At 33.3% G+C, this 124766-nt stretch overlaps 1 protein-coding gene across 2 annotated transcripts; it reads right to left on the bottom strand.

Annotated features, from left to right (window-relative positions):
- Positions 1–16895: 16895 nt before the first annotated feature.
- Positions 16896–95050, bottom strand: LOC143258522 (suppressor of lurcher protein 1-like). 2 transcript variants are annotated; one of them, XM_076517618.1, is made up of 8 exons: positions 94730–95050; positions 78431–78620; positions 55415–55614; positions 54255–54293; positions 40263–40431; positions 38261–38460; positions 28138–28173; positions 16896–19984 (listed from the first exon to the last, which is right to left on the bottom strand). In XM_076517618.1, the coding sequence occupies exons 1-8, from the start codon at positions 94851–94853 to the stop codon at positions 19926–19928; spliced, it is 1017 nt and encodes a 338-aa protein (XP_076373733.1). In that variant the 5' UTR covers positions 94854–95050; the 3' UTR covers positions 16896–19925. The 2 variants fall into 2 exon arrangements, with proteins under 2 accessions (XP_076373733.1, XP_076373734.1); XM_076517619.1 differs by having other exon boundaries at positions 55445–55614.
- Positions 95051–124766: the final 29716 nt, after the last annotated feature.

Below are 124766 nucleotides of genomic sequence, written 5' to 3'. Positions count from 1 at the left end.
GAAGATGTTATAGAAATAGTTAATTTTATAAAATCAAGACCACTCAATGCGAGGATCTTCAGTTTACTCTGTGAAAATGTGGGAACTTTGCATAAAAAATTTGCTGCTTTCTCAGAGAAAAGTGCTTGCTCAGTTTTACGAACTGGGTGAGTAGATAGATTTCTTTTTATATGAATGCCATTTTGAATTTGCATACAAATTAAGGAACAAATGCTGGATATAGAAAGTAGCTTACCTTTTGGACGTATTTGCCTATCTAAAAAAAGTGAATGCTACAAAGCAGGGTAACGCACTCCAAAGCTTCGTTATATTCAGAGCTTTAAATAGCCGTCTCTTTTACACCAAAGCCCACACAGATGAGTTCAATTACTTTAGAACACCTTTTGACAAGATAAAAAGAAAGTGTTCTCCTTTACCTCTGTTATTACATTACAAGCTGTGAAACTCGCTTTAAAAATCACTGCTTTGTGTTCTTTCTGGCTAAACTCATGATCATGCAGTTTAACACCACTTTTTTAAATTTCAGTTTCAATAACATATTTACATAACTTCATCTCCTATACTGATACTTCCCGACTGAGGCCTAGAACTTTCTACGAACTCTCAGTTGTTATGATGTAACTATAAACATTGATGACAGCGAGAAAAATTCCGAAGGTTTGAGTAACATGATGTCAACGCACAACGACTGAGTTACAGAATATATAATTCGTAAATAGTTCTGTGAGCAAACCTGCAATGAATTATCGCTTCTAAGTATACTAAATGTAGCCCTCATGCTTTATAACACTCTAAATCATAATTCTCATATTAAACTTAAATGAAACTGTTATGTATATCCAACAATATAAAATGGACATGACAGAATCGATTTTGAAAGCTGATTAACTTTGAGGCACCCATATAATTTCAGATTACGCCAAGGAAGTTTTAACAAACTTCTCAATATCTAGGCTTTCTCTCTTCCCTTTTTATAAACGGTGATAAGATTCTAGTGCTCTCTCTCAGCAATCTAATGGTACGCATTTCTCAATCCTGATGAATATATTCTGTACAATATAATACATTGACAAATTCAAATAGCTATTTCCGCGTGTATATTTGTATATTTTCTGCACTTTCACTCATAAAATCACCATTGACGAAAATATTTCGTTTATTGTACCATAAATAATCATGAAATTTATCAGGCAAGCCTTCTACAAATTGATTGTTGGGAATATTTTGCATTAATTTTCTATAAAGGGGGTAAAATTCACCATCAAACTACACGACATTTTCAAAAATAGGATACACAACTTAATGAAGATAATTTAAAATTTTCTTACAAACTGCGTTTTATCACTTCCGGTTGGACCTGATACTAAACATAGAAAACGGTGTTGTAAATGTTTAACCATCTCAAACCTCTTATAAAAAAAATAAATGAAACAGAATTAACCTCGTACAGATCATGTTTGAGTGCACTTAGGATCTACTCATAAGGCTCTGCACCTTTTTTTTAGTCTATAGAGCATGGTAAGAAGTTAGTTTCATTAGAACAAAAAATCAATATCGATAGGGAATGGTGTTAACGCTTAGAATGATGTGTCATTTGGTGTAACCTGGAACATAGTTTTTTTTTCTTCCTTGTTATAAATGATCCGAGACTCTAAATATATTCTTAGGATTTGTCACCATCATAGGATGCTGATAACATTTGTGACTTATAAAAACACTGTAAAAACGTAGATAAGTGAAAGCTATCATAGTGATAGGGACAGCATAAAGATAGACTAGTGAAGGTGCAAGCATTTATGTTAAATTTTTACATGATATTTAAATAAGTGTCTTTTTCAAACAGTAATTGTAAAAAATGTGTCTAGTTCAATATTAATAAAAGTGTTAGGCATGATAAAACCCTTTTATCAATGCATTAAAAGCATTAGTAACATTATACTCATATAGAATCACAAGTACAATAAAAAATAAGTTGTGATGTAATGTTCTTGCACGCTATCCTACAGAAGTGTAGATATACCTTTGTAAAATGTGTGCAATTAAATATAGCTTGAAAGTTGTATATAATATTCTTAAATGAAATAATATTCACCTTTGTGAGACGCAACTAACAATACAACCCATCTATAAAAACACAATACCCGCTTGTGAAACATATTTAATGTTTTACTTGTAAAACAAAACTGAAAAAATCAAAGTCATGCCTAGTAAGACCATTCACTTATAGAACTGTGGTAACACAATCCGCCTAATAGGATCATCCGCCTATAATAGTGCTATCTACCTGCAGAAATATTACCTGCCTTTGTAAAAATTATGTCAGTTAAAACTGTAAAGTAATATGTGTAAAATGAAATATTTTGTCAAGAACAATTAAAAATCATAGTTATATGAATAGAATAAAGCCAAACTGGTGAAATAATATCACTGTTGCTAAAATAATGGTTTTACTAGTAACATAATTAAATTTAACAGTTGAAAACATGTTAAGATGAATTAAAACGTTTATAAGGAAATTATTATGACAGCCTTCCAACACACTTTTTGGACAACTTCTATTGTCATAGCAATATAACATCTGGTTGCATTTTGTGAAACTATCACAACACATTTAACAATGCTCTCTCTGCCTTTTATCTATACTAGTAATGAGCCTTCTGGGGACACTTTTTGAACTACAAAATCATCGTCTCTGGTGTTCATGACATAATTTTCTATATCCCCTTCCCCTAAAGGGTGTCACACTGGTTTTGCCCTCAGACAGTGTGACTACCAACGGGCGTCCTGACCATTAATGCTAAGGGTAAGAGAATTATTCTATACAATTTAAACATTCTGCTCGTAGCCTTTAAATGTATTCCTATGAACATCTTCTTGATGTTTTCTATAGTGACGGTCTTCACATCTGCTCACAGTAATACTTGTAAATTTGGTCCCTATGTGTAAGGATAAATAAACTGTAAATGTGGTAGTGTCTTCGTTCAATTTCATGCAATATTTGTTCTAGGTTATTAAGGTATAAAAATATAAACTCAGCTTTCTTCTACATTAAGTGCTTGTAATAATTTAGCTAATTTTGTTCTACTATAAAAGCCAGTTGTTGTTGATCCTTCCGAATTTATTCAGAAAGTGTGTTGCTAGGCTGTCATTATAATTTCTTTATAGATGTCTCAATGCATCAAAAACTAGCCTTTTATTTTCTGCTCTATCACTTTCAATTTATTTGATCCTAGCGTGTATAATGTTTACTTGTGCTTTTGACACTTATTCAGTCTCTTGGTCACGTATTTCTATGGTCTGATTCAGTGAATTCATTATGGTTGCTTTTTCACCCATCAGATATATCATTTCTTTTGACAGGCGCCTCTGATGCTCCATCTTTTTGTTTAAATTTTTGCAAATGATCCTTTTTTTGTAGCTCCAAATAATAATTTCAGTATGTTTTCATCTGTATTAATTAATATGTATTTGCATCCATTACAATTTGAAATGGAAATATTGCCCTCAATATTGCTTAACTCCTTTAATAAATACTGCATTGCCTCATAATATTTTCCAGTTAGCTGCTCGTAAGTTTCTACTAGCTTCATCTGCATTATTATTAGTATATTTATAATGAATACCCCAGTATGAAATTTACGCTAGTTTCATGATTAAGAAATTTTTTCGGTATGAGTAACTCTTCATGTAACCTGGTTAATAGCCATATATCTTATGCAAGTCGGATGCCTTCGATAATTATTCGTTTATTTCTTGACAAAATTAAATTTTATCTTTAGAAACATACAATACCTGCTTTGCTTCCTACTAGAACTATACTTACATTTTGTCCTGCTACCATGATTAATGTCATTGTTAGAAGAATCCAAGCACATCTTAAAACATACTGCTGATTTTATATATAATTATTACTTTCACCATTTGTATTATGTAGTATCATTGGGTATTTTTGATTAATTAGCCAAATTGTAGTTCCTAAAGTATTCTAATATATAATTACCAATATACTGTTTGCACTATTATTTACTACAGGAATATCCCTCCATGGTTTATGTGTAATAACTCGTGGGTTAAATCATAAATTCCTAGTTCTCGTAAATGTAGGTTGAACCAATGGTTGATCTTAGACTACACCTTAATATTATAGTCATCCGTTTATGCATCTGATGTTGGTGGTAACGTACTCGTATTAACTTGAAATGTTACTGGTGCATTTAATTTTGTACATCTATTATGCTTGATTCAGTACTGCTGTCTCCAGCTATGCTTTTGCTACTACCACAATTTGGTTTTCTAGCTCATATTTTGATACCTTCTGGTGTAAGTATCGTCTAATTTCGGCATCTATAATTATGCCATTTTCTTTTAACAAAGAAACTGTGTTTATATATCTTCTTTTCGCTATATGCCATTATCTTGTAATTTTATTTCATGTTAACTCTTAATATTCTTGCTTGTTTTTTCCTTGCACTTTCGAGTCTGTCTCTTCTGTTTACTGCTCATATTCATAGTGTTTAGATTTTTGTACTTTCTTTAATTTGTTAATATGTACTAACTTTTTAATTTTATCATACATTTCTTTTATTTCAAATTTACTGGACTCGTTTGTTTAATAGCCTGGAATCATCCTTTACTGAGTTTTGCTAACTTCTCAGTATTTCTCTTTTAACATCAGCTGTTTACAGTAATACTTTATTATATTTTTAATTTCTCTAATCAGTGTTCATTTATTTGGCTGCTATTCTATATTTTCAGTAGCTCTAGCTAATGTATTTATTATATCAAATGGAATTTGTATTTCTTTCATCTTGTATAATCTGAAACTCCATTGTTCCATGGAAGGAGAAAGCACCCCAAACCATGATGGAGCCTTCTCCACTGTCTCGTGTAGAAAATGTCTCCGGTGGGATATCCTTATCGTGCCAGTAACGTTGGAAGCCATCAGGAGCATCCAGGTTAAATTTTTTCTCATCAGAGAACAAAACCTTCGTCCACTTTTCTACGTCCCATGTTTGGTGCTTCTCAGCAAAGTTTAACCAAGCTATTTCGTGGTGTGAAAGGAGGCGTTTTTAAAGCTTTTCTCTCGTAGATGTTCTGCGTCCGTAAGTGCCTTAATTTGGTTCGACGATCAGCTGGTGTCTTGCCGGACAACCCATCGAATCCACCTGCTCAACGCCGGCGAAAATTTCTTGGGCCTACCACCCGAAATTCTCTTTTAAGAAATTTGCAACAGCAGTTTTACAACGACCAATCTCACCAGCGATGGTACGTTGAGAGAGACCTAGTTTTTGTAACTCGACAATTCTGCCACGTTCAAACTCTGTCAACTTTTTTAGCCTTTGCCATGTTTTTACCCAATGTAATACAGGAGATGTCAGTGGGAGATGTTGACAACGCTAATGCTTGAACACAAATGACTAAATTTCGTTATACGTTTACCGATTAACGCTTCGTTTCAGTATGGTCTTAAACATTTGACCAGCTAGTATGTAGGCTAATTTCATAGTGTTCACATTTTCCCTATTAAATGCTAAAAAAGGGTTTTATTTTTCCTTTTCTTATTTCATCTTTCGAAGCTCTATTCAAATAAGTGGTTGAGTCTAACAACGCAAAATGCATATTTTTTCTTTATGTTCATTAATCTTAAGATTTTGGCCAGCAGTGCATATCACTTTGAAAAATCTAGTCAAGTAAGTAACAACAACTAATATATTTATTTCCTGCATAAGAAGTGAATATGTTTTTTGTTTTTGAATTTCACGCAAAGTTACTCGAGGGCTCTCTGCGTTAGTCTCCCTAGTTTAGCAGTGTAAGACTAGAGGGAAGGCAGCTAGTCATCAACACCCACCGCCAACTCTTGGGCTACTCTTTTTTTCTAACGAATAGTGGAATTGACTGTAACATTATAACGCCACCACAGCTGAAAAGGCGAGCATGTTTGGTGCGACGGGGATGCGAACCCGCGACCCTCAGATTACGAGTCGCACGCCTTAACCCACCTAGCCATGCTGGGCCAAAAATGAATAAGGGACCTAAAATACCCATAGCTATCACCTGAAATGGGACTATTAGGTTTGGGATTCTCTGTAAGGAAGCACTTTTCAAATAAAGAGTAGTTTTTCACTTTTAATATATTATACACGATTCATAATATTTGTTTTTCATATTTGGTTACTCTATATACATGTTAAATTGGCTGTGAATGAAGTATAGTGGTAAGCATTGAAACTTTGTTTTTCAGACTATGTGGTAGTACTATTTGTAGTGTTGTTTCAAAGTTTCCTTTACTCTGTAATTTTCTGCGTAATACTTCAGAGTCTAATATACTTTTAATATAATCATCCTGTAATACCTTGTTCCTCAGTGTATTTACTATGGGATCTTTTTTTTTACTCATTAATAAAATGGTCAAAGCTTATATTACTTCATAAGTATCTTCAATACCAGCTTTTATTTTCTTTACCTTGTTGATTGTCTGTTTCTTCTAATTTTGTGTCCTTACTACGCTAATTCTACTTAATACACCAAATGTTCTCTTCCTAGTCGATAGTGTAATAACAATCATCTCGCTAACCCTGACAACGGATCTATCAAAGTTATTAACCACCTTCGGAGAGCATGATCTTTAATAACGGTAGACTTTCTAACCACACAGGTATTAATGAAATATCCTTATGCCATATACGGCAGCTAAACACTATTGTTTTGTTACTGAGTGATTCAATTCCATATTTCTTTAATTTCTACTCTGATAAGCTTTGGGATGTTCTTTTCCAGTTTCATCTAATGGTATTAATAATGCTTTTATAACAAAATATGAAGTGTCTGTGCAATGAATAAATTATTTAATGAAATCAGGATAACGCAAAATTGGTGCCCTAAATAGCAAATATAATTTTAAATACTTCTTGCCTTTTGTCGGTTCACCAGAAATCTAAGCTTTTCTTATTTAACTAGGTTAAATATCTCATTACTTTTGCAAAATGTCTAATAAATCTCTTACAAAATCTTGCAAAATCTCAAAAATGCTTAGATATCTTTTACTGTTTTCAGTATTGTATACATCTTGCATACTTTTAATTTTTAGAGCTAGGTTTACACCTTCTGCAGTTTCTATGTGACTCAGATAATTTACTTCATTACTTAGGAAGTGGCATTTGGTTGATTTCAGCTTTAGGTTTGGTTCTATCAAACGCATGTTGTAACCTCTGTGAGTGTTCCTCAAAATATGTTGCAAAAACATTCCGAATCTTGTAAACTTACAACAGTATATACATTAACCTTTGACATGTTGAAAGGGCATTGTATAACTTGTATGGCATTCTGTAAAACTGATACTTTCCTGATAGCAGTATAAATGAGCTTTTAGCTTTACCTTCTTTTTATAACTCTATCTAGCTAATGTCATTCTTGGTGACGATAAACCCACTTGAAGTAAAAATGTATCTCCAGACTGCGAGTATAGGTATGAAAATAAAGTAGAAAATATCGTTTCGATCTTCAGGTTAACAAAGAGAGAGTTCGCAAACATTTTTAGCTAATATCAACTTTGCAAGATCGTAGATAAAAACTATTCACTTTCACCTGAACATTTAATATTTTCTGAATATTAGGTAGTGAGTAGGTATCTTTAACAGTACTTTGGTTAAATTTCCTAAAATCTACACAGTATATTAAATAACTATCGTTTTTTAAAGTATTACCATTGAATTTGCATAAGGAAAATTTATTTCCTTTATCACTTCATGTTCAAGCATTTCTGTCATGCAAGCTTTTAATTATATCCCGCGCGTCTCTGGCACTCTATTAGTCTCTGTGATGTAGGTTTACTTCTGTCTTGTATTTTACCTTATTTGTGCAACTATTATGGTTATCTTCTCCCACAAATATATCTGTATGCTCGTCTGGTACATTTACTAATTTTTTGTTTCTTTTCTATATCTTCTAAGATAGAATCCCAATCTATCTTACTTCGATGATAATATTTCTTATTACTTTTTACGTTATGCTGTGATAGGGCAACATGTTTTCATTACTGCTGGCTCTACCTTAAGCAGTACCACTTTATTTTTATTTGCCTTTACAACCTTATCAGGTACCGTGCCTCTCTTAGACACTTTACTAATGCAAACAGCCTTATAAACTACCACTTCTTTTGTTTCTATTGCCTTAATTAAACCTTTCTTTTGTTTGAAGTCCTCTACTTTAACTTTAAAACAATTTGACTTGTCTTATGATTTCCTAAGACCATAGACATCGCTAGGTGCTCAAAAGATTTGGGGGCTCAGGTATGGAATTTTCGGTGTTCTAGTATGATATCAGTCATAGTTTTCTATTTTGATGTTTCAAGATTCCAACTAGGAATTCGCGGCTCTGTCAAATAGAATAGAGTTTCTAGTGTCAGCACTTAGCGATATCTCTGCCTAAAACTAATATAATTGAACTGGCTTTTTCACTAGCTATTGTCCTCCTCTATTATAACGCTAAAATCAGCGGCTCGATTTCCCTTGGTGGACACAGCAGATAGCTCAATGTGGCTTTGTTATGAGAAAAACGCACATATATTAGCTATAAGCAGGTTGAATAAATTTCCTTAGTTGGTCGATCCGATATGCGTAATATACAACAATAAAAACGAGAATAAGTAATTCATAATATATAATCACACTGAAATATACTCGTACAAAGTACAATAATTTAATTTTTGCTCATGTTCTTATGAACATATCCACAAAGGTTTAATAGACATATGTGTATTCGTTTGTTTGTAATTAAACACACAGCTGCATAATAAGTTATCTGTGCTCTTCCCATCACGGGTATGAAACCTGATTGCAAGCAGAATAAGTCCATAGACATATCGTTATGTCCTAGAGTTCTTCCTATTCAACGATGTGCAATAAATCTGTATGTATGCTACATGGGTTTCTCTATTCACTAAGAGTTAATTAATTTACCTAAAGGTATGCCATTAAGTCTTCCTATTCTATACACATGTCACAAGGCTCTCTCTATCCACTGACATTTAATAGACCTAGGGGTTTTATATTCACAGAGAATTAACACAATTATTTGTATGATACAAGTTCCTATATCTCCAGGTATGACATACGTGACTCTTGATCCAAGACGATTTAAAATACCTACACATTTGCTACAAGGATATCTTTATTTATAGAGGTCATTTAATATATTTCCATTTTTCAGCGAAGTTAATAGACCTACATGTATGTATAATTGTTTCCCTAATTTTTGAGGCTTGACATATCTGAAGGAATAGCCAAGTTGTATCTCTAACCTTCCATATTTAATACACCTATATCTATGACATCGGTATCTTTCTAAATTCTTAGGTTTAATATATCTATATGTATGCTATAAGTGCTTCCATAGCCTCTGACGTTTAACACACACCGCTATATATATACATATACACACAGCCCTGAATTAACCATTAAGCAAAATAATTACGTGCTTAGGGCACCAAGGAAAGGGGACACCACAGTTTTTCCCCTAGCTTTCATGCCCTTAACTCTTTCATTGCCACACTTAACTTCAGTCGATTTTTTTGTAATTGTCCTTATCTGCCGTGTTCGACTATACTCTGCAATGTTAAAAAACGTTTTCTTTTGTTCGGTGAGTGACTAAAGTTTCGAGAAACTACTAAACTATTATCTGAAGTAAGAAGTCGTTGATTTGCGAAATATTACTGTAAAGAGCAGTACAAAACGTTGATAAAACTTCAGATAAAAGATGGTCGTATGTTATGATGTCTGACCTTGAAGATGAAATATTTTTCTCAAATATTCCTTCTGTTATGGCTATTTATAAGAAATTATAAGTAGTGGAACTGTTTTATTTTACCTTTTACTGCTTTATTCAGTCAGATCTACAGAAAATAAGAGTATAATACCACAGAAACCCAAGTCAAACTAAATGGTGACAGATGTGTATAGAGACGCGGCTAGTTTTATGTCTTTTCCGGCTTCTGTTTTCGTACATTATATTTGGGTTATTGTTTTGTTGCATTATTCAAGTGTGTTTTGCAATGTTTTTATAAGCATGTTTCTCACTGAACCTTTTCTGAGCCGTAATTTTTTGGCTTCAAAGAACTTGCCGTAAAAACAAACAAACAAATCCTCCTTTGTGTGCGAGTACATGTTTTGAAATAGCCAACAAAATTTTGTCAAATATGCCATTTTTTCACCCAAAAATGGAGACCACAATTATATTCTTGTTACTTCTTTCTTGATCCCATCCTGACATCATAATGCCCCGACCCGGCTTGGCCCTCTGGTGATATGTTTTATGAGCGAACAAACAATCCGAGACAGAAACACAGAAAATACAACGACAAACGTTTAATTGCAATTCAACTATTTTGCGACTATAAATTCAAATCAGTATGTGTTCTATTACATTCTGAAAAGCTAGAAAAATAATTGACTGATAGTAGCAGTCTAAAGGTGATAATTCGACCTTTCAGGTCCAATTACGTAAGACTTCGACATGTACGGCAGCGTGATTCTTAACGTTGTTATGTATACACTGTACTACCAGTAGTAGGTAAGTACTATTGCATCGTGGTTGTACAATGATACTATAAAGAACCAACAAATCACCAAAAGTGCATGAATTGAACATGTGAGCAAGGTTAGTACTGAGTTCTAGGCTTAACGTTGGTAGTCTCAGTTGCAATGTATTAGCATTAGGCCTAACGTATGTGTTATTACCTGAGAACTGAGTGACAATAACCTTAGGCCATAATATTGTAACTAGTTTAGTGTAAGTACACTGGAAATACTGCTGTAGTCTGGAATAATGAAGTGGACTATTCCCAATTTAAGGCTGTCGTTTTTAATTTGCCTTCGCATCTAGGCATGCAGATGAAAGTTTCAGACATATGCCTCCTTTGTTGAGGTATGGTTTCTTGGCTCATCTAAAATCCGCAGGTCAAAACCGAGCTCAAAGTTGAGGTTACAACTCATTCTTCAGATATACGAATAGGATTAAGGTACTCTAGTGTAGGCCTAACCCAGTATTTAGTAGTTCGATGTGCAGTACAGTTTACAATTGATTATATGTTATGTATGTGTACTAGTGCAGCATGATCACTGTGTATATAGGTTACTACAGTGTGTGTTGTTTATCACAAATTGTTTTGGAATACTTTTTGGCTCACAATGGATTTGCATATTACCACTGACATTACTTTTTGCATACAGCTACCATAGCAACAACCTTAATTAAACTTTTGCAATGACTGAAAACTAACTCACTTAAAATGGATTGAAGCTTGTCTCAAATGGTTTTCAACCAGTCAGAATGCAGCAAATCAATAAAGGTATTTATGAATTCATGTTTATGTGCTGATGGATTTACGTCGTAGGATAACTTTCTGACAATCTGTCTAAATGTAGACCTAGAGTTTAATGTGTTTGACTGTCTTACCAACGTTTTTCTTTATGAATTTCAGTGATTTTTCTGATCATTATAACTTTTTATGATCCACATTCTTTTGTGGGTTTTTTTATTTTTTGTTTCGTATTTTTCAGACTGCAAGATGAAACGAGTTCAATTAAGTCGTGCACAAAAAAGAAAACTGGCATAAAAAGAACCAACAAAATGTGGATTTTGGCTGTGGATTTAGTGGCCAAGACTGGAAATCTGACTAATTTTGTCACTCAACTTGCACAACATGATCTTCCAAATCAAAACCCATCTTCGATTAATTATCATTAATCAAAAACGTGATTTCCATCATCATTTCTAAACAAAACGCCTCAGTCATTGCTTGATTTTGATTCATGCCCAATCTGTTAATTAAATAACAAAATGAGTTATTTAATATAGTTGTGTGGTCTGACCTGGAAGAAAGTTGAAGAAGGTTTATAAATTTTCAAACTTTTATTTCACTTTCAGTACTTATTGAGTCTTAATGTATTGTCAATTAAGCAATGGAGGGGCCGAGCAGCGCACCATTGTTGGACTGTGCTTAGGGCATCAGTAGCCATTAATCCGGCCCTGTATATACACCATAAATGTCTTCTTAACCCTTGAGGTTTGAAATTCCTATATTTATGTCGTAAGTGCCTCCTTAACCACTAAGGTTTGACGCACTTATATATATATGTGTGTCGTAAGTTTCTTCCTAATTACCAAGGTTTAACATAAATGTATGTATGCAACATGAGTAATATGAGGATATCTTTATCTACTGAGATTTAATTAGTATATCTATATGTATGCCAGAAGAGTATTCTTAATATACGAGGTTTAATGCGATCAAATAATCAATATATTCTGCAAATCATAATGAACCGTATCAGGTAACTGGTAACTATGTTCATTATCATTACAATATATAAAGTTATCTATGAGATCGAGTAATCCTTTGCCCATAGTTGAGCATCAAAAATAGTAAATAAGTTAAAAAGAATTGGGAATTTTAAAAATCTGTAATAATAATAAGTAAACAAAGCTGGATATACTAAACACATTATTTATTCAAACTACGAATCTCTATTTTGCGTCCGTCAAATGCAATGTTAGATAACAGCATGGAGTTAAAATAAGGATTTGTAGTTTGAATAAATAACGTCTACAGTATATACAGCCTTGTTTGCTTACTTTTTCACGTTTCCTATTTTCAGATTTTTAAATTCCTAGTTTATTATTTTCTTGTTGGTTATAAATAAACCAACAGGAGCTGTCAGAGAGGCTAATTTACATTTTGGAAAGACAGGATGTGATAGAAGGTTTGGTTTTAAATAAAAGTTACATTTGGTTATCTGATGTGTACGCTGCAAGAAATCGAATCACTGATTTTAGCGTTGTAAATTTGTAGACTACTGCTGCCCCAGTGGGGGAAACGATACAAGTGCATTTCATGTGTGTTTGACTTTCTTATGTATATATCTCAGTAATGCAACAAGATTGAAGAGTATAGCGTGTGTGTAACTGTACCAAAGTTATAGGATTAGAAATTTGGTTTGTTTTGAATTTCGCGCAAAGCAACTAAAGGACTATCTGCAATAGCCGTCCCTAATTTAGCAGTGGGACTAGAGGGAAGGCAATTACTCATCACCACCCACTGTCCACTCTTGGGCTACTCTTTTACCAACAAATAGTGGGATTTACCGTTACATTATAATGCCCCCACGGCTGGAAAGGCGAGCATGTTCGGCGCGACGGTTTATGAGTCGAGTAGCTTAACCACCTGGCCAGTGTTAGAAAGAAAGTCTAAAATGTAAATTTCAAGCATAGAGGTGTCACGTGATACAGTGAAGTGAAGTCAAATACTAACCAAGCCAGGCTGGAAAGGCTAGGTAAACAAATAGAACAGTTATATTATCTACACACTACATGGCTACGAGATGAACAAGTGAAAAATGTAATTGATGGGCAGAGTAGGTAGGTAGGCTTATCTGTTGAAGTTTCAACTAATTCCACCAGTCACACTTTTTATTTATATTGATTGAGGAATGCAGTGGGTGAGTGGAGCACACAAGCACTAACTCGAGGTATTTACAGTTAAAATAAAAAAATCCGACTCCGAGACTAACGTTCATACAAATAAGCACTTTCAATATACTTTCAAAATATCATATGTTTACAATCAATGTTAAATAGTTTAATTAAACGAACAAAATTCAACTATCTTTTACTATTTTATCCAATGTTATGAATAATGGCAATAAGTTACTTACAGAGAGTTTAGGCGGTAAAACGTTTGGTGAACTCATATCATTGTAGTGGTCATGACTGTTCTTCAAAGATTTAGTTGGCAATGGCTATGACTTACTTCAGCTCAGAAAGAACTTTGAGTTCATGACAACTGAATTTTGAGTTTCAAACACGAGTTTTTATACAAATTTTTTTTTCTGTTATTCATATGATCTTTCAAACAGTACACAGAACAACCCGCAAGTGATTCTGACTCTAAATTGGTTACTTTTTCTTGATCGTTTACCAATACAAAACAACAAAAACAAAACTGCTTGTTAATTGATTGTAGATAAAGTCGTTAAATTAGCAGCCTTCTCACTTGTATCCATACAAACACTTTTGATATGAATACTACATCAAAGTCCCGATTTACTTAATTTTTGTTGGCAATTTTGTGCATGATAATGTAAATATTCGCCGTAGATTCTCTCATGCTGCGATGACGCCAGTCTGTTGATACAATCTCAGTTCCATCACTAATGAGGTTTTCGTAACACTTTTTATAACCTTGATAGCGTCGCTTATAGTTAGAACAAACAGGCAAGCAGGAATGCTACTAACATTTCTCCTTTCTTAGGCAATCGTCGTTATATAATCATTTTGAAAATTTTGTTTTCATTTTTTTGGCAATTTTGTGTATTATAATGTAAATATTCGCCGTAGCTTCTCTCATGCTGCGATGACGCCAGTCTGTTGATACAATCTCAGTTCCGTCTCTCTAATGAGGTTTTTGTAACACTTCTTATAACCTTGATAGCGTCGCTTATAGTTAGAACAAACAGGCAAGCATGAATGCCACTCACCATTTTTCCTTTCTTAGGCAATCGTAGTTATATAATCATTTTGAAAACTTTTGTGAATATACATAACATTTCTCCTTAATACATATAACTGCTCAATATTTAAAGCCTCAAAATGCTTAAAAGTTGGCAATTTTTACGTTTTAAATCGGCAATTGTAATTCCACAATATATATTTTTTACAAATGTTTAAGACCTATTTCATAGCAAATTCACAACCACAGATGGTGTATCATGGAAAACTCAATTCTGACTTTTCGTAGATGTCAGTTGTATTTTATTCTGTTGTTGAGTTGATAGTATAACACTGAATGATATCTTCATGCTATGCACATTTTCAATTGAAGGCACACTAGAATACTCTTTTTGACTTACGGTGTGCCATGGAGAATACTTCATTTGGACTTCATGTGAATGCTACTGGTATGAAATCCTGTTATTGAATTGGTAGTGAATCAAGAGACATTTAATTTTGAATTAATGTGAATGTCACTAGTGTGACGGACTGAGGTGGAGAAATGAAGAGTATGTATAGCAAATACTGACCAAATAAGGAAGGAGAAAAGAAATACCAAAGAGTTATAAATAATAGAGAACGTTGTTCTCTCTTTGTGTGACTGTAATATTCATTAATCATGGTTTGTGCCAGAGATAAGTAAATAATGAATATATTTATTTTCTGTCTTTATGTTCTCACACATGTTGGCCAAAACACGAAAATGTGTTTGAGAGAATGATTTACGTGAGAAAATGATACACACTTACTGAATCAGAAATCTATTTTATTGTGTTAGTCTGTGCAATGCACTATTAGTACTTACTGTTAGGCTTACAGGTTATAGAAAATTTTAGCCGTTATGAGCATTAAAGGAATATCTCTAAACAACACCAGTCCTAGAATAATTCCTCTCGAGATTGGATCTCTAGAAAATAACGTAAAATATAAGTATATTTTATTGTCTCTTATAGGCGGTTTTATTATTTTTAATTTGGTCCAAACACTGTTATTATAAGGGTGCTTATGTGTTATGATTAGTTATTATCTATTCACTTCAATTGAGTGTGACTTGCTACTTCGTTATTAATCTATTTTGTTGCTGTAATATGTTTTTCAGCAGATTTTTATAAAAGGCTTAATTGAAGACGTTTAAAGATACTTATTATGTAATGTATTATTGAATTTACCATGAGTGTCGTTTATATTTGGTAATGTCTATACTTTGTAAATATTGAGTTCAATCATTTAACCTAGAAACAACGTATCTAAATATCAATAAAATCAGACAATATTTCGGTGTGTGCGTAACCGTAACCGTCCTGTGTAATGTGATGCATTATATTATATGATCTGTAATTGAATTCTTGAAAAGTCGAGAAAATTCTTAAGATTGTAATATATAGCTTCTTATGCATAGCTTACAGATAGACGTTTTAGAAAGTTGTAGGTTTTAATGAAGGAGGATTTAGTTTTAGTTTAATATTATTGTTAAGATTATGTAATTAGTATATTGTTTTGTTGAGAACAGTTCAAGTGATTATTATTGATAACTTGCAAGGATATATATTGTTTAGAAAAATCAGGGTCCTCCAATGGGATAACGATAAATTTTCGGTTTACATCGCTAAAATCAGGGAGTTCGATTCCCTTCAGTGGACAGAGCAGATAGCCTTGTGTGGTTTTGCTATAAAAATATGTACACACAAAGTTTGAGGATCGTAATTATTTAATAATAGTATTAACTCTCGGATTTTGCAATGACATTGGTTACTAGGAGTGAAATTTGTAAAGCTAAGAACTTGGTTATTGGCATTTTTTGGTTGGAAATGTCTATTAGGTTTTTTTAAGTAAAATAATTCGAGACGCTATTACTTAATTGATTAAAACGTTTCATATTTAGAAATAGACTTTCGTATATAAATAATTTTATCTTCGTAGGATAGTAAAGCTTTGTTCACGTCATGAAAATGTTGTATGCCTTTTATATATGCTTATGTATAAGCACTAAAAAACACTTACAGAATCTTACTGACGCTAGTAAAGACAGTAAGTAGATTAAGGGTCACCATGTGTGTATATGTGTGTGTGCTGTGGGGTTCAGAAGCACTCAGGCTATTTATGTTCCAAAAAGTTGGAACATCCATGTAAATAACAGTCATGTATGTAATAATTTTACTGCATTAAAACTAAAAGAGATATTCGTAAATCGTATTTATTGAGATAATTGTCGGAATTCCTATCATGAAAATACTTATTCTTTACTAGCTGTTTGCACTGACAACATTTTAGTAAGTCTAATTTAAAACAACTATAACAAAATCTACTAAACTATGAATATTATGAACGAAAAAAACCTAGTAAGTCAATACTCTTCAATTCATAAATGCATTTTATTATTTTCTATACTCATACCTTCCTTGAATAAAGGCAGAGACTAGATTCACGTTTTCTTTTGAAGAAAGCACAATACAGTTCAGTAGAAATGAAGCACTGAAATAAAATACTTCTACACAATCTCAATAACTATGCAATTCTAATGAAGTAAAGAAAAGTCGCATCAGGAACTTAGAAAATTTCAATTATTCAATCGATCAATCATTCGTTTCACTTGAGTAACCTTTGGTTCTTATAAACACTGAAGTAAATCCACGTTTTTTATTTTCATGACTGATTTCTTGAATATTTGTAGTGAATACTATGACGCTGGTACTATATCTCCTTTTTAGCTAACTAATTGCTAAGTCCTTAACGGTACTTTTTAAATAAACATTCCATGTTTTTTTGATATGGTATGTTAAAAACCCACTAATAATTTTTTGATAGTACTTGTTTATTTCAGAGTTTCAGTTGAAACTATACAAAGAGCTATTTATTTACGCCAGCCATCTCTAAGTTTGGATTGATAAATTAGAAGAAAGGCAGCTACTAAAACACCCATCGCTACTTCTTGTGTGACGAAATAGTGGTATTTTACCGTGACTCTTAGAGTGCGTACATGACTCCAATGTGAACCATAAATCGTCAGATTCACAAATAATTTATGTATGTTAGCCACTACGTCACAGCCGACTCGTTACATAATAAGTAAACAATTGCTTTAATTCTTTTTGGCTCAATCAGATTATCTTTAGCTAAGTATTTGTCTTATATTTTCCTTTTATATTGGAAACAAGTCACCAAATAAACTGAAGGCATTTAAAACAAAATGTAAGCTTTTATTCCCAAAGAAAATATTAAAGATTCATTAAGCCAGCTATCTTATCCGGTGAGGTCAAGTTCTGTTAGAAAGTGTTGGTTTGTTAAGGTAGGTTTCTTTCTAGCGATTTTTTTTCCCTTTTCATTCAGTTAGCTCTTAAACGTTCATCCTCTGTCTGTCATTGCACACTTAACAGGCATCAAAGCTGCATTATTACCAGGAATTAACCAGAACTATGAGATTCCATGTAGAGAATAACGGTTGTTTTCATAAGAGAGACTAAAAATCATTTTTAAATGCATTATACATTGAAACATTACGTCTTAGAATTAATAGCTTCTCCAATAGTGGCCACGTCATTTGATCATTTACAATTTTCTGTTTGCATCTAAGATTAAGAAAAATATGCGCATCTTAAACAGAATAAATCAAGTTAGCAAAAATTTTAAATTCGGGATATTTTAAAATATACTTTCCATTTTCTACTGTAAATTGAAAAAAAAAAAATTGTCCAACATAGAGAGCAATGTGAGTTTAGGTTTCTGCACTAGATGGCAGCATCATGCATACTATAATTTCAAACAAATTAACCCAAAAATTATTAATTTCAAAACATGACAATAACACTTTACACTTATTGTATGAAGGTAACTAAAATTATTTATTATACTTATGTAAATCATATAAATGAGATTATTGGCAATTTTAGTTTCTACGTAATTATATAAAATATTTTGACACTTTTTTGGCTTTGTAGTTGTAATACTGCTCTAGAATCACAATTCTAGAATTTTCAAAAATTTTTAACCATCATAATATACGGAAAATATTTGACAATGAGAAATTAATCGTCCACAAAGTTTGTTAGAGTGTAAGTTAAAGATATGCACACAATTTATGGATAATTTAACCACTCCTGCTTTCGAACAAGTTAAAATGAAACTTTGATATCTTTCTTCCTAAACGACTGATTTAGTACGAAGTATTTTCACACACTGTGACACAATAAAGTTGATTTAGGTGAGCGTCATACCTAGTAGCAGTCAATATGAGGTTATTATTAAATATAATATTAGTTTCGCTTTGTAACAGCTACTGTTTTTATATCACTAAAAATTTTGAAGTGGTTACTTATAATAATAATAATAAAATTGTAATTTATTTTTAAGTTCAGTTGCTTTTAAATATTCATGGGTAGGAACAACGATTTCAAAGTAACAGAAATAAAACATAGAATAAGGCAATGTCTAACATTTTTAGTAATCAAATTTGTTCTTCTAAATTCTATAATTTCACAATGTGAAAATAACTTAAACCATTACAATTATTTGATATTAAAAACATCACTGAGTTATAACTAACATTCTCAAAATCTGCAGAGATAAGTATTAGCAACAAAAAGGAAAGTTTTCCTTAGTATGCCTCAACTGAATTAAAATACGGTCTTTTCCACAAAACAGAAATAGGTAAAAGTATAAGGAATTATCTCGAATTTTGTATAGTTGAATATGGTATAAAATTTCCAGTTGTTTAAAAGTATTTTGAGACTTTCTTGAAAAACTGTAAAACTTTTCAGTAACTTTAAGAGTATTTCAATTACATAATAAATAGAGTGGGCCAGAAGTTACTGTAAAGGTGATACTATTCGGTCGGTTCAGTAGCTGCTGTGTGGTTGACACAGTTGGTATTATTTGGTTGGTATAATTAATGTTATCAAATTGATACAAATGCTGTTGCACAATTGGTATTATACGGTTGGTAGTGCATAATATTAAGAAACAATTGAAACATACTCAGTTATTGTTTTTTTTCAAAGTAACAAATAGAAATGTTAAGTTATATTCTAAATATAAAAAAAATTATAATTACGCTTCCCTCACACTGTATTATGCTTATGGTTCTATAGCTCTTAACGCAGGCTGTGTTGTAATCAAACGTGCGTCTATTTATGCATACATATAGATTTGTGTGTTTATATATTTATGTTAAGAAGTTTTACAAAATTATTTATATTTGAGCAGTGTTTTACAATTATTCATAAAACCCAAAGGAAATATTTGGGCATAACTGTGACACAGAACATGAAAACATGATTTTTCGTATTTATCTTGAAGGAATATAATCCTGTTGACAGGGTAACAGCTCTACAACAGTCCAGAAATGATAACGTGAAGTTGGACAATTGAAGAAATGATAAGTTTGTTTATAACATCAGCCAAAAGACTGCACAGCTCAGTAGTTGAAGAAACAGTGGATGACAACCTAAAAAAATAAGTGCTTTTATTTTAAAATCAGAACAAAACATTTAGGTATATATAAACAAATATACCTATATCAGACACACACACACACAAGTGCATACATTTATATATTTAATTATATATACATAGGTTGAACAGGTTATATAGTAACAAATTTTAGCATCACTACATCTCTCAACATGTGGTTTTGCTCTATCTGACGACTGTACATAATGACAATAGCCATGCAGCATAGTTACTATTGCCAAAAGGTTTCACCACAAAGCTGTCAAGTCCAAAGTTTACCGCTTCTCTCATATGAAGTTTCCATAATTCATCTAGAGTATGAGGATGAACGGTTCCTTCAATGCCCAGTTAACTTGCAGAGTAGTCCATTAGTGTTGCATTCGACGACTTGACTGGTATATATTAACATGGAATAGTTTGAATACCCATTTAATTCCTTGTAGTATGCAATGACTGAATGTACTGTGAGTTCATGTTGAATTATAATGCCAGTAAACAGATAAGAGAATGGCATATTTCATTTGTAAAATGAACATGCAGAGAATACTTAGGTTACGTGCTAGCCAGAATGACCATTATGCTGTTAACATGTTTGTCAGTGCTCATTGTGTGGAAGGAAATCGAATATCAGAGTAATCCATGCTCCATTGAAGTGGCTTACCAAGTTCAAACAACTACATTACATATAAGCTCAATCGATTACGGCTCTGAAAATTACTATTAAGAGATTCAGCATCACCATGTTAAACAGCATAGGGGTGTATATGAATTCTCTAAAAACCTGTCAAAAAGTATACATTCAGTCAACTTCCTGACTATGATTATCATATAGGTCGAAAACCTACAGTAGAAGCAGATTTGAATCTAGTAGGATATAATGGAGTTGGTAGTACATGAAATCTCTACTGAAAGGCATTAAAGGTTTGAGAAGAAAATCAGTCATTACAAAGATACGATAAAATTAATTTACAGGTTCACCACATAATTACAATTCATGTTTTCATATCCAGTCATACTATATCTGACTGTCATGATTTTTGACAATAGTTCTTCAGTATAGTTTTCAATGCAAAAGGCATACTATCGCTTCCTGCTTTCTTCCCTGAAGCTATCTGGTGAAAGAAAATGGCAGTTTCGAAGTTTTCATTTAAACAATTTGATCACACAAAAATTCATAGATATTGCATTTGTGATCTTTACTAGTATATACTTGTATGGAATAGTTGAAACGTCAATTTAATTTTCCAGCTGGTTACAAGCTGTCTGCGCGTGACTTGTGTGATTTTTCCAAATATATATCCTTCTTGATTATGTTGCATACTGATGGTTGTGGAACATGAATGGCTTTTGCCACTAACCAGTTTCTTCATAGATATTCATTTTTACAAGAGGTTATAGATAGCTTACAATGGTTGCGGTGAGACTTACTACAGATCGTATTCCTTGTTTTCAATATTATTAATGGAGAGGGATATTTCTACCTTGGAAATTTTAAATACAATTTTAACATGTATCAACGTAATAATGTTTTGCATCAGAAACATGGCTTTTTCAAAGACAATCAATTTTGTAGCAATATATACATAATGACAATTAACGTCAAGTGAAAGATCTGATACATCATACAAGGCTGTAACGATTTTATATTAAATGTGTTTGTCATGGAATTTACTTATTCATATATTAAAGACTGGTTAAATATGGTGTAATCAACTCTCTGTATTCCAGTATCTTTAACTGACGCAGAAAAATGTACTCTATGTTTTATCAACGTAATTTTGTATCTACGTTCTGTAGTTTGTTCGAAATTTTCACCGCGTTTATGCAATATAATTTACTTATCCATCTATGAAATAATTCAAAACTACGATTATAGGATAACTTATTTAGTTCACAATATTCGTTTTGTTTGTGTTTGTGGATGTGAAAAGTAATGAGTTAAAAGAATGTGTAGCCTACAGCTAAGTAGTAATGCTCTATAGTATTTCTTAATGTGTAATTCTTGGAATTACAGAACAAGAACGGTGTTTATATCATCACTACTTTAAGTGAAAGGAAGATTTACAAGACTCATAATTATGCTTTAAATATTTGAGTGGAAGATATTTTTGACTTGTTATTTTATAATTAGGTGACATCAACATGATTTCTTTTTTCACCTCCTTTAATTCTGAAATCTGCAAAAAAAACGCCTTACAAGTATTAGTTTGGGTGATATTATAATAACTGACTGGCTACATGAATAGCGTGATGTACAGTCAAAGTTGCAAATAAATTTGGTGATGGCAATTACCTTGCTAGTCACTGTAGAGTTCTGTTCCACTGCAGTGGTTCTCAACCTTTTCTGACTTGCGGCATACTACGACAATCTGAAAAATTTCGCGGCACACCTGGAAAGCCTTAACGATTTTTTTAGATACACGTTATACAGCAAGTGTTAAAAGCCTTAGAATGAAAATCACGGCCAAAGCAAGCGATAATAATATCATTGTGCATCACGTTTAGATACACGTAACACAGAAGAAAAACGCCTTAGAACGAAAATTACGACCAAAGCAAGCGATAGTATTGTCAATATGCAGATGACATTAATATCGCTTGCTTTGGCCGTGAATGTCGTTCTAAGGCTTTTTAACGATTTTGTGGTATAGCAGAAAAATCAAAACTTTTTATTTTTACATATGCTTTCAATGTGACGCATGAGCTTGGTTTCGAGAGCAAATCAAATTGAAGCGAGGCTCTAACGTAGACAAACAGCTCGCATTTCATCACCGACTGTAAGAAGCCTCTCTCTCTTTCTGACTTTAATTTCAGTCAATGCTGAAAATCCAATTTCGCAAAACTACGAAGATGCAAATGAAAGCAGAACTCCAACTGCTTTTGAACTGATTGCAGGATATGAATTTTTAATGGAGATCCAAAACTCATCCAAGCTCTTTTTGGGAAACAATGACTGATAAAATTTGTCGTTTCGTAAATCAATAAGTTGTTTTTCCTCCTCAGTTGTAAGATTTGTTGTGTCACTGATTCCGAATGGATAGGTCACCCAGTTATATTCGTCGACAGCAAGTGACGGGAAGTAATGTTTTAGTGCGGACTGTAGGTCGCTTAATGTGTTCAAAATTTGAGGGACAATTTTCTTCTTTGACGGACATTCATTAACAGAAGGAAAACAATCAAGGACTCCTTTCGAGATCTTATTTTTCCACAGCGTCACCTTTTCATCGAAGGCCTTCAGATTGGACGTTGCAGTAATAATGTTTTCAGATGGTTCTTGGAGACTTAAGTTCAGAGAATTTAATTTGTCAAACAAGTCGGAGAGAAATTTAACCTTCAGCTACCAGATCTCATCATGAAAAGAAAATTCAAAACCTGCTTCCTCAACCTCTAAGAAAAAAATTACTTCAGTTTTTAGTTGAACAAGTCAGTTTTTAGTTGAACAAGACGCTTTAACAATTTTTCTTTCGAAAGTTATCGAACTTCAGTGTGATACAGAAGCTTTTTGTAGTCTGAATCCATCGCCTCACAGAGAAGAGAGAAAAGTCGAGATTGACGTGGCCGAGACTTGATGAAATTTACCACTTGAATAACTTGATTCATAACAGACTGCAAATCTTTCGGCAAGGATTTGGAGGCGAGCTCCTCTCTGTGAATCACGCAGTGAACAATCCTAATGTTTGGATTTTGTTGACGTACCAGAGTGACGAATCCCTTCTTTTTCCTTGCACCGAAGGACAGCCATCGGTGCAAACGCTGACACAGTTATTTCAATGTAATTTGAAGAGCAAAATGTTTTCATTCACCAACTCGAAAATGTTTGGCCTTTCGCTGTACTTTTAAAATCTTTGCAAAATAAGTATTCGTTTACGATTTTTCCGGCTTTTATTAATCGAATAAAAACCAGAACTTAAAGAGACCATAGCAAAGACAATTCATCTTCAGGCGTTTCGAAGCGTTCGCACACTTGATTATTAAAATCCGACGACAAGTCTACAATTCTGCGCGAAATTGTGTTATTGGACAGTGGAACTTGCCTAACCTTTTTGGCGGCATCCAAAAAGGCATTGTGGCGCAATGACTGATTCGACCTCCGTATGCGCTTTCTTGCGTTTTGCCAACAATTGAGAAGCCTTATAACTTGCAATCAATCCTTTTTCGGGCAGCTTCATGTAGTTCACAAGCTTCATTGATTGTTCATGTTGTTGAGCCGCGAGATTCTCGAAGTATTCTTTTGGCTTATCCTTCACAGCTGAATGTTTTGTTTCCAAGTGTCTCTTCAGGTTGCTAGGAACAAGCGCCTTGTTTGATAAAGCTGCATTGCAGAGTAGGAAGAATGGTAATTGAGAATGTTCCGATTCCAAAACGATAAAACCGTATTCGATGTATTCGTTTTTGTTCTTTCGTTTGATTTCTTGCTTTTGGTTCAACACATTCTTCTTTACAGCACCAGACTTACTTAAATATTTTTCTATGGATAAATGATAAAGCTAATTCATACACGATAAGCACGAAGTTCTGCAGTTGATATAAAATTTCTACTTACAGCGTAGTAGCTGTAGCTTACCGCAGAATGAGAACGTGTTCCAGAAAGCAGTTTGATTGTTTGATGCATCATTTATGACGTACGAAGCGCTTGTTGCGCCACAATTAAACTAACAGTCGAACCGTTGCAGTCGAGAACGAAATTTAAGTATGAACTTCTCAGTGCTTGAGTTCAATGAAACCCATAGAATGTTTTGGAAGGTTTCAGAGTGTCTCTATAGTAGCTTTAATTAACTGATGTGTTCGACTTGCTTGTAAAATCCCAAGAAAGTTGAATGTGTTTCAAAAACACCACGGCACATCTGCCAATCTCTCGCGGCACACAGGTTGAGAATCACTGAATTTACAGTATGAAATACACTAGTATGTCAGATATTCATTACTGTGACTTAAACCAGTGAAATTAGCAAGTGTCTTAATTTAGTGCAGTATCATGATTTTGGATTTTGGCCAGTTAGGGCTATCACTGGTTAAATATTTACCACGTCTTTCTGCAATAATTTCTGATGGTAAAGCTTATGAGCCCCCTTACCTTACCTTATAGTTTCATTATTTCGACAACTAGAAATACAAAAACTGTGAGTAAATATACAGCAAAGTAGAGCACGGAAACAAACACCAAGCAATAATACAGTCTACATCTTAGTACTCTTGAAGATTGTGAAGATTTCAGCCTATTTTCAGTTTGTACATTTGGCTCCTTTCGACATGTTTTAGAAACCCTAATGGAAGAGGGAAGAGGTGAGCCACAGTTGCCATCTTCTATCTAGCTAGAACCAACCAGCTGTCCAGTGCCTGTTTCATTTACCTCATTATTTCCAACCATCAGGATAACACTCATGATAACCAAGGTAGGATCTAACTCATAAATCGCGAAATGCCTTGTTTACAAATGTGAAAAGCAGCAACACTATTGGTTCGATAGCTGATGCACTTCAACAAAACCATAAAGCCTAACAGCTAAATAAAAATTACAATTTGCAATCCACGGGAAAGATAAGTGGCTGGGATCAAACTACTGATTCAAATCTCCATGAAGTTTTAAAACATAATATCAGGTTAATGTTTTTTGTCTTATCTTTGGCCTTTGAAGCCCGTGTATTTTAACTCACTTATCAAAGAAAAAAAAATACAAATATAGCGAAGCCTTCTTAAAAATAATTCCAATAAGACTGAAGTTTGAAGACATACAAAAGTGGCTACATTGCTATCAGTTCTACTCAGCTCACTGAACAAAATTCTGGACCAACATCCAGAGGGAAGACGACTAAATGTGTTGATGTGTATTGTATTTTGTTTTGGATAACTTTAGAATTATTTCAAGTTATATATTATTGAATTTCGATACTGGTCACTGTTTAGATTTTCTATATAGACCTCATTAACCTTTTAATCTGTTTTATAAACTATATGCATCAAATTACCCGTGAGTTTATGATTTTGTTGGTCACGCAGCCTTAAATTTCGACCGGCAAGTTTAATTATTGTCTTGACTAATTTTCTGTTGAATTCAAACACAAAAAAATGTATACTCTATTTCCAATATTGTGTGTATGTTAACAGCATAGCTCGAAACTTTTTTTTTTATATTTTGACCAAATTTGGTGCAAAGATTCATTGTTCCTTAAAGGGCCAATGATTAATATTAAGTGAACATAGGTCAATATTTAAGGTTGACTCGACAAATGTGTGTCTGACTTTAATCAAATCTGATTAATTTTAGTTGGGAAGTAAAACTTCACAATTTTGGAATAATTTGCTAATTAATTTTACTTTATATTAATTAAAGATTAATGTTTAGAAGAGGTAGGTATAACAGAGAAGCCTTAAAAATACCAATTTATTTTAAGTCTTTTAATGTTTTGTTTTCTGTTTCTCAGTGAAATAGTAGGAATCATTTACCTCCGTTATAATGACAACAAGTTGGAAGTTTGAAAAAGTTGTCAGAACTCGACAACAAGTTGAGCTAGAAAGACGGACTTGGCACCTGGACTTACATTTATGAGAATGATGAATTGTTTTGTGTATTTATTAGGAAGTTACAGCAAAGGTAAAAAAAACACTACTCTCAGTTGCTTTCTATTTGTAATATACCTTCCAGTGGCTTGCTTGTAATTTTTGTGATTTTAAACATATTAAATGAAAATTAAATTGAAATGTTTCAGTTGAAAGAACTGTGATATATTGACTATCGAAAAGTCTCTTCAGTTTTATTTATATTATAGTAAAAATTAGTCAAATACTTATAGATTTTAGATTTCCACTGAAGGCTCCTTGAGTACTTTAAGCCAGTACCTTGATACTATTGCATTTCCTTGTAACCACTAATTTCAGATTGTTTTTATGGTTTTAAATTTTGCTATAGTAACTGAAAATTTTGTAATTCGTTTCAACTGGTTGGTAAAAGCTAAAAATATTTTACTTTCTTTGTGCATGTTGCCTTGACGTTTTGGTACTTTTTAAGAGACCAGTCTCAACCAATCCAATTAATTTCCAATACTGTGAAGTAAGCCTAGTTTTCGTGCTGTTGACCAGTATAATTTCATGTTTAATTAAATTAGAACCCAATGTAAATCTCATGATCTATAATTTTCTCTTATTCGATAAAAAATAGAGACTGTTAAGGAAGGCTGATTAATAAAGTTTGCTTATTATTGTTATACTAAACTTTGTTGTAAGTCACTACGCATTATTCTTTGACACAAGTCATAACCTTTTCACCTTGTTCAATGATGCGTTGACAATCTTTGCCATTCTTTTAATTCATACACTCCCTGTGTGATTAAATCCTTATTTATCTTGTTATACGAAAAATTAGCACAGCTGTTGGGGCTTTCCTACCAACAAATTCCACAGTAAACACGCTTCTAAAAGAAAAACTAACACATTTACCCAACATTTTCTACTATGAATCAAACTAACTTTCAGCTTTTTTCTGATCACATTTCTAATTCAAAAGATAGCAAAGAAAATGGTATTTGATCATATCAAACGAACTTTTTCGAAATTATAAGAAGTATAAGATATTAGTTCTTTTTCTAAAGTAAAAAACTCTTTATTTGACCACATTTACCTCGCACGTTCAAAATATTGTTCCTATAAAACGGTATGGTTCTGATGGTTAATAGTCCATTCTAAATTGTTAGAAATCCATCGTTAAAACACTTTAATGTTTTACATTCGTTAGATACAACAACTGTATAAAATCACAGTTATCTAAAAAAAATCATTGTATAAACAAATGTTCCTCTATTTCATTTTTTAAGTTACCGTAGTCCAAAATGCAAACCTTTTGGAAATATTCCAGTAAGTATTACAGTTTTTTTTTTCACTTAAAATGTTTCTTTATTCTTCAATGTTTCATTAGGAACCTTATTAAATAACGGCGTTTTAGAGATTCTGTATTGCAGCTTATTGACAAAGATACTTAACCAAACCAACCACAATTTTAAAATTTTATTTGAACTCTAAAATCATAAAAGTATTTAAAGTACGCAGAAAGTTAATCACGTGTTAACAAGCAGAAAATAAATATAGACTGACGAATAGAACTATGGAGAAAATAAGCGGTTAAAATCAAGCACATAAAAAGATAATCGAACTTACTTTCAGCTCCAGCTGTTCTTCTTACTGTAATTGGATCTATAAAATAAGGACAAAGGCGTTGATAAACTTTTTTAGTGTATAAAAGTATGACAGACAAAAAATGTTTAACCATTCTATAAAGAAAAAGATTGTTTGTTTTCTGTTAAGCACAAAACTACACAGTGCGCAATCCATGGGTATCGAAACGTGGGTTAATTGTAAAATACTAAAAATATTGCAGTAGACGGAAGTAGCAATTAATGACGATCCCGAATTTGTAATAAAGCATATTATATGCTATAAAATTATCGAAAACATTTCCCAAAATTACGCTTGAAAAAAAGAGACGAGGAGTCCAAACTGCTCACGAAAACAATCAAACATGCTACGTGATTAAGCTGCTGTCGCGAAATTGTTGTGTTGGGGTTGAACCTGTTCTTTACGGCAACCAAATTCTCCACATTTCTGTTCGCCATTCTGTCAAAGTAACATTTAGCATGAGGTTGCGTCTCCATTTATATCAGTTAATGTCACAAAATGGAATCCGGTAAAAAGAACAATAATTTTGTTATAGTAGCTTCTAACAGTGAGTCTAATCGTGAAAGCAGCAATCCATTTTGAATCTGTTGGAATTGAACTTACAAGTGGATCCGAATTCCAAAGTATTTTTTTGCAGTGTAAATTGTATTTGCTCCAAAAAAATGTACACTGCTAATAAGAAATAACTTTTTAATGTAAAGAAAGACATTAGTTACAAACAATACCATAAACTTAGGGATTTTGAATTGCGCATCAAAAGAGAACTGGCAGTAAACACGTCGAGCAAACGGTCAGTTGAAGCAGTAGAGACAGGGGCTCATACTTCTAGTAAGAGATAACCTGGGAAAAATTAAACAGAAAAAACAACTATTGGAGCCTTTATTACTGGTAGTACCAGGAGGATTAACCAATTTAGAATAAATGCACTCATAACTGATTTGGTCATTGAGGAAATGCTTTTTTTTTTTTTCAAATTAGTTGAAATACAAGCTTTGAAAAATCTTATTCATACACTAAAAACAAATAAAATAGTTCTTGGTAAGAAAGCCCTAACATTCAGAGAGAGTTATATCTGAAAGATTAATAATGTTAGAAGTATGTGGAGAATATTCATCGTTATCTGTACGATTTGTGTTACTATTAAGACTCTTATTTTTGCGGGTGTGCTAGTTTGAGAAAGCTTATGTGTATTGGAAGATGAAGAGTTTTTAAACATTTTCTTAAGCTGGTCATTGTGAGGTAAACGGATTTTGAACATTTCTGGTAGAGTTTTTAGTGCTATGTAAGCTTCTTTATGAAAAAAGAGAATTTGAAAGAATGCTGTTAGAATCGCTTTTTCATTGATGTTATTGGTAGGAAGATGACTTTTGTTATTCTTTTTAAGAAGGAATATATTAGTTCTCTTTGTAAATTTTTTTAGTTCTTTTTCTTCCAGCGAAGGGTTGTACAGGTGATAATAGTGGGAAATTTCTTTATCTAGGATATTGACAGAAGATTTTAGTGATATTCATGAATTTATAAGGTGTTTTCAAGAATTTGTTGCCATATGTTTCAAAAGTTCTGATCATGTGCTCCTATTGTTATTGGTATGAGAGACTGAGGTATTTTTCGGCTTTTAAGGTTATACACTAGTAATTAGCATGGTGATTGCGTCTTATGCATTTTTCAGTGAGTTTTCTAAGTTTGAGAAATAATTATTTTCTGCTGTGGTTGAGTGATTCGCCACTTGCTTTAGGTTGACAGACATTACTGTGAGAATTGTTGTAATCGTGAAATAGAGTGTGGAAAAGTTTAAGGGAACGAAGAGGGTACAGCTTCAGAGAGTGTGTTACACATTATCGAAGTAAACTGCCTGCAGTCAAGCTCTCAGAATAAATAAAATATGCTCAGATGAAACACTCTACAGAAAACATACCAAGGATCTATAACAATTCGTGTTACAAAGAGAATATAAAGATACCGAAATTGACAGACATTATTGAAAAGGCTAACAACACTTATCAGAAAACATCCTGTATCAGAGCAATACTGAACATTCAAATAGAGTTTCTCTCATTATTACTTATCAGTTTAAACTCAGAAATGTTTCACGAATTCTGATTAAAACATTTCCATCTCTTGCCTATCACCTGCATCAGCATTAAAACAAGATTCAACATTAACATTGATAGAAATATAAAATAGTCTTATTGGATCGATAATCTAAACACTGTTCAACCTTGTACAATCAAGTTAGATCCCGGAATCAGTGATTTCCAGTCATTGGTTTCATCTCTGCAAGAAAAATAATTTTTATTCTTTCTTGTTTCTGTCATGTAGGTGAATCCATTTTTTTCTGAAACTTATTATCTAGTTGAGGTAATTTCTCATACCTCTTTGTATAAATCAATTAGCTTAACATTTCTTTATCAATCAGTCTCTAAATGTCACTTTTATTTTTCTTAAACACTTAAGTATAGTTTTATTTATTTTTTTTTAACCATTTATAAAGCAAAATATTCCTAACACCTTTTTTACATAACGCTCTCGTCGTCAGCCAGAAATGGGCAAGAACGGAACACTTAAAACAGTACATGGAATAACATACTAAACATTTCTTGAAAGATCAGATGACCTCATGACGTTACTCAACTCCATTTATATATACATATCAGTCATTAAATTACACCACCATTCTCAGTCTGCCCCTGAAGAAAAATTGTCTACATTTCGAAAGCAGTTGAGTTATAAGTGTTTATTATTTTGTAACAAGACTTATTGAGTTTAAGTGTTTTTCTAATATCATGAGGTGTGTGTATAGGTATTGCTTTATATGTTAGTAAAGTGCTCGAGAATAACACAGTACCTATAAACATTTTATTTACAAACGAGAGCAAAATAGTATTCCCTAAACATCTACTAAAACTAGCTAACACATAAAGTATCTGCAGTACAGGACACTAAATAAGTTTAAATAAGACGACTGCACAAAGTAAAATAGACTTGGATACTATATTAGGAAATATAAAGTCTAAACATAAACAATGGATAGTAAGTTTATTTGAGGAATATATGTAGGACAGGGTGACTCTAATAGTTTTAAAAACATAGTAGAAACTTAAGGCGGTGTTAGATAATAGGAAAAATATGTTAGTTCCAAAAAATGATAGTCGATAAGATGGAGTTTTGCAAGCTGAAGGACTATATTCCCTACCCACCTTTCATTAAATGTTAGATAGGATAAGACAAAGTAGGCATTTTCCCTTTATGGATTTGCATTAAATAAAATTAGAGGAGACTCGAATGGTAACTCACGTTACTACTAAGATTAAAGAAGTAAAGAAAGAAAGTAAGAATAACTTTGGTATCAAGAAGCAAAGGAAAGATGTTGCAATGAATCCATTAAGAAATACGTTTCTGCATGGATAAAAGCTTAGTATATATTGCATTCAGATGTAGAAAAGCAGAAAACAGAGAAAATATAGAGAAAAAAATTTAAGAAACAATTATGAGGTACATGACTAAGCATTAATTCGAAAATGCAACAACAGCAACTTTTTCAGTAGACGAATTCAGATTTTAAAAAATTACAATTATTTGAGTTGTAGATAAGGTATCGTTAGGTGAGATTTACATTTAAAATGCAGTTAAACTCTGGATAATATTACAAATTCGTGCTATTAAGGTCAAGTTTGTAAGGTGGTATTAAATCTGCTATTTTAATACAATGATGAGAGCTAAAAATTGATAAAGGGGGATTCCTGGGACTGGCATGGTGCAGTGGTTAGGTTTTGTTTGACTCGTAATCTGACGGTTGTGTGTTTGAATCTTCGTCAACAAATATGCTCGTCCTAAACGTTGCCGATTGGGCATGCCACCATGGTGTAAATATTTTTAACTTACAAAAGTTGAACTTAGATTGTTATGGAGTTAACGATCAAGAGGGTTCTTGAATGTTTATTCAGCATTGGCTTCGATTAAAAGTATAGAGCTTCAGCTGCTTTGTTTCCGTTGATGACTAGTTCTCTTTTAATGAGTTTGATTTTTTTTCAGCGATAATTTTTTTATTTCTTTGAAATTTCCGAAACGTGTGAAATTTTTTAAAGATATTCCTTAATTCTGAGCTCACATCGCTTCCATTTTAACTGATTTAACAGTATTTACGCGAATTGCATTTGTAGTTGACTCCACCATTTTTATTTTAAATTGGGTAGATGTTAAGAATAAGGTGTTTGATTTTAATAACATGCATCTCAACATTTTATTTATAGTTGAATGGAAGGAAAATCTATTCACAAATATTATAAACCTCTAAATCATTTAGCATTTGCAAAAAAAAACAAAACACACCAAAAACTTAGTTAGTAGGATGAGTAATTAATGTCTCCAGTTATATCACTGAAGATAGATAAGGAATATTAAGCTGTCAAAATCAGTGCTGTAGAACACGTTATTAATGATATATTCAAATGTAAATCAAATCAATGCTTAGAATAAATGTCAGTCATGATACATCATTAATATCTAAATATTACTTTAGGACAAAAGTTAGCAGACATATCAAGTTATAAACTAAACCAGTACTGCAGAAAAACAGTTAGTACTGAAGCGTCCAGTTACAGATCAAATCATTATTATAGAGCAAACATTATTAATGACATATAGAGCTATAGATAAAATCAGTATTTCAGTAGAAAAAACGTTAGTCATAACTTATTCAGTTGTAGATTTAAAACAAATACTGTAGAACAAGAATTAATAATCATATGATCAGTTATCGAACAAATCATTGTTATAGAATAAACTTTAGTATTGGTAATTCACTTTATATCTGAAAAGCAGTGCTGTCGACCACAGTTAGTAGTGGAATGTCAAGTTGTACATGAAATCGTGGTAAGAAACAAACGTTAGTTTTAGTAGATCAAGTTATGTACTGGAATCAATGCAACAGAACACAATGTCAACTGTGGTTATGTCCAGATGAACTCATCTTATATCCAGGTAGAGATCAAATCAGTGAAGTATATCAGATAATAGTGAAGATATATCTCGTTCAGTGCAACAAAAAATGTCAGCAATGGTATTTCCAGTAATAGACGAACTCAGCTTGATATGAGAAACATTAGTAATGTATTTCGAGTTATACATAAAATCAGTTTGGAAAGTTTTGGAATTTCGCACAAAGCTACTCGAGGGCTATCTGTGCTAGTCGTCCCTAATTTAGCAGTGTAAGACTAGAGGGAAGGTAGCTAGTCATCATCACCCACCGCCAACTCTTGGGCTATTCTTTTACCAACGAATAGTGGGATTGACCGTAACATTATACACCCCAACGGCTGGGAGGGCAAGCATGTTTAGCGCGACGCGGGCGCGAACCCGCGACTCTCGGATTACGAGTCGTACGCCTTACGCGCTTGGCCATGCCAGGCTTCATAAAATCAGTACTGCAGAATAAGTTAGTATTAGTATAAACAATAATAGATCAAATCAGTGATGTAAAACGAACGTTAGAAACGGTATATCCAAAATAAATGTTAATAAGGGCATATCAAGTTATATATACGTATATACATATATAAATCAGAGCTGTTGATCAACTTCATACAATAATGTTAGTAATGATACATCCAGATACAGTCAAATCAATGCCATAGGGCAAATATTAGGTTATATATCAAAGTCAATGCTTTATATCAAAGGTAGTAGTGAGTCATTCAGTTACATATATATAAAAAAACGTTATTAAATGTTACCTCAAGTTACAGATCAAATCAGTGCTGTACAGAAAAGGTTGAAATGCGACAGTTATCGAGTAAATCGGTGCAGTAGGATAAAATTACTCTCAATGTATCTAGATACAGGTCAAATCAATGCTGTAGAACTATCGTTACCAATAGTATATCTAGTTATGAATCACATCATTACTTTACAACAAACGTAGTAACAGTATATGACATCAGCCGTACATCGAGTTTCCAGCGAGAATAAAACTGTTAATAGAAGAGTTAGAGTGAAATAAAAAACATGCAATACGTAGCTCGAGACTAAGTTCTTAAGGGAAGTAGCATATAATAAAATAATAATTAATCAATTATTTGATGTAAAGTCATATATATATATATTTAGTAAATCATAGTAAATAAATTAAATGACAAAATAAAAAAGTAGAACAATACAGCAGCAATGTAAGGAAATGAACGTGTACCTTGAGTAATACTGTTTAAAGGAATACAGCAATAAAAGGTATGTGAACTTACGAGGGATGAAGAAAGACTATGAAAAGAAATGAATATAAAGATAACAAATGTGGGTGACTAAAACGAACAGGTTAGCGAGGTAAAAAGAGTGTGAACCTTGAACGAAGAGGTTACAGGCGCTAAATGTCAGAGATAAAGTTTAGGGGCAAGGAAATGGAAAGGATAAACTTAAAGGAAAGGGAACTCTTCATTCATTCCAAAAGGAATTATATTACTTAATTTGAAAACCAAACGTTCTTCCAGGCGTTCTCTTTGCGTTACAGTGGATGGAACAACTATGAGTTCTAATATGGGAAAGTCGGGCATGCAATGTGAATGGTTATTAAAATGTCTATCTGTGGGTCTTTTAGTATTATTATTTCTCATGTAAGAGAGATGTTTACGTGAACGATATCTTAAGCGGCAACCCGTTTGACCAATATATAGCTTGTAATTTTTTTTACAAATCAAACAGCTTGTTGAAATGTAAGTTAATGATTGTTATATTTGGAATTTTCCATTGGTGCCAGATATGGATGTTGTAGTGTTAATATACTGAGAAATGAGGCATTTCTTTCTCTGACAACAGGCTGTACCCGAGTTCACATTACAATATATTTCTGGATGGCACTCTGGACTAAACTTATTTTTATATTTCTATCGTGTGTGTAAGTGACAAGTGAGCATTCTTCTTTAAACGCTATAGAACTTATGGGGTAATCAGTGAGAGTCTTGAAGTTCTGTTTGATTATCTGGGCAATTTTAAAGGTATTAGGATGGTAAGTAAAGATATGTAGCATTCGAAAGTTTGTAGACTTAGATTTAGGTGTTAGGGTACATTATCGAGCCAAAGAATTGGCGGGCTTGGCAGCTTTTTCTATTAGAGGTTTGGGGTTAGGAGCGACAAATAAAAAAATCTTTCACGTCTTTATATTCTGACTCTTAATTAATTTGTTCACTGTAGAGCCTGTGCAGTTTTGGAATTATGGAAGTGACTGAAACGTATGACATAGATGGGCAGAGTTGTAGCGGGAGTGAGAATGGGGATCAATGGACTTGTAATGTACTGATGTTGATAAATGACGGTTTTCAACAGAGATGAGAATGTGTAAAAAATTTAAGCTCTTGCAAGATACTGTTCATATGAACATTAGCGCTAAATGGAAGGAGAAAACAAAGTATAAGGAATGATTTAGGTCTCTCAAGGATGTGCTGGTTGCGTCAAGAATATAACGTCTGTAAGGACAAGGAAATGTTCGTTGATAAGTGGAGAACATCTGATTCTCTAGATAACTAACAAACAATGAATCATAAAAGGGCCCATTTTAGTACCCATAGCAACATCTTTTGTTTGTTGGTATAATTTGACATTAAAGGGGAACCCGTTCAAGGTTAATACAAGTTCATCAGTTCCCCATAACGATGATGTGATATTTGTATGTTCGAAATAAATATATACTGTTCATTACCAGAGACTGAAAATTCTTGAAAGTATGGAGTTCGTGTGTCATTAGATTAGTAGCACCCGATTTGAAGTAACCTATATTAATCAAATCGTTAATGGTAGTATTAATATTAAAGTTAAACTATGTAGTTAAGGGAGGGTGAAAATTAATGTCACTAAATTAGTTAATACCTGTAATGCATATTGGTGTAGAGAAGACAAATTAGTGTTAGAAATAAACGACCTTATAACACCAAAATTTATTTTTAAACCATTTGAAACTTTGTAATATCAGTTTTAGTTTGTGTTTTAGTGAACTGTAAAGCAAAACGTTAAGTATCTCATTAAATATAAACAGCAGTTTGTTGTTATAGGGCCCTTTATTTGTGGTATTAACGTCAGTAAGCTGTTTTCAGCTTTAGTAAGGTACGCCATACCACTATAACATCACTTTTTTTCAGCAGGTTTAATAATTATTTCTTGTCGTTTATAAAGTGTTAGTAACGTTTTGTGTTCATCAGGAGTTAGGTTACTGGGTTTAGATTTACTTAGTAAATCACATTTGTTTTTATAATTTCGAAAATTTGAATAAAATATTTTAAACTAATGAATATTTCAATGGTCTACTTTGAGTTTGTTCTTTTTGTATCTCTTAAAATTATGACAGAGATCTCGTTTAGAAGATGAACTATAATGTTGGAGATGTTGGTCCTAATATGCAGCGAGAATCATTTTGGAAGTTAAGTGATCGCTAATATGACAACCAATAATCTAAGTCTGATAGCAGTATTTATTTTGTTAGCTGTGATACTAAGTTTTTGTACACTGTCGGGGATAGTTACTTGGTATAGGACTATAGGTAATCCATAACTGGAGGTTAGTTGTCACTATTGTCGAGGTTAGTTTCTTCACATAAAGGTTTTTAGTAAGAACTCAAATATGTGTTTGTAGAAGAAGATGATTTAAAAAAATATTGACAAGTAGAACTGATAATCGGATTTATTTTTTATTTTAGTTCTATTGTAATATTTGTTTTATACATATATAAATTAGAGCAATGCAAATGTTATCAGTGGTATATTTAGTTACTGATGAAAGAAGAATTATTTAATATATGATATATCCAGTTATAAACCGAATGAGTTCTTCAAAACAAGTTCTATTAATTGTACGCCAAGTTGCAATTTAAATCAGGAACGTATAAGAAACGTTAGTAATCTTACGTTCTGTAAAACGAAACTCATTAATGGTATTTTTTATAGATCAATTCCACGCTGAGAAACGATAATGTTGCTACTTACAACAAATGATAAAAATCACTGCTGTAAATCAAACGCTAGTAACAGTATGTCAAGCTAAGAATACACACCAGTGCTGTAGAACAAGTGTTAGTAATGATATTTTCAGTTACAATCAACTCAGCTCAGTTGAAGAAAGGTTAGTAATGAGACATCCAATTACAGATTTAAGGATTGCCGTAGTATAAATATAAGTAATTATATGTTCAGATGTAGATCATGTTAATGTGGTAGACAAGATGTTAGCAACAGTGTTTCAATTTATATGTGAAGTTAGTGTTGCAAAATAAAAGCTATGATATATGCTATTACAGATGAAATAAGCGCTGTAGAAACAAGTTGGTGAATGCTTATATAGTTATATTTCGTTGCATCAGGTAAAAAAATTTTCTTATTGTTTTAAAAATTGCACAGAACCATATATTCTAAACGAAACTAACTAAAATTCGATAGTACGTTTATGTACGTTGTAAACGTATCTATATGAATAGACGATATTCAGAACAAAGGTAAATAAAATCCTATAGCTTATATTTCTTACAAAAATATGTATATCAACAGAGGATATTGATAGTTTACATACTTGGGTGACATAACTTAGTCAAGGGCTATTTGTTACTAATAGAATATATACATATATATGGCTGCCTATCAGTTACGTCATTAAGAAACCCGCTATACTCATAACGAAATATAACGTAGACAGGTTAAAATTATGTGACAGTTGATAGTTACGCATTAGAATACGCGGAGCTCTTGAATTCCACCAAATACTAATATTTCATGGAAAACCTGGTTGTCTGTCGAGAAACCCGAAGGTTCCGCTGAACCTCGGCTGAGAAGCATTGAACCTAAATGATCCTGATCGATACTGTAATAAGTGAAGAAATAATTGGTGATTATCAAATCATTTTCAAACGAAGTTTGGAAAGATACAATTTCTGTCTTCAGACACTTCTAGGTAGAAATGTTTTTTAACGATCGAGTTGTAGTTGCTAACAGGTTTTGTAATAAAAATAAGAATAGAAGTCAATTTTAGAACTTATAAAAATTTAAAAATAGATTATTATTGTTTATTGGACAAATATAGAGAATAAACTTTGGTCCAAATAAAAGTTAAACAAATACAAGTTAAAAATAGGTCTCACCAACATAGTTTCGAAATTGATAAAACGCTTCAAATCCTGTTCCATCAAACTTATCGTTTGATTTGAAGGCTACTCGAAAGAAGTCGCCGTCTGATTCAATAATTTTAGGTTTTTTGAGGCCACAATGACGAGGAATTTTGCGGTCAACGGTTCGAAAGTTTGAAAATTCCACATAATCGCTGGCCGTTTCTGTGGTGCATCTGTCAAAAATAAACAAAAAATTATCACAAATTCCGGCAGAAAAACATTGTTAAATGGAAAATTTTTATTTAACTAGAACACATTTATGCCAACTCAGAGTTATACAGAAGGGTAAGTAAGTTATATAAAATGATTTTGAATATGTAAATTAGTTAGTCATGTGATAACTATAGCGGATATAAAGTTGCACTGGAGTGTTATGTACATAACTACCTTTCACAGTTGTGTGGCATTTCGTTGGTAGAATGATACTTTTGAAAATTGGTTGTTTTGGGAAAAGGTATGTAAGTAATCCTTTCTAACCAGAAATATTCATAAATTCAAATAACAAAGATGTGTTCAGATCAGAGATTTTCATTTTCCAGATTTAACATAGATTTGTACTTAATGGCATTGGCAATCAAGAGAATATGGATCAACGTGTGAAGTCAGGACTATCCACAAAAATACCTGCACCAAATTATACCTCAGTCGTGGTAAGCAAAGTTTTATAACACCAAGAACTGGTCAGAACAAGTAAGAGTTCACAAAACGAAGGTCAATGACAAAAGCCGTTCACATGTCTAAGGTAACAATATGCAACATAAACAAGGAGGACCTGTGCCTGAAAACGGAGCAAATAGGGTGTAGGTTTACAATCGCATACTTCGAACAAATGAAGAATTGAACGAGTTTTAAGCTATTCCATAAGAGTTTGTGAGATCGAACTGTTGAAAGGGATACTGAGAAACTGTCATTTTCATGTACTATATGGACTATGGTAAGCCTGGAGGGATGATTAGTGTGGTTTGAATGTAACTGTCTGGACAATAGAAACAAAGTTGTAAATTTTTGGAATATAGATACATTCTCGTCAAAAAAATTAATTAAAATATTCTCAGTATCAGATGTCACGTATATCTGGAATATTTATAGAAATTAGCACTTATTTAACTCATCATTTTTGTGACAAAAGGTAGCTCTTTATTCACATACTTTTAGATCTTACAGACCTTTAAAATACTTTTGTATCAAAGTATGGTTTAAAACTGAAGTGCTTGTAAATAAACGTTATCTATTTAAAAAACATGTGTAGGTAGATTGTGATTTTAGACAGATATTGTATGTTTCGAATTTCAGAACAGAAATGTACTTGATAGCCATTAGCAAATACAACGAGACTTATTTCCCCAGGGCCCATGAAAATGTTCTGTTTCAAGATTAACAAATTTTATTTGTTGTTTTGATGTTCATGTGTCACTCTGTGTTCTAGCTTTAAAAGGGCATAATTATTCTCGTGATTGAAGTCATGCACACATTTTGCTGACACCACGGCAGTACAAATTGCAACGTTAAGAGTCCTTTATGTGACGTTACTTTAGTTCCTACTAACTGATTGACAAACAACACTACTGTGTACTGACACAAATGGTTAAAGCTGCTGACTTTCGGTCCCCTTTCAGGTAAATAATTTCCAATAAAATATCAAAAAGGGTCTAAGAATGGTGAAGGCCGATAACTGTAATATTCAGTACCATCACAGATACTAAAAGGAGTAATATTTATGTCACACAACTGGTTAGAAATACTCCTAATAAAGTTCATTATAACGTTTTTGTCATTTGTATCATATGACTATAGTCCATATAGTCATTTGTATCATTTGAAGCAATTTTTTAAAAGTATAGCTTTCATAAAGGTATTTATATTATTCTATTTAAAACTAGCAAATTAAAAAAATAATTAAAATTGTCTATTATCGAAAAATATTTCTCCTGTAAGTAGGTTTCATTATTAAATAATCTATTCTAGCTAAACTTACGGTGGTACTCCTTCAACATCAAAGTAGGCAAACGTCAGATGTATCCGTTCACTTGAGCGTCCATAGAAGAAGTAGTGACACTCTGTAGCTCGTGGATAAATTCCTGGATAATTTGGAGATGTAAAAGTGCCATTGGTGTGTTCTGTGCTGTTGAATATGAACCCACATACTACAGAAAGAGAAGGCGAGATGCTAATTATGTCTTTCAGTGGTAGTGTCAACAATGAGTATGCTGTAATCACTCCTAGGCGAAGGTTAGAGTCAAAGTTGAATCACTCTTTTTTTATTCAGCTGTTAACCACAAACGACCTAAAACAGTGATGGACCTTAGTAACAGAACTTTTTTACTGTAGGCGATTTTATTTAATAGTGAACTATTTTTATATTCTTAAGTGCCTTTAATCAGTGATGACGAGAAACCCACTTGTTGAGAAATTTATATGCAAAAACGGCTCGTTTGGGCTGAGAAAACACTTTACATAGAAGAGCGAACAACGTTTCGACCTTCTTCGGTCATCGTCAGGTTCACGAGAAGAAGAAGGTCGAAACGTTGTTCGCTCTTCTATGTAAAGTGTTTTCTCAGCCCAAACGAGCCGTTTTTTGCATATAAATTAAGTGCCTTTACATGTTTTCCAATGATTAATTAATATTGTTATTGCTCAATTTATATAGCTCTTACATGATATTTGTATTTTGTGTTTATAGCAAAGATACTGAGGTTAACTGCTATTATCCCTAATTTTGAAGTACGGACCAAAAGGATTTGGTTTGATTTGTTTTGAATTTCGCGCAAAGCTACCCGATGGCTATCTGCGATAGCCGTTTCTGTTTTAGCAGTGTAAGACTAAAGAGCTACTCTTTTACCAACGAATAGCGGTATTGACCGAACATTATAACGTTCCCACGGCTGAAAGGGCGAGCATGTTTGGCGCGACGGAAATCCGAACCATAGATCCTCGATTTACAAATGGAGTGCATTAACCACCTGGCCATGCAGGGCCAGGACCAGGAGGAAAACAACCAGTTAGCAGCACCCTACCGCTCATCATCCACGCCATGACTTTGATCATTACTTTTATAATTGTGTCATATAATAATTTATCCCTGACGAACCCATATTTTCTTATGTTATGTACTATAGAGTATCTTTGATTTATTATGTTACGTATGTTACGTATTCCTATTTTAAATAGCGAAATTTGTTTTTAACTGAGAAGTTAATTGAAACTCAGTGTGTATGAAATTTATGATATCTCTCAAAAAGATTGACAGTTTTCTTTAATAACGGTTGTTACAAATAATGGTTTATATACAAGAGTTTTACAAACTATACTTAGTATTCTACCTGGTCTAGAACTGAATATTTTATCGACGATCCAGGTCCACGACGAGCGAATTGATTTTGGGTTAATATTGTTATACTTCACTTGAACTAGCTAAATGTCAATTAATGGCTGGCATCACACCGGTTATAAACTGACTTTTTACCAACGAAGGTATTTAATGTCCTCGTAGAAATACTAACGTCTGAAATTAATTCACTGAAGTTGAACGATTTGTAATGTTCGAAATCTATAAATGTTCCTGGTCAAATTCTGTAGTTTTTCGATTAATAAGTGTTAATCACAATTATAGCTTTCCAGGCTTATAGTATATTGACTGTAGCTGACCAAAAATATTCTAGTACTGCTTGCTCTAGCTAGCTTTTACACTCATTAGGCAAGATTCTTGAAAATTCAATTGGTAACAATATTTGAAGATACACTAGTGCTTTTGTAAAACATATATTATTGATTATTACACTCGAGAATCTTCTATACATTTAGAGTTACAGGCGATACTTACGCAATAAACATTTAACAATATATGTTACGTACAATAAAGTGAAACAAACCTAAATATTAAATTAATGTATAACAATAAATCCATTACATAATGCACTCACAGATTCAAGTACGAGGAATGTTATGAGATCTCACGTATGCGACCAACGTGCAGGAATTCAGAGTTTTACAACCTACACTTTATTCCTACATGATCAGATAACCCAGGCCGACTTCCATCAAGGGTAGCTAGTTCCACTTCAGCTATATTACAAACGAGTATGGAAGAAAACTTTAGGAGTCACTCTCAACATGAAATTGTCCAGTCTTGTCTTTGTTCAGCCCGTCTCTCAGCAAGACAGCCATGAAAGACATTCCTCTTCACAATCAAGACGAGGAAGATGAGATTGAACTAGGCCAAAAAGCATTGTAACTGGACTGAAGCAGGAAAGAGCAAAGTTATCTTCTCAGACAAAACTAAGTTCAACCTGCACTGGTCTGATGGCAGCATTTTATACAACGTCAATGTGGAGAAGTGTTTCATCCCATCCAGCATATTTGAATGTTGTTGTGAAGTCTCCACAGTATATGTATAGCGAAATCCTAAATTCTTAGTTAAAGCTAAGTATTTGGCAATACTTCAGTAAAGTGCACATTTTAGGATGATTTTTCTCCATGCCACAAGGATAAAGAGATTAATACTATACATGAACTCTGTATACTAGACAAAAAATAGTGAAATTTCGACATCTTGTGTTTCTTTTCATTGATTCGAGTGAAGGACTATCTTTGAAGAGAGTGTATCAAGATACTAAACTGGCGAAGCAACAACTCAGATCTCAAACCTATCAAAAATTGTTAGAAGGTAATGGGTAACAAAATGTAAGAGAAGAACTCGAAATACACTTTCAAATTATAAAAAGCCCTACTCCGAGTATAACATAACTAACACACTCCTGCCAGTGGATTAGTAAAACAAAATTTATTTAGTCGTATGTGTTTAGGTCCTCTGGTAGATTCTTGTATAAAATCTGTGTCCCGCGCAGTCCGAGTATTGACGCTGGCTTTGTTGGCTGCCTACTCTTACCACCTTGTACATCTTATGCCACATGAATATCAAGCAGTTTTCAACGCCAAAGGAGCACATCCAAATATTAAGAAAATAAATAGATTCTGTGACAACTTTTTGTCAATTATATTAGTGGCATTATCTTTAAGTTTAGGCCTTTTTTATTTAAAGAACTTTTTTTCGATTTTGTTGATCATCTACTGTATTATGTTTGTCACGGTTGGTCTGTTAATAATGATACATATATGTTTATACGACTTAAATAGGAGTCAGCTTAAATCAAACAATATCCATAATCTTTTTACACTAAATCTTACACATCCATAATGCAAAATCTCATGAAAACTTACATAAACAAAGAAAATTGTAAAAAAATTATGCGATGCATTAATTCTTTCCAGCACTGTACATTCAACAAACACAAACAAACGACTCACATTTATTCAACTAAATTTTAATAAATCCGTCAACAGATTTTACTTAAAACATCCACATGCTGTACTTCGAAACACTATCGCGTTTTCTCTAAGAGTTATTTACAAGAAAATTTACATTTTATGAATATCATAAGACACGACATTTAAAAGTGAATTGCATAAATTACCGGATAACACCATATGTCGTGCCATCAGTTAATTAAGGCACCTGATGACCTTTTATTATGACACTATTATTATTGTTTTTTAGATTTTCTTACTTTCAATGTTTCACGGATATTTGAAGCTTTAACGTTATTTCGTTCAGCTAAGATTGTAGTTTTGTGACATAAAATTTTGTGTTGTATTGTTTGTAGGCGTTACGCTATTGCTGAATTTTCTATTTTATTATTTTTTATTTATCCTTTACAAGGTCTGTTCAAAAAATACGCGGACTGACGTCATAAAACAAAATGTACTTTATTTAGAAGTTACAGGTCTGGGACCCCTTCAAAGTACTCTCCTCCCCAACGCACACACTTATCCCAACGGTGTTTCCACTTGTTGAAACAGTCCTGGTACGCTTCTTTTGTAATGTCCTCCAGCTCCTTCGTCGCATTTGCCTTAATCTCGAGAATCGTCTCAAATCTTCTTCCTTTCAAGGGTCTTTTGAGTTTGGGGAACAAGAAAAAATCGCAAGGAGCAAGGTCAGGTGAGTAGGGGGGTGGGGAAGAACAGTGATCGAGTGTTTGGCCAAAAACTCACGAGTTCTGAGGCCTGAATTTCGCAGCAACGCGGTGCATCTTCAATGTTTCGGTCAAAATCTTGTAACAGGATCCAACTGATATCCCACACTCTTCAGCAAGCTCCCTGACAGTCAGACGTCGATTTGCCGGCACCAGGTTGTTGAGTTTGTCGACGTGTGGGTCGTCAGTTGACGTGGAAGGACGTCCAGGACGCTCATAATCTTCAATGGACTGTCGACCATCCTTAAAACGTTCATGCCACTTGAAACATGCCGTACGCTTCATAGCAACATCACCGTAAGCTGTGTTAAGCATAGCAAAAGTTTCAACCGCGTAGCTAATACACAAATGAAGATATCTGCAATCGGGAAATGGCGTCGTAATCAGCTGATCTGTGCGAACCTAGCGACACCAAGCGGATTCCCCTGGAACCAAGTGGAGCCGCGCAATTCAAACAGTCCGCGTAATTTTTGAACAGCCCTCGTATGTTCCTGTAATCAGCACTTTAAGTTCTTTGTAGTTTAACTGACATTCACATTTTATTCGATAAATCCCAGTCTTGTTTTATTCTATTTATTTTATCCTTGATATTCCCCAACATTACCCTTACGTTGTTCATAAGTTTAAATTCGGGACAAAAATTTTGTTGTTTCTTAAAAACATTAAATAAATGATTTATTAACCTTGAAATATATGCTATCTTTAAAGTATTTTAACTAGCATTAAACTAGTAATTGATTTATTGAATGTTATACAGTAAAACCTGTTTAAGCCGGAAAATGCATCGGGCGAAACCCTATACAAGCCGGAAATATCAACATTTTGAAGCATTATCTTAAGATTTCTCTTATCAAAGGCCCTCTAAATGGCAGAACCTGCATAATGCGGACGGAAAACTATATTTCACCTACCTCATCTATCAACAAGTAGCATTAGAACGTGAGTAAGGCGGAAAACATGATTTTGATTAAATATTAACTCTGTATTGTATTAATAATTTCTTTAAATATTAATAAATTCTTGTTTAATTAATAAATTCTTGTTTAATTAATAATATGTTTATATATTAATAAGTTCTCGGACATTTTGTTACAGTAAGTATTGGTTAAATATATTCTGTTCTTTTTTTCTGCCGTCATTATTCCGGATGCCGCTATTCGAAAAAACGATTGACTGTAATTTTGGTTGCATTTGCTGATGGAAAACTAGAGAAACCATGGGTAATAGGTAAACGTGAAAATCCGCGCTATTGTAAAAATTTAAGGAAGAATCAACTTCCTATGGAATGAAAAGCGAATAATAAAGCGTGGATGACAAGTGCTATTTTCGAGGAATTTTTGAACAAATTAAACAAAATAATGGAACAATAAAATAGGAATATTCTACTTTTCCTAGATAATGTAACTTGTCACCCAAAAGTTCAAGTTTCAAATGTTCGTTTAGTATTTCCATCTCCACATACAACATCAGTTCTATAGCCACTAGATAATAGAATTATACAGCGTATAAAATTGAAATACAGAAAATTGATGTTTCAGCATATTATTGCAAACATAGACGGCTGTAAGAGAGCATCTCAAATGACCATGAAAACGGACGTGTTAGATGCAATTGCATTTTAAAGTTATTTAATCAAATGCGTAAAAGATGAATGCGTAATAAAGTGCTTTCGAAACTGTGGATTTATTGTTGATAATGGCGGAGATTGCGGAGAAGTTGTTTGTTATGACGATTCAAGTGAAATTCAAGCTCTTATTGAGAAGATTCTTGCAAATGATTCTGTGAACGCGGAAAGTTTTGTGAACGTTGACAAGAATGTTTTAACAGAAAGTGATGAAATTGATTTAAAATCCATAATAGAATCGCAAGATGGTAACAGTGTGAGAGATGAACACAATGGAAAAGATAGTGAGGAAATAAAAATTCCTACCTCATCGCAAGTGTTAATTTATATTTACGCTATTAAATTGTATGCAAAAATGAAGGAGGAAAAATAACTTAATAAAAAGGCCGTAGAGTTGGCGTTCTCTTTTAACCGCATCAGAAACCACATTAAAAAAACGAAACAGTTAAAATTGGACACTTTCTTCAAATAAATTTGATTAAGATTTTATGTACTTATGTATATTTAGAATGTCTATTTTTGTTCTTATTCTAATAAATATAGCATAAACAGTATAATAACTTTATTCACAAACATCTTACTTCCCTCGTGTTAAGTGAGTATAACGTTTCGCTCAAAACTTATATATATAATTAAGGAAATGCATGTTCATTATGCCTGAAAAACTACTTAAGCCGGAAATTTCACTCGATCTCGTGCGATTCCGCCTTATACAGGTTTTACTCTGTTATATTTGATGCAAACCCCTTTTCAACCGCTATGTATTTAATTAGCGATAATAAATTTTCTTCCCTAGAACAAATTTTCAATACTCTGTATATATAAAATTAAGATTTTTCTTTTTCAAATTGCATAATGATTCTTAGTGTGGCAGCACGAAAACAGGGAAAAGTTATTTTATTTTGAATTTCGAGCAAAGCTACACAAGGAGTATCTGCTCTAGCCGTCCCTAATTTAGCAGTGTAAGACTAGAGAGAAGGCAGCTAGTCATCACCACCCATCACTAACTCTTGGGCTACTCTTATACCAACGAATTGCTGTGACTGTAATATTATAACGCCCTCACGGTTGAAAGGGCGAGCATGTTTGGTGCGACGGGGATTCGAAACCGCGACCCTCGGATTATGAGTTGAACGCCTTAACCCACCTGGCCATGCCGGGCCTGTAAAGTTATTTTCTAAACTGATGTTATTAAATTATCATTTATTATTTTTCACAAGTACATCTATGAAATGTAGAAGTCTATTATTTTGTTTGGTTTCTTACGTGAATTGAATGCTGCTGCTAAGAACATTTAGATTGATTAACACTATTTAAGGAAAGCAGGTTTAAAATTGAAGCCGAGAAAATGTGTACATGTGTATATACCAAGAGGATTTTGGGGTGTATATAGTAGAAAGAAATAGGTTGTCCACAGTTCCCTTGAAGACCATAACAGTCAAAGTTTAAACACAGTCTATGAATGAGGAAGAAGTTTCGAGTTATCTCACTTATTTTTTATCAAAAAATGTTGTGGACAACTTCTCCTCATTAGCAGTATTATAAACGAATACGACTAAGCTTTTCTGTCACAAAATTTTGCTCTAAATATACGTATTACTTATCATGAAATAATTTTTCATTTATTATGAATATAGATGTAATTAATGGTCATATTGGAAAATTGTCATTTCAGGTAGAAGATAGTGTGAAGCATATGGGTTTTGAAATCTTAATGTTGCTAAAAAGTATTTCTTAACAACTGAGAAAACACCAACTTTGTTAAACCTTCTGACACAAGCAGTATGAAAAGAAATTCACAATAAAAGTGAAAAATGTGTCATTAAAGTGACTGTAGACACAGAAACTATTGCTGAACATTAAACAGTATTGAAGGGTATAACTTCAAACTCCAATACTGTCTTCGAAGCAGTATTGCAATGCTAAAGTAATTGTATTTCATCTCTCGAAAACCCATGAGTCCTTGGAACATAATGGTTGTACAAATCTCTGTAACATCTGTGAAAATAGAACTAGAAGAAGTAGAAACGTCACTAGCAGATGAGAGCTTTAATTAACATGAAGAAATGTTTAAAAGAAAATACTGTGAAACCATAACTGTTTTAAACAATGATTTTTGTGGAAAAAATAAGTGTGTTACCCGTAGGTGTACAATGGAAACACGCAATACAAAGTAGTACCTGAATGTTTATGATCAATTAGAAGTGCAGAATAGGATGCTATCATCTACATGGACGCAGAATATTACCTGTGATGCAAATACTGTACTGTATTGCTACGCAGATAAAGAATTTGCTGTGACAGACTACTTACAGAAACTTAATCAATATACATAAGTCATCACTGTCAATTATATTATCAGATGGTCGAAAGTTATGAATACTGCAGATGTGATTTTAGGTAAAATACTGACTGAGATATAGATGAGTTACTTTGTTAATCGGCAAAAGATACATATTAGACACACATCACTTTTAAAAGCTTGTTGTTTAATGGGTTTTGTGATGCACTGGGAGCAGGGGCGTAAATTTTTTACACCCGATGAGGGGAATAATTTTTGCAGCCACTTATGTGGACTGTTCATTTTGCAAATTGGTAATCTCTGATTACATGAACCTGAAAGCTGTAAACATGCAGTCACAGAGTAATTTTGTTGCCACGATACTTGCATTTACACTTAGGCCTGATACTTACGAACTATCGATTAGATCGAAAAGCTTAGAAGCACGCCTATATTAAAGATGTACATTTCGGCTACTGGAAAAGCCTACATCTAGGCCTAATTATATAATTCGATTGGTAAGAACACGAGAATCACAAGAACAAACACACAGTTTGTAGGCCTGTGATGCAATAAAACAATTCAACAGACCAAAATGAAGTGGGGATGTATCCCTATCCCTCCAGGATCTACGCTCCTGACTGGGAGTCGTGAAGATGCAGAAAGTACCTCATCGTACTCAGTCACACTATCTGGTCAAGAAAATTATTTACGTGTTTGTATCTCTACAGATGATAAACTAGAAAGACCAAGTTCTCTCCTTGAGAGCATATAGAGCAACGTAGCAGTAACGAATTGGCCAGTCATCAAATATGATTCTAATTAGAGAATAACTAACAGTTGTGAAGTATTGGCACTATCATTGCAAAGCCAAGTTTGTGTGCTAGACAACAGCTTGGTCTTCCATACATGAAATGAAAATTAGTATGCTAAATAAAGACCCTAGAGAACTAATGATAACTTCTGCTTGGTGAAGTAAAAGTTTCTGGAATAATCATCCTCATAAAGCATTGTAAGAAGATCATCTATAATTCAATAATCTTACCTCTACCATCACGTATAGCTCCAGTCAAAACTTTGGGAAACCTCTAGACGTACATAAACAAAATGAGTATGCGTGTATATATATATATATTTAAATAAAATTAATTCTGATAGAGTTAAGTAAACATTAAACACTAGTATATATATATATATATATTAAAGGTGTGTTCATAAAGCGAAACGATACGAGTATTGTGATGATGAGAAACCCACTTGAAGTAAAAATATATCTCAGGACGGCTGGTATAGGTGTTAACACTTTTACCAAAATAAAGCAGAGAACAACATTTTGGCCTTCTTTGTCAGTTGCAAACTCTTTCTTTGTTAATCTGAAGATGCCCTAAGAAGGTCGAGACGTTGTTCTCTGCTGTCCTTTGGTAAAAGTATTAACACCCATACCAGCCGTCTTGAGATACAAGTATCTTATTGTAAAGCCGTGATACGATTATCGATACATCATCCATTACGATATGATTTAAGCACCTAAAAATCTAGTAAAATATGTGTGCTAAATATTAATGGTTCAATTCAAAAATATAATTATTGAGTACTACATGTTGTATTCATTTATTTTATCAAAAACATTACATTTAAAGTAACGTAACAATAGCAATAACGTAACGTAGCAAAAAGTAGGCAAATTATTAACTTTTTATTTTACTTCTTTTGTCAACTGCCATATAGTTGATAAAACTTGAGGATTTGAAAAAGCATTGTAAAGTATGAAGTACTTAAAAAAGACAATATTAGTAACAGTGATAATAAATTACAAACAAAACTGTCTAACTTTGTAACAACCATCGGTAAAACGATTGTTTTCTATGTTGTATCACGGCGTCAATGTCTAGATATGTATCGTGTCGGCTGCTATGATGAAATACGCATCTATAATACATGTGTGTGTGTTTTTCTTCTTATAGACTCGACAATTTATGTTGCTGCTTAACGTATGACCTTTGCTATCATATTTACTTCTGCGCATGTGTATATTAACTTTTGTTTTAATTGTACTCAGTTTTATGTCAAGTTTATTTATTCTAAACTGTAAGAGTTTATAGATGGGGATAAATACTGAATTTTGAGTGTTGCACGACTGTGAGTGGATCTGTCTCCTCTCTATTAAGACGTTACCGCGTGAGCTGCAAACCAAATTTCCTGTAAGAAAACTCCTCCCTAAACATGGAATGCCACATTTAGAAAAGATTTGGTCACTAACTAAAGAGAGGCAATAGTATATTGTCATACCTTAACTGATGCGTTTCTGAAGAGTTTGTTGTTTTGCTTTTAATATATTGAATGCGTCTGTGTGTTGTGTAGCTTTATGCTAAACAAAAGGGAGCATATTACAAATGGTTTAGCTCGGTTTTAAAAAATAAATAATTTCGATATGTTCATTATGGAACAATAAATCGCATAAACGTTTACTTTTAGAAAACCTACTGACAGTCTTAAATGTTTATCTACTGGTGATTCGGAATTGGTGTAGATGAAACTATTTTCTTTAACATATTTTATGATTGTCTTATGGTACTGCATATAAAAGCTAAAATTACGTCTTTAATTGTTCGCTTATGGTAAGAACATTATTATCAAAAATATTTTTTATGTTTTATTGTTATGGCTTATCACTTAGTTTCATGAATCGTCATTTTAAGTTGTGATAAATCTTTACTTATTAAATAATTTAAACAATAATGTGTGGTAAACAAAATTTAGGGTAAGGAAATGAAAATGTTTCATTTCACTTCTGTGTTTGGCGCTTTTAAATTAGAGAATACTACGGAGTTGTATCATCTTCAAAACTAACGCAACTTTATTATTTGGGTAATGATTATAAAACATCTCAGTGGTATTTTGGTGCATATAGCAGCTGATTCGACATTTATAAACATAGGGCTACTAGACAACCTTCATAATTAACGGAACTTTACGATTTGGATGAAAGTTATAAAACATCTGAAAGTTTAACAGCTTAGATGGCTCAGAAACATGTAATATGTAATTTCAATAAATTGTTCAGAGGTTATAGAGATTTCTTTATATTTAATTAACAAAAGCAATTAATACTAATGTATATTTCTTATCTACAGAGATTTTTTGCCTGTTTTGCTTCTAAAGTGCGAGAAAATATTTGTGAAAACTAGACATTGTCCGTTTAATAATATTACTTTTCGGTGCGCCGCCCACTTGCAGCAACGGTTGTGTTAAAGTACCATCGACAAAATAGTGTAGGAAGCTAATTTTAATATACAGTTACTTCATCGACACATGCAACTTCACTATTATCTTTGTTTAAGTCGTTTTGGTATTTAACATTTTGGAATGAGTTCTGCTTTCTTCAGACTTCGGTTTGGTCCACTTTGTCCACACTTAAAAATTTTCAACCTAAGGAAACTGCTTTGCCTTCTCGTACCATTTTTCTGTATTCACGTCATATTCTTATATAAATAAGCAACAATTAACGAACAATAATAAATCTCATAAAAAAATTCAACAATTATGATACAATCGCACGGAATTAAAGCGCTTTTATCCAAATAAATGGCTCCAGTTTCCATCAGTTCTAAGCAAAATGACTTACATTCAATGGTACTCTTAAGTTTTCTTTTTTCTTACCTTTTCAATAATCAACAGACATAAAGGGTTTTCAAATAAAGAACCCGAGTCATCAAACAGAATACCTTAAACATTTGGCACCTCTCATGATGACCATAACTCGGAATCTGATATACTTGCTCCATTCGAATACTGCCCAAAATTACCGTTGTTCAGTTATTCTATATCAGTATTTCTTTATATTTTATATTAGTTACCTCTATGTAGAATCGGTATTTTAAACGTCATCTTACTTTGGCTCGTATTTTTTTCACGATTTCTTTTACCACTTAATTTATACTTTGCAGCACTGACATGTTTTGAGTCTGCTACTTTTTATCTTGTTTTATTACAGAATAAATCTGTACGTTGATTATCAATATTATTATATAGTTATATTTCATTTTTCAAATTTTTTCTTACCTGGTGTACGATTATTTTAATTTCAACCAGATATTTAATGTTCTACTTGTACCACTTAGTGTGATTCATTTTTGTGGGGTGGAAAGGGATAACTTATGTCTCATTTCTACTGGTTTATAACCTAACATTCCTACTGGGCACAAAAGCATTAAGCTAACACTGTTAATACCTAGTTAACAAACATTGTTATAAAGGAATAATATTACAAGTAATCAGCAAATCTGTAAATATCTTCAGACTTTTTCACCGAAAATCCACCAATCACGAATGCTGAAGAAATATAATAAATTCTTTCAATTTTATCTAATAACTTTAGGGGTCTTTCATAAATAACCCACATTTTGTAGATGAAGACGTAATTCCGAGTTGGCCTAGGGATAGGTTTGGCGCCTGTTCTTATACAATATTTTTAGTTTATCTAGCTGTAAAATGGTACCAAATAATATATAGAGGGTTAACCTGTTATGGACTGGTATTCCGTCCAAGCTTCACGTGTCATTATTTTTCTCCACTTGTGGCACTGAAAATGGAGTTAAGAACCGGTCATACACAACTTTTCACTTGTATATAGTGCATGAATACTAAATAACATGTATTATTTGTATGGATGTACGTAAGGGGTATTATAGAGTTGCTCGCACAATGTAAATGTATCCTAATAGAATCACTGGTGTGTTTTCAAGTATATCGTATAACTACTTTTATTTTCTCATTTTCTCGATTTGAAATTGTATATGAGGGGTGGAATTCCATGTAACCGGTTTAATTTATGGCAATTAGTGAATTGAATGATGTTTTTATTTGTTGATTCGACGCAATGCTACCTGACTTTCTGTGCAAGCTGTTCCAAAGTGACAGACTAGACTAGAGGGATAGCAGATAAAAACATTACCAACTGACAGCTCATTGTCTACTTTGATAGAATAATAGAACTTTACTGTGACCCATATAATGTGACTATGATTCCGAAGTGCAAATAACTTTTTTTTTCGGTAATGAGAAGTGAACCTCGGACACCAAACACTGGACCACGCTTGGTCCTGTTGAATCAATGATAGATTGGGCTTCATATTTGTTATTCAGAACGTCGTGAAACTATCGTAATAGAATACTCAGTGAAAACATTCTGTTGTACTAGTCACGAATATATGGCGAGTATAACCTCATGTTATCATTAGAATGCTTTCACCTTCTAATGGAATAATTAATATACTTTGGTAATGCAAATTTTAACTAACTTAGGACAATGTCATTGCGGAATCACTAATGCACACGTGAATATCTCGTAATGAAAACACTAATATAGTGTAAATACGTACGAAATAAACCAATGTTACGCTTAACACTATAATGACACTGTTAGTACAGTAGGCTATGAGTAGACATAACTGAATAACTTTTTCGCTAAGAAAATGAGAAAAATGTTTAAAATGAGTTTTAACAACAACAACAAAGATAATTGTTTTTAAAATACCAAGATCAGTTCTTCTATATTCTGAAATTAATTGTAATTTATCACATCTTATATCCCGTTATTGTAACAAGCCTTTCGACAAAAAAAAATTATATGTAAGCATGAAGTCATAAGTACAGAATATTCAACTTGTTAAAACGCTTCAAGAATCAGACAGATTTTGATTGTGGTATAAAGTGGATTTGTTCCTTGATATTTACTTTGTTTTTAAGTTCATCGAAGAAATATATGTCATTATTTTGTCATATTTAGCTACACCATTTACCTAATTAACGAAGGTATTACTCGTAATCAATAAATATAATAACACTAAGAAAATAATATAAATATTGTTTCTGTGGGTCGCTGTTGAAAATCAGTTAATTAGTGAGAAGCTGAAAACAGTTTCTTCCAATAATTGTATCTGATTCATAATGAGAAACAGAAATTGAATCAGAAAATTCAACCTATTTAACCTATAAAAGAGAAATGTGAAAAATAGAAGTTTCAATGCTTACCTTGTTCGCTATCTTGTCTTCCAGCCGTGATACCGAAGTCTAAAGAAAATAAAACAAACTGTAGGAGAAATCATTACCGTAAGTCAAAACCATCAGTATTACATAATTTAACACATAATCGATATAAATTGCAAATCTATAAAAGTCCCTGGGATATAATCAAGCCATTTAGAGCAGCTGCGTCTGAAAGTATTGACGAAACGTTGTAGTTTCTCTTTGGGTTTGTTCTATACGATAATGTACTGTGTAGGTTCTACGAAAGTTGGTTCCGACTGACATATCCATACACATTACATGTAACTAAGTTTATTGGATTATTGATCGTCTCGAGAAAAATGGAAATAAATTTTTCCTGATTCTTACGATGTTTGTTGGGTTCATCATGGAACATGGGTGCCCAGTCACGCTCCACAAGAGATAAAGTAAAATGTAACCAGAAAATTAATGTTTTACATAATAATTACTTTTAACTCCTTCTAACTTCTCCCTGAAGCTAAACATGCAAGAGAAAAGTATTTTAGCTAAAGTCATAGAAAATGGCTAAAGTTTAGTATCTATCTTGGAGATCCTGTATATTTTTATGCAGAAATATTTGAAATACTTAATGGAAATTCGTCCAGAATTTAGAACTGATTGTAACAATTTTTTTAAATTATTCCACAATACATTTTTTTGTGTAAATACAAAACAAATTTGGTAAAAATATTGATATGTGTAATTTTTTATTTCATATTCTCATTTCTGTATCTCGTGTTGTGAAAGCAAGAAAAGCCCTGTGCAGCTGAAAGAAACAAGAATAAGTTTACGTGAATATCAATAAAAACTTAGAAGATAATGTTATATGTATATAAACCTTAAAAGATATTAAGACACTTTACTCTGATGCATTACATTAAACTGAGAAAAGACGGTGGATAACCAGAAAGCAACTTTTAACAAAAATAAAAATAAAGAGTTTGTTAATTTATAAACTAATATCATAAAGATGAAATTATCTACTCCTCACGGTTTTTAGAAATTATAAAACTTTATATTTCCAACTAGTAAAAAAAGACGATAGTTGATATTGAATTTTGGTTGTAATATTAAGCATAAAATGTTGTTTGAAGTGTTCTGCTTACAAAGCTCAATAATTGTGAATCAAAACTGATGTTATTTACTTGTGACAAAACGATAGATCGAACGGAAACCTTTAACGTTAGGCGAAGACTGCAGCTGGTGACTTTTAAACTCCACAGTCATGGAGGGTCCATTGGACATAAGTTGTCGCGGAAGATTAGTACCGCAGTAGTTGTTCAGTCGCTCCTGGTGACCTTTTATTGTAATAAAAACCATAACTGTATCCACCGGTCCTTCACAGCTGTAATAAACATAACAATAAAGTGTGTAAGTTATAATTCACAACGAATAATAGGATATTACTTCAAAAACGAAAAACTATATATATAAAATTGTTCTTTTTTTCAATCTAAACACGCATACAATTGAACATTTGAATCGATTTTGTTTTACCTTTGAAGTTTTACAGTATTAAAATATAAAAAGCTTTTAATGAATCGAAACAAAAAATAACTTTAAGCTAAGGCATTAATGTACTTGAACTATGAAAGTTCCTGCTTTTCGCCAGGATAGGTTTTATATAAGTTGCACGATCAAAATGTAATAAAGTTATTTTTTATTCTTTTCCCTAACGATATATTAACGTCAAGATGTTACTAATAAACAAAACACTTTGTTGATTTCTTCAAATGCAAAATAGGTTTATAAAATACTTCAACTAATAACTGTGCATTGAAGTTCATAATGGGCACTTTAAGATAACTTTGTTTATAAACTGAATATAGCGTTACGTTTACGAAATGACCGTCTTTTCCTCACGTTTAAAAGCTATCGTTTTAGTACAAGTTTTTCTATAGGTTTGGTTTCGGGCAGTTCTTTTAGTATAATGTTAGTAGTTATGAAGCATGTTTACAGTCCAAAGTAAGCCGCCTCACGCTTATTGGTCAAAAGGGTCATGTGACCTACTACAGCAATAACACTAAATAGTTATATCAGGCAGCGAGGGGGCCGAAACATCACTTGAGGCTTGGGAGTGTACGGGCTTCATAGTACAAAAGACTGATCCGAGAGATTGGATAATTTCAAATTATCCTACTGTGAATGGGTAGTTCGAAAGTGTTTAAATAGATGGAGTGGTTTCTTATATAGTTTCAACAGTCTGATCAAAAAGAAATCCACAGGTGTTCTATACAGTGACTCGACAAATATGTCTTATTATGCAATACATGAACACCCATTACATTTTCCAGTTGCTTGAGGTATGCGATAGCAGAACAGGAGGTATGACTGGAAACCCCCTTTTATTCAGGTACCCATACCCAGTTAGCTTTGTAACAAGAAGTTGGAGAAAGAGGTCTTATGCATCTGACTCTCCTGGGTATCACAACATACCCAAATAACCACAAAGAAGAAAGCAAAGAAACTGTATGGAACTGATATCTACAATTCATGGACCAAGATTTTGTTGGGTAGTTTTTCTTGTGATTACCAGAAGGTATTGTTGATCATGATTGTCAACCTGTGTCATGTTATACATAAGAAAGTAGTTTCATTTTTTATAGATTTTAACACATCAGTTTCTATATCACTGTTACAATAAACTTGACAAATGTTTTATTCTAAAGTGGAATATATTTGATAGCAAATAAGCTATAAATGGACGTGGGAAATGTATGAAACAAGTATTAAATATGTATACATTGAAAATATTTGTAATGAATATCACAATGAATGAGAAATATTTACAATTTATTTTAATACATTTTTCGATGTTCTTGTTCAATGACTCGTAGTTTTAAAGCTCCAAAAAGCATGACTAGTTACATATTCGGTGTGCAGCATATGATTAATTTTAAAGATCAGATAAAATAGTACAAGTTTACCCTTTTATGATAAACTTAAAACAGAAAAATGTCTATATTAACTTAAGACTTATTCCACAATAGCTTATTGTATAGCTTTACACTACATTAAACAAACAATTAAGAGATTGAAAAGCCAATAAGTTTATAGTGTATTAGATGTACTTGATAAATATACAATGTTCTCAAAAACAAAATAGTCAGTTCTAATAATTAACTATATGTATTTTTAAATACGTTTTTTGCACATAAACAATCTACAATGATATTAATAAATGTTAAATCAGCCATATTTTCTAACACAGAGGTAAAAACAACAACTACTCTATACTGTAAGATGACCATCATTTCAGTTACCTACTATATTTACAAAGTTATCTCATTGTACAACGATTGGTTGGTTGGTTGTCTGGCGTTTATTGGCGCAGAGTAACAAAGCTATCTAAGACAAACAATTGGTAAAAATTAAAAATAAAATTATTACAATATGTAAAAAGAAATAATGCTAAAACAAAACAAAGGCCAATACCCTTGAAAATTTAAAAACATAACTGTGGTGGACAGTGTTATCATCGTCAATGTCACCGTCTGATGTCAGAAGTGAACCCATAGTTAAAAGATGTCTAAAATGGTACCATTGGTCACGGTCATAACGATGGCATGACAGTAAAATGTGGACTATTGTGAATTGAGTGTAACAAAGGTCACACATTAGTGCATCAATCCCAGATAAGAGAAAGCAATGAGTTAAAAAACTGTGACCAATGCGTAGCCTAATCAGGACAACTTCCTCATTCTGATCCTTATGAAAGCAAGATGGCCAAAGAGCAAAAGAAGGTTTGATCTTGAAAAGCTTTTTATCACTTTGAGTCACTCCAAGTCAACTGCCAGCTGGCGTGGAGCAGAGCCTTGAATACAGAACTGCAGTCCATGTATGCGACAAGCACTGCCATTATAAGAGGAGACAGACTTAACTGCTGCGTCAGCAAGCTTGTTTCTGTGAATATCAAAGTGGTTTATATTGTATAGCTTCTACATGGTACAATTCGGCAGTGAACACAAACACTGTAGAAAGGATCCTGTGTGTGCAACCACCAAACTACAACATACCATGACAGAGCCCGCAGGGTCACATGAGTTTGAACAATCTATATAAATGGAAAAGAAAGGATGGCTCAAAAGGTGTTCGGCAAATAGAAGACTATATTTTCAATCAGGAGTATCCACCTTCCTCAGATGACTGAAGAAAAGATTACAGGTGGGGATGGTAATACGTCATGGTGGTAAGGGTTGACCAGTAGAGACAGCAATGTCAACCAATAACAGATTCAATTCAGCTAGCTTCACCTGGATACGAAGGCCTAAAGTAACAATGGAAGACCATCTATTCTGATAAATCATGCCTCAGGTGGGATGCTGGGATAAGGATAAACGTTTTGAAGTATATAGTAAAGACAGTTGTAAATGGCAGAGATGTAGAGAAGTTTCATGAGACTCAGTGTACAGACTCTGGATTGAAAACTGCTAAAAGCCCTTGTGCAGAGCTGAAGCCCCAGATGATAAATGGGACCCAACATCTTCATAGCCGAGGTGCTGGCAGAGCCATAGACTAAATACCCATATTCCAGTTTCATGAAATTAGGGCACAATAGATCTTTAGCATAGAACAATAGATAAAAGAGAAAAATGAAGAATGTTTAGTGCCATTGTATACTTGACACGTAGCTGCTTGATGTGTGGAATGAAAGTCAGCTTACAGTCAAACATAAGCCACAAAAACTTTGCCTCAAGGACCACAAGAAGCACAACTTCACAACTTCACCCAGACAGAGCTAGGAATCAGGATGAACACCCTGTTGGTGACAAAAGTGCATGCAAAGGATTTTAGAGAGAGAAAATGTAAAACCATTTGCTATCGTCTACTTCAGTAAATTATTGAGGGCAGTCTGCAGCTGCTTTTCCATAAATCTCATGCTTGACGACTGACACGAGTTGTGGAAGTCGTTGACATAGAGTTTCTATGCAATTATGGGAGGGAGTTGCCCACTATTGTTATTAATCTTTATAACAAAAAATGTGATACTCAGGACACAGCCCTGAGGAACTCCAAGTTCCTGTGGGAAAGAAGAAAAAGTGCTGAAACACGGACTTGGAATTGCTGGTTGATTAAGAGTGTTTAATAAAATCTGAGAAAATGGCCACACAATCCATATAAGTCGATGTTTCACAGAATGACACACCTTTACGTAGTATTATAAGTCTTCTTTATGTAAAAAAATACAGAAACAAGATTTTATCTCTTGAGAAAGGCATTCCTGATTGACATTTCAAGGAAAATCATATGGCTCATGGTGAAGTACTGTTGTTGGAACCTACACTGGGTGGGTGAGAGGATGTTTTTTGATTCAAAGAACCAAACAAAACGAGCTTTAACCATTTTCTCTGATATCTTACAGCGACAGATTGTAAAAGCAATTAGACAGTATTTTTGAAGGAATCTTGGGATCCTTTCCAGGACAATAGCCTGGTACCAAGCATCATAAAAAGTATTATCTTGCCAGATCTGATTAAAAACAACCAGAATAGCAACAGAGGTATGAGAGAGATGTTGCAGCATCTCATAGTGAATATCATCAGGTCTGACCAATGTACTGCCAGACGGATGAAGAGCAAGCTTGAGTTTTAGCAGAGTAAAGGGCGCTTAAAGTAATAGAGACGATCAGTCTGAAAGGAAAGAAACAATCATTCTGCTCGAGCATTTGAGCCTTCCGTGCCACGTGGCAGGCAGGATTCCACCATATGGGTGAGACTCACATGAAAAATTTTAGGAATACATTGAGCATCTGCCTGGATAGTACAGTGAGTCACTGCTGTCGTGCAGTCGTCTATTGAATGGTTTACAGGTGATGGCATGATCAAGTTCTGAGAGAGCAGTGACAGGAAACCAGTTGGCTTGGTCCAGCTTTTACCGAGGCATGCAGGTCGAGTGACATCGACCACAGTCTCCCTCAAAATAATAGGAAAATGATCACTGCCCTATGTCAACCCCTAAAAAAAAATAAGTAAAAGGTGGAGGAAAGCAGATATAGAGATAAAAAATAATAAAAGACTGTCTAGGTGCATGAAAATAAATATGAGAATCAGTATTGAAGTGAGAAAGATAGTGATCTGAAAATTAAAATTCCCAGGAATCAAAAGGGGTTAGCAAGTATTCAATGAGAGCATTAAAGTCTGATTGATTATAGGTGCCTGCAAGATACAGATAGTGAGAACAAACAGTAATGTACGATCCAAGGAAACACGGATGGATACGGCCTCCAAGGGTGTATCAAGTGGCAAAGACAGGGCAAACACATGCTGAATGACCAATAGTGCCACCCCTCCATGCAATCATCCATCACATAACCTGTCATTTCTCTTCAAAGAATACTGTCGAAAGATGACTACATAAGCAGATTTCAGATTTTTTCCTGTAAGGAGAGACACACAGAATGATAATAATCAATCAGATCCTTAATGTTATTTATATTCGAACAGAAACCTTGACAGTTCCACTGTATCAATGTGACCATTTTTACTTAGGTGGAAAACTAGGTGGAGAGCCTTTTGGCCACACAATCTATATGAGTGGAGGTTTTACAGAATGCCATACCTTGGCAGTTCCACTGTATTAATGTGGCCATTTTTACTTTGGTGGAGAACCTTTTGGTTTACGATCATGTCCTTTTTCTTTATTAGAAGGAGGTATTCAATCCTCCATGGATTCTGTACTGGATCGAGTGTGCAGGTCTCTGTCAGTAGATGTAGAGTCCAGCGACTGAGGTCGAGAATGAATAATCTTGTAACATCTGGGAACCAAAGAAGGAAATGGGCCCGGGGTAATGTCAGAAGCTGCAGCCAAAGGAAGTGGATTCGGGGAGCCACTGGAAGGAATGGTGGGGATAGAGTTGACTCATCAACTTTCTTAACCAAGGAGGACAAAATACTCTTCACGCGGTTTTAAAACGACTCTTTAAGAGGCACAAAGAGATTAGTTTGTACTCCTACTATACCGTAGCAATGGAATAGAATGCAAGAGCATATGTCTGAGATGGAGTGATGGACAGAAACTTTCAAACAGCGGGGCAAGAAATGTTGTGAATTATTCTCACACATGATACCTCTTTTTCTTCAACCCGCCTAGAGTAAGAACTGTATCGTACAGTAGCTTTCAGTTTTAGTTTGGAAAGTATGGTTTAGTTAACGTTTATTGATATCATTGTCATTGATTTGTGAGTCAAACAGTTTTAAAACGTACGTTTAGTTATTTATGACTGCGTTAGTTTTTGAGTTTTGTTTTAGCACAAAGCTACACAATTGGTTACCTGTACTTGTCAATATTGTTTTGGGCAACTTTGTTATTATATACATTTATTTTCTGGCCTCTCAAGTTCATCATTAAAGGATACCTTTTTTTCTATATTTATCTGATCTTGATCGTTAGTCATATGCTGGCCACTGACAGCGAGTTGCAAAACATACACTTCAAAGGATACACGAAATGTTTGAGTAATCATGCTTCTTGTAACAATGAAACTGTGTCATGACACAAGAAACTCACGATAGGTTACTTTCAGTGCGAATGCGAGACAAATCGCCAATGTTTCTTGTTTGTTATAATATTCGTCACAGTCACTTTGAGTATATGCACATTTAATGCTTGTTTTGAGCATGATTTACGTTCTTTTATAGTTTATTTATTATCAAATACGAATTACTGCAAAATAACAAACTTCTGTCAATTATGAATGAGTAAAAACAAGTCCTTATCTCAAAAATTATATTTATTAATTGTCTTACTGATGTAATGTTTTATACTTCGATGTTACCTTCTACAGAAAGTCATAGAAGTTATAAGACTATTCGGTGCTAGAAGAACATATAAAATACTAAATGTTTCTTTTTTTCGATTATTTTTTACAGAAGTAAATCTGTTTTTATGAAAAGTGTATTTGTTCTTAAGTAAATATTTCAATCAGAAAACCGTTTGACAAAGCTTATTATTAGTATAACTGTATCCATTCAGAACAAAATAATTTCCTGTAAAGTTTTGTAACGAGAGTTCAACAATTAGAAGTAAAAATGAAAAGAGGGGTACGTAAGTTACGATGAATTTAATTCAATGAATTATATGATACATTCATGAAGTACGCTATATAAACTGCAATATTTAAAATAATTTTACGTCGTCAGAAACCCTTTGATTACAAGTTATTGAAATGAAACTATAAATATTACTGTGAATATAATATAGAACCTAATATTATGTTAAGAACTGTACATAATAAAATGTTAATTGTTCGTATAATATGACACGTTGACATTTATGATTAACAACATCTTTTGACGGTTTTCAAGTGAGGCAGCACAAGAAAAATCTGTCTTTACATCACACATTATCTCATTGTATTCTGCTTTTTGGAACTATCCACTCCCACTTTAACACATTTGGAAATTATCATCTTTGTGATACACTTTAGTATTAGTCACTTATAGGAGTTCATGCGTCCTCCGGCCCCAGTCTGAGGAACTGTAATGCCACATTACCTTTACAGTATGAAACGAAGATCTGCCTCCTTATCGCCTGAGTCAGAAAACTAGTATGCATAATATATAGGGTCATGTGACTCCACCAGAGAATCAGAATGAGGCAACTTTTCTGAGTAACAAACGGGCTTCATAACTATTCTATTAATATTTTACAGATTAGATGGTTTTAAAATATTAATCAATAGAAAAGCTACTTTGCTGCAAAAGTTTAATAGCAATTTGCATGAGGTGTTTGATATGATAGTGTAGAGCTACTCAAGGCACTAGCAGAAGTGACGCCATTGATTTGCTAATATCTGATTCACAGCAAATTTCAAACCAATCGACAATGCAATACCGTCATGGCCATGCGTGAAGTATAAAAACTTGTTACCGCCCTTTCCAAGAAAAGGTATCATATATCTAGATTTAAAACAATATAAAAGCAAAGGAAGCAATCTTTGGTAGTAAGTAATCGCCATTGTTCTCCAATGAAAGCTAAAACTCTGACACACACACACACATGTATATATATATACATACATATATATATATATATATATATCAGAGGGTTTTTAACAGCAATAAGCTTTCAATTCACATACGAAGCCAATCTAGAGTAACACCATATTGCATAAAAAGTCACCGCAATTAAATTAGGTATATATTATGATACTGTTTATAAAATAGTACGAATATATAGTTGTTAAATGTTCACAAATTAAAGGTACATAAAGTTTCAGAAATATGGTGAAATTAACGACTGTTTTCATGAAAGCGTAGGTTGAAGAACATGAATCTCAGCAATTCCTTTCGAACACTTATCTTTTATTCAGCGTCAATAGTCTTTGTGCTTTTGGTCTTCGAATTTCTAGTTTAAGAGCATGATCTAAGGCTGGAATCATTGCTATTCGAAGAATTTTATTAGAATAAAAAATATAGTAAACAGAGCTATTAGAAAACGTGAAATACACACAAGAAACAAAAAGTAGTTTCGAGTGTAACACATTTATTTAATATAATTTTGTTATAAGGTGCCATCAACTTCAGTATATCATTCTCGTGGTTGAACATTTTGTTATTTTCATCTTGATGGTAATTGTTCTATCACGTTCTTTTTAAAACTAGCTATTTCATCAAGTTTCTTTAGTGAACAGATGTTATATTACAACTGCTGCAGTTTTATATATAAAATCAATATTTCAGCACATTTCCTTACAAGTATCATTAGTTTTATTCTCTTTGTAAAATCTCTGTTTTCTCAAGTTTTATTTGCCTTAGAAATACATTGTTCTTCTTGTCTCCAAATTAATCTAATATTTTAATTTTGAGCTCACAAACACTTGATAATTTCCAAATCCCTTGAACATTATATGACTTTATATAGTCTTACAGAAACTATCTTGATAGTTCATTCCTACTCTTATATTTTCTGATCATGTTAACTCATTTTATATTATTTCAATATTGTACATAAACGACCTTTAACTGCGTGGTAACAGCAATGTATAAGCATATTTTGTTTAAAGTTTAGGTTTACCACGCACATTCGAGACTCTTGTAGCATTGTAAAAAACAATTATTTAGTGTTTCTGATTTGAATAAAATATTTAGCAATCCTAACATACAAAATTTATTCAGTGACGAAGGAAAAGTGCAAACACATAAATGTATAGTTTCGTTTCGAGTTTAATTACTCATAAAGTATATTTTATGAAAATTCGCAGTAGTCCGGCATAGCCAGGTAGGTTAACGCGTTCGACTCGTAATTGCAGCGTACCGGGTTCGAATTCTCGTCGCACTAAAGATGTTCGTCCTTTTAGTCGTGGGGGCGTTATAATGTGACAAACACAGCTATTCGTTGGTATAAGAGTAAACCAAGAATTGGTGGAGGGTGGTGATGACTAACCGCCTTCCCTCTAGTGTTATACTGTTAAATTATGGACGGCTAGCGCAGTAGCCCTAGTGTGGCTTCGAGTGAAATTCAAACCAAACAACTGACAGTATTTACAGTGAGTAAGATTAATTTTTTAGAACATGTTCGATGTTCCGATTACTTGTGCAATCAGTATCCAGTACACAAGTTTTTATAGTAAGGAACTTAATAACAATGAGTTAGAAATCCAGGTAAAACATAAACAAATTGAGCTCGAACAAGCCCATACCGAAGTCGAGAAAGAGGAAAACCATACAGAAGCTGGGGAAGGACGAGCTCTTATCGAATCTAAAAAACGAGAAAGAACAGGCTCGTACTGAAACTGAAATAGAAAATAAACGTCTCGAGGTCGAACAAGCTCGTATCAAAGTCGATAAAGAAATTAGGCTGAAAGATATGAAAATTAAATTTAACTTTGATCGATCAAGGTAAAGTAACACCTTTGAACTCAATCGCTATATTAAAGTACCATCATTTAATGAAAATGAAGTTTATAAGTATTTTCAGCATTTTGAGAAAGTTGCCCGTACTATGGAATAGCCTACCGAAAATGGGCATTATTATTACAAAGTGTTTTAGCTGGTAAAGACAAGTAGCTTATGTCACTTTCTCTTTAGAATATTGTGATAATTATGATAAGGTTAAAGCAACTATTCTCTAAGTATATGAGTTAGCACCAGAGGTTTATCGCCAAAAGTTTTGAGATTATCGCAAGATAATCAAACATATGGGATTTGCCCACGTAAAAGAAGTTTAGTTTGATCAACAGTGTAATTATATGCATATTGGGAGCAGTTATGTCTAATCGAGGAATATAAACGTTGCGCAAGTAACGAACTCTAAACTTACTTGGATGAAAAGAAAATCGAAACACTACAGAAAGCAGCTGCCCTATGCGATTATTACATTTTAACATATAAAACTACTTTTGTTAAAAAGAAATTTCTACCATATCGACAAAAACCTGTATTGGTTCCATCCAATAAAGTTGACCATTCTTCTAAAATATCAAGCTTCTCTTGTTTGAAATATTCATACAGTCGGAATAAAACTTCGTCTGTTATTTCTGTTGTGTCCGATTATTTGTTTTTAGAAAAGTAAAAGAAAGCAACACCCATTGCGTTCGTGTCCACATATGGATGTAATTTCACCAAATCACCTGATATTGTTGATCTTTATATCATCTGATATAAAGGGATGAATTTAAACCTTTGTATGCCTGTTGATTCTGTGTTTTTGATAAAAACACAAACAATTCCATACTTTTACGTATTCTACGTGATACTGAGGAGACTCAATCATTCTTGTTAGGTGGTATATTGCCTTCAGATTCAAGTTCTGCCACTGGTGAGTCTTTTATTGCTCAGGGTATGGAGAGTGGCTTTTTAAATGTCCTTCTTTGTTACATTTATTTAGCTTTAGACTTATTTTGGGACCAGTTGTGGTTGAAATAAGAACTACTCTGCCAATAAAGGGTGCATCATTATTGTTGGGAAACACTTTGGTTGGGGGAAAGTTGTTGTTAAACCCAAAATTGTCAGTGAGCCAATCACTGTATTATCTAAGGATTATGTTGTTAGTGAGGAGAATCCCAGTGTGTTCCTCTTGTGTCTAAGACTCAAGCTCAGGCTAGACATTAAGCCCATAAAAAATGATAGAAATGTATCCAGAGGACGATATTATAGATTCGTCTCAAATATTTTTTGGATCCAACAGGGATCTTGTGGGTGACTGTCCTACTGGCGATTCTTTGGGGAGTAACAATGATGGATATAAGGGATCTGGTTCACCTGATAAAATTCCATTTGCTAAAAGTAAACTGATCGCCGAGAAAGGAAAAGATCCAAACATCTCTTCACTGTTTAAATATACACTATCAAAAGAGAAATTGGAGAAAATTCCAAATGGTTTATAATAAAAAAAATTTGTGATTATGAGGAAATGGAGACCGTCAGATGTGCTAAGTTCAGAGGACTGTGCTGTAGTTTATCAAATCGCTGTTGCCAAAGAATCTCATTCAGAAGTACTGAGAGTTACCCATGAATTCCACCTGGAAGATCATTTAGGTGTCAACAAAAGATGCGACAAAATTATGACGCATTTCTTTTTGGCCAAAAGTTATGCAACCTTTCTCTGTTTTGTAAAATTTGTCTGTTACTCCTTTGAAACTTATCCCATCTTTCAAATAACCCCTCAGTCATGTGGTTGTTGATTGCATTTGGTCTTTACCAAAAAAATAACATATGTTGACGCACTTTCACGTGCTATGTAATTTAATGATCATAAGGTTATATACTGTCATGATTATTGAGCTTGTATAATTCTTTGATAACGTACTATGTATATAATGTATTGTTATCAATGTAAATATGTGATATTAATAATATCTTAGTTAAAATTGTCTAATACCAATTTTTAATTCTCTATGGAGGGAGGTGTGATAGGTTTATTATTATATGTTTTTCTTAATATCTGTATTTGTTTCAGTTAAATATATATTTCGAAATGCAAGTAACTTATGCTGTTAAATCGGTATAGCGAAATTTTCGCTTATTCACTAAAGTTGTAGAGTGTAAGAATCAACAATATTTGTTTTACAAGAACACTAGAGTATTGCTGCGCCAACTGAAATTTCTAGAACCTCGCCTAAACATTTATAAGCGATGCACCAAGAGACATTGTTGGTTTGCTACAATTGGCATAATATGAACCTCATGATTAATGCTTATAAACCGGAAGAGTACAGATACTTGACCAGAAACGCTTGTAGATTCCAAACGTTACAAACTGTTTAACTTCAGGGAATTACCATCGGACTTTCGTGTCTTACGAAAACACCAGGTAACTTAAATGGTGAAAAACTCATATGTGATCAGTGAAAAGCTAGCTAGCTACTCGTTAAGTGAATGGTACCAATATCAACTCGAAACCAAGGCGCTCATCGTGAACTCTTGATAAAATATTCAGTTCCAGACCAGACAAAAAACTCGGTGTTGCTTGTAGGTTTGTAAAACTTGTGTATATAAATCTTTATTTGTAATAACTGTTATTATAAATTGTGTTATTATTTGTATATTAAAAGACATTTGTGTTAAGGAAGAAAACTGTTTGTATCAAACTTGTTATCAAATATCATAAATTTAGTACTCATCGATATTAAATTAACTTCTAAATTCAAATTACAATGTAACTCAGTTTCACGCTATTTGAAATTGTAATACGTAACATTTGGAAAACTCATTCAAGGTAAACTATAACATATAACAAACAGTTTTTACTAATAATGATTTATATACAAGAGTTTCACAAACTTAGAAACAATATTGAATCTTTTATCTGGTTTGGAACTTAATATTTTATCGATGGTTCACGATGAAACGAATTAATTTAGAGTGTAGTTCACATAACTGGTAACAAGCTAACTATTCACTAATCACACATTTATCTGCTGAGCCCACCGAGGAGAATCGAAGTTATCTTATGTTTTCGTTGAAATACCTATATCCAATGGTAAACCAATTTAGTTAGATTATTTGTAATGCTCAAAATATATAAACGTTTCTGGTTAAATGTTTGTAGTTTCCCGATTAATAAGCTTTAATCACAGTTACAACTTCCGAGGCTTATATTATAGCAACTGTAGCAAATAAATAATATATACTGTCTCTTAGCGCATCAATTTATCAACATTTAGGCAAGGTTCTAGAAATTTCAGCTGGTCTAAAAATACCCAAGATACGTTAGTGCTCTCGTAAAACACATATTGTTGATTCTTACACTCGAGAATCTTCAACAACTTTAATGAATAGATGGAAATTTCACAATATCGATTTAGCAGTATAAGTTAAATATATATTTAACTGACACAAACATTGATATTAAAAATAAATATATAACAGTAAATCTGTCTCAATATTAATAAAGCTACTTAAGTTTCTGAATATGTTTATAGTGTGTTAAACAGCATTGTTTAGGAATTATTTTCAAAAGCAGTTTCTCTTCTCTAAATTTAACGTACATTTGTTTGCAGTTTTGTTTTCCTTTATATTACCAATATTATGGTCGTCATTTTCTCAAGATAATTTATTCGAGTGTGTGTGTGTTTTCTTGTAGCAAAGCCACATCGGGCTATCTGCTGAACCCACCGAGGAGAATCGAACCACTGATTTTAGCGTTGTAAATCCGTAGACTTACCGCTGTACTAGCGGGGGACAATTTATTCGAAACATGTTCGAGTGTTTACAGTCAATGATGTTTAAGTATAACTGCTTGTAACAAGAGTAATACTTCACAAGCGAAATACAGAAAAGTAAAAGTATGATAATACAAGTATTATTTCACTTGTACAATTCATATACTTTGCAAGTAATTTTTATGATGTCGCCATATGTACTAAACGTTTAATGTAAATCTCCCATTCCATGTTGTGTTTGGTTTCATACAGTGCTTCATCTTGAGGTACATTTAATTGTTAGTTTACCTCTGGATCTTTTAACTTCGATGTTAACGGGATAGTTCGTTGTATGTCTGTTTTCATAAGTTTTCTTTATAGGAAACATATTTAACTGGTGATTTAATTAATACAATAGAAAATAAATCACTATCGGAAAATAATAAGTGGTTTATTATCACTGTGCATATTTAAGCTTCATTTTTTAAAATAAAAATCATTAAAAAAATTCTCTGTTTTTTAACTTTTGGTAAACGAATATGGCAAATCTTCATCCTTTAATCTAAGCAAGTTTAACAGAAAGCCATTCTTGAATTGATTGATATTTTTAAAAAAAACTACTAGGGCAGCATGTTGTGTACTGTCTACTAATTTGCATACAACGATATCCAGAGCTGTAGTCGGTAATTATACTTCAAAATAATGATTTTGTAGCAAACAAAATCAATTACTTTAAATCAATTTCCATTCATTTTATTTAATTCTCTCAACTTATTCATCATGATAAATATGAAGAAGAAAACATGAAAAGAGTGGAAATGAATGGCAAGTAAGATTTATGTGCATTTCGGAAAAATGACTTCTGAGAATCGTGCAAAAAATACATTTACTTCGAATGAAACTTAAAATGCCACTGGTCACATAAAGAATTAACATATAATTTTGGGAAAAAATAGAAGTTTATTATTTTTTTAATTAATAGTGTTAGTTATTACTGGTTATACGGTGATGATAAAGTGTCAATGCTAACTCATTTCAGAAAATTTTAACCAGAACCTAGAAAACTCTCCATACACTGTGATACATACATTGACAGTAATTGTTAAAATGTGATAATATAAAACTTCAGATGAAGTTCAAAATGACAAAAAAATTTATATTAGCACTTCTCGGCTATTGAAGTTAGCTATAGCAACATCCACTATATTTATTAATCGAATAAAAATTTACTCTCTATAGAATCTTAATGACTATAAAAACATTAATTCAAAATACTAAACACACTTGAAATAATATGTAACTTCACTGACCAAAAATATGGATCACAGAGGCAAAGAAGATCCAACAGAGAAAAAACAAAAGATGTAAGTAAAATATCCTGATAAAAGGAATTTCTTACACTCAAATCTATTAAATCATTTTTTCCTAAAAGTACAGCAAACATAACCTTAATTCTTCGGTTATCGTGGGACTTAAAGAAGAAACGTAAGTTTGGTATGGACCAGCTATATGAATTACTATATTATATACACGTATGTATGTATATATATATATGTATAGATAGATAAAATATTAATACTGAAAGGAGCTAAGTAAAATAAAATAAAAATTATTTGCGTTAAAAACAACAAGCCCAAATCTCAGACCAATGTTAGTTTGGTATAAACAAAAACAAGCTGAAACAAAAATAAAAAACGCTGCACCAGTTGAAAGGATCTCAATGGTACAAGCTATAATGTGGGATATAAAATGTACCCTAATTGTTGGAGGTAATTGCGGAAGTAGTGGGGATACATCATCTATCAGTCTTAACCTCCGGTACCCAGTCTCACATGAAGAATAATTGAATAATAAAACAAAATAAAGGAATAGAAAATAGGAGAGCGAGATGTAGGTGCTCATTTTACCGCATATAAAGACTTGTTTAAAGTATGAAAATTGGTAATTACAGCAGATTTAATGGGTGATGGTTGGGAGTTATACTAGTTAGTTTAAGTAACTGGTTGGGATCCTTCATACTAGTATAATTCGTCTACTGAGATACTAATTAGTGCCTTATCAGCATAATGGGGCCGGAATGCTAACTTCGGGAGGTAAGTTTATTTAACTTACTTACCCCGAAGTGGCAGTACCTTATTATTCTTTTATTTTATTTAATTTTTATTTATTTTTCTTCTTTTTTATTTTGAAGAACAATTACCTTTCCACAACTGTCTGTATGCAGTGAAGGATAACATATCTCACTTTCCTAGTTTCTATTTCTATTTCTTTATTTTATTGCATTATCTAATTACTTTATTTCTTTATTTAATTATTCTTCATGTGAGACTGGCAAATGAAGGTTAAAACTGATAAACGGTGTATCCCCACCGCAATGTGGGTCGTACGTCCATAGTCACCTCCAAAACCTAAAGTACATTTTATATCCCACATTATATCCTGTACCATGGAGATCCTTTCAATTGATGCACCGTTGTTTTATTTTTTTTCGGCTTGTTTTAGTTAATACATATATACATATATGCCCCCCGCTAGTACAGCGGTATGTATCCGGATTTACAACACTAAAATCAGGGGTTCGATTCCCCTCGGTGGGCTGAGCAGATAGCCCTTTGTGGCTTTGCTATATGAAAAACACACACACACACAAAAGTTTACCGGGCCTGGCATGGCCAAGCGCGTAAGGCGTGCGACTCGTAATTCGCGGGTTCGCGCCCGCGTCGCGCTAAACATGCTCGCCCTCCCAGCCGTGGGGGTGTATAACGTGACGGTCAATTCCACTATTCGTTGGTAAAGGAGTAGCCCAAGAGTTGGCGGTGGGTGGTGATGGGTAGTTGCCTTCCCTCTAGTCTTGCACTACTAAATTAGGGACGGCTAGTACAGATAGCCCTCGAGTAGCTTTGTGCGAAATTCCAAAACAAACTATACATATACAGACGTAATACAGGCACACGCTCGTACACAAATTTTTACCTGCATACAAGTAAATGGCTATGGAAACCATATACAGTTATACATATTAATATTTAACTGTTAAAATAAATAGCAATGTACCATCTAAAATATCATTGTTAAGGTTATATAGTTGCAATTAGACAGAGTCTTGTTGTATTTCAATTTATCAGATATTATTTTTGTTGTTCGAATGCAGGTAACCTTTTTAGAGCACGTATTCTAGTGGAAAGTAGACAATACAATGAAATATGTCATGACAGCATACGAAGTCCAATACAAAGTAGTTGTATCTACACTGTCGTCAGAGGAGTAGAACATGATAACGAATTTAATTTATAATTTATAGTATTGCAATCTGGAGTACATTTGATGCAATATCAAATTTTCCAGACGGTCATTAGTTTTCTAGTGTACGAGGTGAAATTTGAAAAAAAAAACATACAGTATGTATTTACTTTGCAGACCTAAAATCATAAGAAGTTTGGTATGTTGAAAAACATACAGTATGTATTTATTTTGCAGACCTAAAATCACAAGAAGTTTACTGTTTTTTATTTTAATCAATAATGTTAGTTATTGTTCATTATAAAAGTGAGGGTATAGAAAATTTTAATCAAAGCTTAGAAAACTCTACATAAAATTATACTTTAGTCCTTTATGTGGTTACTGGTATTATAAGTTTCATTCGAAATAAATATATCTTTTAAACGATTCTCAGAACTCAGCTTTCCGAAATTCACATAAATCTTACCTGCCATTCATTTCCACCCTTTACGTGATTTCCACTTCATATTTATAATGATGAATAAGATGAGAGAATTAAGTAAAATTAATGGTAATTGCTTTAAAGTAGTTGATTTTGTTCGATGTAAATTAATAATTTGGAGTATAATTATTGGCTATGGGTCGGGATATTGTTGTACGCAGATTAGTAGGTGGAACACAAAGTACTGCCTTCGTAGGTTTTCAAGAGGATTAATCAACGGAAAATGTTTTTTGACTAAAACTTTAGATTATTAGATGAAGATTCATTGTATTCAATTTTCAAAGGTAAAAAATGAGAGTTTTCCTTTCGACACTTTTTTACTTTAATAGAACGAAAGGTATTTATTTAAAAAATGCTATATCGCGTTGCCTTTAGCTAGAGCCGCATTAACCGTGGCGCAGTTGCTCCAGGGATCCTACGGAGGATCTGGATTGTCATTTTAACTCTCTCCTTTTTCGATAAAACTTCACATTTTATTTGTTTTTTATTCTTACTCAATACAGACTAGATCAAAGTTGACCAACCTCGTAACCACCATAAAAATACAAAATAAATCAAACTTACGATTTTTTATCTTTAGAATTTCTTCATATTTTAGCAGAAAACAACATTTCTTTACACTGAATAGTTTAAACTTCTTAACCTTATAAAACTGTTTATAATAAAATTTTATTGTTTTATTGTGTTTTGAACCATGATTTTAAAATTCCCCTAAGGAGTCTCAAAATATTTTGTAAGAAGAAGCAAATGTTACACAAACCAAGTTACATGAAGCTCGTGAACTGTTAGTCCTAGCGTGTGTACGTCGGATAAAATTATGTTATTATTATATTTTTTTATATTACCGAATTTAACCTCATCTAGCCTGAAAGTTTTTAAGTTTTATATTGCTTAGGCAAGTAAATTACGACGTTGCAAATTCTCTTTGTTAACCTGAAGATGACTTAAGAAGGCCGAAACGTTATCCTCTACTTTATTTTAATAAAAGTTTTAATACCCATATCAGCTGTCTTGAGATTCAGATTATGATGACGTAATTAGATATTCTGCTTCCGTCAAAAGAGGGAAAAACCGATTTTAAGGTAATGTTTTGGCATGCTCCCGTAATGTTGTACAATAATTATATAGTTTTTTTTTATATGACTAATTCATTCTTACTTGACATCTTGTACAAGTAAATAATTATTATAATAATTATTTAATTTTAATATATTATCCTTAAAAGTTATATGCATGATATTCTAATTTACTTCAAACAATTAATTCATATTCTGTAATTAATATAATATGTATTAATTATAATTAACTTCAAATTTGCTTGTGCTATATTCAAGGGCCCTCAGAAAAATAAGTGTGCCAGGGCCTGTCACTATCTTAATTCGGGCTTGGTTGTACTTTTGCTTTTAGGAAAATATGAGGCTGTTATAAAAAGCAGTGGCTTAGAGTGTGAGAAATTCACCTGTCGAAATCTTTAATTTTCACCTTCTATTTATTTTATCTTTTGTCCTGTTGAATTTTCACTGCGTCTTTAGAAATCGAGTTAAAGTTTAAATAAAGGGTGTATTAATAAAAATTGCTCGTAGTCTAAAGAATTGGATTACTTAGGAAATATCGGTTTTCTTTAAAATCATCATAAGCGTTTACACTACTCGAATACAATAATCAACTTTGTCATACTTCACCAGCCGAGCCATAGGTACACCATAATGTTATTTCTCTTTTTACAGGTTTATGAAGTTAAAATTGTTACTTTTATTCTTAACTTGTCTACATTGTTCTTGTTGGGTATTTTTTTCTTTTTGTGATGGATGGCATAATTATTGAGCGCTTTCACTGCTACTTCTAAGTGCTCCTTTTTTTTAATTTTGCGTAAAGCTACTCGAAAGCTATCTGCGCTAGCCGTCCCTAATTTAGCAGTGTAAGACTAGAGAGAAGGCAGCTAGTCATCACCATCCACCGCCAACTCTTGGGCTTCTTTTTTACCAACGAATAGTGGGATTGACCATAACTTCACAACGTTCCCATGGCTGAAAGAGCGAGCATGTTCGGTGTGACGAGGATTTGAGCCCGCGATCCTCAGATTATGTGTCGAGTGTCTTAACAACCTGGCTATGCCGAGCCTTATTTACTTTTTGCTTAAAATTATGAAGAAAGATAAATTTTCCAGAAAGTCGTTATATTTTAGTAATTAATTTTCTCGTCTTCCAATATATGAACTTTTATTTTATGTTTTGCCCTTAGCTAGTGCTTTTTCTATGATGGATGTGTTCGTGATGAAAACTATATATCCTTAAAATACTAAGATTAATCACCTGGTATTAATCACCTGATTAATATATGACTAACCAAAATGACTTTGTATTTTAAACTGTCACAATTAATGTGACAAACATATCATTCCAAATAACCAGAAAGTTGTTTAAAACAAACAACATGTTAACGTATCTATTGGAAGAGTGAGATACAGATTAGTTTAACTATACAGATACTGAGTTTAAGTTTAAATGGGAAGTTTGTGAATTAAAGTTGTCTGTAGTCTGAATAACTGAATGCATTGGTAAATAGCGATTTTTTTAAAACCATCGTGCTTTTTATGTTGTTTCTTAGAATGTAATTAACTTTTATTTTCTTCTTGTGTTGAAACAAGACACTCCAAAAAACTTTATATCTTGCTTTACTACTCACAATGATGTACTACTGTGTATTAGAAGAGATATTAGATCACAATATGACTCATAATTGTCAACACATTATATATTATTAATAAGGATTTTCAATAAGAAAAGTATATACTACGTTTCAATACATTTTCTTTATTTCATTTCTTTCAGATTTAACGAGGTACAATGATATTGTATACTACTCGCATTGGAAACCTAAACTGGTTTGTTGACGAAGAATAAGTTGTTGTGTGTTTTATCAAAATAACCAGTAATACCTATTAACTGACAGTACTTCGTCAGCCCAGCGTTTATAAACGTGTGTACACTCTAGAGGAGTGAGAGTTCGAGGGGATTCCTCCAAACCCCTTATTTTTGCGATGTAAAGAATCATGTTTATATAGTGATACCGCAACTGTTTGATATTTAGCATTTTCCACATTGTCTACATTCGTCTGATGAAACATTAGCATTTCTTGGCTTGAAATAGTCGCATACAATGGCTTTTGTTGACACTTTCTAATTATAATCTTCAAGTCATATTGCTAATATCATGTTTTGTAGATTTCTGACTTGGTGGCGATAATTTTGGCTTTAAAAACAGCAACATAGTCTAGTTGTTTTAAAATAATATATATCAAAACAAGTCAAACTTATGTACAAATGTTCGTTACAATGTTGGTTTTCATAGTTGTAGCAATGGCTTTAAATAACTGTCTCTTTTTGTCAAACGTCCACACAGGTTTATTCAACTAGATTTGTTGTTATAATACAATTTGTAACAATTCTGCCTTAAAAACACACACACATACACCACTATAAGCTCTTTACCACTAAACTCGCAATCACGCGGTTTAGATCTACACAGTAGTCTTTCGACGCATATTTATACCCTGGAAGAAATTTACAGCATTCCAAGCAATACAATAGGTATACTGATGCAATGATACGCAACTGAAACAAGAAAAAAAATTCAGTAAGCTCTAGTAGCATGATGCAATAGTTTTATGATCACCAAATCATAACAAATGAACGTACACAACACACAACGTATAATTCGTAAGCAAACGTAACAAACAAATTTGCCATAGTTAAAACTCTTAACTTTTAAAAAGAAGTAGATATGACAACCTCTCTATACAAACTACCCAAATTAACACGCTTGCATTAAGCTTGAACTGAAACTGTCGTGTTTATCTAATAGCTACAGTGGTTTTGAACGTAAGCAAGACATCGTGTTTCGGAAATGGAACTATAATGTGATTGTAAGTTTGATATTTAAACATTTTTAGAATTATATTTTCGTACAAAGAAGAAATTGTACTAATCACAAGCCCATTTCAAACTGATTCGCTATATAAGTAAAAGTCTAACTTACGAGACTAAGCGTTATACGATATATAAGCTAGACTTTCGACACTTTCTCTCTATAACCTAATACAGCTATGCCCATTGACATGCAATTTAAATAACCATCTTGTGTTGTGCTATGTATGTGTTTAGTGTTTAAATTGCAAATGTTGCCTTTTGATCTAACAGATTAGAACCTCTTTTAAACATTCAGTAATGACGAGAAAACCCACTTGTAGAGAAAAATATATATGTAAAAACAGTTGGTTTGGGTTGAGAAGATTTTTATGTAGAGGAGCGAACAACGTTTCGACTTTCTTCGGTTATCATCAGGTTCACAAAGAAAGATAGAGGTAACTGACCGATAGCTGACCACATATTTGAAGGTGGTTGTGTAATTCAGAGTAGGAATGTAGAGGGCGTGCTTAGATGTTCGATTATATTTATTAATATAGGTATAAAGGTGTTCCTTTGTATTGGTTTATTTTGGACTTAAGTTGTCTCGGATATAGAGTTCTAAGGCTATCTTGCAGGCTTCAGCGGTTGGGATTTCTTTGAAGAGGGATATAACATCTAAACTGGCCATTAAGGATTTATGATTAAGTTGATTATGATTAGACTTGAAATTAAAAGTCTTTGATGAATGAGCTGGCTGATGTTACATATTTGGAGAATCCCCATGCTTTGTACTTACCAAGATTGTAATTAAACGATTCATATGTGGACATAATTGTTTGTAATGGACAATCTGGTTTATGAGATTTGAGGATGTCGTATATTTGTGGTGTGCGTGAGTCAGTCTTGCGTAGGTAGCTTAATAAAGTGTTTTTGAAATTGTGTTGCTTTTTTCATTTTTAGTAGTATTTTGTTTAGTTGCGTTTCGCGTGTCTTTGTTGGATTTGTGTGTATTGATTTAAATTTGTTTGTGTCTGATAGAATGTTCTTCATTTTTTGGATATATTCATTCGTGTTCATTATGACTATAGCGTTTCCTTTATCTGCTTTTATAATTTTTATGTTTTTTGTCTTGTTTTAGTTTTTAGTGGAATTAATGTCTTCTTTTTTGTGAAATTATGTTGATCGTTTTGTGAGAAAAAACGATTTTTTCAAAGAATTTTCTCACAAAACTACACTGACAAACAGCACACTAACATTATTTATAAAATACAATGTGCCACGATTGACTATATTAACTGCCACGAATAACTGCCACGATTTCTATATTGGAGAAACAAATAGAAAAATGGAATCCAGATTCAAAGAACACAAAAAGTCACCTTCACACGTTTTCGAACACTGCAAATCAAATAAACACAACATAACCATAGAAAACACCCAAATACTAAATAAAGAAACAAACATAAACAAACGCAAAATTAAAGAAGCCTTACTTATACAACAACTCAAGCTCAGAATAAACCAATACAAAGGAATACCTTTATACCTACATTAATAAATATAATCAAACATCCAAGAACGTTCTCTACATTCCAACACTCACTTACACAACCACCTTCAAACTTGAGGTCAGTTATCGGTCAATTACCTCTTTCTTTCTTTGTGAACCTTACGATGACCGAAGAAGGTCGAAACGTTGTTCGCTCGTCTACATAAAAATTTTCTCAACCCAAACCAGCCGTTTTTACATATATATTTTTCTCTTTTAAACATTTTTCACACAGGACTGATATCTAATATATATATAAAAAACAGACTTTTAAAATGGACTTATCAGTATTAAATTATTACATTTATATTTCAAGTTACATAAATGCTAAAGCTGACAAAAGTAACATTGGATTTATAAAGGTGTTAAATATAACACACAGAATTCTACTAAACGTCTTACTCTTTAATCTCTTCATTCGGCATATATAGATCGAAGTCCGTGAAGAGAATTTGTACCCGTTCTCGGCCTTTGCCATGGAAGATGAACACACAGCGTGTGTCGTCCCGGTATGGCTTTGGGTAGTTAGGGCTAGTAAAGGTGCCGTTTTTAGACGAATCACTGTCGAACTCTTGGTTACAATCAAACTTCCCTGAAAATCACAAGTGTAAATAGCATTGTACTATTTCTGTTCCATACGACGAATAAATAGTATTAAAAGAAAAAATAATGTAAAGTACACGCAAAAACAAATACTACCCAGAAATAACATGTCATGCGGCCTATTAACCGTTGATATACTAGCGGTGTGTTTCTTGTGCTTTCTAGAAAGATCGATAATACTCTCACATCGTGATTGTTCTAGAAAAATCTATACCCAGTGGTTTAACATTTTAAGCATAACAAAATGTGACCCGATTTCAATGAAAATTATTCATTCATTTATGTAAGAGTACTTATGATAAGTTGTGAAAAACAATTACGTGATGGAGAAAAATGGATATCATTTTCATACTTAACGTAAAGGAATTACTGTAGAAAATATATAAATTTCAAGACAATAAAACCATTACAGGCTTGTGTTATTTGAGACGTCGTTTCTGAATGAACTTGATGATGTGGTATTTAATGCTTTTAAATACGTTGTGAATGGCACTGAGAAATAAATATTAGTTCGGAATTTAGCATTCCTAATCAACTTAAATTTGACGATTATTTTGTTCAGTTTGAACTGTTTTTAGAAACGTTATCACATCAAAATATTTCGAATATTTAGAGCTAAAGTTTTAGCAATATCAGAACTCAAATTAATGTTATAGCTCTCATTTCGTTTAATATTTATAATAATAAATTTGAATTTAAATGCTTGAGAATTAAAATATTTAAAAATATAAGTAAAAATAGAATAAAAGTATTGTAATATTTAAATCGGATAAGTGTAAGAATGTTGTAATTTTGTATAAGGATGTTTTTCTAAAAGAAAAACTGAACTAATTGTTTGTGATAACACTAAATTTAAGAAGTCGAATCACGATCCTATTAATAAAAGGTAAGATGAATTACAAAACTTTTTGGTTAAATTAAAGAAATAAAATGTCCTTAGTGGTAAACAGTGTTTGGAATTAGACTCTCAGGTACTCATCCTGGTATTTTTTATAGACTGCCCATAATACCAACTGTGTCTAGCATTGAAACTTTTAACTTGACAGGTTTATTGGGGAACGTTTTAAAAACATATATCACATATGAATACACCCTAAAAGGTAGTTTTTAATTTTCCCAAGAAACCAACGATTCAAATTGAACAGAGATGTCCATTGTGTGAATTTTGATATTAAATATCTTTATAGCAGTACATCGCTAGAAGAGACAATACAACTGAGTTTGAAATCGATGTTTAAAAACAATTTCAATGCTATGTCTATATCTAAATCGATTTTCTTGAAAATAATAAATTTGTCATCATTTCACATTCAAATTATTTTGCATCATAGTTAGAGGCCCAATGATGAGAGTATCCTGATTCACATAGTGAGGCAGGAAATCAGTGTTGTTGAGTTAACATATAGATTGCTTTTAAAACTATAAAATGTAAAGAATTACTAGAACGAATATAATGGAAATAATGTCGGCGTGCGTAATACTGGCTACACACTAGAAGCAGTATGATGAAAATGATCTCCTCTGGAGCAGTTCATATAAACATCATTTGAGCAAAAGATAGAATTTTAAAATTGTGATATTTATATTGGGCAAATAGCAGATAAGAGTATATTAGAGTTTGTTCATCAGTAGGACAGGAGTGACTAGTACGTTGTGATTCATGTATAAGATGATAGTAAATACACTAGAGAATATTCTTCAGTAAGGAGAGAAGCCACTAGACACACTTGACTCATATTAAATATCTATAACAGTGCTTTAGAAAGTGTTCGTAAGTAAGAAAAAAGCTGCTAGAGACGTTTTGTTTCACATAACAGATAACAATATATTATGGAATCTTCATCGGTTGTAATAAAAACTGCTTGATGCGTCTTGGGCTTGTTATCAGATAATAGTACACAGAACGCATTCTTATAAAAAACAATCACTTTTCACTCACATCGATCTGTTTCATATTCAGTAAGACTGGGTGACTTGTGTGAGTAACTGTTTAACTACATAGTAAAATTGGACATCAAATCATGTTGTAGATCTGATCTGTTTGTCTTGTAAAAATAAACAAACACTAAGCTCCTTCAGTGAGAATATGTTTGAAACAGAAACTAGCTATTTTATATTTAAGTACAGTGTTAATTAAAAACGAAATAAAGAGAATGATTACAGCAATTTTCTCTTAAAGCAAAAAGATACATTGTGTAAATATGCTTCTAATGAACATGTTTCATCGATAAGTATGTAAGCCAGCGTGTATATTTCCAATGAGCATGTTTCATCGATAAAGTATGTAAGCCAATGTCCGTTTAGCATATAGGGTAAATCACATTTTCTTTCATTTATTCCTTTGACCAGCCAATGGAAATTATGTTACAAACAATTGTGGATGTAGTTTGTTTCTATTTTAAGAAATACGTTCCACCACTTTCATCATTCATTTGTGTGTTTAGATGTTCTCATAAGTTATTTTATGAAATATCATATATAAGCCTCGTGGTAAAAGAACATATGTGCTGGTAAAAAGAATGAAGAGCAATACATTTATTACAGTAGCATGTTAATAATCATGTTAAAAAGGTTTTTTTTATTGTTAAGCATAATGCTATACCATGGGCTTTCTGTATAGTGCATTTAGAAACCTGCATTTAACTAAGCCAACAACTTTTCATCTAGAAAAAGAGCATTCTAACTAAGGAAGTTAAAAAGGAAATACTTTAAACTAAACACAAGGAAAAATAAATCTGAAATGCTTGCATTTCTTATCTTTTATTACTAAGAGGGCAACATCTCTATAAATGGTAGAGAAAACAGTTGACTTCTTCTTGTGCAATGAAGATTGCTTTAAACATTCTTTGCCGTCATACTTCGTAAAGTTAAATCAGCCTGAGAAATAAGAATTTTACGTCGTTAAGACTCAGAAATTACTGTGAGTAATAAGGATATTGACTTTTTGAGACTCAGGAGTTATCTTAAGAAATTAGAATGTTGCCTTGTTAAGATTATTGGGTAATTGGCGTAATAAACGTAAGCAGGAAACAATCATATGAAATGTTAATAGTTTCAAAAATTATAATCAGTAGATCAAATGTAGCCAGATAACCTTGAATTAATACGCATCAGCTTTCTTTCTGATCAAATAATGTTTGGCTTAGTTTTTATCTTAAGTCTTAGCTGAAGTTAGTGTCTTTAACACTAACGGTAATATTAAATATAATTCTCAAATCCTGGTTTTGTATACATTTGTGTTTTATTCACAATAGGGGTATACTGGGTTGACTCAGTTTTTACTTTAGGCAATTTATGCCAATAACTTGAGATAAAAATTTGTTATAAATGCAAAGGATAAACGTGGACTGTTTCTCACGTTTATAAAAAAAATTCCACAGAGTAATCATACAGAAGGAGTGGTAGTTCTAGTTATTATTATTATTATAATTCTGAATATCTCCCAAACTTTCTTAGCAAATGGTTACGTTGTTAACCCAAAGAAACACATCCCTGTCAATTATATTTTACTATTATCTGAATAGAATGGCTAAATTTATCGGTTGATTGACATTTTTGTTATTGAATGCATAAGTCTTGTTAAAAATTATTTCCAATTCAAATAACGGAGCGTATGGTTCTAACATATATTCACTTTATTCTTCTTTTAGTTCCATAACAGCAACCGAGTCTTCACGGATGTACCAAACTCAATAATGTTTCTGTAAGTACAGCTATCACTAAGGGATTTGATGATATGATAAGTCTATACTCAGTTTTTGCTTCACTGCCTTCTTCATGGGCACTGAGAGAGCACACTTGACGTAAGCAAGATTGATGAGCTCAGAAAGAGACGAGACAACTGTAGCGACATAAAATAGTTTAAAACAAACGATATCTAACAGGTAAATTTCTGACAAAATAAATTAATCCTATAAAAATATTATTTGGGAAATTAACGAGATATCTAGAAGAAAGGTAGAAATTCAAATAATTTAAATTACATCAACAACATGACATTTAAGGAAGACTTAAAGTACTTTACGATTATTATCAATTTACTGAATTATATTAGATGAATTTTAATCATCAATATTCGGTAATAGTTTTACTGTTACAAAAACCGACAGAGTCGAGTTCATTGTTAGTGTAGAAGTTAGTATTACGTGTCAGGATTAAATATTTTACGGATTTTATAGATTTGAAGTTGCTGTTAAATGTATTACTACTTAGTTTTTTAAACTGTGTATATAATAAAATACGTATTACCTTCTACCACTTGGCAACTGATTTAGTGTTGACATTTCGAAATACTAGATTTTTAATGCAGGTATAAATAAGAAGGAAAAACTGCATAAATCGAACAAGAAAGAATATTGACTGTTCCCGGCTCACTTATGAGGTACTAAAGTTAAAACGAGTGACACGGAATAATAAATAACAAAAAAGCAATATGCATCAAAATTTTTTTGAATTACTTTTTTATAACTTTGCTGTTGAAGGTTTTCTGCTACGTTTATATATTTTTCTAGCTCGTGTTGTGGGATGCTGAAAAACACACACATAAAAACGAGAAACAAACGTGAGCAAACCCTGTGGGGGTCAGAGGTAAGTTTTCGAAGTCATGAAGTTAAGATCAATAGTTCGATTGCGTGTGTTGTACAGAATGCAGATACGTTATTTCATCACTTTAAGCTAAAAAACATAAAAAGAGTATTAACTTTTTAGCTTTTGTCTATAAGCTACGATATATACAGGAAATGGACAAAATAGTAGAAACATCTCATCTACAGGAAAGTTTGGTGCTATTAAAAAGCAAAATTAAGTCACGTGGTAACGTTAAATTACACTATATTATTGAACTTATCTGTGTATGAACATTATATTGATTTCTTTTTTAAGAAATATTCTATAAATGCGAAACTAAAAGTTTTATCAGATTTCTTGAAAGGCGTGGGTTTTGGTTATCGTCTACTAATCATTAATAACTCGAACGCTTAAAATGATGAATGTTTTCTGACGAATAGTGTCAAAGATGTAGAAAATAACATATAATAATGGTCGAAAAACTAAAGCGACTATCAGGACAGACGAGCAAAGGAGTAGTGAAGTAAAACAAAATACTTCAGCGTGAAGAATCTTGACCCTAAAAAGGTCAATATGATATATTGCCCATGAACGACCTCCAACTACATCAGCTTGAACAACCTAATAAATGAATCAAATTGGAAGGAGCTTGATACAAACTTTATAAATAATATCGGAAGGTTGTGCAGGAAAATTAAAATAATTTGGTCTTGCACATATGTGTTTTTGGGACGGCTTTTCCAATGGTTAACATGCAACAACTGTGAATTTGAGGGTTCATGCAAAGTTTTGTTTCAAAATTCTAAACAAGTAAATAAAGAATATTTGGCTTTTGAAATGCATGAAAGTTCATTGTAAAAACGCTGTCTAAATACAAACCCTTCTTTTTTACCTGAAACTTCCTATTACCAGCCCGACTACCTCAGGTGATAAAGCATGAGACTTAATTTTAGGGTCGTGGATTCGAGTCCCATGTTGGGTGATGTATTTGCCCCACGCTAGTACAGCGGTAAGTCTAAAGATTTACAACGCTAAAATCAGGGGTTCGATACCCCTCGGTGGGCTCAGTACATAGCTATATGTGGCTTTGCTATAAGAAAAACACACACAAACTTCCTATTATTATTAACCTAAAGCTTAAAAAGAAGTCCAATATTTTTTCAATAAAACTTTAATCATTCACCTGTTTTACTCAAATAAACCATACGAAATATAATGAAGTTTATATGCAATGGAAATGAAATAAAAACCCTATAACTCGAGTGTTTTCGAAAAGTACACTTTTCAAAAGTGTTATAGGGGTTGTATTTCATTTATATCAAGACTTTTTTTGAACTATGTGTTTTTCTAACAAAATGTTTATGTTTGTGATTGATAACAAACAACAACGACTAAAACTTTTAATTAATGTTCACCAAAACTAAATACTCTTAAAAAGAATATCGTGCAATAACACAATACGATATTACAAAATTCTTTGCCACGACTGTGGAACATAATGCGTATCGTGAACTACCAAAGTTATAAGTATATATCATTTTATAAATAAAGGTCCAAAGCTAAAACTATACCACTAAAAGCTTACCAATCTTACTAAATTACCAAGATGTTTATTACTAATTCATCTACAAAGTCGTAGAGTTATAAGAGAAAATATAGAAGTGTTGTAAAAACATAGCTGTTTCTTTGTCAGTGATCTTAAATACTGCTTTGTCACTCTTGATGACGGGAAACCCTCTTGAAATAAAATGTATTTCAGAACGGCTGGTATGGGTATTAACCTGAGGATGACCTAGGAAGGTCAAAAAGTTATTCTCTCCTTATTAGTAAAAGTGTTAATACCCATACCAGCTGCTTTGTCACTATTAGCATTAAAACGTTTCAGGTAGGAACATCTTTATATTATAGGTTTCCGATTTATACTAATTTTTACAGGACAGCCTAAGATAATTAAACTTAGCGGGAGGACTATAATTAAACTTTTAACATTAGGCACTAATGTAAAAGAGTTAATAACACGTAATAAAAACGATGTTCCAAAGTCACATGCTGCTCTTGGAATTGCTTCCTTTGTCATTTATCTTCTTTCGTCTTCTGGACATGATTAAGTATAATGTCCCAAGACTGCAGTTTGTTTTGTAATAAGCTTTGGCGAAGGTAGGCAAGACCGATCTTAAACAGTGTAATTTTACAAAATTCCCACTGTAGCTGATTTTAGCTTGTAAACACACCATTGACAGAAAAGTCCATTGGAATCATATTGGGGACTTCATAACTATGTGACCCAGTAGAATGCTGAGATAGCAGGATTTTTGTGAAAAACAAAAACATATGAAAATGTGGATTTAAAGCTTTTATTAACTTCAAATCCTTTGTTTCTTTATGTTGTTAACTGAAATATTTTATATATTACATGAGAATGACTGTTTTGGGTTAAGAGGGTTTCTTTTGGAAAAAAAAAGTTATCTAGGTAGGACATTGCTTCTGATTGATCTGGCTGCGGTTTTGAGCCTGAAAATGACCAAAGGGGCCCGGCATGGCCAAGCGTGTTAAGGCGTTCGACTCGTAATCCGAGGGTCGCGGGTTCGAATCCCGGTCGAACCAAACATGCTCGCCCTTTCAGCCGTGGGAGCGTTATAATGTGACGGTCAATCCCACTATTTGTTGGTAAAAAAGTAGTCCAAAGGTTGGCGGTGGGTGGTGATGACTACCTGCCTTCCCTCTAGCCTTACACTGCTAAATTAGGGACGGCTAGCGCAGATAGCCCTCGAGTAGCTTTGCGCGAAATTTAAAACAAACAAACAAACCTTTCCTTTAGATCTATATCATTTAACAATCTTGCTTTCTAATTACTAATGTTTCATTAGTAACACGTCAATGTTTAGGTGAAGCAATACAGAGAACTACAAACACTACTCTTAAAGAATAATTATTCTTTTCACACCACTAGATACGATTATGAGGTTTTAAGCAATATTACAAGAGTATGTTTCATCAATTAGAAAGTCATTGTCGATTGTTCTTATGACCACTTTTTCAAGGACTGGTTTAATTTTATATATATTCATTGTTCTAAATAACAGGAAATTAGTAATATGAAATCTGTTTTTGACTAAATAAATGTTCCCTGCTGGTACAGTCTGTGATTTACAACGCTCAAGTCAGGGTTTTGATTCCCCTTCTGAAGACTTAGCAGATAGCTCGATAAACCCAAATTTGCTATAAGAAAACACATAAAATAAACAATAGCTAGTTTATTTCTACTAATGTTCTATATAAATAATTCATATATTTTCATTTGGCTGAACTAATTTTGTAAATACTTTGCATAAAATGTTAATATTTTTATAAGTGTATATATTTCTTATTTATCAAGCTGACCACACCCTATCTAGTGCTATTAGTGTTAAAGTGAAAATGTTCAAATTATTGTACAATGCTGTTTAATAATCATACATTTTCAACTGGTCTATATGCAAATCGTATTACGATTATAAATCATCTTCAGTTCAACTATAGCTATAAGTTTTTCAAAATGTACTATAATAATTAATTGTTTATAATTAAGCACAAAGCTAGAAGTTCTTAACTGAGATCTGCCCACTACGAATATCAAAAGTCTGTTTATAACGTTGTTAAGTCCGTGGTCATACCGCTGTTCCATTGATGGGGATAACTAATAATAATAATAATGTCAACTAATACTTAAGGAAGGATGTATGATCGAAGAAAATATTGTTCACTTGTAGTATCATGAGAAGTATTTTCAAATGTGATGTTTTTTGGGGAAGTCATATACAGTTACAATGGTGAATATCAAGTTCTGCAAACAGGGAAGGAGTTTCAAAATAGCCTGTAAATATTCATTCGCTTTGATAAGCTTGTGTCTGTGTCTTTAAGAAATGTTTTTCTTAAAGTATACTTTATTTTATTGTACCATGTTCCCCTTGTTTTTAGAAGTATACCTATCTACCTTTCTAATTATTAATTTAATGCGGCCATTTATTTCGAACATCTTAAAGTTTAAACTGCATCTCCAGGAAGTCAGATTAAATTGACATCCTGTCATTAACAGATAAGTGTTCCAAGCAAAACCGTTTGACATAAAGAGATAACTGTTCTCATTTAATTAACAATATTATCTTGTATGTTATACATGTACATGCAACTAGTTAACGTAATACACTGCCTAAAGATTAAAAGCCTGCTGAAGTGGTGTAAACATTGTTATTGCTTGAATAATTTAAATATATATATATATATTCGTAAACATTTTTTTCATGCATCACTATTGATATTGATGTAATAATACACAATTAAATCGTATTTATCTATAGCACACTTCTTTTTGTGTGCAGAATTTACTTTTTATTACAACTTAAATATACGGCTAAGTGTATGTACTCTTAGTTTACAGTTTCTTCCTACCATATATATCACTATGTTTTTCATACCTTTTATAGTATAATCATGTCTACCGATGGTAAAAGCTTTATATTACTTATACTTTTTTAATATTTGTATGTCTGTTTATTAATTACGTGTTTAATACATATGTCTACAATAAGTCAGCGTACTGAATGTTATCAGGCACGTGTAATGCTATACCTATCAATACATTAAAATTTAACAAAACACCATATGTGAACCTGTCTGTGTAAAGAAAACATGAACTAGATGAGACTAAGTTGGAAAAATTGATATTCTTAAAGTCTTTTGGCTAACAGCTTCAAGAAAATTAGGAAAGAATACAAAGATTGCACTAGTATTTCAGGTAAAATAAATCATGTGGAACTGGTATAACTAAAGTGTAAGTTAAAGAATAACTGAGATATTCGGCATAGTTTTAAACATAAAATAGTAGCACAAAAACAAGATCAAACTATTATATAAATATATACATGTTAATATCATTGAAAGCTAAGTAAAACTACTTTAAAATCGAACTGATATTAGAATATAACATTATTGCTGAAAGCTATACTTATCACCTCTATGAAGTCGAATTAAACTAAAATTCTAGAAGGTGTTTGATAACTGGACCTATCAGAAACAGAAAAATTGAGTTTGTGACAACAGTATTTTCCCATGTCACTGTAGGGGTATTAACCTAATAATGCAATTTCACAGCCCAACAGACTAATAAGAAAACAGAAATATTTTAGATTGGCAATAACTATAGGGTTGAAAAACGTTTGTGAAAGATCAATAATTGACTCACCTGTTCAGACGAGAACCACGGGTAAAATTGCACAAGTTGAAAAAAGAATTATAAAATCAGTATTTAGGGATAGATTATGATGCTAATCCAGAGTCATTATTTTCATAAAATTTTCTGAACTAGAATGCAGAGTTCCAAAACATTCGAAGGTACTTTCGAGATACGCGTTAAAAACGTAACGTGCTATAATGCATCTTCTCCGCCTCTAAATACATCTAATACAAATGTAATTGTTTACATTTTTGAGATCCAAATCAGGGACAAAAGTGTCTCTACTGAGTTCTTTGATACTAAATCTGAAGGCATTAATGAAGAAAGAATGTCTCACCTAATAGTGGTTTTTAAGTATAGATTTTATCCAAGCTTGCTACTATATATTTTGGAGCGTTGTCATTTCGACAAATCTAATGGGGTTTTAAAACACGCTTCTGCGCAATGTTAGAAATCGACCGGTAGAGAAACAATGAATACTTTTTCCCCTGTCTTTTATCCATGCAATAAAATATATAGCAACAAATGTTAGAACGAAGTTATAACTTCTTTTTTAAATAAAGAAAAGTATTGTATTTTGTATTCCAATGACGGCCGAAACTTAATCATAAAACATTGAATAGTGGGTGCCAGAATGTGGTCTGGAAGTGTGTAGCAAATTATGGATTTAAATAGTTTTTACTTAAATATAATTTTGAAAGATATATACCGGAGTAGAGCTTAGAAAACTATTTCCCAATGGGTCAGAAGTAAATTTACAGAGTTAAAACAAACACTAAAATTCAGTATTTGTTTCCTCGCGGTGAACAAATTGTAGATATTTCATTGTGTATCTTTGCATTAAAACAGCAACAGTATTTACCAAAATGTAATCTTCAAAGATGCATACCAAAATATGGTCTTGAATAATATCTTCCAAAGTATGGTTTTAAATAATATCTACCAAATATAAACATTTTTTAACCAATTTATATCAATATATTATCATGAACAATGTCTAATTACTTGTATTCCAAAGAATGGTTATTTCTTACGTACGGCGCCGATCTTCAATAAAGTGAGATCTAGAAAAATGCTTATCGTATCTGCTGTTCAGATATGCTGAGATTTTACTGTGAACAGCATTTAGGATGTTTTAGAACAATGTTATCCAAAAACTGCTATTGAACATTGTCATGTCTGACATATGTCTAGAATTAACTATTATGAATAACACTTAACAACTATCAAACTCAAGAATATAACTAAAAATACAAAATATTAAAATAAAATATTATTATGCTTAAATCTAGAATGATCAGATATCACAACACTCAAACGTATCAAAATTGTTCTACGATTGCTACTAATATTTGACTGCAAAGTTTTGCCTATAATGTATATATCATTGTGAGCTGTGTGACGTTTTTAAACTTTAATGGACTGCAACTGTTTGCTGAACGAAAATGGCATCGTTTAAAGTTCTCTATTGAAGCCCTCTGATGAGGTCTCCGTATAGATGACGAAACGTTGTATCTTTTTGTTTCAACAGGTAGTTGCGGTACATTAAAGCTTTCAATCTTACTACAGCTTTTTGTCTATAGTTCCACTTAAACAACACGACTTAGATTTGCCATAATATCTGTAGATAGGTACTCTTGTTTTCAATTATTATTTTTTTCTTAAAATCAAGTAACATCTCGAAACGTTAGGCTGAAAGAAACAGCATATGAACAAACAGTCTTACACTAATTCAAAATAATCACTCTGTGAGAAGTTAGATGCTTCACAAAAATTGGACTGAAACTTTGTGATAAACATTTTGCACAGTACGCGCAGAAACGTGTATTTATATCTGGCACGTATTTCAAGGTAATAATAAATATATTTCTTGGTATAATGAAGTTAATTTACTTACATGTGATATGAAGGCAACTAAAGATTGTTATTTATTAATTGTTTCGTGTTGAATTGTTTCCTGACTATAAGTATTTTTATCACAAGTTACAGCTTTTGCAGGTATCTATTTAAAAAAAAAAAACATATATATTCTTACTTAGTATAAAAGCTGTAACTTGTATTAAAGATATATACTTATTGTTTCAAACTCATAACAGAAAATGAAATGGAAATGTAACAAATGTATAATAACTGTATGAAATACTTTAGTGTTAAGTAACAAAAGCTTATTTATACATATGTTAGGTATAAATTTCCTTTCTTCAAAATATTTGGGTTTCTTTAAGACTTTATTTACAAGTTTCTAAACTGTTCTAATTATGTAAATAATTTAAATATATACTATAAATGTGTTAAAAAGTCAGACGATATGTTTATGCATGGTACTGCCCGGGACAACCATCTTCATCAGAACTGAAGACAGTATTTTCTCACTTCGTTTTTGACACATTCACTCTTTAGAACACCACTACAAACATATTTATTCAAGACATGCTTTTTAGCTCGAACAAGTTATTATTATTTTCTACCCCGACAAATTATTGACTTTAGAAAAAGAATACCGATATCGCTTTGACTCGCAGTCTTGGTGTAACTTAATTTATCATCTTAATTCTACAATAAATAAAAATCAGAAATGAAGTATCAATGGTAGTAAATAGAGAGTGTTAATCACAGGATCTTGTGTATTTGTAGACGGAATAATCAGAGCATTCTAGAGTATGAATATAAAAGCTACACAAAGTAGTGTGTGAGGTTCATTGTCTTTGAAACTTAATAATGTACACACGAAGATGTATAAAACACAAACACTACTTTTTCGCGTAAAACTAGCTATCAGTCAACAGCGTTAAATCAACTTTAGTATTATCCTGGCTATACTATGTCGAATATGTAGTGAATGCAAACATGTCTCAAAGAGAAATTCTACATGAGCTACTATCACATGTTAGATGGAACTGAAGTTTTATTATTGAGGTGCAGCTGTAGAAGTTTATAATTACCATGACAACGGTTTTCTTTAAGTTAGAAAGGAATCCGAGTGTAGGGTAAAGAAACTAACGAGCAGTAGCGTATGTGTTAGGGAAAAAAACATTAGCAACTCTGAAAATGAACAATGCCAATAAAGTTTTCAAATTTATATTCTTGTAGAAATAATTGTGAAAATTCACAGGCATTATACTTACAAGATTTATAAATAATTAATCAATTTATCACTTTTTAGAGTAGCATTATCACCGAAAATACAGAAGAAAATCTTTACAACAAATAAATACAGTTAAAATAATTTATGCGATATACAGTATAAACTAAAAATGGATTGCTGTTTAACATTGTATTTACTTAGAATTTTAGAAAACTTCTACCTTTTACTAATATTTTGTAGTGGCTTCAAGCAAAGCACTATACCTTGTTTTCATGATACCACGAGTTTGTCAATGTGTGGCTGTGAAACACTGTACCAGATGTCTTGTATTTAGCTTTCAATTCAGTTAAGTTCTTTGACTGCCGTTTAGACTTCTGACTTTCCATGGAGACAAATACAAATTTAAGCATCTTTATACTGACGTTTTGTACAGGCTAAGCATGGTTACAGGTGTTTCATCACCCTCTAGTGGTATCATTTCATCACATTTTCTCTTACTTGAGATCATTATCTTGCTGGTAGATGATACAATGCCTAATGGGTCTTGTTCTTCTGAAGTGATATGATATATAACAATCCGATTGTACCTGTTAACAGTTATGGTGCCATCAATTTTGTGTAGTTCATCAGATGTCTAAGATGTAGCTCACATTTAATTTGGCCTACAGTATGATTCAATGTAGTTGTGTATTCACGACTGTACCTTTCTCCTCTTCATGAGCAAACAAACCATCGACGGGTGTTATCAAACAATTTGAATTTGGATTCGTCTGTAACCTTCCAGCTCATGTTTTGAAATATGAGACATATTTCAGTTTTTTGGTTTGGCTATCTCTCCTGAGATGTGGATTATAAATATCTACACATTCATTTAGGTAACTTTATGCCAATGTGTATAATACTGTTCTAGAGGTAACACTTACATCATTAACAATATTTCTCCTTGATTGTCGTGTATCACGTGAAGAACATATACTTATTTACTTAACCTTGCTTTGAAATGTGTGAGATTTCTATCTCTATCACTTCTATTATCTACAGTACTAGTGTGACGTATCCTTTTTAGAATTTTCAAACAATTCATAGTTAAACATGAAATTTTACTTCAATCTATCGCACGAAGTAGCTTTCACCAGTGACAACCTTGAGGTTAATAATCTGTCATGTGTTATTTCTGACCTGGTAATCATGAGTGCTTTTAACAAACTACTGCTGGGTTGTTGTTACCATTAAGCATAAAGCTACACAAAGGGCAGTCTGTAATCTGCCCACCACGGGTATTGAAACATTGATTTCTAGGGATATAAGTCTGCAGAAATACCACTGTGCTACTAATGAGCCTACTGCTGGGAATAGTTTAACTCACTGTATTATGATGATGTGCCATTATCTAGTTGGCTGGATGATAACCAATCACAGACCATCAATACATAACCGTACTCTGGTCCAGTTAATTATCGTGCTAGCAAACTCTCAATATTTGCATTTTATATCAATTTTATTCACTGTCTTCCAAACTAATTCCAATACTACTATATATAGCAGTCACCTCCAAAACCTAGGATACACCTTATAATCTCACGTTGTAGCTTGTACCCTAGCATCTCTTTTTTAAAAAGGCAGCGTATTTTCTTTAACTTTTTTTTTAAATTTTAATGTGTTTTGTTTTGGCTTGTAAAAAATATGGTCATAAAATATACACACCACAAGATGTTTCTTATTGCAGCATACAGAGAGCATAGAAAAATGTTACAGAGTTTATGATGGTTCATATATATGTAAAAACGGCTGGTTTGGGTTGAGAAATTTTTTACATATATATTTCTCTACAAGTGAGTTTTCTCGTCATCACTGTTTATGATGATTCATTGCACTAAACATGGAAGATTTCACAATTTGTGAAATACAAATTCAAAAATTTATACCCATTATATTAAACTCTATACATCATTGTTCTTTTCTTAGTATAATTTCAGGTATTTCTCAGAATTTACTACGTTTTGGTTGCATTGTTTTGTTTTATTACTTAAAAGAGCAACTCTACTTATTTTTGTGATCTTGTTAATGAAACGTACTTTTTTAGAAATCACGAATTGTTACATTCAAATATCTTTAGTTTAAAACACAATTTTCCCAGAATCCTACCATGCGATAATATTTTTTAACTTATTCAAAAACCGTAAAGCAATTTAAAATGCTCAGACTTGTTTTCATTTGTAATATGAAGGGATACTACTTACATTTCTGAGTACCATCTCGAAGCAACTCCGTTCTAACGTCTATATATATATTACCACTTCTGTCTGACACTTCACTGTGTTGATAACACACACCCAATAAATTGTACATAGCCATTTATACCTTTACTAAACTCAGAATTTACACTAACTGTTCAACAACTGTTTAATGACAAAACGAAATTCTCACGAATTCTAAAAGAAAGTCACTACTGGATTAATTTAGTATAAGTAAAGTTTCATGACATAGGAAATTTTATCATTTAGAAAAGTTAGATTCATTTCTATGAGATGTCAACTTCACTATTAATGCTAATAATGAAGCTAGAAGCTTGTACAAGAGAATAAGTTATTTTTAACGAGAAAAATATCCTAATTTTTCATAAAATTAATGTTTACGTCTTAGTTGCACAGAAAACAAACATATGACACTGATTTGTAAGTTAGTATAAACTATCCTACAATATGTGTAGAAAGTCTTTCGTATTTCCATTTTCATAACTTTTTTAATGTTAGGTACACAACCACACTTTAATTATATTTATAATAGCCTTACTATATTCAAAAAGAAAAATAGCATTTAAAAGCACCATTATCAAAACAGAAATAATTAAATATTGTTGAAACGATATTTTTACTAATGTCTTGAGAGTATATGAATAATGTTCATACTCGTATTAATTAATTGTTCTGAGACAGAGACCTAATATGGGATCTTAAACATAAAATGGCAAAAGCAAGTTCAGAAATCTTTTCTCTAGTAAAATGGAAAGTTTATATATTGTTCAAAATTCTATTCAGTAAACCACGAATATCTAATAATCTGTTAACACTGGAGTTACTGTAAAACCTGACATTTTATACACAAAATAGGAGACTATTTAATAGTTAATACCACGCTTTCACAAGTCAAGAACTGATGAAATGCATGTAGCGTAGTGTCATCTCACTATTCGTTCACTATAAATAATATGGAATACAAAAACAGCAATGTTTACCGTAATGATCACCAAACCAGTTCCGGCTGTCTCCTACAACCATCATAAAGCCCAGGAGTAACGTCATCGAGATGAAAAGCAACTGAAATGAGACAGACGGAAAATCTAACGTGCCAGACGCCATGTTGTTCAGTGGTATGGTAGGAGCTTCTCGTTAAGTTGACTGTTTAGATTTTGCTAGCTCGTCTTCTAATTCTCTCAGTAGGTGAGAGCTATTGTTCGATACTTTAACGTTGGAGCATCTGACATAAGTACTCGAAAAACACGACGTCGGCTTCCGAACAATCTAACCCAGCGCCACCGAGAAAAGGAAAACTTGCTTTTCACACTTGCGCATGCGTTTTAGATTTATTTTTAATTTTTTTCATTTTTGAATTTACACTTTCTCATCTGTGTAGTTTGATTGTTGAGAAATCATGAAATGGCTTATTTGTTAAGCAGGGACGAACACTTTTTACACCCGATGGGGAAGATGATTTTTGCAACCACTTATGTGGACTGTTCAGTTTGCAAATTGGTAATCTTTGATTACGTGAACCTGAAAGGTGTAAACGTGTAGTCACAGAGTAATCTTGTTGCCACGATACTTCAAGTTTTCCATGTAGGTCTGTATAAGTGAGGTGTTGTGAACAGTTTTCAAAATGTTAATAGAATAAAGACAAATGTGTCACAAGTTAACTGCCACATGAATTTATTCCTGCACACTGCACAGTATAAAAGATGGCCATTGTACTTGACAAGGTTACTAATAACTTTTATTGCATGAATTACGTTTTCAAATATTAATAAAATTAGTAATTACCCTTAATAAGTTTATATCTACTGAAAAACTGTTCACGTTGTTTGATAAAAATAATTAAAATGTCTTTGCGAACTCTTAAAAATTGCACATCAATACAAAGTAGCACATAATTATTCATACTTTTTATTGAAGTAAGATTCATTTAGTCCTCTAGTCTACATGTTCCCAAACGTAGACCTCCTTTGTGATGATCTGTTTATGAATTCTTTCATAAGCTCATCTATATTCATTTTGTCGACCTCATCTTTGTCAGTGTGACAAACTGCCACATAGTTGAGGCGGCATTGAGACATAGTTAACCTTAACCACGTCTTCAACCGTCTTAATGCAGAAAAGCTGCGTTCACATTCGCAACTGGACACTGGACACACAAACAAAATTTTCATGAGAAGAAACACTTCACTAAACATCTGCTGGCTTGTTTCATGCATTTTACAGTAAGCATCCTTCGCACCTTTCAGAGATACTGCTTTTTTGTTCCTTTTAACATGAGCAACTGAAACTCGAGCCGTTATGCAGAGATTTCTGGATAGAAGTTTATAACCGAGTTGTCAATCTTGCCAGATGTGATCATGTTCTCAAGTGCCAGATATTGGCTCATGTCATTCTTGTCTGTATTGAATCTAGTGGCCAGATGTGACTGTGTCCACAAATTCAAAATATTGGCTTTTGTAGTAATCTCTAGCTGTTGCAGAATGGTGTGCTGAGCCATCACCTGTGATTCTTCTGGAGGTCTGCGAATGCGTGGTAGTTCAATAGGTACCAGATCTAGGAAAGTTACCTTTTTCTCAGCTTCATCAAATATCTTGTTGTAATTTTCCTCTGTTCGCAATACCCGCAATTGCTCAACTGTCATTGCAGATGCTTTAATCATGCCAGATACTGTCGCTGAATTTGCTTGCAATGCATGGTTTAGTTCCTCTAATGCAGCTAATGTAGGCTGAGCCATCAACAATCCTAAAACTGCCTTTCCTTTGTCAAACCTGTCCAACAGACCTCGTGCTTTCACTGCAACATCTGATTTTTCATTTGCTAATTCAGACAAAGAATCAACAATGTCACTGTAGTGATCATTAGCACATGTAATTGCAGATTTGCGGCACAACTAGCGTGTTGGACACAGTGAGCGGATGTATTTAACTGGACCATTGTAGCTGTCTGACAATACAATATTTTCAAAGATTATCTTGTATTTGCCTGACCTCTGAAGCAAGACACCAAGTTCATGTACCCACTGGATAGAATCTCGAATACATTCACAAGCTTCAACTGTATGTTGCATTATTAAATTAGCCTTGTGTGTTCTGCAGTGAAAAACAAAGCTGACGGTTGCTTCTCTTTTATTTTTGCCTGGCATCCACTGTACGCACCATTCACATTAGCGGCTCCATCATAAGTTTGTGCTCTTAATCCTAACAGATTGAGTCTAGTCAGTACATCAAGTATAGTCGAGGATATTGTTTCACCAGTTGTATTGGAAACACCGTAAAAACCAAGAAATGTCTCATGGACATCAAGGTTCTCATCCACGTATCGTACACATATTGCTTCCTGTTCGGAACCTGTAACATTTTGAGTTCCATCAACCATTAATGCAAAGATTTTACTTTGCTGCACTTCGTGTGTTATGTTCCTCAGTATTTGATGGCTGAACATCTCCATTATTTCATTCTGAGCCTGGGGTGATGTGAATTGGGTTTCTTTGACAAGTTAACCGTCAACTCAAAATCTTCCTCTTCCAGGAGCTTCATTAACTGCAGGAAGTTCCCCTCCGTATCAGTATGTCCACGTAATGCTATACCTCGACGCAGTAAGAAACGTAAACTTCTGAAAATTTTGGCTAGACTTCTTTTGCATTCTTCCTGCTGCTTCTTTTTTCCATCATGTAGCCGGACAGTCACTGGAGTTACATCAAGTGAACCTTCTGGAGATATAGCGTATCTGTGCTGAGAGGAGGATAGGTGTTCGTTAAATTTCTGTTTTGCCTTTTTTCCATTTGCAAAAACCGGTGGATATGAAGGTATACTCCACTGTCCTCTCCAATTTCCTTGTAAAAAGGCCTATATTTTCTGCCTTGGCACAATGAAAGCATATGACTTTTTGAGTCTGATTGTTGAAGTAAAGCTATGGGAACTTATCAAACCACTTGCCCTGGAAGTTGATATTTGGAGATTTTGCTTTCTGTCGTGGTATTAATTGTGCGTCTGGATGATATGGCTTTCCACACTGTATCTGTGGAGTGTCAGATTTTTCATTACTGCACAAACTTGTTTCACAACTATCTGGTGGTTCATGATGTGCAATAGTTGCACAAGCATTTTCAGACTCGTCCTCTGATAAACATGGTATTTCCTCTGTATGACAACTTTCTATTCCTTTGCTTGAGGTTGTTGGATTATCCGTATCTGCATTGTCACTTGTAGTACTAGTAACTGGCTTGCAGAACTGTCTAAAAGCTCATCAAAAGGCAAACACATTGTGATATAATGTCTATAAGCACGTCTATTAAATAAAAACACCTAAACAAAAACTAGCAATACAATTCGAGTAGAGGCTTCAGGTCGTTGAAATCGCTCCTTTTGTGTTCTAATTATACAAGAAAATACAATATTTTTACTATCTATGATAAAAGAATATATTGTTCTTTTACCATAAAGCACCAGTACTTTATTAGAGGGCGGTGATAATCTGAAATTTCATGGATTAATGAGGGCCACAAACAGAGGTCTAATGAGCCCTGTTGTAAAATCGAGGCTCAGACTGAAAGGAGCGGAGGGGGGTGATGTAGGGCGCGTATGGATCCGAGCGGCCCGAACCTGTCGTTAACTGTACACTAAACGTACACTATGGTCAGCGGATTCGGCAGCTAAGGAGAGTAAGGCGTTTGACAATAAAACCGGCTAGACATGCATAAGAACAAATGGCATAGGAAAACCGCACAATATACACATAAGATTGATGCAGCTACAAGCTACAAATGGCCTGCCAGATCTAGATCTAGTTTATGCTTGGGAGTAGCATTTTCGAATTTCATGCTATGTTCAATCTGTTGTGATGAAAATTTTACTTTATTTTACACTACGCACGTAGGTAGATTCTGTGATAGTGCTTGCAAGCCTTGCATGTATACTTAGGCTTACTGACTGATATTTACGAACTATCGCTTAGATCGAAAAGCTTAGAAACACGCCTATTTTAAAGATGTACATTTCGGCTACTGAAAAAGCTTACATCTAGGCCTAATTATGTAATTCGATTGGTAAGCACACGAGAATCACAAGAACAAGCCAACAATTTGTAGGTCTGTGATGCAATAAAACAATTCAACAGACCAAACTGTAGGGGGGAATGATTGTATGCACCATAAAATGAAGGAGGGGTTGTATACCGCCCATCCCCCCAGGACCTACACCCCTAAGTATCGTGTTTTACAAATGTGAACTGTACATACCTGAAAAGTACGATCTTTTCTACCTGTTTTAACTTTGTTAAAGTAACATCGAGAACTTAGATGCTGACACAGATGTTCTTGAGAAAATATGCCTTTACGTATCATAATGTATGTATGGGAAACGATGTAGAAATGTAAGACACTTGACATAAATGTTTATTCAAAAACAATAGAGTGAGGATGCTCAAATCCGTTTTTGTCTATATCAGCTAATTTTTCAGCTTCGGAATATGCTGCTCAGTTGATGGTCTCTTTTTTCGGTAAAATGTTTGTACAAATATACATATAAGTTTTCGTGATTCGGCCCTTGCTAAAAATGTTGAGAACAGAATTACCACATAAACTTTTTTATTACGGGTTTAGAGGAAGTTTTCATATAAGCGTATTTTAGTTTAAAGTTTTATACACTTATATAACGCACTGTCGTTTTAAATTATAATTTGATGATTTTACGTTTCATCCAAGACATTTAGATATAGAAATGTGTTGCGATAATTTTATATTAAAAATAATAATAAATATGTTTATATATTGATGTTACATATTTCTTTTCCTTTGGTGAGTTAAAAAAGACTCAAAACACTATATATAATAAATTTGTTTGTTTGCTGTTGTTCTTCAGCACAAAACTGCGCAATGGACATTTTTTTGCTTTATCCACCACGGGTATTGAAACCCGATTTTTAGTGTTTTAGGCCTAAAGACTTACCGCTGGGGTGTTAGTAATATTAAGAGATCTTTGTGTAAACTAAACTTGGTAGTCTGTGTCACTTGTGCTCATATCATCGCGAACTAACACTTTATTATACAAACCCAAATTTCAGTATTAAGCTTTGATAGTTGCGAAATTAGTATTTCACATTTAGGTAGAAAGTCTTGTTTGTTTGTTTTGGAATTTCGCACAAAGCTACTCGAGGGCTATCTGTGCTAGCCGTCCCTAATTTAGCAGTGTAAGACTCGAGGGAAGGCAGCTAGTCATCACCACCCACCGCCAACTCTTGGGCTACTCTTTTACCAACGAATAGTGAAATTGACCGTCACATTATAACGTCCCCACGGCTGAGAGGGGGCGAGCATGTTTTGGTGCGACTCGGGCGCGAACCCGCGACCCTCAGATTACGAAGCGCACGCCTTAACGCGCTAGGCCATGCCAAGCCTGTGGTAGAAAGTCCACAGTAAGTTTGATTTATAAAAGATACCGTAGTATTCAGTAATTATTCTGGAGAAGTTGAGTATGTGTTACCAGAACGGTTTTGAGGCTTTCACTCGTCCAGTAAAAATATACTTGTTGTGTAGGTTCCATTGCATAAGTTTTTCTCATATGAATTTCATGTCCTTGCAAGCTTTCTATTATTCCATTTAATGTACCAGTACAACGGTTTTTTGGTGTCCATTTTAACTGTCCTATCACATAGGATGTGAATCGTATAGGATAGCCTGAATATCTTTCTACTTTTCCACTTTTTTACAATATTCAATGTTTGTCCAGATATATCCTGCAAACAACTGGTGCACATGTGTCAGATTTTAGACGGAGGTTCTTCTTGGTTATATATGTAAAAACGGCTCGTTTCGGTTGAGAAAATATTTTACGTAGAGGAGCGAACAATGTTTCGACCTTCTTCGGTCATCGTCATGTTCACAAAGAAAGAAAGAGGTAACTTTTTTCCGGTCAGTTACCTGACCACATGTTTGAAAGGGGTTGTGTTAATGAGTGTCGGAATGTAGAGGGCGTGCTTAGATGTTTGAATATATAATTTTATATTATTTATTTTTTAGTATTATTTATTTTCTTATTACTATTTATTATATTATTTTTAATATAGGTATAAAGGTGTTTCTTTGTATTGGTTTATTTTGGACTTAAGTTGTTGTATAAGTAGGGCTTCTTTTCTATTGCGTTTGTTTATGTTTGTTTTTTTATTTAGTGGTTTAGTGTTTTCTACGGTTATGTTGTGTTTATTTGATTTGCAGTGTTTGAAAACGTGTGAAGGTGACTTTTTATGTTCTTTGAATCTGGTTTCCATTTTTCTATTTGCTTCTCCAATATAGAAGTCGTGGCAGTTTTCACATTGTATTTTATAAATAATGTTGGTGTGGTGTTTGTCAGTGTAGTTTTTACTAGTATAGACCTTAGTTTTGTGTCTGGTTTTTGAATAAATTAACTGAAATGTCATATTTTGTTACTAGTTTCTGCCAAATGTTGGTTATTTTTCTGCTGATGTTGGGAATATATGGTATGCAGCAGTATATGGTTTCGTGATTTTTTAATTCGTGGGATATATTTACTTTTGTTAGTTGATTTTGCTTTTTGTCTAGGTGTGTGCATATAATGCTTTCTATAGTTTGTGAAGGAAACTTGGTGATGTTGATGAAGTATTGTTTTATTTTGTCTAATTCATCGTTAATTTTATTTGGCAAGCATAGTTTTATGGCTGTGTTTATTTGGTTTCTTAGTATGTTGAGTTTTTGTTTTGTTTCATGTGCTGAGTCCCAAGGAATGTATAGTCCAGTGTGGGTGATTTTTCGGTGGATTTCTGTTTTAAATTGTGTGTCGGTTCTTGTAATTTTGAGGTTACGAAATGATATTTGATTGTTTTCTTCTTGTTCACATGTGAAGTTGATGTTGGGATGTATAGAGTTAATGTGATTGAAAAAAAATAAGTGTGTTCTGTAGATGTGAATCTCGCAATCGTGTCGTCTATATATCTGTACCAGTATAGTGGTGGATGTAATGCTGTGTTAATTACTTGTGTTTCAACTTGTGTCATAAAAATATTAGCTAGAACTGGTGATGCTAGGTTGCCCATGATTAGGCCATTTGTTTGTATATAGTTGTGGTTGTTGAACATGAAGTTTGTCTTCATCGTGGTGAATTCTATGAGGGTTGCTAATTGGTTGTTGGGAATGTTTATAGATGGGTTAGGGTTTTGGATATAGAGTTCTAAGGCTATCTTGTAGGCTTCAGCGGTTGGGACTTCTGTAAAGAGGGATATAACATCGAAACTGGCCATTAAGGATTTATGATTAAGTTGATTAAGATTAGACTTGAAATTAAAAGAGTCTTTGATGAATGAGCTGGCTGATGTTACAACCCCTTTCAAACATGTGGTCAGCTTCCGGTCAGTTATCTCTTTCTTTCTTTGTGAACCTGACGATGACCGAAGAAGGTCGAAACGTTGTTTGCTCCTCTGTGTAAAATATTTTCTCAACCCAAATGAGCAGTTTTTACATATATATTTCTCTACAAGTGAGTTTTCTCGACATCACTGATTACACCTGCTTTGATTGGTTCACATCTAGCACTCAGATAAGTTTATTCTTTGATATATGCTATCTAACATTCTTGGGAACATACAAGCATGACTAGGATGTAGATAAGCTGAGACCTTATGGATGAATTTCTTATGCTTTGCATTGGCGAGGAATCAGAGCTCATCAAATGATGAAAAGGAGGAAGATGAAAGTACTTATCTCCCTGTATTCAGTGGAGTTATATATTTGGAGAATCCCCATGCTATGAATTTACCAAGATTGTAATTAAACGATTCATATGTGGACACTATTGTTTGTAATGGACAATCTGGTTTATGAGGTTTGGGATACCGTATATTTGTTGTGTGCGTGAGTCGGTTTTGTGTAGGTAGGAATAAAGTGTTTGTGAAATTGTGTTGGCTTTTTTCATTTTTAGTAGTATTTTGTTTAGTTGCGTTTCGTGTGTCTTTGTTAGATTTGTCTGTATTGGTTTAAATTTGTTAGTGTCTGATAGGTTATGTTATGTACTGATACCTATGGTTTGTGAATTGTCGTTTGTTACGTGACGCCCCACTTTGCTTACCACGGTTTGGTTATTCCTGCTTACTCATCTCTCTCTGGATGGTCTTAGTGCTTTAAGTTGATACACAATCAATGTATTAAAACTAATAAAAGAGTTTGCAAAAGCTAAGTACGATGTAGAGGTAGCAATGCCAGAAAGTACTGAATAAAGATAGGGATGAATATATACAAAGAATAATTTGTATCTACAACTAAATTTTGAATTATTGTCACTTGTATCAATTCAGGTATGACTACAAGCATTTAAAATAAAAAGTGCTATACAAAAAGTGCCTCGAGTAGCTTTGTGCGAAATTCCAAAACAAACAAACAAAACAATTTTTAACAATTTCATTAAAGTAGGTTGATGTAACAGGCAAAACTAGTTGATGAATACAATTTTGGTTATAATCTTGTCTTTTTGGGACTTACTTTATGGAACCTACAGCGAGAAAAGACCACGTAATAAATGAATAGCTTACCATCCTTACATTTGTTTGCTTTCTTACTGGCACTGCCATCCTTAGATCATTTTACGTTTACAAAATGTTTTACTACTTGTTTTGTGTTACTTTTTCCTCCGAATAAAAGTTAGTATATTCTATGAATGTGTTTAATAAAATTTAATATTATATGTATTGATTTTTTAAATCCTTTACTTCATACATAATATGGGATTTGGCTCCCTAAAGATGCCGATTGCATAGTGTACAAAATATTGGATATTCTACACATAATTAGGTTTTTGGAAAAAACACCAGAATTTGTAAGTAAGCTAACTCCAATGAGTAACGATAGCATCGTCTACACTAAAAGTATGATTTTTTTAGCTTCTATTAGCATTATCGTGCTTAGTGATACCCCTTTTCCCAAGTATTCTCAAAGTTGTTATTTGTAAGTGTGGTACAATAATAAACTAAATGCTGAAGCCATTTTTCCTAGACCCATTTTTACATGTTAAACACTAATGTGCTTAGTTATAACATATTCTGTAATTATGATATTATATTCAGATGATAAAAACTACACTACATGGCCAACAGTATGTGGACACACGACTATCACAACCATATGTACTTGTTGAACATCTCATTCCAAAAATATGGGCATTAGTATGGAGTTGGTCCTCCTTTGCTGCTATAACAGCTTCTACTCTTCTGGGAAGGCTTTTTACTAGATTTTGGAACATGACTGCAGGAATTCGCTCCTATTCAGCCACAAGTCGGGCACTGATGTCGGGCGAAAAGGCCTGGCTTGCAGTCGGCGTTCCAGTTCATTTCAAAAGTGTTCGATGGAGTTGAGGTCAGGGCTCTGTGCAGGCCAATCAAGTTCTTCCACACAAACCTCAGCAAATCATGTCTTTATGGATCTCACTTTGTACACGGGGGCATTGTCATGCTGAAACAAAAAAGGGCCTTCCCCCAAACTGTTGCCACAAAGTTGGAAGTACACAATTCTCTAGAATGTCACTGTATGCTGTAGCATTAAGATATCCCTTCACTGGAAGTAAAGAACGTAGCCCACACCATGAAAAACAGCCCCAGGCCATTATTCCTCCTCCACAAAGCTTTACAGTTGACATTATGCATTCAAACAGGTAGCATTATCCTGACATCCGCCAAACCCAGATTCGTCGATAAGACTACCAGATAGTGAAGCGTAAATGTGTTTCCACTGCTACAGAGTCCAATAGTGCTACGCTTTTTTCCCACTCCAGCCGACGCTTGGCATTGGGCATAGTAATCTTAAGCTTGTGTGCGGCTGCTTGGCCATGGAAACCTATTTTATGAAGTTCCCGAGGAACAGTTCTTGTGCTGATGTTACTTTCATGGGCAGTTTGGATCTCTGTAGTGAGTGTTGCAACTGTGAAAAGACGATTTTTATGCACTATGCTCTTCATCACTCGGCGGTCCTGTTCTGTGAGCTTGTGTGGCCTATCGCTTCATGACTGAGCTGTTGTTGATCCCAGACCTTTCCATTTTACGATAACAGCACTTACAGTTGACTGGGGCAGCTCTAGCAGGGTGGAAATTTGACAAACTGACTTGGTGGAAAGGTAGCATCTTTTGACAGTGCCATGTTGAAAGTCACTGAACTCTTCAGTACGACTCATTCTGCTGCCAATGTTTGTCTATGGAGACTGCATGGCTGTATGCTTGATTTTATGCATATGCACCTGTTAGGAATGGGTGTGGCTGAAATAGGCAAACCCACTAATTAGCGGGGGTGTCCACATACGTTTGGTTCAGAATACATGCCTTTAGCAGTTGAACCTATTTATATACATACATACTTGTAGATGGCTACATCAATGATTTAATTATTTATGGTAAATACGACAAGTTATATCCACATTACACAATTTTACATTCCATGTAAATAGCTACATTACAAATATGAATAAAAACTTATAAAACGCACTCAACAAGTAGAAATGTTGGAATCAACTCAACCTGCTTTTATCACTGTCGAGCGTAATACCCATTATAACGAATAACTACTTTCATCAAATCTCCACCTCGAAAACTATAGTCATATCCAAGTTTAAACTTACATAAACAAGCTAGGGATGTATTTAATGAAATGTTGTTTTTTTTAGGTTTAAAAGAAATAGATAAAATATACGTTCATAATTAGAAACAAGCTGTTGAATGTACTTGTTACTCACAATGGAACATTCACAATATAATCAATTGCTAAACTCACAGAACTCTCATAGGAAGCACAGTTGACATGTAAAAACTAGTTGTTCAGTACGAGGGCCACTAATATGTGGGACAATTGCATATTAAAAGTAAATTATAGAGACTATACGGAAGATACACAGGTCACTCACAATGGCGATAGTCAAATCGTTAAAATTAGTTGGGGGGTGTCATAAATACTCAGTGGAGAGACAGTAAAGTCGTTGAAACAAATTGATTGGTATTACAGTTGCTCACAAAGGGCGTAGACAAACCGTTGAAATTAATAGGTAGATACCAGAGGAGGACAGTAAAATTGTTGAACCTAGTTGATGAATTACAAAGCCACTCATTCATGGTAGAGTTAAATCGTTGAAACTAGTTGATTGTGTCAGAGTTACTCACAAAGAGATCATTCAGATCGTCTAAATGAATGGATACCAGAATTACTCCTTGGGAGTACAGTCAAACCACTAAAGCTAGTTGATTGGTACCAGAGTTACTCACAAGGGACAGTCAAACCGTTGAAACTAGATGATGGATATTAGAGTTGCTCCTAATGTGTACAGTCAAACCATAGAAACTAGGTGATTGGTACCAGAGTTACTCACAAGGGGCAGGAAAACCGTTGAAACTAATTACTGGATAACAGAGATACAAGGGGACAGTTAAACCGTTGAAATTATTTGGTCGGTACCAGAGTTATTCATAAGAAGAAAGTCAAACCTTTGAAACTAGTTGAAGGGTATCAGAGTTACTCAGTAAAAATAGTCAAATTATTAAAAGTAGTTGATAGATGCTATAGATACTCATTAGGGGACAATCAAATCGTCAAAACTAGTTGATGGGTATCAGAGTTACTCACATGGAAGACTGTCAAACCATCGAAACCATTTGATGGGTACCAAAGTTACACACAAAAACAATAGTTAAATCTTTAAAACTAGCTAATGGGTACCCGACTTATTCAAAGAGGGACAGTCAAGTCATTCAATAGAATTACTAGGTGTAAGAGCTACTCTTTAAACACAACCCGCTTTTCAATAATAACTGTACATTACTTATATATGTAAAAGCGTCTGATATAGGTTGAAAAAATGTTCTCAACCCATACCAGCCGTTTTTACATATATATATATTTTTCTCTACAAGTGAGTTTTCTCGTAATCACGGATTATGTACATTACTTACTTTAGTCTTGACTCCCAAACACATTAAAACTTGAATCAAACACGTAATTGTGTAAATTTTTTTTCTAAAAGCTTGTCATTATATTGCAGAATTCTTATAAAATATGAATCAAAATAATGTATAATGAAGGTAGAACCTGTATGAAATATATATATATAAAGTTTGTTTGTTTGTTTTTGAATTTCGCACAAAGCTACTCAAAGGCTATCTGTGCTAGCCGTCCCTAATTTAGCAGTGTAAGACTAGAGGGAAGGCAGCTAGTCATCACCACCCACCGCCAACTCTTGGGCTACTCTTTTACCAACGAATAGTGGGATTGACCGTCACATTATAACGCCCTCACGGCTGAAAAGGCGAGCATGTTTGGCGCGACGGGGATGCGAACCCGCGACACTCGGATTACGAGTCGCACGTCTTAACGCGCTTGGCCATGCCGGGCCTATATATAAAGAGATAGCTGGTTGGTAGAAGGACAAAGTGGCAAGTGAAAGAAAATAAATTTATTTCAGTTTTCTATCAATAAAAAGCTAAAAATATTTCTGAATTCATGTTTAAAACGTTTATTATGAACACTCTTATAAGAATAACTCTTCGTAATATTGTTTATGAGTATGCACTATATTGTTTATGAGTATGCACTATATTGTTTATGAGTATGCAATTTCAAACGGATGGAATGATGCTTTTAAGTTCTTCACAAAGTTTTGTCGTTCTTTTCTTGACTTTATAATTCATAGATGCTGATGAATATTCACTTTTTGAAAAATAAACATTCAATTTGAAAGCATCGCTAACACTTAGTTTCAACTACATAAGAAAAATAATAAATGTCTAGAGTAAAACGTTAAAAATGATGTTGAACGCTTCTATTATTCTTGGGTGTAGAAAAATCTAACTACATTAATTCCACATAAAAAGAATTAAAGTAACTCTTCTGCAACCATTAACTTCTTCGCAATACTTGGAGGGAATTTTGAACTTATGACCTGCCACAAACAACCACACTAGACTGAACCCATATTTATATCCAATATATTTTACAAATTGTTTGTTTAGTGTTTAAGCACAAAGCTAACCACGAGCATCAAATCTAGATTTGTTTGTCTTTTGTGGTTTGAACCCGCATACTTACCGTTGAACCACTTTAGTAACAACACACGAATCACCCTATCATTGAAGGAAAGAGCATTATTCTTGTCTGACACATACTTATTCGATCAGATTTAAATGCTAAATAAAGTAATTCTTTATCATTTTGTGTATAGTCTCTTCCTTCTTAACCCAGTCTTACTTAATAGAAAAATGATTAACAAACCTAACAGAATCTTGTAATAACACTCTTTGTTTAATTATTTGCTGAATTCATTTCTTCTTAAAAAAGTACATATCTCAACATATAACCAAAATTCATCTCTTTCAAAAGAAAGCTTTCAGAAGCTTTAAGTATAGCACATTTATATTACTAGCAATAGAAGAGACAAAATATAAATATATCATGCTTCGGTTCACAGGTAGAATCTTGAAGAATGTATGTACATTTCAGTAAATAAATAAACCCTTTCTTTATACATAAATGTACAACATGTATCAGTGGATAAGAAAACTCTTACATTATACATGTTAGTATGCTGCACTTTCGTGGAAACACAATCCATGTATCAAATACACAAAGGTATATTAAAGTTTGATGGATAAATATGTACTACAAGCATAGATGTAAATATTTCAAACCTTGGTCAATAGATATAGTTTTTTATATACCATACAAGTATACATAAATAAGTCATATTTTAGTGTATAATTGGACCAAAACATTAACACCCGTGAGTTGGGTCATCGTATACATTCACTATGTTCTGAATCTTTCATGTCATAGACTACAATACGTTCGATTCCTTGAGCAATTTGTCTTAAAGCCCTGCAATGTTGAAGGCAAAGGCGTACTTATTCTGACAGCATGTTCAATATTCCCATAAATTCTTAATTTTGGGGATTTTGGAGCGACAAAAGATGAAGAACGTATACTAATAGTATCAAAATTAACTATAAACAATACTTGCGAGGTGAACAGTGGTACTGTAGTGTTACAAGTACTTATCACCTAGAGGAATATGGAGCACAATTGGGCGCACTTGATCTTTACAGATTCTCAGATATTAATGTAATGTAATGCAGCCATTTAGAAAGACCAAGAGACAAAGTCGATGCCACAAAAATACATCCCTTACCATTATCCACCTCCCGCAGCTTGCACAGTGTAAACAACAAACGAGGATCCCAAAGTTTCATATTTGTTGCCAAACTTTGTCTCTCTCATCTATATATAATAACATTTGTCAATCAAAGTACAATTTTGATGGTCTTTTTAAAAAAAGTTGGCACATTTTTTTCTTCGCACTTAAGACTAGTAGTTTGTAGATTTAACAATAGTTACCGAAATGTATTTCTTAAAACTCGCTCTACTGTGATTGTTGAAATTGGTGGTTCTGGTGTATAACTGATGTCATATATAAGTTACTATACTATTGTTGGTTTTGAATATCGCGCAGAGCTACACAAGGGCTATTTGCGCTAGCCGTCCCTAATTTTGCAGTGTAAGGTTAGAGGGAAGGCAACTAGTCACTACCACCCATCGCCAACTCTTGGGCTACTTTTTTTACCAAAGAATAGTAGGATTGATCGAAATATTATAGCACCCCTACGGCGAAAGGGCGAGCATGTTTGGTGACAGGTATTCGAACCCACGACCCTCGGATTACAAGTTGAACGCCCTAACCACCTGACCATGCCAGGTACGAATACCATAATACAGAGTGTAGAGCAAAGGAAATATCAAGACAACTAATAATGTTTTAAAAAATGTAAATTGAACTATTTGTTTGTTCTTAAGCACAAAAATACATAATGGCCTAGGTGTGCTGTGTCCACTACAAGTATTGAAACCAGGCGTTACAAGTCTTCAGATTTATCAATGAGCCACTGAGTGGTAGGAATCAAAGTGATCAGTGCAAAGAATAAAAAAGAGGAGATTCAGATATTGTAAATATAAATATATTAAATAAAAAATAATAATAAGTTATCATAAAATTTTGAATTAACAAGTAATATTACTGGCTGTGAAAAATGTTAAAATTCATCAAAAAGAAATGGTCTCAATTAACAGTTTCTGAAAAAGAAGTAAATTAATGAATAATAATTCTGTGAGTGCAAGTCAATTAAAGAGAAAAAAATAGCAAAAATAGGTCAAGGTACAAAGTAGTTAGAAAAGAACCAGAAAGGCGGAGTGGTTGAACAGGCGAAGAAACTAGAATAGAATGTTACCTGAAAAAAAAATCGTTTAAATTCGATGAAGTGTGTGTTTGTGTGTGTTTTTCTTATAGCCAAACAACACGGGTTATGTGCTGAGCCAAACGAGGGTAATCTAATCCCTGATTTTAGGGCTGTAAATCCGTAGACTTACCGTTGTACTAGTGGGGGAAAATCGATCGAAGAGGAGTGCTAAGAACGTAAATAAAGAGTTCTTTGTATTGGTACGTGTAACCGTTAGGGAAAGCACATCTTAATAATACCACTATATTTGTTTTTGTAATACTGATTAATTTGTCGTCTTTTCTCATGTATTATTTGTTTTAGAACAAAGCTACATAACAGACAAGCTATGCTCTGTCTACCATAGGGAATAGAACCTCGGATTTTAGCATTTTACGTTCGTAAACGTAATGATGACCCACTGGAGAACTATTCTCATGGAATCTCTCATCAACAATACCAACTGTTTTGTCACATATATTATAGGTTACAAAGGGCGCAGATGATAAAGAGGATAAGGAAGATACACTTATTTATGTGATCATAAGTCATATATCGTGGGAAGGTAATCAGAGGAGAATGGTTATAATAATGGTTAAATTTGAACAAACCAGTGTATCTTGAATATGAGGATTGTATGTACACTCCTTTTAGCGAAAAGAAATTGTTAGAGTACTTCAGTATTGAAAGTGGAATTATTATATGTATTATAAATGTTCCGTACATGTAAAACTGCAAATGCCTATCGGAACGAATAGAAGGAATGTGATAAGAAGGGAACAGGAACTTGAAGAACGGAAGTAGCCAGTCACTGTCACCACTGGTGTAAAATAGATTTTTAGAAACTTGCAAAGCGACATTTAAGGGGAAGTGAGAGTAAGAAAGAAACGCGTTTGATAGAAATGTAAAGCTCTGTTAGATTACCAATAAATGCGCCAAAAATATCAAAAATATAAATCGAGGATATCATCAATGTGCTGTATAAATAGAAAATATACCCTTGAAGCTGTGCCAAAAAACAGGCTAGCCTACGAATTAATTTTACTGCTCAAGACAACTCCATAAATTTTCTTGTGAAATTTGTATTTACCGTGAAAGAATTAAGATTCAACGGAACTTCTGTTAACCCGACGCATTTCAAGTATGTGCATGAATTGAGTGTTTAAAGAAGCTACACAACGGGAGATAAAATGTTATCTAGAAAAGCGGAAAACTGGTTCTGTAGAGTAGCTATATGAAAGTATTCCTGCATTTGCTAGTTTGTGAATATTAAACATAAGACAGAACAAAACCATTAATGGATAGAGTTGAATAACATTATGGCCACCAAATGGAACCCTATCTTCTATGATACAACTTTAAGTATCTTCATCAGATATAGCTTTGTTAACGTCATCGAAATAGTATTAATTAGTATGACCTAAAAGTTGCAGTGATGCTGTTGTCTTAAAATATGTAATATTTGTCTTGCTGCCATACCGAGCTACAAAAAGGCAAAGTGTACGTTGTTGCTTTTGTGAAATAAATAAATTTGTGAAAGTGATGTTATAAAACATAGGTTTTCAAATGTCATTGGTATAGGTAATATGGTATTTTAATATTCCATTTGTTATCCCTGAGCAATCTTAACTTCTACTTATATGTAAGAGGGAATTTTATTATTAATTAGGACCAAATTGTTGAATAAAAAATAACATTTTTGCTTCATTACATTGTTAATTTCAGTAGATGGTTGTTACTGTGTTATATAGGTCGTCAGCTTTCCACTACATATCAGGAAATAGTTGTGAAAGATTCACAAATTTACTCTACATCTTACTTCTTGCATTTCAACCTTGTGATAATAGGTGAATGGAAAACACAAAAATCAAGCAATGGAATTTATATATTTCTGATCCACTCCTAGTAAGTTTACAAATTACATGACAGCGTATACTTGCAAGGGTTGAAACATCATTACGACAAAAAGCACACAAATAAATTATGAAATTTAGATATTTATGAGAAACTTTGAAGAAGGCTTCACAAAATATATAAAACTTAAAGGTTTAGTTGCAAATTTTGACACATTGCAGCAAATAAACTGCATTTATGAACATTTTGTGATGTATTTTAAATAACATTCAAATGACGTATTAAATAATAATTACTTACAAGTTTCAAGAAGCATCACACTGCACGTGGGAACATTTCTGTGATGCATTTAGGATAAATTCTTAGCAACATTAGTGCTAACTTGCAAATTTTGATTTTGTTTCACAACATTTATCTGTAGAGAAACATTTCCATATACTATTTTACACAAAATAAATGTAAACATGGGTTATTTTATTTGTATCATAATCTTTAACTGGCAGATTAGGATGAATGCATCAAGATACAGCACCCATAATCAACTTCTGGACCATTTTAATTGAATAGTGAGATTTTAATACCACTTTTCTAATTCGCCTTTAATGCAAACGTGTGAAGTACAATTTTGCGTGAACAGGACACGAACCCTAAACCCTTAACTTCAAGCCAGGTACGCTAATCACTAATACATTACTTACCCGTGTACGGTACGGCATTCTGTTCATATTATTTACAAAGATTTCACAAACTGCATTTAATATTTGCTATGAGTGTGAAAACCTGTTCACATACGCATAACATATACTCTTTAAAACAAGAAACACAAAAGGGATATTTTAGTTATTTTAAAGAGAAATATATGTAATAACGTTACAAGATCAGAGTATGTGATGTTACACGTGTTAAGGCACTGATTATCAGACCAAAATGACAATAAAAGTTGTGCACTTTGAAAACAGAGGAAAGCATCGGATTTTTCGCCAAAACGCATGCGTGTCCAATAAATTTGTTTGAGAGATATGCATGTTCTGCAAGTGCAACATGTGCAAAATCCCTATAAAAGTGACGGATTCTCGGTTTCCATAGCTCAGTGTTTAGCCACAGACACGCAATACAGTTACGCCAAGACTGACTGAAGCACAACGCAACAACGCTATTGGTCGCTTGGAAGCAGGCGAATCTCGATCAGATGTTGCCAGAGCTGGGAATGTCCACCCAAGCACCATCACAAGCCTATGTAATCGTCACCAACAACATGGATCAACTCGTGACCATCCACGATCTGGCAGACCTCGTGTGACCATGCCCGCACAAGATCGCAACATCCGGTTACGTCACCTTTGGGATAGGACCACCACTGCGACGTCTACTGCCTCAACCATACCAGGGCTGCGTAGGATTTCCGATCAGACCGTACGCAACCGTCCACGAGATTCTTAGGCTCCATGTGCAACCCATCATGGTGAACGTCAACGACGTTTTTCAACATGACAACGCCCGTCCTCACACAGCCCGACTCACCACAACATCAACGTTCTTCTCTGGCCCTCCAGATCACCAGATTAAAACCCCATCGAACATCTTTGGGACGAGTTGGACCGACGTCTGCGACGGCGACAACCTCAACCGTAGACTCTACCTCAGCTTGCAGCAGCTTTGCAGGCTGAGTGGACAGCCATTCCACAGGATGTGATTCGTCATCTCATCGCTTCCATGGGCAGGAGATGCCAAGCAGTTATTGATGCTTACGGGGGGCATACTCGTTATTGACGTTGAGTGACGTTAAACTTCACCTAGTGAGCGTGGACAAAGTCTGCAAAGGCGAAGTGTAAAAACTGATAAGTGTAAAAAAATGCTTTAGACAAAATTTTTCAGGCTTTCTTATAATACATGTACACATATTATGATTATGTGAATAAGCGTACACTATCGCAAGCCTCAGTAACGGATAGAAAAGACTTTGCTGCAAATACACATATATTACGCTTAAATGTATGAATAGATCTTTGTAATGCACACTTATACACTGCTGGCCAAAATCTTAAGGCCAATGAATATAAAGAAAAAATGTACATTTTGCGTTGTTAGACTCAACCACTCATTGGAGTCGAGCTTCGAAAGATGAAAATAAGAAAAGGGAAAATAAAAATTAAAACCCTTTTTAACATTTAATAGGGAAAATGTGAACACTATGAAATTAGCCTAAATACTAGTTGGCCAAAAGTTTAATACCATACCAAAAAGATGTCTTAAACAGGGTAGGAAATGCCCAACAAGAGGTCTTAGTAATGAGTTGCATGGCCGTCATTGCGATTAACTGCAAACATTCGCTTTGACATGATCGATATAAGATTTTGCAGAAGGCTGGCTGGAATGTTAATCGAAGTGGTGAAGATCATGCACTATTTACAATTGACGTCCATTTCTATAGACTTCCCTTGCCATCCACCCCCAAACATTTTCAATGGGGTTCAGTTCAGGCGAACACGCAGGATGGTCCAAAAAAAATCACGTTATTCGCCATAAAAAAAGTCATTTGTCCTGCGGGCATTGTGGATTGCAGCGTCGTCCTGCTGAAAGGTCCAGTCATTTTCACACAAACGAGGGTCTTCAGTCAATAAGGATGCGCTCTCCAACATGCCAATGTAGCCAGCTGCTGTTTAACGCCCCTGTATAACCTGAAGCTCCATTGTTCCATGGAAGGAGAAAGCACCCAGATCATGATGGTACCTCCTCCACTGTGTCGTGTAGAAAATGTCTCTGGTGGGATATCCTTATCGTGCCAGTAACGTTGGAAACCATCAGGACCATCCAGGTTAAATTTTTTCTCATCAGAGAACAAAACCTTCGTCCACTTTTCTACGTCCTATGTTTGGTACTTCTCAGCAAAGTTTAACCGAGCTGTTTCGTGGTGTGGAAGGAGGCGCGATCTTTGAAGACGTTTACGGTTTTTAAAGCCTTTCTCTCGTGGATTCCGTCTTATTGCTCTTGAGCTACATTCTGCGTCCGTAAGGGCCTTAATCTGGTATGACGATCGGCTGATGTCTTGCCGCACAACCCGTCGAATCCTCCTGCTCAACACCGGCGAAATTTTCTTGGGCCGACCACTTGAAATGTTCGTTCCATTTCCTTCAGGATCCTTTAAGAAATTTGCAACAGCAATTGTACTACGCTCAATCTCACCAGTGATGGCACGTTGAAAGAGACCTTGCTTTTGCAGCTCGACAATTCTGCCACGTTCAAACTCTCTCGACTTTTTAGCCTTTGCCATGTTTTTACCAAATGTAATACAGGAGATGTCAGTGGGAGATGTTGACAACCCTAATGCTTGAACACAAATGACTAAATTTCGTTACGTGTTTACTGATTACGCTTCGTTTCAGTACGATCTTAAACTTTTGACCAGCTCGTATTTGGGCTAATTTCATAATGTTCACATTTTCTCTATTAAATGTTAAAAAAGTTTTTATTTTTATTTTCCCTTTTCTTATTTTCATCTTTCGAAACCATACTCCAATAAGTGGTTGAGTATAACAACGCAAAATGCATATTTTTTCTTTATGTTCATTGGCCTTAAGATTTTGGCCAGCAGTGTATATATATTGAATTGGTGTATGTATCAGTGTATAGATACAGAAACGACTATTAAACATAAGTTTCTGACTTTGATAAATGAATTATTATTTGTAGTACATATTTAGTTCATATAAAAACCACTATGTGTTAAGTCTCGTCACAGTTGATTCTCGAAATAACAGGAGTTATAAAAGTCAAAATGCATTTATCCAGATAAAATAGATCGATTACTGTATGACCATTACGATTCTAGTAATGGAGAAGAAAGGGAAACTTGACGTGGGGGGGGGGTCTGAAAAATATTATATGTGTAGTGAGTGTTGGTACAATAAGCCTAATGTAAAGACGTGTTGTGGGACCACGTAGCCTAGAACAAAGTGCATAAAATTTATCATAAAAATAAAAGCATAGATTCATTTTTCAACTTAAATCGTTTCTGAATTAAGATACTTTCTATATATCACCAACGTTTTTAACAAAAACAAACATCTTTAATCAATGGAAACTCGAAACGGAGAAATCTACAAATATTTTTCCAATTTTGTTATCTAAACACTTCACTTTATACTTTTTTTAAGCAATGTGGAATAAAAGCTGTTATTGAACCGTTGTGTTTCCAAAACACTCTGGCTTTTATATATATATATATGAATATATTATGCATTCGTAGATATGTCACCTCTTTCAACATTCAGGCACATGATGCATCATGCCATAATGAACACATATAAGCTCCAAAGTTACACAGCAGTATGACTTGAGACTCCTACTCCTCAAACCGAGTTTCGATACCTGTGGTGAGCAAAGTACAGATAGCCCTTTGTGTAACCTTGTGCTTAATAGCGAACAACAACGGCAAACACATAAAATTGTCATTACATCGTAAATTAGTAGACATAAACCTTATATACAAATATATCATCGTAGATACAGAAAATCTTATGCCATATGTATATATATATATAAAACCATATCATGCCATCGTGAATAAATAGCCTACCTTTTAACAAAAGTGACCCTGTTGCACATATACAAATATGGTATATATACATAGATAATGAAGATATTAGGACTCTTACAGCGTATTAATAAACATACCATAGACTGGAAGACTTTTCTCCTACACTCGTAAATACATCCAAGTACACATACATATGTAAATATGCCATATTTCAATGGATAGAGCTTTATATCATATACACACAAATATATTCACCTATGTCAAATGATATGCTCCTGTGTCGCATATAGGGTTCTCAAACGTTAAAGAGACACTTATGGCATACGTAAAGGTATATTAAATCTTAGAAGTTAGGGAATATTTATGTCATACAAACCTCAGAAGTGGGAGACACAGTTGTGCTGTACATATAGATACATTATACTTAAAATGTTAGGGAGACAATTATGGCATGTGTATGTGTGCATTAAATAGTTGAGATTATAATGACACTTATGGCATACACAAGTTATATCAAACCTTATAGATTAGTGAGATACATATGGTGTACATACAGGTATATCAAACCTCAGAGGTTAGGGACGCAATTAGGCATACATAGAAATATATTAAACTTATGTGAATATGAGAATAGTTAAGACATTCATGAACATCTTTTAACCCTCAGAGGCTAGGAAGAAACTTGCGACATCCACAGAGAAATATTAATCCTCACAGGTTTGTGAAACACTTATGGCATATATACAAATATATCAAACCTCAGAGATAAGGAAGACACTTATGACACTCATATAGGTATATTAAGTAAATATCAGTGGACAGACAGGCTCTGGTGTCATATAAAGACTCTTGAGGTATACACAAGGTATATTAAATTTCAGTAAAAAAATATATTTATTATATACACAGATGTACATTAAACTTCAGAGGTTAAGAAGACACTTTATAACATGCATACAGGTGCATGAAACCTCAGAGGTTAGCGAGACTCATAATGCATACATACTGGTACACCAAACCTTAGAGATTAGAGAAACACTTGTGGCATATTAAACATAAGTTAGAAAGACACTTATGACATACAGAGGTATAATAAACTTCATATATTAAAGGTACTCTTATGGCATGCAAATATGTATATCAAACATCAAACCTTGAAAGTTAGGGTGATCCTTATGGCATACATAGAAGTATATCAAATATATGAAGTTAGGAAGGCACGACATACATCGAGATATATTAAACCTCATATTAAAGACACATATGTGATATACATATACGCACATCAAACCACACAGGTTAGGGAGACACTTATGGAAAACGTTTACAAATATATCAAACCCTAGATGTTAGGGAGGCAGTTATGGCATACATATAGATATTTCAAAAAAACCAGGTTTTGATACCTGAGGTGGGAAGAACACATATATAACACAGATAGCTCAGTATATAGCTCTGTGCTATACACATATGTGCTATATGTTATTCGGTTCATAATAACATTGTTTCACCTTGATAGACCCTCTTAAGCGTTGCATGTTCATATTGAACTTTCGGCTATCCAATATAATACCATCTGAGAGTTTTTGAAATAACATTAATGTTCATTGCTTATTCTCGAACTAATCTATATATAAATCTGTATAACCTCAAAAAATCTGGAATTTTCTCCATCTTCAAACACTTAGCTTTACACTGAGTATAGCTACATTTGTTCACTTGCTTCGTGTTATTTTGTTTAAAGCTCACCTTTTTCTACAGTAGTAACCAAATCCATAAACTTGTCCAAAAGAGAGTATATTGTGCAAAAAATTTAGAATCTTTCCTTATAACGCAATATAACTTACAAGGTATCAGTCATGGCTAAGTGTTTAAAATCAACACTAGGAAAATTACAAATCATCCACGACCAAAATCTAAAATCTACTTTACGACTAATATATATGTAAAAACGGCTCGTTTGAGTTGAGAAAATATTTTACGTAGAAGAGCAAACAACGTTTCGACCTTCTTAGGTCATCGTCAGGCAACCCAAACGAGCCGTTTTTACATATATATTTTTCTCTACAAGTGGGTTTCCTCGACATCACTGATTATACTACTTTACGACTAATTTTATTCACACATACACAAGCATTACTCTGTTGTCAGAAATATTTCTCCATTACTTTAAAACAATGTGATACAATAATTAAAGTATTTTATTAAGTATGATGATAATGTCGAATTTCACTACCATTCTACCTCCTTCTAGACCAAGTATGTTCGAGATTACATTAAGGTACTGAGCAACATTTAACTGTTAGTATGTTATAAAAGCCGTAGTCAATCTTATCCATTTAACCGTAGACAAGTAGGTGGTGGATGCTGCTTTTAGTTTTTACTCCTTTTTCTAAACTGTGACTTACTGACCACCATCGTAGTTTCAACCACTGAGTCAATGAATTACTCGTTTATCTAGTCTTATCCTGATTACTATATGTTACGTATCAGTATAATAAGGACGGGAACTATATTTATTAATTCATTTACAAATATACAAAAAAAAGCTATGTTACAAGTCTACTTATACAAAAACAATTGTTCAGTTTATCTTGTATGAAAATCTAAAAACATTTAATCCATTTACAAATTTTAAATTTTGATGTACTTTACAAATCAGAAAGTCATTTGAAAACCATAGTCTATATAAGGTCTCGGTGGAATTTCGCTCAAAGCTACTCGAGGTATACTTGCACTAGCCATCCCTAATTTAGCAATGATATCCTACAAGGAGGGCAATTATCAATATCACCAAATTCAAACTATTAGGCTACTTCTTTAGCAACGAACAGTGGGATTGACCGTAATATTATAATGCCTCCTCCTTGTTGAAAGAGCGAGCATATTGGTGGGACGGGGATTCGAAACGACGACTCGTTGAATACGAGTCGAACGCCATAACCACCAAACTGTGCCAGGTCATACAGCTTGGCTTTCGTGCGTATTGAGATTCAACCTGATAACTGATCGCTTTATGAAAGAGTGTGTAACAACATTTTTGACGCAAATTGTTACACACTCGAATCATAAAGATGTGTTTGCATCGGATTTACAATCTTTAATGAGGATAATGGCATTACAATGAAATATGGAACAACGTGTGGCTAACTTATTTAATCTCTATATTGTTGTACGTCAGTATATATACGTGTGTGTGTTCACATTTCATAAGCTTAACCTTCCCTCGATGTTTATATACAATCGGTTAAAGTCACTCAAAGCCTAGTCTTTTGTTTGCTCGACATAGCCGTGTTACATACAAGTAGTAGAACGTGTCGAAATTCAAAACATATATTAAGTTGTGGTACTTCGCTCATTTGCATTATTATCTAAGCACGTAAAATTCAATATTTGGCCAAAAAGAAATTGTTTTAACTATGATCCCACTTTATCCACTTGTTAATAGCAGAATGAATTTATAACACCCCTCCTTTGAATTAATTAACATCAATATAATTTTGATGTACGAATAATAATATAATTGATATTTACAGCTATATAAATAGTTATTATAGAATATTGGTTTATATACAACAGTTTTACAAAATATACTGAGCCTTCTATTTGGTCTAGAATTAAATATTTTATCGATAATCCAGGTCCAAAATGAGCAAATTAATTCTGAGTTGATATAGTTGAACCGCGTCTAAGTTAGCACTAACTTTTCTTGACTGGCCTCACGCCGGTTACAAGTTGACATTTTACTGACGAAGGTTTGGTTTGGTTTGTTATGAATTTTGCGCTAAGTTACTCGAGGGCTACCTGCGCTAGCCATCCCTAATTTAGCAGTGTAAGACTAAAGGGAAGGCAACTCGTCATCACCACTCACCGCTAACTCTTGAGCTACTCTTTCACTAACGAATAGTGGGATTGACTGTCACAATATAACGGCCTCACTGCTGAAAGGGTGAGCATGTTTGGTAGGACAGGAAATCGAACTCGCGACCCGCGGATTACTAGTCGAGTGCCTTAATCACCTGGCCATGCCGGGTCCTTGACGAAGGTATTTAATGTCCGATGTAATTTAACTAAGTTAATTTGTTTGTAATATTCAAAATTGATAAACCTTCCTCGTCAAATATGGTAATTTTTCAATTAATAAGCGTTTATCACAACTATAACTTCAGAAACTTATAGTATACTGATTGTAGCTAACAAATAATAATAACTGTCTTTTGGTGCGTTGGTTTATATTGTTTAAGGCGAAATTCTAGATAGTTCAACAATGTATGAAAACGCTTACACCATATAATGTTGATTCCTGCTCTCGAGAATCTTCTATATATGTAAAGAATAGAAGGGACTTGCGAAATACGCATACAAAAGATTGTGAATACAATTACGAAAATAAATGTTTCTGACTAGCGCTCTGTAGTTATCAATGTCACAAACAATGTCTATGAACTACCAGAGTAGTGAATTGCACGTGTATTGCCAGTAAAGGTTGATAAATACGTAATAGATTTAAACATCTTGATATAAATATTTCAAGATTTATATGAAATTCCTTCGATGGAGTATCCAATATGCAATGACAATATTTAGTAACTTTTAACTATGTGGTTTAGTCTCGAGCCAGATACACGTATGGTAGTATGCTCACGTTTTCAGTTTAGTTATGACGAATCGCCAAAAATAATATGCGAGTTATTACCCAAAACTCGAGCAATCAGTCTCTCTCTCGGGCCAAATTCAAAACGACTACATCTGTTAAAGAATAAAACATTACGAATACCATTTGTACGTGGTATTATACTCACAGACATGCCGCAGAGCATCGGGACTCAGGGTGACACTTGACCCCCAATCCAGAGAAAACCATACGCTTTCCTCTCGAAGGGGGATTGAAGAAAAAAAGAAAAAGAGGAACAGAAAAAGAGGAATAAGGGAATAAAAGAGAAAAACAAGAGGAAAAGAAAACAGCAAAGAAAATATGGAAGACGTAGGGAAGAAATGTGGATCAGATAGAGAGACAGGAAAATGACCGCAAGAATATCAAGATTAAGATTTTATTTTTTATTTTTCTTCACTCATTTACTTACCGTCAAAGCGCGAGCACAAGCATGTCTGTAAACAAATGAACAGTGGATCAAGTTAGATGATGCAATGACCAATTAATTCTCTATCAACTTTTTCCTTGTACGGCCCCTTATGGTTGAATAATGAATATATGAAATAATTTTTTTCTGTTTTCTAATTAATATTTACAAGATAAATATATAAAAAAATATATCAACAGAATAAAATGTTCTGTTTTTATAATTAATATTTATTTTGTGATAAAGTTTTTTTAAAGAAAAATAATTTCTCTTAATATTTGTATTTTAATTACATAATATTATTAAATGTTCATTTTGATGATTGATGTATTTATATTTTATGAATAATTTAATAAAATTTAAAACATAACTTTTTGGCAATTTTTTACGTACTTTAGCTTGACCAGGCGGTCATTTGAATAATGAATGTATAGAATACATTTTTTAAATATTACACTAGTCATTTTCACTTCAATGATCCTCCCTTTAGACTAATCAGGTTTTACGAATTTCTGTTCTAGGCCTTTTTCGTAATAAGTACAAAGATGCTGGTAAAAAGGCATGCAAGTGATTGTCACAAAATCAAATGCTTAGAATGTGAAAAAGTCAGGGACAATGACTATAGAAACAGACATATTTAAGGCTGCTACAGTGATATGTTGAAAAACAGTATAAGTGCCAAGCTCTCTGAAATCATATCAAAATCGCAAAAGAAGATATTAAATTTTTTGTTTTGCTTCATCAACATCATCACTCGTGATGGAAATCAAAACTAATGAACAGTCAGTAGAAGAAGGGACTGATTCAAACTCTCAAGAAATCAGTTTGACTGACCAAGTTTTGACAAAAGTCGGAAGCACTGCTTCAAAAGAGGCACACGATTTTCAACAAGAAACTCTTTTGGAAGAGGTGGAACTTCTCATTGTAAATTCTGATTCGTTCAGTGACGATTCAAAAGATGATCAAAATGAAACTATTAGAAAAGAGTAGTCGGCAGAAAAAGTTAGTGCTTTTGAATTTGCTGATCCACAATAACCGCAACTTTCCAAATTACCATCTCGGATTATCTACGAAATTCGCCAATCATTTCAAGCTAAGTGGTATAAAGAATTCCCTTGGGTATCTTATCAAAATTCTAATTCTGCAACTCCTTACGCTTGTGAGAAGTTTCCTCCAAAATCTTGTAAGCCATTCACATTTGTTGAATGGTTAAAACCAGATAGATTACAAAAACACGCTAAAACTGTAAGCCATAAAAATTCAATTGCATGGATCCGTTAAAAAGCAACAGAAATTCGTCAAAGCTCTGTACTAGTTGAAGCTAAAAACAAAGGGAAAATGAAGTACAAATGAATAGATTTATCTTTCAAACGTGATTTTAACACTTGTTTTTCTTGCCATGGAAAACATTGCCATCAGGGGTGACCATGAATATCGTCTTAATGTAGCTGATTCTTTTGACGTAAAATGAGAGAATTTTCTTAAACGTTTGCATATGCGGAGTAAGGATCTTTCATGGTTTAAGAAAAAGTTCACAGAGCTCGTTGGCCGACATAAACAACGGTTGAGTTGGGATATTCAAAATGAAATTTTGAATCTGGTTGGGATGAACATGAGAAAATTAATAACCGATGGAATCAATTCCAATGTTTTTTATTCTGTCATCGCAAATGAAACAACGGATATAATTCGCAACGAGCAGCGTTTTCTCTCCCTTCGCTGCGTTCCAGAAGTTGTCATTAAAGAAAAGTTTTTAGGCTTCTTCTTGGCGAAATCAACGAAAGCCCAAACCTTTTACAGAATTTATTACAGAAACTTTAGTGCGACAGGGTCTCGATCTCTCTTTGACAGTTGCCCAAGGATACGACGGCGCCAGTAACATGAAAGATGAACATGATGGGCTTCAATTTCTAATCAAAACTGTGGCCTCAAAATTAATTTATGCCCATTGTTTTTGGTCACTTGCTTAATCTTGCTGTTCTAAAACCCTAAATAAAACTCAATCACTTACAAACATTCTAGGAACAATATAATCAATTTGTTCTTTTGTTGAGGGAACTTCCAAGCGTCACCAAATTTTTCAGGAAATTCAAAGATTTCGTGGAGAGAAAGCCATTGTACTTTAGTCTCAGAGTGAGGCCCATTGGGCCTTAAGACATGCCGCAGCAATGTCATTGAAGAAATACATTGAAGCTGTAATTCTCGCCCTTCTTAAAATTGTTTCAAACGATCCCAGCACTTCGGCCACAGGTAAAGGCCTTTTACTTTCAATCTGTGACTTAGAATTCATCTTCACTCTACTAGTCTTGGAAAAAACACTTTAAGTGAAACTTCATTTTTATCACCTTACCTTCAATTGGAGAAACTGGATGTCTTTTTGGCGAGAAAATCTACTGATGCGCCAATCAACAACCTTAAATCACTACATAAGAAAAATTTTCCAAACTATGGGACGAAGCCACAAATTTTAGAAAAGACATAAAATAAATAATTAAAGAAAAATATTATACCAGTTTCACAGAACTGGCCATTCCTCGCCGTTGAATACCAACAGAATGTGCTTTAGAAGCTTAATTTGCATCTGCTACTGCAGATTTTGATAATTAAACCTCTTATGCAAGGGACACCATCTTCTTTCCCATTTTCCAAGCGTTTAAAACGCAAATTCAATGTCGTTTCGAAGAAATTTATCAATATATTTTTCGCGATCTGTCTTCTGTCATAATGATGTGTCATTACTTTGTGGCTTTTATGGACTGAATGAAAATCATTTATCTTCAGAAAGAAAGATTGTAGATGGTCTTGTCGATCAAGAAAAACAAAATCTTCATTTGTCTTTAGGATATCATTTGTTAACATGAATTTATGAGAATGGTATCTCTCAACTCCTTCTAACTTATTCTCATTTGGCGCAAATATTCAACACTCTTCCAGCCACATCTTGTTCTGCTGAAAGATCATTCTCTGCTTTACGTCGAATCAAAAATTACGTTCTACCATTGAACAAAAAAGACTGTCTCATATCACCATTTTGAATATTGAACGGGAAATAACAAATATGTGATTGAAAATAAAATGGAAGAGGTGATCGATGCTTTTGCTCATCAAAAGAATCGTGAAAATTATTGCTTATTTAAATTTCATTTGGTATTATGTTATACGCGTTAGAAAAGTAAAAATACCAACTGCAGTGAAAAATTTATGTTTACGGTTTTTGTTTCTTAAAAGCAAATATATGTTGTTACTTTTTCGGGGTCATTAGAGTACTGGAAATTTATGTTTACGTTTTCTAACTGACCAAAAGTTTGGAAA

The sequence above is a fragment of the Tachypleus tridentatus genome, chromosome 8, assembly GCF_004210375.1.
Source record: "Tachypleus tridentatus isolate NWPU-2018 chromosome 8, ASM421037v1, whole genome shotgun sequence".
Lineage (NCBI taxonomy): Eukaryota > Metazoa > Arthropoda > Merostomata > Xiphosura > Limulidae > Tachypleus > Tachypleus tridentatus.
The sequence above is the reverse complement of the archived record's forward strand: the minus strand, read 5'-3'. Positions and strand labels throughout refer to the sequence as shown.

Bases quoted from the DNA above. Each gene is read 5' to 3' on its own strand.
- LOC143258522 (XM_076517618.1), bottom strand. From the start codon at position 94,853: ATGGCGTCTGGCACGTTAGATTTTCCGTCTGTCTCATTTCAGTTGCTT. The intron at 54,294-55,414 runs GTAAATAACATC...TATTTTCTTTAG, and splicing joins GATCTATCGTTTTGTCACAA to ACTTCGGTATCACGGCTGGA. The intron at 40,432-54,254 runs GTAAGCATTGAA...CTCTTTCTGTAG, and splicing joins AAGACAAGATAGCGAACAAG to TATGTGGGTTCATATTCAAC.